Source organism: Sander lucioperca, chromosome 7 (genome assembly GCF_008315115.2).
Source record: "Sander lucioperca isolate FBNREF2018 chromosome 7, SLUC_FBN_1.2, whole genome shotgun sequence".
Taxonomy (NCBI): domain Eukaryota; kingdom Metazoa; phylum Chordata; class Actinopteri; order Perciformes; family Percidae; genus Sander; species Sander lucioperca.
Window position 1 is genome coordinate 27,997,133 of NC_050179.1, and position 144,179 is coordinate 28,141,311.

The 144,179-nt window shown below is 40.5% G+C and overlaps 3 protein-coding genes and 2 long non-coding RNA genes across 9 annotated transcripts in view; 4 read left to right on the forward strand and 1 right to left on the reverse strand.

Annotated features, from left to right (window-relative positions):
- Positions 1-16,278: 16,278 nt before the first annotated feature.
- On the forward strand, positions 16,279-70,608 carry fa2h (fatty acid 2-hydroxylase). 2 transcript variants are annotated; one of them, XM_031310398.2, is made up of 8 exons: positions 16,279-16,283; positions 24,656-24,977; positions 53,170-53,301; positions 65,696-65,838; positions 66,952-67,052; positions 67,347-67,519; positions 68,167-68,419; positions 69,240-70,608. In XM_031310398.2, the coding sequence occupies exons 2-8, from the start codon at positions 24,696-24,698 to the stop codon at positions 69,305-69,307; spliced, it is 1,152 nt and encodes a 383-aa protein (XP_031166258.1). In that variant the 5' UTR covers positions 16,279-16,283; positions 24,656-24,695; the 3' UTR covers positions 69,308-70,608. The 2 variants fall into 2 exon arrangements, 1 of the variants encoding a protein (XP_031166258.1); XR_004897760.1 differs by lacking the exon at positions 16,279-16,283 and having other exon boundaries at positions 24,432-24,977; positions 69,240-69,385; positions 69,424-70,608.
- Positions 41,202-48,179, forward strand: LOC118495385. The gene is made up of 3 exons (XR_004897767.1): positions 41,202-41,212; positions 41,730-41,734; positions 47,212-48,179. It is a non-coding gene; the product is annotated as an uncharacterized LOC118495385 (long non-coding RNA).
- A 20,943-nt stretch (positions 70,609-91,551) lies between the features above and the next one.
- ano10b (anoctamin 10b) lies at positions 91,552-122,576 on the forward strand. Of its 3 annotated transcripts, none has more exons than XM_031310213.2 (16): positions 91,602-91,757; positions 91,893-91,959; positions 93,652-93,920; positions 109,034-109,207; positions 114,286-114,423; positions 115,543-115,659; positions 115,782-115,898; positions 116,209-116,535; positions 116,803-116,985; positions 117,192-117,247; positions 117,373-117,447; positions 119,042-119,206; positions 119,299-119,490; positions 119,592-119,729; positions 119,818-119,934; positions 120,020-122,576. In XM_031310213.2, exons 3-16 carry the CDS (start codon positions 93,659-93,661, stop codon positions 120,038-120,040), a joined length of 2,082 nt encoding a protein of 693 aa, XP_031166073.1. In that variant the 5' UTR covers positions 91,602-91,757; positions 91,893-91,959; positions 93,652-93,658; the 3' UTR covers positions 120,041-122,576. The 3 variants fall into 3 exon arrangements, with proteins under 3 accessions (XP_035858605.1, XP_031166073.1, XP_035858606.1); XM_036002713.1 differs by having other exon boundaries at positions 116,239-116,535; XM_036002712.1 differs by lacking the exon at positions 91,893-91,959 and having other exon boundaries at positions 91,552-91,757.
- Positions 122,577-127,738: 5,162 nt separating this feature from the next.
- snrkb (SNF related kinase b) overlaps positions 127,739-144,179 on the reverse strand; it is a 21,927-nt gene continuing 5,486 nt past the window's right edge. For both annotated transcript variants that reach the window (XM_036002715.1, XM_031310267.2), the window contains 2 exons: positions 131,732-131,873; positions 127,739-129,022 (listed from right to left, as the gene is read on the reverse strand). In XM_036002715.1, the coding sequence (XP_035858608.1) occupies positions 127,957-129,022; positions 131,732-131,873 (1,208 nt within the window). In that variant the 3' untranslated portion in view covers positions 127,739-127,956. The remainder of the gene's footprint in view (positions 129,023-131,731; positions 131,874-144,179) is intronic.
- Positions 134,066-135,527, forward strand: LOC116057940. Its single transcript, XR_004106911.1, has 2 exons — positions 134,066-134,270; positions 135,448-135,527. It is a non-coding gene; the product is annotated as an uncharacterized LOC116057940 (long non-coding RNA).

A 144,179-nucleotide genomic window follows, 5' to 3' on the forward strand; every position in this document is an offset into this window, starting at 1 on the left:
TCAATATATTAATACATTTCAGCACTTTTTGCTGTGTAAAATATTTGTTAGAACCATCCATTTCATGAAGGTGACATATCAACATTATGAAAAAACATGGGTGTGTTTTGTAAGGGGAATCTAAAAAGAAAGTGTTAAACTCTTAATGAATAATACCTACATACTTTTTTAAACCGTTTGCTTTTTATTGAAGAATATTGAATGTTAAGTTTAGTGTGCAGTAACAATTTCTTTATCATTGATTCATACAGCTTTATTGCACGTTTAAGAAAAAAATTCAGAAAAACACTGCATGCAAAAAATAACTCAGAAATCATTTGTTAGTTAATTTTCTAATTACTTGTTAATAGCTGTTCAGTATGTTTATTAAATAAATTATAATAAATATAAAGTTGTCTTGGTTTTATTGATACAAGACATTAAAACACAACAAACGTGCAATAAAATAAACAAAGTCTCGTGGAGAGGAGAATAAGAGGAGCGGGCAGGCGGATAGAATTCCACTTCTCAATTCCTCGAGAGGTTGCCAGGGAAAAGTGATGTCAGTCCTGGATTTGGAGACTGAAGTGGACCAAAAAATTAAATATAAACAATGACAGGAGTTTATAAAAGTTCCACTCTAGTGAGCAACCACAAAAAACACAGGAAGCCCTTACGATCTTTAAAAAAAAAAAAAAAAATCTCGACCTGTCCTGAGGGGCTGGAAATCAAGCGAACATCGTCCTCCAACATCCAGTCATACGGCTAAATGTCCAAATTGTAATTATCTGAATGAACTTTTCCATTGGAGGGTTTGATGATCTCCCATGTCACTGTGAGAGTTGTAACTTGGTGGGTAGTTTGCATTCGGCCAGGACATGTGGATCAGCTGACACGTTTTATACTGCGTTTGTGTCTGAGACAGCTCGGGGCGCATTTCTTCTCTGACTTGGTGCCAGGCGACGCAGGGGCCGGAGTTGCAGAACCCTGCTTTCTGTGCAGAGAGAGAGAAACCAGACACAGAGACAGAAAATGAGGAGGAAGCGGGATTGAGTGTTTGTTCTGGCAGTGACATGAGAGTATTTAATTATTAACCACAGACTCCTGTGGCCTCTATGACAGAACCACCTGGTGTGATCACAGTCTGGTCTGAGGCAGCCAAGACCAGCACAAACAGGCTGGTTATTATCCTTCCTCAATGCATAATGTAATAACAGCAATCAGCTTGATGGATGCATAACTCGCCACACTTGTCAACTCAAGCCATTAGCCTACTCCTGAAGAATCAACTTTTGCTCAAACTGCAAGACAGACTAAAACATTAGTATACTTAAATAAACATTACAAGCCTTCGTTGCAGCTCCCACAGCTCTACTGATCTCTACTGTGTGTTCATGATTAGTCCCAATCACAAAGTTTGTTACAATAACTTTCAGATAGAAAACTCCTGCATCCTGTAGCTTAGGCCTACATAGATTGGCTAATCAGGAGCACCAGGAGAATTACCGTTGAGCCGGTCTAGTTTTTTGGTTCAGGCACTGGATTGAAATCATAGTTAAATATCCTGAATGCTATCCCTAGGCTGCCTGCACTCGCAGCCAACTCTTTGTATATACAGTATTTATTTTTTCTTGCAGCCCACTCGCAGAGTGCAGCCTGGTTAATGATGACGTATATGTTTTGAGTCCTCCGACAGCAGCACCTTGCTAAAAAAACAAAACAAACCTGTCAGGGAAAACGAGGTTTGGTCCCAAAAATGCAGTGTAGAGGATTTATTGAACAACTTGAACTCACAAATGAAGGTGTCCTGAGGCAGGCAATCAAAACCAAGACAAACCAGAAGACATGACAGGGGAAAAACAACCAGGAAGGAGCGACGAAGGGAAAGACAGGAAGAACCAACAACAGACAAAGGCAGCACAGAGACTAAATACACAAGGTAACTAGGGTGAAACAAGGGACAGGTGACACAAGGGGTCAGGAACAGGTGAAACACATCAGGGCAGGGCGCGGAATTTTTTTTTGCAGGATGGTAGGGGAAAAACCCGCCCTACTCTCCCTCTGAATGGCCAGTACTCGTTACCTGCTCTGGTGGGATTGGTTATGTTTAGGCAAGAGGAGTGGGATTGGTTATGGTTAGGGGAAGAATGTCAGGGTTAGCCAATCAGGGATGAGTTCCCTAATGAATATTCATGAGTCTTCCCCTACCATCCTGCAAAAAAAAAACTTGTGGGCAGGGCAGACAATCACAAAGGTGGGAAAACACAAGGCAGGAAGAAAAACAAGACATGACAAGGGAGAAACAGAGACTACAAAATAAAACAGGAAACTGAAGCATAAACATACACAAGGATGAAAACAAGGTAACACGCAACAGTGAACACAAGAGACAGTAAACAACAAGGAACCCGGGTAATAAATTAACACAATAAACAGGAAACTATAACGGACAACCACAACCATAACAAAACCGTCACCTCGTACACTTCAGTCAGTGGTGCTTGTTGGAGTATGCCACCGCGAGCAAAAATAAGCTGTTTTAAACGGGTAATAGAAAGCGCAAAACGGCACTGAAGAGGCGACCATTTTTTAATTTATTTTTTATTTTTTATTTGCATACTTTTACAAATATGTTATACAGTGTTTGAACAATTCGGCATCGTACTAAAAAAACATATCAAAAAGATATTCATTTCCATCCATTGAACATTACAACCTTACTTAATGATATAAAAAAAAATAAAACTCAAGAAGAAAGGCACTTCAATACACAAAGAGAAAAAAGAAGGTAAACAAAAAGAAAACAATACAAAATAAAGAAAATACAATACAAAGAAAAGGTGAAATGGAATGTAGGCTATATAATCATATTTCCTTGAAAAAATCTTGCAGTACATCAGCTATATAAATACTTTTCTTATTATTAATCTTATTATTACTGTTATTATCTTCTTATTAAAATTAGAAATTCAATTCTAAAGTGAGTAAAAGCTGGCCGACATTTAGAAAATGTTGCTTTATGGATATTAAATTTCCCTTGTAGAATTAATAGGTTGACAATCCTATGTATTGTTTTGTTTTTGTTATCATAAGAATAACATCTTTTGCTTCCAATTTAATAACGTGATTCTTTTGAATATTGAAATAGTTTTTAATTTTCTTCCAGAACTCCACCGAATACAGACACTCCCAGAATAAATGTAAAATAGTTTCCTCTTCAATTTTACAAAATTCACATTTATTGTCCACAGCCACAAATCTTGAAACAAATTTGTTAGTGGGATAAATGTGCAATATTTTAAAATGTAATTCTTTCAGTTTATTGGGGATAACAAATTTGTACGGTAGAAGCCACGTTGAATCCCAGTGAATGTTAGAATAAAAAGAGTTCCAAACAAATTCCCCCTATGGAGTGATTTTCCTTTTGCTGTGGAAACAATTCCTCATATGTTTATTGGTACATTTATGACTTTTAATATTTATTCCATTAACAACGAAGGTCAGATCCTATTCTTTCAATTCTTGTCTCTCAGAGTGACATTTCATTAGTTGAAGAATTCCACTAGGGATAGCATTTATTACCATTTTATATAATTTGTGGGGGACAGGAAAGATTTTAGATCTAAGAAATTCCTAATAACTAAGAAGTTGAGCTTCATCATTTTGTAAGTCTGCAAGAAAAAATATATTCCATCAACCAAGAGTTGTACATATAAAGACTTATTCTTTCTGGTTATATATTCATTGTTCCATATAATAGTTCTGTGTGGAGAAGAATTATGATATAAAGCGCAATTTTGCAGCGTTAAGCGCCTGCTGATGAAATTTAGACAACTTTTGCGATAACTTACATTGTACTACATTGTAATACAAATCGGAGGCCTCACATTTTTCCAAAAATGGTCTGTGGAATGAAGTACCAAAAGGGTTTCTGGAGCTTTTAAACATTCTTTTATCCATTTAATTCTAAAGGTATTGTTCACATCCATGAAGTCTAATATTTTCATGCACCTACACTTCTCGGGGCTGCTAGAATCTCCTTTTTTAAACAATGGCATTTATTTTTCCAAATAAAATTAATTAAAATGTTATTTATTTCTTAAACAAAGATTGGGTAGGGTAAACAAATCTAGAGATACCGTCTGCTTTACTCAGAAGAACTCTACTGAACATGGACAGATCTCTCTGAAGCCAAATATTGAATATATTTTTAGTTTTTTTGTATTTTGGGCTTAAAATTCTTTTCTTGTCGTTCCTTTAGATTTTTAGAGATATGGATTCCAAGGTATTTAATACTATTTTCACTGGTATATCACACAGAGTATGTGTTTCATAAGAGTTTCATCAGTGTTATACAGACATACAATGTATTTATTTGATTGAGTTTTCAATTTGTTGTTTATTCTTTAAAAAAAAAAGAACTGTCATCAGCTAGTTGAGAAATGTTGATCTCTCTGTAAAAAATCCTTAAACCTTGTAAATTATGACATTTCAACAACAATGAGAAATAGAAATGGAGAACAAGGTCAACCTTGGCGGACTGATCTATAAACTGAAAAGCTTTGGGTGGTATTTGGATATAGCATGACACAGCTACTGATGTTTTTATAAAGCATTTTAACACCAGAGATAACATTTTCACCAAAACCAAAAGTTTGAAGTGACCTAAATAAGAATTGATGCTCTACTGTGTCAAATGCCTTACAAAAAGTATAATAAGTTCACAGTGTCAGATTCCACATATTCAGAATAATCTATTAGGTCAAGAATAAACCTAATGTTACACCTTATATGCCGATTAGCCATAAAGCCAGTTTGAGTTTCATTTATGATTTCACTTAAGCCTGGCAAAAATTAGTGAAAGTATTTTGTAATCATCATCAATCAAAAATAACGTTATAGGTCTCCAGTTTTCTAACAGAAGATGATCTTTATCTGGTTTGGGAAGCAATGTTATTACACCTTGCTTCATAGTTGTAGTCATATCTGTCACAGCCCGGTCTGTGACCTCTGGATTCCCATGTTTTCTGTTTGTTTCCCTGTCTGTCTTTCCCTGTGTCTCTTCCCCTGTGTGTGTGGTGTGTGTGTGCTCATCAGCAGGGGCGTGGCTCTACAGGCATTACCAGGCACACCTGACTTCCATTTACAATCAAGCTCAGTACAAGAAACGCGGCTCTCCACTCACTCATTGCCAGATTGTTTTCCGCTCTCATGTGGTAACTCTTCAGGCCTAAAAACTCCAGTAAAGAATTTTACTTTGACTCATTGTTGTACACTGCTGGAAATAACCTCACCTGTGTCTCCTCCGTCTTCAGCACCTGCCAGAACTGAGCATGCCTTCCTGCTGATCCTCTTCCACTGCCTGCCACAAACTCCTCCCCACCAGATCCCACCTACTTTCACCAGGATTGTCTCCCCACCACCTTGATTACTCTCTCTTACTTGCAAATACTGAGATAAAATAAAACTTCTAACTACAATCCATTGTGCCTGTGTCTGAATCTGCTACTGGGGTCCAAACTGGGAGTTAATCGTAACAATATCCTCATTATCAATACAATCTTTTAACATGTTAAAAAATGGAGTTTCAATTATGTTCCAAAAACACTTATACAATTCAACAGGAAGACCATCCATTCCTGGAGATTTTCCTTTTTTCATTTTGTTTACAGTTTCAAGAATTTCAGGTTTTGAGATGGAGGTTTATCACAATCTAATTTAAAGTCATTCGAAATTTGTGGGATAAATTCTCTAATTTTGCTGATAAATTTCTCATCCTCTGTTTGGTTATATAGTGGGAGCTATATAGATCAGAATAGAAACGAGAGGTATAATTTGCTATATCAGACGCATTGGAATTAATAGTTATCTATTTTTAAGGAAGTAATATTATTTCTCTTATAATTTCTTTTTTCCAGTGCAAAGTAATAGAGCATATAAAGGCTCCTTTGGTCATATTAATATACAATTGGTCAATCTCTTCCTTCAGACTTGACAGTTTTGATTCTTCCTCTTCAGTAAGAGTTGCTTTATTTATTAAAGAGTTCAGTTCTTTTATAGTTTTGAGTTCTATGATAGTGTTGCGTTTTTTCATTTCCTTACTATATTTAATAGCCAATTCTCTGATTTTAAATGAAAAAATTCCCATTTTTGAACACTACTAAGTTCATTGCAATTGAAAATGTCATATGCTGTGGCTGGGTTGGCTCAGTGGGTAGAGCAGGAGCACATATACTTAGAGGTTTATTCCTCGACGCAGAGGTCCAGAGTTCGAATCTGACCTGTGACGGTTTCCTGCATGTCTTCCCTCTCTCTCTGTCCCCTTTCTCACCTAGCTGTTCTGTCAAATCAAGATGGAAACACCCAAAAAAATTATCTTTAAAAAAGAAAATGTCACACGCAGTAGCTTCCACTGATTTACAAAAGCCTTCATCATTCAATAGATTACAGTTACATTTCCAAAAAACACGAGATTTTCTGGTTTGTTCTTGTGGATTAGCAAAAGTGACGACTATCGATTGGTGATCTGAAAAAGGGGCATAGCTGTGTAATGTTTCAGAATCAAATTGCAAAGTAGAGGAGGATAACAACCATAAATCAATTCGAGATTGTAGAGAGCCACTAACATTACTCCATGTATATTCTTTTTGATAAGGATGCAAATAATGCCAGGCATCAATAACATTAAGTTGTGCACACAAATGTGATATAGGTATTGAGTTAGGGGAAATTCTTGCTGGTAATCTATCCATTTGGTCATCTGCTGCGTCATTTAAGTCACCACCAATAATTAAATGAGCATCTTTGTATTTCTCCTTCATCTTTTTTAACTCTACTGCTAGTTGGGTAAACATGTTTTTTGCCAAAGCATTGTTATTATGTCCATATATATTATTTAACACTAGAATCACATTATTCACTCTAGAACCAGAATAATTCATCTACTATCTTTAGAAAGGTGGGATTCTAACACATCTCCTTTAAATTGATTGAACAAAATAGCTCCTCCTGCTGAGTGATTAGAAGCATGACTTAAAGGTCCAATATGTAATATATTTACTGTAATAAATCCAAAAATGACCCCAATGCATCATCAGATATTAAGGAAACATGCTAAGTTGAAATACTATCTTTTCTGACAACAATGCTAATGCCAGTATTTTCTCCTTTTGAAATTTCCGTTCCGTGATGGAATTTCTGTTTGTGTTTTGGCCTGTTTGTTGTTATCAACTGCCCAGTTTGTCAGCCAGGCCGGGTTGCCAGTTATACCTGTAAACACGTAAACCCAGTGCGTTACAGCTGTGAGGTTAGTACAGCCATAAAAGCAGCAAACAAACGAACAGGATCAACAGAGATTGATTTTACTCGACAAAAAAAACGGCATGTTTGTAATAGTTGCGTGACCAGAGACGTAACAAACCCGTCTGGGTAAATATTGGAGATGTATTTGAAAGATGGAGACAGCTTAGAGCCCAAAAGGACGCAGAGTTAGCTAATTTCCTCCTGAACAGGTAAGCATTAGCTTCAGGCTAATTTATCACAGCTACTAGGGACGGGCATTTTATGTCATTTCAACATTTGTGTAGCTACTCACATTGAATTATATAGCTAGAGTACCCGAGTTGGTTACTTGCAAAAACAATTGAGACACAGCCAGTGAAGTGATCCCGACTGGTCCTGGCTAACGCCGCCATGCTAACCCTGCTAACTGCTAACGTTACCAGGACCAGGCAAGCAGCCACGGCTGTTTACAACGTGTAGCCTGTTCAGCGGCTGTAGCCGACAATGGTGAGTTATTTGAAGCCAAGATAGGGTGGCTGTAAATTGGAAAGAGAGGACCTTGAGTTTGCAGTGTGTTTAGCGATTGTTGCCGTAATTCTAAGCTAATAAAGTGTGTTCATTCGGGTGGAAAAGGATGGCAAGGTAGTGGTATTTTTAGCGGTTCCTATTGTAATTCTAAGCCGAGGAAGTGTGTCTGTCTGGCGTGTGGAGAGGATGGTGAGTTTGTGGGATTTTTAGCAGTTCCTACGGTAATTCTAAGCCGAAAAAGTGTGTCTGTCAGTTGGGTACAGAGCTCCATGTGAGCACGGGCTTTTATGACAATGTCAATATAGCCAGCATCTAACGTTAGCTACTCCGCTGTGCTGTGGAGTAAAGTCTGGCTATGTGAGACAAGCGTCTAGCAACATTGTTGTGGATGCTCAGCCTGGCAACCAACGTGAACTTCGAGTCTGGGGAGGAGGGGGTGGGGGAGATAACTCTCTCCAGTATTTTGAATTTGTACTGGAGTAACTATTTTAAACACTAGCTGTCAGTATTATATATTTTGAGTGAGTCTCTTGTAGAAAGATTTAATCTGCATTAGAGCGTCTACAGAATAGAAAAATAACCTTCCTTTTAGAGATGTTCCGTATGCCTTTGACATTGAGAGAAACCACTTTAAGGTTAATTAAAGTAGTGTTTGTCATACAATCAGTAAAGGATATATATATAAATAAATAAAAATAAAAGGTAAAAACACAGGTTTGATGCCTACAAATAAGGTAAACAGAAGATAAGAGCTAATAGGAACCCTTAACCTTTGGTAGTGATTAGAAATACCCTGAACACTGGGAGTACCAAGAAACAAGATGTTGAACTGTTTTAACACCTTATTAACATCAGGCTACTTAATTGTCCACGTCAAACATTTACTTGCCTGGTTGTATTACCTAGACGACTAAATACTGGGTGAAGATTTTATACAACAAATTTCACACCATCGATAAAGGCGACCGGACCTTGCCATCTGGTCTTCTTTCCGTCCTTACAAGCCTGCTCGACCAGGGGCCACAGTTTGTTTCTGCATTTTCTCTCAGAGCGTGTCAGGTCCTCGGCGATACGGAGATTCAGCTTTTTCATAACTTCAGCAGTCCTTCCAAATCTTGTACCTGAAGGTACGCATGTTGAACTGTATAACAATCGGACGCGGTGTCTTGTCATCTCTGGGGCACCCAATTCTGTGTACTGTATCAACCAAGAATCCGATCTTGCTTTTATCAGCAGGTGCAATCTAAGTCATTATCTTCATGACTTCCTCTCTTACATCTTTGTTCACTCTTTCAGGGAGGTTGATGAGACGCAAATTCCATCTTCTGCTGTAGTGTTCGCCTTCTTTGGTTTTCTCTTTTAGTTCTTCAATGCTCTTATCTAGCCTTTTCACCTTGTCTTCTGTCTCCTTTGCTTGAAAACCAAGGCCTTTCATCTCTTCTTTTACCACAGTGATGTCTGCAGAGTTTTTATTTATCCATTGTTCAAAGACGGAGAAGCGCTCCTTCAGCTCAAAAATGGCTTTGAGAATGTCGGCGTTAGAGACCTCATTCTTTTCTTTGTCGGCACATACTTTCTTTGGGTTTGGACTATCAATTGGAGAATCAGGAAGAGGCGAACACAAACCTAAAAAGGCGTCTTCTGGGTCCACATCCATTATCAGTCCCCCTTTTATGCCTTTTTTTGCATCTCTCTTTGTCATTGTGGTCCCCCCGTGTTATTAGCTTGGTATGCTAGGTACCTGATTAGTCTTTGCACGTGTCGTCTACAAAGGGTTATTTTCGGCCGTCAAAGTTCTTATATTGGTGCTAGTTAACCCTTAAGCCCGAGACACACCAAGCCAATAATTGGCCGTTGGACAGTCTGGCGAGGTCAGTGACTCAAGTCTGTTCGGTGTGTTCCGTGCCGTCGTCCGTCCGAGGGGCCGTCGGCCTTCATTTTGGCCGATTTGACATGTTGAATCGGAAGGCGGGCACTTCCGGCAGTCAGACTCAAATGACCCATCTGATTAGTAGAGTGCTAACCCGGAAACGAGGAGCGGGATAAGCGTGACTAGAGTCTCTCAAAATCTGACGAAAATCTTTTAAACTGACCTTTGTCGATCTGAAATGAAGACAGATTCAGCAACTGCATGGCCTATTTCTTGCTTAAAATGTTTTCAGAAACACGTTTCAGTGAACTATTTTAGTACAATATGAGATCGTATTCTGAACAAGCCGCCATGACAGTCTGGCTTTGAATTTCCGGAGAAACCAGACCCACATGACACGTTCGTCCAATTAGCTACCGTTTTTCATTTTTGGGCGACAATACTGATTAGCGCCTGCTGTTATGGAGACGTATTAGGTCTCGTCGCTTTGGTGTGTTCCGAGGCACTTTTTTTTAACTCGGGGAGACTGATCAGTCCAACTGCCTTTTCTGCTGAGTCTCTCAAAATCTGATAGTTCAGCAAGTTGCATAATAGCTGGCTTTATCATATAACATAAGTACTCAGCTAGTGTTGCAGAGCTTAGCACATGTCAACCACCACGGTCGCCATCTTGCGCGACCTCTCAAAAAAAGGCAACAATTTAAAAAGAAGAGAAAATGACGCAAACTTTTTCATAAAAATTTGTGAGAGTGAGAGTGATCTACTGTAAGCTGTTGTACCACTGTGTTAGAACAAGCAGACATGTTCAGATTAGTTACAATATAATCACTTTTTAGGCCCAAATGTTACTAGTGACTCATTATGTCTTTATCCTCGAAATTAGGATAGTAAATATACAAAGCCCACGACTGAAAGGGAATAGAAAGTTATATGAAATATCATACAAAGGAAAAAAATAGAGTATGGTGTCATTAGAAAGTGCAATACAATTTATCTAATTCTTTATTTAATTTCAAGTTTTGGATATATGTGATTACTTATTTGCACAGAAAATAGATTCTGATATTGTTGAACATCATTGGGTTGTTGTAAAGATGTTATCTTTTCTAATAAATCTACATTGTGAAGCAACACTTACTGTATTTGCACTGAATTGGAAATAGTGATATTTTACAAACCTTCACTGAAATACAAGGCTGTAGAGAACAGGGCGCTATTGCAGACTTATATACTAAGGTTTTAATTACATTTTTTTTAATATAGTCAGTCGTGAAGTGAAGTGGGCTGGTCTAAGGCATGAAACTCCAGGGCTGAAAATGAGTCCCACTCCGGCCCTGCTTTTATATGTCAACACCTTCATTAACGTTAGGTTGGAGAGCTAATTTAGGCCTACCTGTTGGGCCACAGACTAAAGAAAATGACACCACCCACACTAGCAGTCACTTTAACAGGTGGTGGTGTTGCTGTTCGTAAAGCTAGATTTGGTTTTTCAAAGATGCTAGCAAAGCAACATAGTAGCCTACATAAAATAAGCACAGCAGAAACGTAAGCTATCAGAGCAAAGTGTTACAATGTTACAGTTACAGCTGAAAATGACAACAGATAGAAACCAGTTTGACGATTTCACATATCCTCGCAATTCAAATCAACTGCCATTTGTCCACCTGAGGTGATTTTTGTGTTAGCTCGTCGTCACGGTGATTCTGCCTTATTTTTTTTAGAGAATTTTTTTGGGCCATTATAGGCATTTATTTTTTATAGGACAGCTGAAGACATGAAAGGGAAGAGATAAGGATATGACATGCAGCAAAGGGCCGCAGGTCGGAGTCAAACCCGCAGCCGCTGCGTCGAGAAGTAAACCTCTATTTACGGGTGCGTGGGCTCTATCAAGTGAGCTACCCAGGCACCCCACTATTCGATGTGTTGCAATGAAATTTGGTACAGATAATCACGGTTTTTAGAGGATGAAGCCAAATGACTTTGGTGATCCACTACTGGCACTACCAGCAGATCAATATGTTCACTTATCCAGTAAAAAATATGTCAACATCTACATGAAGAATTAGCACAAATCCTATTCCAGACATTCATGTTCTGCAAAGGATGTGCAGTATAGGCTACTTATGACTTTTCCTGTAGCGCCACCAGCAGGTTTACATTTGAGTATGTTTGTGACCAGAAACCTGTAAAACTAATGACATTACCATCAGCTTCAGCTGTGCTTTGTGTTTAGCACTAATAAGCAAATGTTAGCATGCTAACATTCTACGCAAATGTGGTAAACAGGGTAAACATTACACCTGCTAAAAATCAGCATGTTAGCATTGTCATTATGAGCATGTTGGCATGCTGACTTTTATATTTAGCTCAAAGCACCGCTGTGCCTAAGAACAGCCTCACAGAGCTGCTAGCATGACGGTAGACTCTTATGCCTCATTTCCACTGCATGGTTCGGCTCGACTTGACTCGACTCCAATAAGTTTTTTGGTATCAGTTTCTTTTCTTATTCTGTTTCCACTGCGGATGGTACCCCCATAGTGTAGGTGGAGAGTCTCAGCTGATCGCTATAGCGAAGACGCGTGAAGTCATCTTCAATTAGGTTTGACCGGGACAGTCCCGATTCTGAGTTGCGTGTCCCGAGTCCCGACAAAAGCCTGTCAGGACGCTAAAATGTAACGATTTACACCAACCACTATGAAATTGTCCCGGTTGTCAGCGATTATATAGCCGACGTGGTCTTATCATAGCCCGATCATTAACTAAACCCATGTAGAAAGACTAATAAAGCGTCCAGCGTATGATTTTAACAATGTGTGTGTGTGTCAGTCAATCGTAGCGGTCTGCGTCTGCATAATCTTTGCAGCCAGCGTTACAATGTATATTTCTAAATATTGTCGCAATGCCTCTTCTTATCTGTCTCGTTTTAACCAGTCCCTCCAGGTCCACTGGAAAGTCAGCAGACGAGTGCTGGGTGGAAATGTCTGCGCATTTCAAAAGCAGGGAGATTCCGTTAAAAGTGTAGGTCTCCTTTGTCAGTTCATCATGTGTCTACCGGTCACAAATGCTCCCGCTGAGCGGATCTTTTCGCTCATGAACAACACATGGACTGACGAGAGGAACCGCATGACCATTCCCACCTTAAAGACGCTACTCGTTACATGGGCCAATTTTGCTGACACCTGTGCGGCCAACAAATTGATTCTTGAGCAAATTCACTCCTCTAACAAATACTGTATACGGAATGAATGTTTCCAATAGGGAAGCTATCTGCTCTATCAAATGAGATGACATTTGTGTGTGTGTGTGTGTGTGTGTGTGTGTGTGTGTGTTGGTTAGAATAACACTGGTAACACTTTACAGTAAGGGTACATGAATTATCATGAATTCATGCATGAATTAATTAATGTAGGCCTATGTATTATTATGTATTATGTAATTAATGATTTATGTGTTACTGCATTCCTTAATATCCCATGAATCATCAGGAATTGACGTGTTCATAGTCTGTCATTCGTGACCTCATACATGAACAACACAACTAAAGCATTAGGTACGTGGGCACATCATTATGAATTATTAAGCATGATCATGATTATTTATTTTTCTGCAAAAAAATGTGGTCATCACTGCACAAATTCTGATTTGAACACAACTTGTGCATAATTATGTACCCACCTTACCTAATGCTTTAGTTGATGTGTTGTTCACGCATGAGGTCATGAATGAGAGGCTATGAACTCATGTCAATTCATGATGATTCATAAGATATAAAGGAATGAAGTAATGCACAAATCATGAATTAATTCATGCATGAATTCATAATTCATGTACTCTTACCGTAAAGTGTTACCATAACTTTAGTTCAAGCCTGTGGCAGCAGTTCCAAATAATTAATTTAGTGCCATGCAATGAAAAATATCTTTTCACAAAGTTTTTCACAAGTTCAGTGGGGGCTTTTTCCAAAAGAATCCTTTAATTCTGAAAAATAAAGTTGGTTCCACACGAAACTCACTCAATGTCTTTTAATATTATTTCTTAGATATGTAGGCTACATACCAAGAAGATTCATGAATATTAACAGAGATACCCCATTATGTTGTGAGCAGTAGGCCTACGTGTGCTGTTGGCAAAATTGTGTCTGATCTGTCTGTGTCTATGTCTGACCTGGGCTGGCACATGTTCACGTTAAAAAGCGTGTGCGTGCATGAGCACTACGGTCACGCGCAAAGTGTCCTGGTTTTAGTTCTTAATCTTAATCACCCTAATCTGGTCACCCTATCTTCAGTGCAACACTCGCTGAATCCTTTCATCAGCAACTAAACAGAGGAAAAATTTTCAATTGTATTGCGTGGTTTTTCCAGTGTGCCATTTTTAAAAATCTGGCTCAAATGAATAAAAGAATTGCGGTCGCTATTGACGGTAGCTTGGCTATTTCAAAATGGGGGGTTTGGGGCAGGATGTCCATAGTCACGCAAGTGACAACACTAGTGACGATTCAGTGACCTGCAAGTGTTTTAACTCCACCTTCTAGTATCAGCTCAATTTGCTTGGGACCTTGACGGCGATGGTACCAAAAAAGTACCAGGTACCAGGTACTATCTACAGTTTTTGCTCATGGAAAACCAAAAAAGAGCGAGTCGAGTTGAGTAGAGCTATGGAAATGCGGCATTAGTCTTGTTTAGTGACAAAAAGGCGACGGTGGAGATACAAGGTTGTTAGACACAAGAGAGGGAAGAATCAGCGGTAAATGACGGTACAGCATAGAGACAGTGGGATTTTGTGATAACACTAAGCACTATGTGTTAACATTTTGTATGCAGAGTTGTTCCTCACCTAGCAGCAGCAGCAGCTGCAGCCTCTCTGTTCCTGACCTGCTTCATCATCTTCAGCATGCGATAGATCTGTCTCAGCGTCATCTTTGGAGCGTAGCATGCCAGGCGGGGCCGTGGGGTGCAGCGAGGGCCCCGGTATGTGAGGAGTGACAGATAGTTACCCTGTATGGGTCCTTTCCCAAACAGCTGAAGGGGCTGACCACCACTGGCATAGCAGGATGCAAACTAGGAGTCAGAGAGAGAGAGAGAGAGAGAGAGAGAGAGAGAGGTTTGTCACGTGTTCGGCTGCATAGATAAGATACATATATATATATATACACACACACACATATATACAGGCATACACCCATACAGTACATCTGTACTGTAAATAGCCAATAATAAATGAGAGAGTGGTTTCCATGAGCTGTCATTTTGTCTTACAGACTGAATTCCCACTCTGTGGAAACAGAAATAGGGTAATGCAAATATAGCATTATTTAAATTTTGAGATTATATTGATATTTTCAAATTTTCAAATTTCTGAGATTTGACTACTAATTTAAACTTTTTTCATGAGGTTTATCAACAAATTCTATTTTTTTTTTAATCAAAATTCCAATTTTAAATGCATGCCATAATTATTTTCCATTTGGTCCTACTCTTTTTATGTACAAAATAAAAACCTAAAAATAGCATGCATGCATTAAATTATATGTATTATGAATTATGTATTACATCTGCTTAGTTGTCTTTATGATAGTTTAGTTGTAGAGAACTTCCCTTGATGAACTGGTAATGAAAATGTCATGGTATTTGTACATATTAACCTGACGACATGGCGTTTCATTCTAAGGTTCAGGGGCAACTAAAAGACAAATAATCAAACAAAGTTAGTACATTCCATCCTTCCTACTATAAGTGCAGTGTGTAATGGTGCACTGAAACATGGAGTAGCACGCTGCTGCACCGGATGACTGTATGTTACTGCCTAAATGAACACTAAGCCCTAAATGTGTACAGTGATTGTTGTACTCTCTGCGTCTTTACATCAAATGTTAAGCTGTTTTTATACTACATATTTGTGAACAGCTGTAGAACAGCTACAGTCTCAGCTGTGTGCTGCTGTCATTCACACTTCAAATGTTATACACACACACACACACACACACACACACACACACACACACACACACACACACACACACACACACACACACACACACACACACACACACACACACACACCAGATCACATCACATCACACCATTTTAATTAGTATATGAGCCACTGTCTTCCTCTGGCAGACTTAATCACCCTCTCCATCAGAAACCCAAGACACACACACACACACACACACACACACACACACACACACACACACACACACACACACACACAAAGGAGCTATCACCCAAAGAGCATTCAGTTTTGCAGATTAATTTACAGGACCGACACTTGATCATGTAGATTGCCTACACACATACACACACACACGGACACAACAGCTGGCATACTACAGTATCTTAAAGTTGTCATCTTAAGAGAAAATAACCTTTGATCATAGGGATGTAATGATGCATTGTGAATCAGTTAAAAGGTTATATAAATGTGTAATTTTGCAATTTTTAAACAGCCTAGGGCCAATATCTACTATATATAACTATATAATCTACTTTTGATGTCACTTGTTTGACTTAAGACATCCCTACGTGTCCCTAGTTTATTTATTTGAAGTGATTTTGTTTCTATTTATTTGGTTATTTTGATGTGGGATTTGTTTTAAAAATCTAATTGTTTTAGTTTAATTTTTGTACTTTAAGATAAAATCCAATTTCAGTTGCACTTGTGATAAGAGGACACATCTGTTGTTTTGCACAGTTTGTATAAATAAAGGAATATTTTTCAGTCATTTGTCTGCAGCTCATTCTGTTAAGAAATTTGTGAGAAATTCGTATCATGAACTTAAAATCACGAATCACATCGAGTTGAGTCACATCCCTATTTGATCATACACATCCCTATTTGATCATATCTAACATCTACAATATCAACATCACTATTACATTTGACAAACTCAACTGGTTACAAATGTATGCACAAAAAAGGACAGAAACGCATACTTGTATGTTGAAGTTCAAAACACAATTACAGCGATGCAGCAGTCTGCATGAATGATACAGCACTTAACAGAGTTGAGACACTTTTTAAAGTTTGAGACACACACACACACACACACACACACACTACATAGATACTTACAGGGACGACAGTAGCCATGGAGGAGAGTATGTTCTCTGTGGTAAAGAAATAATCAGAATGGGAATCGTTGCCTTCTTATACATGCCCACATGATTCTTCAGAAGAGATACTAACTCCGCCTACTTCTGACATCACCACAGATAGGACATGCACGCACACACACACACACACACACACACACACACACACACACACACACACACACACACACACACACACACCTGTTGCTTCAGGTTACACAGATACTGACACACAGTCTATTATTGAGGACTCTTTTGTTCAGCAGGGTATATTTAGAAGCAGCTGTAATTCTGGAAATGAGGGGAAAAATAGGGGCGCATGATAACCGAGAGAGAAAGAGAGAGAAAGACTTGGAGGACAGACAGATGTCAGGAAAGAAGAGAGAGATGACACAAGGGTGGAGTTGAGGAGAAAAAGACAGTGATGGAGAGAAAAAAAAGGTGGACAACAAAAGGCAAGGTGAGGAGGGAAGCAAGCGTCACACCGTGTAAGGTGATGTGTCTGAACAATGTGATCCATCAGTGCGTTACATATCGTCAGTCAGTACAATATCACTGATGGGAAGAGACAATGAAGGTGAGGCACATACTCACTATGATGCAGTGGTGTAGTCTAATGTATTGTAGTGGGTATACTGTACTGTATATATAAATTGGCCAGAATCTGCCTTTGGGGAAGGGGAGCCATATCATAGTGGGGTGTCTGGATGTCCTCCACCAGGGAAGTTTTGAGCATCAACGACTTTATTTCCTGTATTCGGATACACTTTTATGCACCAATTTACAGTGGAAATACCTTTATTTAGCATATTGTGAAGAAAGTAAAACACAGATGACAATTCAAAATATATCAAAACTATAATGGAAAGTATGTTGTTGCGTGTCATTGGGCATTTTGAAGTGGGTATATGGAAATCCTGGAGCTTTCTTAGTGGGTATACTGCGATACCTGCATATCACTTAGAGTACACCATTGCTATGATGAGTTTTCTATGTTGGTAAAGAAAAGAAACAGGAGAAGGGTTGACTGGCGAACACGTCAAACTGTTCAAAGTGTCATTCAACACATTATTCAAATACACTAAACTTAGTGTTAAGTTGTAATACAGATCTTTTCTGGAGAAAAGTATGTCATTTGGTAATACTATAATGCTGTATCTCTAGACCTGTGGTTCCCAAACTTGTTACCTCATACCTTAAAACAAAGCAGTGCCTAGTATTGGCCCCTCATCCCAGATTAATAGGGCCTCATTGCTGTGTGAGCGGTTCAGAGTGGCAATTTATTTGAAGGTTTTTAGAGGCCTGAAGAGATAATACTACCCAGTGTTGGACACAGAAAAATGCTAAAATAAAGAAACTGAATTTCAGGACAAAAATAAACATTTGTTGTGCTTTCTTATCCCTGTAAGCTAAGGTCCCACTACATGAGTTTCAAAGTCGTCAGTTCACTGTGTTGTTCACACTACACAACTTGCTGTCTTGTTTGTTTTCACACTGCCTGACTGAACACACTACTAGATATTTCACCAGGAGGAATCCCCCCAGTCTCGTCTCCAAAGTCATTTTTCTTTTTTTGTTTTTACACCTTTATTTATTTATTTATTTATTCATTTTTTACAAAAAAGACAACTTACATTTTCAAGGGAGTTCACCAGTAAACACATTTTAAGAGATCAAACCTTGATTTTTTTTTTTTTAGGATTATTTTTTTAATTTTGACAGGACAGCTGTGAAAAAGAGAAGGGCAAGACATGCAGGAAATCATTATAGGCTGGATTCAAACCCTGGACCTCTGTGTCAAGGTATAACCCTCTCAGCATGCACCTGCTCTACCCACTGAGCAAACCCAGCCACAATGGGTGCTTGATTTTTCACAAAACATGTACAGTAGCAACAGTAGCTGTTACAGTTTTAATTGCTTTTTGTTTAAGAGTTTTGAATTGATTGAATGTATTGTTTGAACTCATTGCTAAAGACAATAAAGCATGGTTTCTGTGCTTTCTACTGCCATAAAGATCTTTTCTTTACAGTGCTGTATTTCCCACTGTAGGCTATATTACTGAGTTAGCGTTACGGGGAGGTCTTATAGGCTAGTCGAGATGTATGTTTTGCTCAACCACAAAGTCATTAATTTACAATAAGAGAATAAGTTACAGATGCATCCGTTGCATTTCAAGTTTTGCATACGGTAACTTAGCCTACTTTGGATGTCTCGTGAGCTAAACCGGGTATCACTATCACTGTGTCACGAGCCAAAGCATTTGGAGTTTGTTGAAGCAACCAACGTAATAATAACTTAGATTAATATAGAGCATTTCATGAAACCCACGGACGCTTTATCGTTAAACAAGTAACGTTACAGGGAAAATAAAATAGTAAGCCAACACAAACACAGACTTAAAGGAAAACATTCACGCTTAATGGAAGGAGGACGTAATTTAATGTCAGCTACTGACGTACAACCACATTGCGCACTGTAAAGTTATTTTATGAATGAAATAGACATATTACATACCTGAGGGACAATTTGGGTTGGTTTTGAATAATTTACATTCCCATAATTGTCTCCATCTGTTAAAGCCGAAGTATCAGCTATAACTAGAACAGATAACTTCTAAAATAACATTAAAATACAATTAGGCCTATATAAAGAAATCTCCTGCTTCCTTTTACTTGGTTTCGCTGGCATACGCTAAAGGCTGATTTATGCTTCTGCGTCGAATCGTCAGCGTACCCCCGCAGACCCCTCTGCATCGCTGCGAACCCCCCTCTGAGCCCTCAACGTGCACCTCCAAAAATTTGTGACTGTGATTGGTCAACTTGTCCTGTGTGTTGATAATCGCCGTTTCAAGCAGCCTACTGTGGGGAGTAGCAATATGCTAGTTCACTCATGCTATAAACTCAGACACATTTTGGTTACAATGACGGGGTTATCCGTTTGTAAAGTGTCTATATGTCAGTAACGTTTTGAAATTAGCACTTTGCCAGCAAGCAGTACTTTGTGGGCAGTTGTGCTAAAGTTTGCTTGCTAACATAACATAAACTGGCTGGCAGACACCTCGTAAATAACCCCCTAGCGTTATGGCGCTGAAATGCACCGCGATGCAAAGCAACCCCGATGCACAACTCCGAAATGGTCACAACACCGTAGGAGTGACAGCGTGGAGTTGACACAGAAGCATAAAACAGCCTTTACAATGGCTTTTGGTGTAACAAAGAAATCTGTGACTCGTCAGAATTTCTTACTGTAGCGCCGTCTACCTGCCGGAAATCCTTCTGTGACTTTGTGGGAAAAAATCGGGCCCGGGCAGATGCCTGACTAAAAATTATATAAAAGTAGTGTTCTTTTCACTGTTTGTCTGTCTGTCTCGTTTGCTGTTACAGGTCATTTAAGACCATTGTATGAAAAATGACAGAGCTTCAGAAACATTAAAAAGTTACATATAGTCACTTTAAGTAGGCTATGTTTTGTTCGCTACATTTTACCAGTAAATCACATCCGTTACTGAGTAAAAAAGAAAACGTAAATAAAAAATGCAAGGAACAAATTGCGCCCGGAAACTACTGCAATGAATGATGGGTAGGATGAGCAGCACCAGCTTGTGTTCACTGGTGCTAAAATCACAAGAAGGATGGAGACGACAAGTCAGATAGCAGTGGTGCAGACCAAGCTAAAAGCGAAATCCCGTTAAATTCTGCTGAAGTGGAACTCAAAGGAAATTAAGTGAACACCTGGCCATATTTGAGGAAATATAACGTAGGATGATGTGGGGAGACAGTAACATATTAATACCGAGAGTGTAGTTTGAGATATATGATAGTAGGCTATAGGTGTAATGTAAATACTTTGTATGTATGATACAAAGTCCTGCTATTATGCTATATACTCCATTGCAGTAGCTCCAGCTGCTACTAGTGAAACAAAACTGCAGCACGCTGGCCAATCAGAGCAGACTGGGCTTTTTTCCAGAGGGGGGCTTAAAGAGACAGGCGCTACAACAGAGTGTTTCATACAGAGGGTGAATACAGGTGCAGCAGCCATGGGCAGTATGAGAAAGATAAAGTATTTTTTGATTATTAAAGCATGTAAACTTGTCCTAGTACAAACACAAAATACCAGTATGAATTAAAAAATGCTATTTATAGTTCCCCTTTAAATGTTATGAGATACTAGAAGGTATTGTACACCCTTCTCATGACAGCTTTAAAAAAAAAAAAACAGTTACATGAATTAACATTAGCAGCTGCATTGTCTGTAGGTGTTGTGGTGAGAGAGTCTTGCTGTTGTTCATGTTGGCTCTGATACAGAATGGAGCCACCCTGAACGATATTTGTTCCTGTGCAACGACAAGTCATAACGCTTGCTACTATTCCAAGGCATGGATTGTGTATTATAACATTACTCTCTGTCTGAGAACCTAAGATCAGCACTTTAGCATCATGCAAAAATACATAGATTAGTGCACAATCTACCCATTAGTAACTACTGTAAGGGAATGGGAAGACTTTATGACTAACATGTCTCTACAGATGCAAAGCTATAATGAGAGGGATGTGGGACAACATTTTCTGCTGACAACTAAAGTGCTGTTCCCTTTTGTCCTGCCACTTTTTAGTCGACCGACAGCTCGTTAGGTGTCATCATCACTTAACACTTCACATGTTAAATCACCTGCAAAAAATAGACTAAACAAGTCACTTCATTGTGATACTAAACTACCAAGAAGTGAGATTATGTGATTTGTTTCACATAATATTTTACCAACTCTCTCAACACCTCTCTACTGCTGTCTCTTTCACATCATCCACAGCCCACCCCCATCACCCAGTTAGGCTACTGCATGTATACTTTGGTCCTTTCCTGCCCCCTGCTGTTTCCTACACCACTCTCCCTCAAACACGGTAGGACATATTGCATTGTGTTGCATTCATTTGTAAGATAATGCACTGTATATGCATTCATCTGTTATTTTATTTTCTTATAGTTGGCCAAATATATAGGAATGCATTACTTTTGTACTATGTATTATATTGTATTAATTATAGAAAGCTTAAGTATATATATATATATATATATTTTAGTTTTTTATTTTATTTTATTTTTTTAAATGTTGGTGACTCCTAATATTTGTATCTCTTTATATAACTGCAGGGCAACTGCAAACTTCTGTGGTCTGTGGTGTGTGCTAACAAACCTAACCTAACCAAACAAGTGATTATCGCAAGCCATTTTAACATTTAATAGCTAGACTAGATATTTATCGCAGATATTCGTAATTCAACTCTTCCTAGTCAAAAAGAACAATTCAGATATCCACAGTGACATTCTTCCTATCTACAATTGTCATTTCAGATATCCACAACGTCATTCTTCCTATCCAGAATGAACATTCCAGATATCTGCAATAGAAATATTACTAGGACGAACTCCCATTTCAGATATCTACAATACAATTGTTACTGGTAAAAACTCTAATTTCAGATATCCAAAATGAAACAAACATTCCAGATACCTATATTGTAATTTTGACTATCCAAAATACATTCTGACTAGTAAAAATTTCATTACGGATACGAACAACTGCAATTTTAGGAAAAATACAATTGTGGATATCTATAATAGTATGCTTCCCATCCATAATGTAATTTTATATATCTGAAATAGTAACTGATGCAGTGTTTGACATTAAGCAAAAAGATAATAATATATATTATAATAATAATAATGTTGTGGTTATCTGAAATGACCGTAGATAGGAAGAATGTCATTGTGGATATCTGAATTGTTCTTTTTGACTAGGAAGAGTTGAATTATGGATATCTGCAATAAATATCCAGTCTAGCTATTTAATGTTTAAACTGCCAATTAACATTTTAAACCGATTTTTAGATATCTTTTATTTAGTTTTGACCAATACAATCAAAGTTGTAGATATATTGAAATAAAATTTCTACTAGTAAAATGTTACTGTGGAGTTCTTTAATTACCATTCTAGCTAGTGAGAAATTGTAATTTATCCAGTAGAAATGTTATTATGGATATCTAAAATGTAATTACAGATGGGAATGTGGTTTGATTAAATGTTAAAACTGTTTGCCATAAGTAATACAATGCTAAACAATGTTTATGTCTACCATTGGTTGACAGGACCAGTTTCTAGGACAATTAGCTTTATCATACAATCAGACTTTACACAGGCTTGGTTTTTCTGCCATTCTGGAAACCTCCCACCAAGCTGTCAACTAAACACTAGCACTAACACTGGTTGTCTCACTCCAGAAAAAAATACGGTTAGCCTGTTTGGAGCCATTTGTTTAACACTACGTCTAGTCGTGGATGATTAATTTAACGGTGCCTAATTAGCCTACTTGAACTTCACATCACTTTGGGGTTTTGACAGCATATTTAGCAAAACACGCAGGATGGCGCTAGTGGACAAGGCTCACGCTGCCCTCATGAGGCCCATATTCCCCGAACTTGTCAAATGCACGTTTTTTTAGGACTTCGAAGTCCTAAATGTCCCTCCTTGCGCAGTAAAACGTGCTTTTCATCGGCAACAATTGCATTTTGTTGGCAGGCCTTCCAACAGCACTGTTCTATACGTAAGATCTTTAGTATTTAATATCTTATTTAGGTTAGGCTAATTTAACTAAATATCTGTAATAATAATAGCCTAATTTATCCCCTGACAAATCTTCCACGCTCTCCCCTAAACACCCCACCTCGCAAACTTGTGAAGGCTAGTAGGGCCTATAGAAATATCGCACATTATTATTAGTAATTTCTTTACCATTTAATTGGGCTTTATTTAGGGCTCACCTGTGGAATGGATTATTTCCGACGCCACGTAAAGGCACCAGCTGAGCTCATCTGTCTGGTGAAGATTAAGCTGAGAGAGATGCGTAAACAAAAACACGCCCTCTCTTTTTGGGAGAAAATAGACCCATCTAGGCATATAGGCTACATTTTGTCGAACATCTTCAAAATGTCACTAATTAGGCTAAATGTAAATGAACATTTTAGTTTTAAAGATAATACACGAACCCATAAGTGGCCAAAGTGCGGAGCGCACACATATTTCTGTAAAAATTAGGTTATTATTAAAATAATAATTATCATTAGCTATTGTTATTATTATTAGGCTAATGATAAATAACAATAATAATAATAATAAGGGTTGAGAAACTGCTATAGGCTACACATGTCAGGTTTAGGTAAGTGCAAATTAGATTTACCGTTATTTAGATGTATCTGGTTAAAGGCTATATTTGAGACGTTAAATGCCTCAGAGTGCATGGAACTAAGCCTATCAACATGACAGGTAGGCTACATAGCCTGTGTCACTCTTTATTTGACGTCAAGGGTAATTTGAATAATTCACGTTGAGAGATGTTAATTGTTTATTGAATGTAAATAAATTATATAATTATTATCAGTTTGCTGCTCTATACAGCAGACTTGAGGAGTTTGTTGCCCCGAGAGTGTTTTCAGAGCAGCAGGTGCGTCTGGATTTAATGCTGCATTCATGGAACACAACATAGGAATCTGGTACCTATGATTGTCTTACATAAAACTCGTATTTTCTCAAATTTTAGGTGGATAATATTAGGAGTTAGTAAACCTTTGTTTATAAAACAAGAACAACCCCCCAGGGAGAAACATTATTCAGACGTTTCAACTTTTGAAAAACCTGTTAGGCTTCTCTGACTGTTAACAGGTTGCATCTACGATCTTTTCCGAGTGTTTAAACGCCGCACAGACCCCGCCTCTCATTCCTGTCCTCTCGTTAATAATTAAGAGTTTCGGTGCCCGTAGGTGTCAACGGCGAAGTTTAACTCTCAGTCCAGTAGTCAGGTCGACGGCCCTGCGAGCAGGTCTCTCTGCTCTCCTCTCTGTGTTCAGTTTTCGGTTCAGGTGGACGCTCTGCATCTCCACTGTCAGTATGTCTCCGTCCACGTCCCCCCGGGTCTTCATGGAGAGGGAGGTGGCCCGCCACTGCACCAAGGACTCCTGCTGGGTGCTGCTGGGGACCAGGGTATACGATGTGACCTCTTTCTTGCGGATGCACCCCGGCGGGGAGGCGCTCATACTTCGACGGTCAGGCAAGGACGTGAGCCGGGAGATGGAAGGACCCCCACACCGGCACTCGGAGAACGCCCGGCGGTGGATGGAGCAGTACTATATCGGGGAGCTGGACAGAGACAGCGGCACCGACAAAGCACAGGTAGAGTCAGGGGTAACGGACCCACACCTAGTCATCTAGGCTGACATCACTGACCTCAGAGCATACAAACAAGACCAGAGAAAGAAAAACAAACAAAGTAACAAAGATCAGAGAAGGATACCGGAGAAGAAAAACCTGTTGCTATAGGCTTAGCCTACAAAGAAGGGTCGTAGGCTATGTCTGAGTGTTGTAAACTGACAGGTATCTTAATTATTAAAAAATAAATTACACATAGTAAAACATTATCTTGGTAGAAAGTTTATGATTTTTGGAATCTTTCTTTTACTTAAATAGCTTTCCTTTCCCTCTGGCTCCAGAGGTATTAAAACAATGGCAAGGCTGTGGACCTGTGGGATAATAGCTGAGAGGGGCCTGTGAGTTACAGGTGTATTGACTCTCACTTGACTTTACTGGGCGTTTCTTTGTGGCAGATATTGAAAGAACTCTCTTATCTCTCTTATCTCCTCTTACTCCTCCTCCTCCTCCTCCTCCTGGAATATTGATTGTAGTGGAGGAAATGAGGAGTTGGTGAAAAAAGACATACATGGAGGGATCTGGGAGGGGCGTGTAGGTGACATGGTAGACCTGTGGGGATGAGGTAGGATTGGTAGGGGGCATCAGTGGTGTTAATAAATGTTTCAAGGTGTGTGTGTGTGTGTGTGTGTGTGTGTGTGTGTGTGTGTATGTGTTGTGTGTGTTTTGTTTGTGTTTGTGGGAGTGAGAAACTGGTTTGTCTTGTCCCACTTAGGAAACTGGTTTGTCTTGTCCCAGTTAGGATAGAGGGGACAACAAACATGGCAAATTTGAGGGAAACCAGAAACGTCCCATTGCTTGTTGTTAGATGAATCCACACCCAATTAAGCTCTCTCTATCCTTGTGTGCTTCTCTTTGTGTGAGGAGGGAGAATTGAGACAGTTTGCATAAATTTCTTGCCGACAGAGTAAAAATTTACATGGCTTGCCCACTCATGTGTGTCAGTGTGTGTGTGTTCTTGCTCCTTAGTTGCATCTTGGTAGGCAAAGTTTACACAATTGCAGTAACAAAAGGCATTTTCTTCTTTATCCTTTTTTGGAGCTTCATTCACTGATAAGTCATAACTATAAAACAGATGTTAAGACATTAGTGTTTTTCTGACTTAACTGCTATCATCACATCACTCCAAAGGCAAAGGATAATCACACATATTCCTTTTTTATTTTAACTGCAACTTAGGCATGAGTTTAGTGATTTGCACAAGTCCAACTCAGTGTAAATGGACTCAGGGTGTATGGAGAGAACCTCAAGGTAAAAATATGTTGAACAAATTGCCATTAAGATCCTAACGTCACTCTATGAGTCTGCTGAAAGACTGGTCAAATGTGACAATGGGGGTCATGAGACAGATTTCTGCTGAGTCACAAGGACATTCCAGTTGTTAATGAAATATCACCCCTACATAACTTGTCCTGCAGGTATGGCTGGTGAACAAATAGTGCTCACTTTCTCTTCTCTTTCTCTAGTCACTCCCTGTTGGCCTGGTGGTCTCCCTTGAAAAATATATTTTATTCTCAAAGGAATTTCTGGTTAAATAAAGGTTAAAGAAATAAAAAAAACCTGAAAATGTTAAACCTACCCCACATTTAGTTCTTCAATGATTTGCCTGATGGCTTTACCACCAAGCAGCGTAAATACCAGTGCAACAACAGGATGTATAGACCTTCAGGGGGATTAATTATGCTTGGAGAGCATCCAGCTGGCCAATTACAGAGGTAATATCATCATGTTAAATACTGTAGAAATATTGCAGCTTTGTCTTTTGTGGTAAGGTTTGTTGTGATGTTTCTTCGGGCTGGGTTGGAAAAATCAATTTCCCAATTTCAAATAGATATTTCTTTGAATAATCTGATATCGATTCATAAAATCCCAATATCGATCTTTTAACCCAAAGAGACTGTCGCCGATCTTGGCCAACTGTCTTCAAAGCTAGAGTGAATATATTGGTATCATATGAAACTAGACGACCTGAGGCATCCATTGGTACCAACCGTGTCATGCCAGCTTGTAAGGCTAAATAACGCTCAAAAAGTTAGGCTACATTTTGGTGAGAGAAATTGGCGTGGCCATTTTCAAGATGTACAGGCTACCGCCTCTGCACCACACCCTCTGCACTAAAGAAAGCACTTGTGTATATATATTTTTTTCTGGTCACTAAATATTCTATAGAGTCTGTAGAGTTGCACTTTATTGTTTTATAGTGTGTTCATGTTAAATAAGAAAATGCATTCATGTTACTGCTTTGGGGTCAATTCTTAATGTATACATTCATATTTGAATTAATGCTACAAGTTAGAGGGTTCCTTGTACAATTTACAGCATCATTTCTCTGAGAATATCTTTCATATCCAAACAAAATTGTTTTGTAACTGAAATATCCCCATTGATATCGAACTGGGACTTTGTGAATCGGAATCGATTCGGGAAATCACCCAGCCCTAATGTGTCATTGATACAGCATTGATTGATCATTTAGGGTATAAAATGTCAGAAATTAGTGAAATAAGCATAATCAAGCAAAGTCCGAAGTGGGTTTCTGGAGGCAGCAGATGCCGGGTCTATAATGATAAAGCGCCCTTGTCTCATTCTTTAAGGGAAACCCTGTCTCCCAAAGGGTTGTAAGAGGATACAGCCAGCACAGGACACCGCTCTTGCACTCTGCCACACGACAACGTGTTGAAGAGACTATGAACAAATGTTATTTAGCTGGGTAGACATTATAACACTTGTATAACATTCTGTTTGAGGTTGCTCATAGTATAAACAGAAGGAGATTAATGGGGAAATAGTATTGTCCATTATATCCCTGTTTTAAAATTTGTTTTCAGCCTCAGATTTGCCTGATTTCCTAAACTGAATCTCATAATTTCAAAATCCCAAATGCATCAGTCAAGAGACATCACACATCTTTCCACCAATGCTCAACAACTGATTGAAAATGTCTTTTTGAAGTGCTATTTGAATCTTTTTTTCTGTATTCTTATTGTACTTAGGGCTGCACGATTATTAAAATGATTATCACGATTATTATATTCATCAATATTGAGATCACACTTATTAATTACGTTTTATTCATTGATTTTTATGGACAAAATATTTGTATTGCCCTTTCACAACTAAATAAACAGAGCACTGCTTTCACATCCATGTTGTGCCAAATTCCTGCTAATATACACATTAACATAACGACAAAAAAAATATTATTCTTCATCACCTGAATTCAGTGTAAATAAAATTGTAAAAGTTTTACCCAAAATTTAATCAACAGAGAAATAATTTCACTTTCTCGTTGTGCTACATTCCTCCTAATTAATACATCTTCGTCAGGGAATAAATGCTTCAGGTGTAAAAAAAACAGCTGTACCAAAACTCAGAAGTGCACTGCTTTTAAACGTGACTCAAGGAGTTTTTAACTGGTTATTTAACTGGCTTAATTCAATACTTTTGCCACTATATGAATAGACAGCGCAGCCCACCGCGGACAGACCCAGATCCGGCTTTGCTGCCACCTTCGACCTGTAGTTGAGGCTCCGGTGGGAGGCTCCGTGCCGGACAGCAGCTGCTCCTCCCAGGCCATGAGCAGAGCTTATTCTCGCTGGGCCGCCTGTCCCCGGGGCAGCAAGGTCACTGGGGGACTCTGGAAGACTTTGGTACAGCCTGACTGGCAAAACTGAGAACTAGAGATGCCACCATACATGTGGCTGTCCACTGCTCCTAATGCTTTGGATGGGTTAAGACTGAGTAAAGACAGACCTGCGTATCCTCTAAATCAGTGTGTCAATCACAGGTGCACCTTGTTTGTTCTTCTTCTGTTGCTTTATCTTAAAGGAATTGGGATCCTCGACACATTCTTTCAATTTTGTTTCACTTGGTTAGTCGCTGTCTCTCACTATGCATGGACTGGAAATTTAAACAAATTCAACGGGGCAATGAGGCAGAGGTCATGTTTATGCCGAATGAACAGGAGAATGTAGTCATGAACTTGGGAGCATAGTACACATATTGTTAAATGAGTGGAATCACAAATGAGTGAGTGTGTGAATGAATGAATGAATGAACAACGGAGATAGTATGGAAGAGCTCAACAGAATGACATGTGTGACATTTGGCTGTCCACTGCTCCTAATGCTTTGGATGGGTTGAATGCAGGGATTTAATTTCGCTACATTGTACTGTATGATTATATGTGACGAATAATAAAAAAATGTATTCTACTAAAAAACTGAAGAAACTTGGAACCTGTGGTTTGGGCCATGCAAAAACTAAAAAAAATTGTATTGGGTTGTGGTCTGTATAGACCAGAAGAACACTACCTGAGCCAACATAAGACTTTAAAATGTTTAACATATCCTCTTCAAAGATGTCATTCAGCTTAAGCAATCTCCCCACCTTCCACCAAAACTGCTACTTTAAGCTGCAACACTCAACATTCAAAGGGTAAACAACTCACTGATATGTAACCCCCAGTTACTCACCTCTTAAACTCCTTTGACAAAGCTCTCAAAATTATTCCACAGTAGCCATGCTTATGGAAACAAGGGGATTATCTTATCCGCCCAAATATGCACACCCTGAAACTGATGCGTGCAGAATGTAAACCACCATTAAACCAACACACTCGATGCCAGAGTTCAACAGTCCAATACACCAAAAAAAAAAAAACACAGCCCTGTCCATCTAATTGCATAACCAGAAATGACCTAACCTCCCTAGTCTTTGGGTAGCTTGTGGCAGATATTTATGCACCGATAGCCCAATGGGATGGCGAGGCAACCAGCGAACCAGCGACCCCTCTGTAGCCACGGATGTGACCCCGAGACAACTTCTCTAGCCACGGTCCCTACCACACTGCAATTCCCCCCTCCCAACAATCTCCAAAGGGAATTTGAGCTTAAGCCTAACAGGGACAAAACAGCAGCAATTTACCACCCTGCAGGACCACTCAACTCCCGTGCCACAAAATCACCAGCAAACACAACTTGGCGACACAAAAAGGCATCCCTAAGAACAAATCAGCAACGTGTTAAACAGTACAACTGCAACCCAAACAGCCTACTTTCAACATTTGTCAAATGTCTCCTAAACAAACCAGATACCAGAGCAAAAGCAGAGACTAAAGTAGAGCACACAGCGAGAACCCAGCATGCAGCTGGACCAAATCACCTGATCAGCATGTGCAATCAACCATGTGCCTGCTGCTACCTAAGGCACAAACAAACTTACCAACAAAACAACTGAAATGGACGAGCCCCCATTTGTCACAACCTGGCTCACAGGCTTCAAAAAAGTCCAATTACAATGCTCCAAATGCTTCAGCTTCACCAGCTGTCAAAAATACCACATTGTGCACCATCAAAACTCTGAAATAGTGAACCATGAAGTGGCAAAAAAGTAGCAACTATAGCTAGTGATGTAAATTAATAATGTGGATATTATGTGCTGTTGTTAGTAAGCAAAGGTAGGGCTGCACGATTATGGCCAAAATGATAATCACGATTATTTTGATCAATATATTGATCACGATTAATTATCACGATTATTTGTTGATTTTAACCAAAACAAATTTTATTGTCACATAGGCTAATTATAACTGCTTTCACATCCATATTGTGCTACATTCCTCCTTTGTTAAAGGATACTGTGAAGGAGTATGCCATTTAAGTTGTTGTGCGACCTCTTTCCACACATACGCGTTTGCCGTGAAAAGATATAGGCAACGCAATTTTCTGTTCACGTTAACGGCACATGTTAAAATCCGGTGCCAATAGGGCACCGGTGCCCGGTATCTACTGGACGAAATAGCAACGCGAATTACGGTGCCTCATTACGGTGCCACTTAAATGTCTGTGTTGCGCTCTAATGCTCCAAAACAGACGTTAGAGGCACCAGAAACATCCCTGCATGTCACGCTAGTAAACACCAATAACACGTTACACAGCAGGTAACGTTAGCCTACCATTAGCTACAGTAGTAACTGGATTAAACACGGCTAAAATGCTGACAGCTAAACGGTGTAGTGTGACTGTATTTCACTGTAGAGGATTAAAACAGCGGGACGTACAACAGTCTGCCGCTAAAGCTATGAGCTAAAAGACAGACTAGCAATGGTCACTGCTGTTGTCTGAAAAACAACACAGACGGGAAAAAATGTTGCGTTTACTGGTAAACTGGTAAACCTTGTGAGGACTTATGACTATCTGTTGTGGAATTTTCCTCACGTTACTCTGTCCTCGGTCATCTGTGACTGTCTACTAAACTAAACTAAGCTGGGCGGTGCAGGGTACAACTCTGATTGGCTCATGGAGGCACGTGATCAGAGAGTAGTTTACGGAGCTTTGGAAAAAAACTTTGATACAGAGCGTTCTATGAACGGAATGAAGCATTTTAAATATCGCTCGATCACGTGAATTTGATCGTGGGAAGCCAAAATCGTGATCGTGATTAAAATTCGATTAATTGTGCAGCCCTAAGCAAAGGGAATGAATATATTTTAGGTAAGAAACAAAGTTGCTTTGTCTCTATTCCAGCAACATTTCTTAGGTGCACCACACATGCTGCTGTCAGCTAAAAGTTGCATTTGAACGTAGTAGTATTTTGTTTAGACTGGTCAGAGTCTACCCCAATAATATCTAAACCTTCCTGCCAAAACAGATGAAAACATTACGGGACACCATACAAAACAGTATGGTAAAATTATTAAAGAAAAGCTGTGATGTATAATGTAATGTATTTCATTGCACTGTGGAGCTAGAGCACTCCAGTTTACTATTTATTATTCCAGGCCAATATATTCTGAATTTTTGTCTCTTATGGGTCAAAAGTAATCTGACGTGCCAGATGGTTTGTTACACAGAACCATCTGAGAAACTGTCATTGGAAACTTTGTTTGGAATACGGCAGGCTCTTTACACTCTCCACACAATATCTACAAAGAGTAGTGTAAAAGTACAACAGCAATTCAAATGTACAACTTTGTATTCCTGACACTCAGTACAGTAACTGAGCCTATAAAGTGTTTTGGCAAGATGGAGCCCAAAGTATAAATTTGTGTAGCAGCGATCCCAAGTAATCCCCCTAAGTCTGAGCACCACTGTAGTGGTATGTTGCATAATTGTGTGCATTTTAATTGCAGGCTGAGTAAAGACAGACCAGCTTTTCTCGTTAAACAGTGTGTCAATCACGGGGGCACCTTTGCTTGTAGGGCTGCAGCTATCGATTATTTTAGTAATCGAGTATTCTACCGATTATTCCATCGATTAATCGAGTAATCGGATAAGAAATACTTGGTAAGAAATACTTAGTAAACAGCTATAGTAAATATTTATTATTGCTGTTAAAAAAAAGGAAACCTGTCTTTTGTATATATACACAAAAGACAGGTTTCCAAGAACCTTAAAAAAAAAGTACATTTTTGGTGGCCCAAATGTTAATATTTTTCATCCCCTTCCCCTTCTTGCCTCTGGCTCTTTGCACTGGATATGCAAAAGAGCTGTTCACTAACCAGAGGGTAAATGTGACGGTACAAAGCTTACAGCAGGGCTATTCAACTACACTGTTCTGGGGGACACATTTTCAGAAGCCTAATACACAGTGAGGAGAAAGAATAAAGAATGCAGACACCACCGGCATGATGACGTCATTCACGTGCATATACATGGCGCGTTCATGCCACCTCGGAATGACAGGGACCGCCCCCGTGATTACGTTGTTTTTCCGACTACCAGCGTTCACATTGTTAGGATGGTCGGGATGCGTGTTCTTCTTCTTCTGTTATATTGGCGTTTAGCATAACAACTTGTTGCATGACTGCCACCAACTGTTGGCCGTAGCCTAGAGCATCAGGTGTGTGAAAACCTGGTGAAAACATGGATGCCACAATAATTTGCTGCTGTTTTCTTATGCGAGCATACAAACAGCACATCGTCAGGTGTTTGTTATCTGCAGGACAACGAACGGGAAAGGACACGGATGTGTTTTTTGTTTTTTTATACATAGGGCTATCTATGAATAATTTGAAACATGTTATGTCTGTATGTTTCTCAGCAGAGGCGTTTGTCCACAATAAATAAGTTTGTCATTGAAATATGTTCAGTGAACCAAAGTCGCCTACATCAAACGTCAATTGTCAACAACGCGTCACCAACTGGGAAACTCGGTTAGCAAAATCTGGCCCGAGTTTCCCACCTCTGATTCCGACAGGAAGGGACGTGAATTATGACGTTTTCACTTGGAAAAATGTTTTTCCGATGTCCATGAACGCACGGTAAGTGGCCATGCTGGGGGGAGGAGCCGGTTTGTCTCCGGCAGCAGCTATGTTTCCAAAGATTAATAGCAAACTAATAAACAGTCAGACTACAAACCGACAGCTTTCGTTTTAGCTTGTTGGTAAAACATCGCTATTTGCAGAGTAGCATGCTGTAGGCTAGTTGTGTAAAACAGCGCGGTGGACGAGAGCAGCAGACGTTTACCTTGTGTCGGGTTTGCTCCGTGGAATGGATGAGTACACTGAATGTTTTCTACAGAGATGATGTAGCAGCATGTTTGCAGCTTAAAATGATCCCAAACTTTCTGTCGTTTTCTCTCGCCTGTCTCTTCTCTTAGACCCTCGCTATTTTCGTCTTCCTTCATTTGTAATCGGCACCGTCAGTCTTGTGTCCACAGAAGCGTCAACCTGTTGTGCGCTAGTAATAATCTTCCGTGCGGAAACACAGTGAGCCGTACAACCTTAATTACATTGATTTAACGAAGCTTCGAGGCAAAGAATTTTGCTTCGAGGATTTTTTGTAATCGAATTATTCGAGGAATTGTTTCAGCCCTATTTGCGTGCTCTGCTTCTGTTGCTTTGTCTTGAAGGAATTGGGACTCTGGACAGAATGTGGAAATAGACTGCTCAACAATCCTTGACACATTCTTTCAATTTTGTTTAACTTGGTCAGTTTGTCTCGCTGTGTCTTACTATGCATGGACTGGTAATTTAAACAAATTCAACGGGGCAAAGAGGCAGAGGTCGTGTTTATGCCGAATGTACAGGCAAATGTAGCTCTGTAGTCATGAACTTGGGAGGATAGTACACATATTGTTAAATGAGTCAAATCACAAATGAGTGAGTGTGTGAATGAATGAATGAATGAATGAACAACGGAGATCGTATGGAAGAGCTCAACGGAATGAGAACATATGCAGAGAATGATACTGGAAGTGAGTTGAATTGAATAGAGGTAAAAAAAGAAGACAAAAATTAAGCCCTGCACAGATAGAGAATAGGACAGAGATAGAGAAATGGAGAATAATAAGGTAGAAACTAGGAGGTTATAGTACGGAGTTGAGCATCTAGGTTGTGATGGTGGGTGTTGATAAGTTTGGTGTTAAGTTTTGTGGATGGAATGACGGAGAGCGACCAGATCAGGCTGGCGGAGCCCAGGAATGCAGACTTGCATCTGCATGGATCTTTTTCTGCTCAAAGATGTGATTGTCTTTCATCAGAGGGTTGGTGGAGAAAGAGGGAGAGTTGGGGAGAGACTTAAGACAATGTGAACATTGAGCTCAATATCAACACCTGCTAAGTGCCATTTTAGTTTGACCTAGTTTGACGGCGGAAAAACGGGTCTGTGCACCGGGTGCATAGTTCAAAAGGGTTGCACTTTGTGGCTTAATTAATCATAGGTGTGTTTTGGGCGTAACATGCTATAAACCAATCAGAGTGTCATCTCCCATTCCCTTTAAATGCCAGGCGCGTTTGTACCTTGGCACATTGCTATTATGATGGCGGATTTGCTGAGCAGGAAGGAGAGAAGAAACTGATCTGCTCGTGCGTGAAGTGATGGAGCGCGAGCAGATCATATCATAATACTATTTCACATTGTAGAATTTGTATTTTTAATCTTTTGCATGTTTGTGTGCTGCTGTGCGTCCCTGTGTGTGCGCCTAGGCTCGTGCTGTTCACGAGTCTAGGCGCATTTTACTAATGCGCTGTTAAAATAATGAAATGCTGCAGTATTGACTTTAGACTAGGTTTCTGTTGGTCAATGGCGCGATCACTTCCCGCTGCCTCAAGATAGCAATACGCCAAAAATTCACCTGAACACACCTCCCTGTAAGACCAGCAAGCTCATGGGCGCAAAGATGGGCGCAGGTGCATTTGCTATTTACATGACGTGGGCGCTGGACGGTCTTAAAATGGCAAAGATACTTGAGTCGGGCTTTGCGCCGCGCTGCAAGATAGGGCCCGTTGTCCCTGTAGGCCATTACACATTTTGACTAAATATGAGATAACCACATCAAAGCAAATTAATAGTACAGAGTATGCACTGGGATCTTGGTCAGTGTTTTGTTACATTTAGCTCTACTCAACACTAGTGCCCACGTCATGAGTTTTTCCCCAACAAGCTGTTCCTTTACATGTCTTAAGAGCTGGTCGGTGTTTATCACCATGGTGATACATTACCCGGCACCTTGTTTACCTTTGCTACCATAGGGACTGCTGACACGGCAATTAGCGCTCAGGTGCAGGCCTCAGGTGGCTCCCCTCATCGCTATGGTAACACCTGGAAAAGAGAGAGAGCGAGGAAGGGGGAAAGTGGATGGACGGTCAGAAGGGATGGAGATGAACATATGCTTTATAGGTACAATTGATTTGGGCAAAGGTCTCACGGGAAAGATAACTGAAGCCTGCCATTACCCTTTTCTCTCATTGTTTGTACTGAGCAGAGTCCTAAGGTTGAAACTTTTTTTAACCATAAATCATTTTTTTCCGATGGTATTTTTCATTCTCATTGTTCTTTGTGATCAGGCGCTGCTAATGTTTGCCAGTGGACATAAAGAAAAGGACAAAGGGGAATAACCCTGGAACTGAATTTCCACTTAACTTTTCTAAAATATTATGATATAAATTAGGGGTTCATCCACCTCACCATCCCATTATGCATCTGTCCATCTTGTCAACTTTACATAATGATAGAAAAGTGCTCTCTTCAGCAGGCAGGCCTTGGTGGGGCTGTGTGTATATACAGTATTTGTTAATGGGACTGGTTGGCCCATAGCCCAGTGGGGGAACACACACTCTGTTGTTACAGAGAACAGACGTTGGAAGGTGTGGGAGAAACAGACAGTGCAGTCCAAAGGTGGAGAGGACAAGTGCTTCTGCCATAAATATTTTGCATACAATACATCGTGGCTGCTGGTCAGATTCTGGTTTTGTTCTTTAGAATAACGGTTGTCATTGGGGAACAGAAGGAGCCTCTGCTCATGTGCTCTTCTGGTGAAACACCTTTGTGTTTCCATTCAATTTTCAAGCAGATTTTAAGCAAACTTTTGAAATGTCGTAAAAAAGAAAGAAATGTGACATAGGCGTGTTTCCAACTAGTTTGGAGCGAATAAAGTAGGCTTCAGCGTAGTTTCGTCAGAAGTTGGTGCTATATTATAGGCTATGTATGGCTGTAATCCGCTGTCAGAGAAACAAAAAAATAAGCTTTTACTTTAACCATGGATGTATTAAAGCAAATTCTCATAATACATCTTTTTTTGAACTTTATTTAAGAAAAATATGTTTATAATGTTGTGTTGGCTAGTGTGTTCGTGATTTCTGCATGATTCTGACTGGTTGGTTTGTAGGCGTTGGTCGTAGTAGTCACATTGTGAGAATTTGGTCCTAAATATCTGAAAGTTTTTGGTCTTCAAATCTCTAAATCGTGGGATGTGGGCATGTGTCATAGTGTGATTTGGATTGATTTCTAAAAATGTCAACACGTTTCTCTCATAATGGTTTACTTTTGTCTGCAACACCCCAATATCGCAATTGGCTTGTATATACTGTATTTGTGTATGTATCGTAACTTCCACCATAGGTGGCCACCATACCTAAAGGGGAAAAAAACTGTTTTATTAGTGTTGAATTCCAGTACTCATGTACAAAGAGTTCAATAAGGTTGATTATTATTAATTACTTTGGGACTTCATTGATGTCTTTACAGTATGTCTTTTAAATCAATTGTCAATCTTCATACCAGTTTTTCTTAATAAAACTGACATTTTAAAATATATATACAGAACATAGCAGCATTGTGAGGGTGGTGCAGCAGTGTTTAGATGGTGCTTAGCTCACTAGTTACGGTCTGCATGGTAACACAACACCTTCTGCACAAACTGGCAGAGCAGGTACAGAGGTAATATGTACAGAGAGAGAGAGTGCAAGGATGGAATCTTGAGCCCTGGTCATTCAGGTCTCACTGGTTCTTTTAGTTAGAGGGAGACGAGGATTCTTGTTAGCTACACGCACAGACAAACACACACACACACACACACACACACACACACACACACACACACACACACACACACACACACACACACACACACACACACACACACACACACACACACACCCAAGTCAGGCGTGTATTTGTCCCTGGAGGAGTTCTGGCTGTGTAGATTCCTCTGTCAACATGATTCATGATTGATGTTGATAGAATGAAAGTCATTTACAGTCAAACAAGCAGCACCACCACCACTACATCAACAGATGATGTGACTTGTATTGTGGATGTGTTGAGGTGTGTATTACTATCTCTGCTTCATCTGGGCAAGTGTGAGCATTGAACTATTACAGACAAGGCAATAACTAGTAATAAATGCACAACGTGATCACATTTTTTTTAAAAGCTTGTGCTACACTTTATTTAGATTTTTCTTTTTTTTACACCCTGTAATTGATACTGGAATGGAACTGCTTAAAAGAGTAAATCTTAATGTCGGGCACCAGAGTTTTAGTAAGATTTAAAACGACTGAACCCGTAGGTGTAGGGACAGGATACAAGTTTAACCCTGGTTCTCTGATCATGTCTGTGACCTAGGTGAGATAATGAAGCCTTTAGGCGTATGTGTATTGAGTCATGGTTTTAAGGATTTGATAACGTGTGAAGTAGATTTATAAAGGTCAACAGACTTTGGTTAGTCACTACGGTTGGATTTGTAAATATACTGTTTTCTCTTACATTTGCTGTAATCTGTGTGACCGATCGATTTGTGCCACACAAGTATGCAGAGCTCATGGCCTTTTCGGTGTTATCGAACTTTCCACGGTGTTGAACACTGAACATCAACCCTGCTCTTTCCACATGCATCCTTCCAGGGAACTGCTGTTAACACACCCTCATAAACACACACACACAGCACGGGCTTTCAACTACATCTGCAGAAACTGTATATAAACAGAGCGGACCCGTTGTTCATCTTCCAACATCAGCTTTTTCTTCAGCTAATGTTATTGGAGCAGGTGGCCCGAATCTTAGAGGGCTGCGCCTATACTCATAGAATCTGGAGTTACAATTCTATTTCGTATAGGCTACGCTATTGGGTTAGGGCGAAGCTGATGTTGTCAATGCCACCTGCGACACAGAGCCCACAAGCAGAACATAGACTCTTCCCCCCAATGCACTGACAGGAGATTGTATCAGATAAACTGTTATTCTGATAAAAAAGCCTGCCATGGTAATGACTTGGCCTAACTGGCTGCAAGGCCCAAGTCATGAGTGTAGGCATGCATGTTTAGTGAGAAATTGTACATGATTGACAATTTATGGGACGCCTGTGTTCCTCTTAGCCACCCAGTGTAGGGGGGGCGGATGAGGACCACAGGCGAGCACACATGCAGCGGTGCATCATTCCATGATTGTAGGCGTGCATGATTAGTGAGAAATTGTATTATGATTGATAATTTATGGGACACCCGCGTTCCACCCAGCAGCCAGTGCAGGAGGGGTGAGGACAGCAGGCAGAACACACATGCAATGGCGCATCATTCGTCGTTGAGTGGGTCATGGGGGGGCTCAGACATATCACGCAGATAGAAACTGATGAATGGGCATGGGGATGCACAGGAGGCTGCTGCGCAGATGTTGGCTACTGTCATGCCTCTGAACAAGGCCGCAGACGCCGACAGTACTCTTGTAGAATGTGCTCGGATGCCCTGGGGGGGCTCCGCCCCCTCTGCGTGATAGCCTCGCACAGCCAGTGAGACAGACGATAAACTATCGATTGTGCGGGGACCAGTGAGTTCTTTTGCCAGTTTATGGCGAAGCCCAGTGTTTGCAGGTGTCGTAAAACTTCCATAGTTTGCAGCGCTGCCTTTTCCCGAGAGGGGGCCAGAATGAGCAAATCGTCCAGATAAAAAAGGACTGTGATGCCTTTTTTCTGCATTGGCTGAAGTGCTGTCTCCATGCACTTGGAAAAAGTGCGGGGGGCCAGTGAGTACCCGAACGGCAGCCGGTTGTACTGGAAGTGGGCCCCTTGGAAAAAGAAGCGCAGGAATTTCCTGTGTCTGGGAATAATTTGGATGTGAAAGTATGCGTCTTTCGGATCCACAGACGTAAACCAATCGTGGTGGCGCTCACATTCCAACACCGGGGGGCGTAGAGCGGAGGTCGAAGCCTGGGAGGGCGCCGCCGCAGGAGAGGCTGTGGGGCGTTTCCTCTTATGGCGGTTGTCGTGGTGGCGGCGCTGCTGTGGAGGAGCCGCCTTCCAAGAGCTGAGCCTTCGTAGCTGCTCTGCCTCTTCGGCCGCCTGGTGAAGGTGGGACGTGGCCGTCTGTAGGCAGGGCCCAAATAGTCCATAGGGAGCTATGGGGCTGTACAGAAGCTCGCATCTGACCTCCGTGGGTAGCTGCGACATGTGGAGCCAGATGTTTCGCTGGACCACAGTCGCTGGACCGCACACTGGTGTGACCGCTCAGTGACCTGAGTGCAGACCTGATCCTGGGGGGACAGAGGCGTGGGCAAAAAAAGTAGCCTTCGGAAGCAGGATGGATGCCAGGCTCTGTTCCTGTGTCGCATTGAACCCGGGTGAACGGGGCGTAGTGTGAGACTGGAGCCTTCAGTTTCCCGGGCTGGGAGAGAGCCTCCTCCACAAAAGGCCCGAAGCTCCGTAAAGCGCGGCCAGATTGGAGCCTGTTTGGACGGCGGCTCCTGGACGTACACATTCCCGCTCAAGAGGCCGCGAGCGGGGGCTGGAAGTTCAGCCGGGAGCACTATGCCTCTCTGGTCTGCCGCCTTCTTAATGATGTCTGGCAGATCCAGGAAGAGAGCCCTAGCAGTGGAGAGTGGAGCCGCCTGTGGCAGAGGGGAAGAGCGCCGAATTGGTGCCCCTGGCCGTTCTGGAGATGGGGAGAGACGCAGTGGGAAGGCATCGATCCCTGTCTCGCGGCCCAGTTCTCCCAGAGGGGAGGAGGGAAAACCGATGAGAGAGTCGTCGTTCGGCCATTCAAGCTCTTTAGATGGCAGGCGGGCGCAGAACTGGCAGGAGGCCTGGGGGGTGAGTGCCATGCCGGCGTGAGCGGCACCGAGGCAGGTCTCGCAGCGGGGGTGGAGCTCCGACGGCAGGATGTAGCCGGTCCGGTAGCCAGAACAGATGCGAACACCGCTGGAGGTGGAGGTCTTCATACTGCTAGCTTGAAGAAAAACTGTGATATGAACAACGGGTCCGCTCTGTTTATATACAGTATCTGCGGACGTAGTTGAAAGCCCGTGCTGGACCCAAGGGCGGGAAAGAAAATCTTCAAGACTGCAGGGGTAAACCCAATAGCGTAGCCTTAGAGGGCGAAGCCTATACGAAATAGAACCAGGTTTCACACTCCTGTCCTCTCCTAACACAGTTCATGCCATGTAGGCCATGTTAAGTAAATCATGTCATATGTGTCTTATGTGGGTCCATCTGTCAAATACACTGCGATCACACAACAAAGAAAAATACTTATACAATACAAAGCATTGTATTGTAGATACATGGACATTTTGGCACACTGTGCTCGGAACCAGCCTAACATGAAACAAAAGCAGCAATAAGAAGTTTTAGAATTTAATTTAAAATTTGAATAAAGCCAGTGTCCACTTTTATTTAAAGTTTTATTTGACTTAGTTTTTTTGTTGTTTTTTAAAAAAAAGTCAGAATTCTGACATTAATCTCGGAATTCTGAGAATAAAATCAGAATTCTGATATTAAAGTCAGAATTCTGAGATTAAATTCAGAATTCTTAGAAAAAAAAGTCAGTCTTACTTTAACTTCATAATTCTGACTTCACATGTGACCCTAATCCTCTTCTGTACTCAGGATTCTCTTTGCGTGCGTGCGTGTGTAACGGCCGGCCAGTGAGGTTGTAGCCCGCAGGCGCTTGTGGAGTTTAACTCCGAAAAGCCAATTAACCACAAGTTCCCGTTAATCTTATGATGGACATGTGTTGTGATATTTAAACAAACGATCCGTCAACGGAGAAATAAAAGCCTCTTTTTTTACAAGACAGGTCTGATGGACCTGGAGCTTACAGCGGGGTCTCAGAGCGTGACTGTCCGAGCGACGAGATAACGGTCCCGGCAGGCGCTAGCTGGCTGTCGCGTCACTTTATGGAGCTTCTCAACTCCGAAAACTTTGAAGCAAATTGTCAATTCAGAAATCTAAACAATTCATTTCTCACCTAAAACGTTCTCAGAAGTGAATTTATAAGATGGCGAAAATTGTTAAAATTGTCCTGTTGTTGGTCTGTCTATGTACCGGAAACTGGACCCTCGTTGAATGCCGAAATGAATGTTGGGATATGGGTGCTGCTAAGTTCATACAAGTTACCAACCAATGCATCCTCGGTAAAATGGGCGTGTCAAGAACATTTCCGGGAATCTTAACTGTTCTTGGTGAAATGCGAACTTGTGTATTGGGACAGTACTTTGGCAACACGAGATGACGTTTCACAGGGACACAGAACACAAGTCAATAGAAGAACATAGATTGAGAAACGCCAATTCACTTGGACTCAAGGATGAACTGATTACATTTTGGAGGCGAAAGGTTAAAGGTCAAGGTCACTGTGACCTCATGTCTGTCCCATTCCCATATCTGAGGAATGCCTTGACGGAATCTCTTATCCTCACACATTCACTGGTACAACATTTCAAACCATGTCTAATTGGATGAAATAACAAAGTGAGGACAGTTTATATCCAAAATGACAAACGTTAACTTCCCTGTGACATCATTTAAGCCTCTGAACACCCACACAGGTGATTTCAGTTGTTCTGGCTGATTAGACCTATGCTAAGGTTGAAGCCAGAGCTTTGATGGGAATTTATTAGGTCACACATTTCATCTACCAATAAGAATGATAAAGGTGTCATTTAACCTGCCCTAACAGGTGCAACAAAGCTAACAGGAGGCCCAGGAAGATGTCAAGCAATCAGTCCTGGGAAGAGGTCCAATCAGCCAGATTAACTGAAAACACCTGTCTGGGTGTCCAGGGCCTTTAGCATTCTGGCCATTATTATTCAACGCCATAACTAAGGAACAGAAGGGGAGATTGTGACCATATTTCACATTTGGTTGGATACTGAATTGGTGACACAAATATTGGGTGGCTACCTTAAAACTTTGGTGATTGTATAGATCTGCCAGGTTGAAGATGTGTGTGAAGTAGGGCTGGGCGTTATGAAGAAAATCAAATAGTTTTGACCACATACATCGATGTCGATATAGTGGCGATAGTGCAGGGTTGACTATTGGTGCTTTCACAAAATATTTATTATAATTATAAATAATTATTATTATAATATTTAAAAAATCAGTAATGTGGATATAATGACTAAGTGGGTAAAGGCAAATAATAGAACAGGTAGAACAGTCTGGTAAGTTCAGAAAATTACATCACTGTACTGTAATGCAGCCTGTAAAACCAGGAAAAGACAACACGTGTCATATTACGATATCCAAAATTTAAGACGATAACGAGTCCTCATACATCAATGTCCATATAATATTATATAAGTATATTGCCCAGCCCTAGTGTGACGCGTCCATGTTCTGCACAAAAATACACTTAATATATTTAATTAAATTGCTTCAAAATCTTCACTACATATATTATGTGAGTCTGGACAGACATGGATGTAAAACTTGACTGGTTGGTGGAGGCAAACAACTGCAAGGTGGTAATTCTAGTTTATTTACTATTTTATTTACTAGTTTATTTACGCTGAATATCGTGATATTCAGCGTTATGGCATATTGCATATTTTCTTCATATCGCACAGCCCTAATAACTACCCTGAAATTGTGTCAGATGCAGCATAATGTCGCAATATTTTCATCTGATTCATCGTTTAGTCTAATTTGTTTGATATGAAAATAGTTAGGCTATTCTTTCTAAATTATCAATTAATGTTATGTAGTCATTGTTTTCAAAAAATAGTTCATAAACCTTCATTTGACTAGTTATTCACTGAACCCAGCCATCACGCACCGCGCCGTCACATCCTGTGTCACCCACCACCACAAGTAAATTCTCAACGTGGGAAACACTGCAGTAGATATTTATGCTGAAGACTAAGTATGCACCTATCCGATACGCCAAATGAATATTAGTGCTGTTGCTGACCTTATTTAGCGGATCGGCCATGATGTAACGGATCCACAGTAAATACAGTTACTTTGTCAGTGATATTTTTAAATTTTATGTTTCCACTATCAGATAACATTCAGTCAGTTTTGTAGTGCCACAGCAACTCCTCATGATATCTTGCATAAAAATGATTTCCATTAGTTTAGCAGTTAAGTATACCAGGGTATCAGGGGAAAAGAGAGCACTGGTATGGGATCAGTACTCAGCATCGACAGATACTGTACCATGAGTTGGGTTATTGGAATTGGGAGCTGTTAAAATGGCTAATGTGCGTTCTATGTAAGCAGTGTTGCGTCAGTGTCGTCCATCCAGCCCCTCTATCCTTCACCTTTGTCTTACCCCACCCTCTAGTTATTTCACTATCGGTCCTGCACAGCCCTTTGACCACAGTTGTAACCCTCTTTACATCATCAGTTCCATCAGTTCAGCACACAATCCCATGACGCCATATAATGTCAACCCAATTCCTTTCCACCAGCTTAACTTTGGGATCACAACTAGGGACTGACCGATACTGGTTTTTCAAGGCCGATATGCATTTACAGTGAAAATGAAAATCTTTTAAATCAAAATTGAGATTTTGGAAAAAACTTTATTTAAATGCTTTAAGCAATTATTTAATAAATTAGAAACTTTCAACAAAATACACAGTGAAAGATAGTCAGTCACATAGTGTTGTGGAACATTAAGTCAGACTCAGTGGGGAGTGAAACCGAAGCAGAGGGACAGACACAGAGCTGTAGTAGAGCCAGAGTAGCGCACTTTTTAATTAACTAACTTTATCAGTTATCAGGCAAATTAAATGCGGATACAGACAATAAACTGTCAAAAAACAGCCCGATAATCAGCCAGGGCCGATAATTGGTCTATCCCTAATCACAACAAATTGTAACAAAATGAAATGGGGTCAAACTGCAGTCTGGACCCCTACCCGTATTCAGTAGGGGTGTGCAAAAAAATCAATTCAAATTCGAATCGAGACTCAAGCTCTACAGATTCAAAATCGATTCATAGAATTCCAAAAATCGATTCATATTTTTTTTCTTCGTTTTGACACTTGTCCTGACATGACATTACCTTGCCATTCCCATAGATGGCGTTGCGTCGAATTCACACTGACGCCTGGGCACTCTTGTCATAATCAGAAGAAGAACGAGTGCAGCAGAGGTAGTTTAGTTGGCGCAAACAATGGCAAACCTCACAGAAAGAATTATTCAACCTGCTCCATCCCATGGATGTATTAAGAGAACGCTCCATCCTCATTGAAGGCGAGAGTTTGGACACATTTCGGCTTTTATAACCTCAAGGGGAAGACGGAACTTGATAGGAATCATGCTATATGCAGGCTTTGCCAAGCGAAAGTTAAGTATTTTGGAAACCCCATAAACTTGAGAACTCACATGGTACGGCATCACCCAGAGGTTAACATTAAAGACGTGGACGAACAACAACCTAAAGTACCTCCTCCTAACGTGCCAGTCAACCAAGGCACTTTCTTTCAATGCTCTAAACTTCCACCGTTGCGTCAGAGAGAGTGTTCTCAACTGCTGGAGACATCGTAACTGCACATGCTCACTCCAAAACAAGTAGACCAGCTTCTGTTTCTGCAAAAGAATGTACGGATTACAGCCAGTGGTGGACTATGAACTGGTCACACACACACACACACACACACACACACACACACACACACACACACACACACACACACACACACACACACACACACCTAAATGTGTATCCATTATGTGATTCTGACACATCACAAAAGTTCTGTTGAATAGACTATAGTGGCTACAGTTCTAAAAAGAAAGGGCCTAATTTTAGGAAGTTCAATGTGCCCAGTCAAGTTCACATTTCAACAGTCAACCTGGTAGCTGAAGTACTCCTTAAACCACATTTAGCAGTATTTTTTGTTTTATCTTAGTACAGCACTTTAAAGCTAAATGTAAAAGCTCTTTTTATTTAACAGTTTTATACTTGAATTAAATGTATTTGAAAGCTGGCCAAAGCTTGGCACATTTGCAGTTTTTAGTTGCAAAAGTTTTTGTTTTTGTATGAAGACATATAAAGTAATATCAAACTACATTTATTTTGTTGTGTTTCTTTTCTTTTAAATTGTATGTCTACTGCAATCACATGGGAAAAGTAACTACATTTACATACTGTGAATTGTTTTTTTGAATCGAGAATCGTTTTTCAATCGAAAATTGATATTGAATCGAATCGTGAGCCTAAAAATCTGAATCGAATCGTGACATTTTCTGAATCGTACACCCCTAGTATTCAGCTTCTTCTTCTTGTGTTTTTAATTGTTAAAGCATCGTTATCCATCATTATGCTAAGCTAAATTGTCACACATTTTAGAGACATTGTCTCTTACTGTAATCACAACCAAATTCAGTCTCCTATTGCCCTCAAAATCAATTTTATTCCTCTTCACCACATTCATTTAATTTATCCATCTCCTCCTCCTCCTCGTCTCCCAGCGCAGGCTGACTGTAGTTTCTGTGTTGTGATGGTACCAGGCCACATCGCCACTCCACTCAAACCACCTCCTTTGTCTCTCATTCTTTCATGTTTTTCCTCCTACTGCGGCAGAGCACTCCTTGATCCTGATCTCCTCTGTAAAATAAGAATTTTCATTCCTGCCCTGTTTCTAATAAGGCATCTCTGAGTCGTTTTCTTATTCTTCAAATTCAATTGTGATTCATGGATTCAGAAACATGGTGAGCTGGCAACAAGATTAAGACCATTCTCCTGTGTCATGAGAGGCAAAGTTGAAGATTGCATAAATTTACCATTCTGAGTCAATAATCTACCTTAAAAATCATGGACAAAGGTGAAATGACGTAATGGAGGTTTGCCTTTTATAAGGTCAACGGAAAGGATTTTTGTTGGTTTAAAGTTATAGTCAACGCTTTCCTCTTCAAACAATGTATCGACTAATACAAAAGTAATTCCTCTCGATTATCACCTATGACCAGTGTGGCGGTGTCTGTATCTGCGGAGACCCTTCTGCCTGTTTCTTCTCTTTTCCTTTTTTTTTTTTTTTTTGTCAGGGCGTTTTGGCTCTTTGTTGGGGTGTCAACAAAGCTGAGAAAAGCTCATAAAAGCACCCAGCTCATAACAGCTTCATCCGCCGCTTTGTCTCGTATCGACGCACGATGTCTAACGGCCCTGACACACCAACCCGATAATTGGCCGTCGGACAGTGTGGCAATCAGTGACTCAAGTCTGTTTGGTGTGTTCCATGCCGTTGTCCGTCGGAGGGGCTGTCGGCCTTAATTTTGGCCGACCTGACTTGCTGGGTCGGAAGGCGGGAAGTCAGACTTTATATCGGACTCTGCTAACCCGGAAATAACGAGCGGGATGAGTGACGAACGCCTCTTAAAATCTGACGAAAATCTTTTAAACTGACCTTTGTCGATCTGAAATGAAGACAGAGTCAGCAACTACGTGGCCTATTTCTCGCTTAAAATGTATTGAGAAACCCATTTCAGTGAACTATTTTCGTAAAATACGAGATTGTATTTCGAACAAGCCGCCATTACTATCGGCTGGAGAAGCCAGACCCACGTGACGCGTTGTCATTTCCGGTTTTCATGTTTTGTATTACGTCGCACGCGCAGAAGGTACGCTAAAGACGATGTCGCTTCGGTGTGTTCCAAGGCAATTTTTGGACCTCGGGGAGCCGACTGATCAGTCCGACTGCCTTTTCTGCCGACAGTCAGCTGTCAGGTTGGTGTGTCAGGGGCTTAACAGACACAGAGAAACAGACACGATGAAGCTCTGCATTCACTCATAATCCGACAATGTGGCAACTTGCTGCAGAGGTGTGTGTGTGTGTGTGTGTGTGTGTGTGTGTGTGTGTGTGTGTTTGTGCTTTAAAGCATAACTGCTGCGCATCAATCTGAAAAGAACGTTTTATTCCTCTGATTCCCTGCTTTGTTAGGCGCTCCTGTTCATTCATTCACTCTCTAGCTCGTTCAACCACCGCTGTATTCTCTGTCCCCTTCAGAATCAGGTTTATTGCCAAAGTAAGTTATACTTACAAGGAATTTTCCTTGGTGGTTGGTGCATACATGAACTAACAAACATATTAAACAGTATGAAATAAACAATAAATAAGCCAATACTCACTACATATACTACCTTAAGATGTTTCTCAAATATATGTTGTCTAAGCTAATTGAATGCTATTAATCACTATATACTGTAAGCTAGAGCAGTATAGTGAAAGGTCTTTAAAATATTCGTCCTCAGTATAATGCAGTCAATATGTGTCATTGTTGATATGACAATGGGTCGACTCGACGTGGAGTGAGAGGTATGTTAACAGAACAGGCATACCAGCCGTTGTCTCAGCTCAGGCCTGAAGAGTGTACACAGGCACTCCTGGATCAATAGAAACACAGACGAAGGCCAGCAATCACGTACTGAAGTCCCTCCTCCTGCATTTAGTGTTTACTTAGTCTTTATCTAGCAAACTGCCTGCTTCTCATTTGTTCTGTAGCGTTCTGGCTTTACATACAGGCAATAATGTAAAGGATGTTTCAGAGCAGATGACTGATACTGAGCTGATAGCACAGACGGACTAAAAGAGAAAGGGTCAGAAAGATTGTATGATAGAGATCAGTGTGAGTCAGAGAGGAAAGCGGTGTGGGCCTCATCTAAGTCCTCACCTCCCTTGGACACCGTTGAGATGTTGCCATGGCATCCTTTACCCAAGTTACTGCGCCTGAGTTTCACTAGCAATATTAAGATAAATATCTATACGTTGGATTCCTATAATGTCACAATAGCCAGGCATTGTCCCACAACAGCCACAGTCCTGTTCTGAGAACCAATTAAAAAATAGTGGGCAACTTAACATTTACAGTGAAGTCCAGTATGGTTTGTGTCTAACTGTAATTTTTGAGACTGTAAATTGTAGAGCTACTAAGCAACTATTATATCAAGTGTGCTTCAGTCAGTTTTCAATGTATTTGCATCAGAAAAGTGGAACTCCCACAACCTACTTGTGACTGCTGTTGTTCCTCTTTGGTTATAGATGTCATGTTAAGCATATGTCATGATTGTTGTTAGATTGAGAAACTGTTTCTGCTACACTGTACTGTAAGATGTTTGTTCCGTAGTACATTGTTTGCCCACATCCTGAAGATTACTGCTTTAGACATCTGCACAGACAAGTGGGTTTATACACAGTGCCTGGTTTAGGCACTGAGCACAAATTACATCATCTACATTATAGAGAATATTTGACATGTACTCTGGTTACCAACAGGGTTACTTCCACATAAGATGCTGGCTGGGTGAAACATTGTTTGTACTAAAAGGGGAGTAAAAAAACTTAATTTAACTTAATTATCAACTAAATTGTCACAAACGTTTTCAGAAATTAAAACATCCATCAAAAATGATCACGGTCTTTATACTAATGAAATTTGTATTCATGTTATGATGGATACCAATAAGGTTGCCACCATACCATGCGCTGGTGTAAATTATCATACAAGTACATTGACTGTACTTTAATACAATTTTGACTTGCTTGTACTTTACTTGGATATTTCCATCTTATGCCACCTTATACTTCTACTCTACTACATTTGAGGCTGAGGTTGACTTCTTGAACCCAGATTGGCCAAATGTGCCAAAAAATATATTTTTACACAAGCCTGGATTAATAACAATAATGATTTATACTTTATTAATTCCACAAGGGAAATTACATTGTTTTCACTCTGTTGTTGTTATACACATTACACACAGGCCTGAATTACGCACACATGCTCAGTACCTATACATGCACTAATAGAGAGATGTTAGAGTGAGGGGGCTGCAGCTGTCAATGGACAGTCACCCAGAGTGCCCCAAGAGCACCTTGGCAGTGCCCATGAGGTGAACTGCCACCTCTCCAGCTACCAGTCCAACACCTTGGGTGGCATGTTGCGATCGTCATTTCCGGTAAGTGCACAATGTCTATGCGCGATTTGAGACAACACTCCCCTGTCGAAATTTACGCACTATGTAAGTCAGTACGTAGTGTACAAAGTGTACTGCCTGTTAGTGCACTAACATAAGTGCGCGGTTTGAGACACACTACTGTTGTAGTTGGTGGGACTTTTTCCGGCAGTGGGGATATGTCATCATAGTTTGGGTGTACATAACACAATATAATTGCTCATTGATTATTTTCATTACCCATCCATCTATCAATATTTATGTTTTGGTAGCTAATTTCATTGTTTAGTCCATTTTATAATTGGGTACTTGGCTGAATAGGTGAGTGTGTACTTCTTGGCTGACAATAAAAAGTAGAATTTTAAAGAAATACAATGGAACCTTTTATATTTAAAAATCTAACAGATCTATAATCAATATTTTAACTTACAAAATAATAATAATAATAATAATAATAATAATAATAATAATAATAATAATTTAAAAAAAGTGTTTTGTAGAAATTGCTATCAAAACATTGCCAGGGCCTTGGACAGTCAGCAGATTACCTGGGTAAAACAGACGTTTCCTTTCTAAGTTGTGCTTTCAATAATACATTTTTAAAGAAATGGTAGTATCAAGTAACCTGTACCTCTGTTTTTTAAGAATTGCAACAAAATAACTTATCTCGTCCTGTACAACTGCATCTGATCTGCCTCAATGTTCCTCTTCTCACGCATGCACGCACACACACACACACACACACACACACACACACATACACACACACACACACACACACACACACACACACACACACACACACACACACACACACACACACACACACACACACACACACACACACACAAATTTGCAGAGAAACCAACAGTGAAATTGGTGAGGCAAATTAACAAACATCACTTCGTTTTCAGCTTGATCTATCATGGCTGCCTGATCGTCTCCACACAGGCGTCTGAAATAGTTTATGTTCCTGCCTAAGTACTGCTGGACTGATGTCAAACTGGGGCCCTGTGATAGTATTTTATACTTTATACTTTATGCTGCTGCTGATACAGAGGGTGTGCCTGCTTAATTCTTTCTCCAACAGAAAGCTATCATGCTGCTTTGTGTGTGTGTGTGTGTGTGTGTGTGTGTGTGTGTGTGTTGCACTGCCTTGTGTGAATGTTTTGATATCAGTTCTGTATCACCACGTACAGTATCACCTATGACAACACTAAACAAATCACGTACTGAAAGGACACTGTACTCAATATCGTTCTGATACTGATATTGATTGATATTGATTTGCCTTCTGTTTTCGTTGCTTTCATTCTGTTCTTAAGCTACTTCTCCTTCGCTTTATGTGATGAACATTTTCACATTTTGTACAATCAAATGTATGTCTATACTGCTATTAAAATTGAGTGTGGCTTCCAGATAATTAGATTAGCCATTAAACATGGTTAAACAATGGTGTGTTTTTTTTTTTATGAAAATGGGCTTTCGGTGAAAACTATTTGGAAATATGAAGCGAGTGTATTAGAGTATAGTATAGTATTCAAATCGGTTTCATGTGTTTGTGTATTTGTAATACCACTACAACTAACCTATAACGCCTTAATTACCTATTCTGATGCTTTTCTCATTTTTATTGTAATGTAAAATTAACCATTACACTATACTCTACTGTTCTCACATACAAAGTCATCAAAAGGTCATTGTAAAGACTAAAATTGTGTGTTGCTATCCTATGCTGTTCTGATGGGTTAATGTGAGCCATGTGATTGCAGTTCCTATTTATGTTTGTTTCCTTTGTCAGCTGCTTGAGCATGATTTGCACAATCGGAGCATTATGAGTAGTGGGTGGATGTGAGGTATGTGTGTGTGTGTGTGTGTGTGTGTACTGTCGGCATTAAACAAATGTACTTTAAAGTGGTATGTATAGGTTTGCACATATTTGTCCTGGCAGAATTGTGAGGTGTGTGTTTGCATTGTCTGTTTGGCAAGTGTGTTGACCGTGACTTCAACACAAAGTAAGTGACTATATTTGAAATGTTAACCGACATTGACACATGAGTGAAATTGAGGGGATGTGAAGAAAGGGATATTGGGATGTTCACATTCCCAATACCGGCTACATTCCCCCAAACGCACCATACCTGCAGAATTCAATTATGCCAGAGAGCTCCAGTCACTTTTTGTTAAGCCAGTTATGTATGTATAAAGTGGGATGAGCTAGAGCTTATTAAACATCACAATCACACATTACTCACAGCCTCGCTCACGTAGGCCATGGTTGCTGCTGCTGATACAGAGGGTGTGCCTGCTTAATTCTTTCTCCAACAGAAAGCTATCATGCTGCTTTGTGTGTGTGTGTGTGTGTGTGTGTGTGTGTGTGTGTGTGTGTTGCACTGCCTTGTGTGAATGTTTTGATATCAGTTCTGTATCACCACGTACAGTATCACCTATGACAACACTAAACAAATCATGTACTGAAAGGACACTGTACTCAATATCGTTCTGATACTGATATTGATTGATATTGATTTGCCTTCTGTTTTCGTTGCTTTCATTCTGTTCTTAAGCTACTTCTCCTTCGCTTTATGTGATGAACATTTTCACATTTTGTACAATCAAATGTATGTCTATACTGCTATTAAAATTGAGTGTGGCTTCCAGATAATTAGATTAGCCATTAAACACAGCAACACAGGATTGACATGTGCTGAACCTTTTTTTTAAGTCTCTGGATCTGCCATTTTTAATACAGTGTAATAACTTATCATACAGTATAAGGACAATAATATGCATTCAATTATTATTATCTTTATAGACAACTTTATACTGTTGATACTATAAATCAAGCTGGGTAATACAATATCACCACTGTACTTAAAAACAGGATTAAACAAGTATTGATCTCATATTACTTCAACGTCAAATCAATTGTATTCTTCCAAGAAGGACGAGACAGGTTAATGGCTCCTTTGTTTGTTTCTTTTGTTTTAGTACAGTGTGATAATGGGGGGGTGTAACGTTGCTTCTGTAGGTGTTAAATTGCCAAGGTGATGTTAGTAACAAACCACAGGGGATTTGTGTGTGTGTGTGTGTGTGTGTGTGTGTGTGTGTGTGTGTGTGTGTGTGTGTGTGTGTGTGTGTGTGTGTGTGTAGTTTTTATAAAGGAATACTTCACTATTGTCACTATTATCCATCATAAACCATCCAAGGTAGACTTACCACGAGCTACAAGATTGTGAATGATGGTTTATGCCCCTGTAGAAACATGTCTGTATGAAATCAACCTTGTTTTAAGAAAATCTGGTTTTATTTGCGATGTCATGTCAAAGTACTACACTACCCACAAACTCCAGCAACATAATCCACTTCTCCACTGTCCTTCTGCCCATACAGTATAATGATTATAGTTCCTTATTAACATCCTCCTTGAACAACATTATTGCATTCTGACGCTAACCATTTAATATAATAAGTGGTGATGAGGCAGTCACATTTAACATAGAGGAGCAAAGGGTCGTGCCTCTGGAAACGCACGCATGCATGCACACACACACACACACACACTCACACACACACACACACACACACACACACACACACACACACACACACACACACACACACACACACACACTTATTTTAAGGGTACAATATAAAGAGGTGGTTGACTCCCACTTATCCGGTTTCTCACAGCTCTGATCATGAGTCTACCTTGCTGTTGTTAATTAGTTGACAATTGGCTTTTGTCTTGCTTTTCTTCAGACTCTGAAAGAGAGGAGGAAGGCCAGTGAGCAGACAGAAGAAAAGATGGCAGAAAAGATGACAGACAAGAAGGTGAAAGAGGAGGATGTGAATGCCGCGTACAACCGCTGCAGCCCTGTGGACCTGGACAAGGTTTGTGTGTGTGTTTTTGCTCTGGACTGGAATGAGAGCAACCAACAAGACAGAGAAGACCGAGTGGGTGTGTGTGTGTGTGTGTGTGTGTGTGTGTGTGTGTGTGTGTGTGTGTGTGTGTGTGTGTGTGTGTGGGTTTGGGTGGGTAGAAGAACAAGTGAACAGTCATCAGGTTATTCACCCTGCCCCGTTCCAAAAGTGTCCCTGCTTGTTAGTAGACTCTGAAGTTCACACACTGCTAGAGAAGAGCATGTACAAACCCACACATGTAATAATGGCAATAATTTAACACCTGTCTGTAACTTAAACATATATATATATATATATATATATATATATATACACACACACTCACCTTGAAGATTATTAGGAACACCCTACTAATAGCGTGTTTGACCCCCTTTCGCCTTCACAACTGCCTTTTAATTCTTCGTGGCATTGATTCAACAAGGTGCTGGAAGCATTCTCTAGAAATGTTGGCCCATATTGATAGGATAGCATCTTGCAGTTGATGGAGATTTGTGGGATGCACATCCAGGGCACGAAGCTCCCATTCCACCACATCCCAAAGATGTTCTATTGGGTTGATATCTGGTGACTGTGGGGGCCATTTTAGTACGGTGAACTCATTGTCATGTTCAAGAAACCAATTTGAAATGATTTGAGCTTTGTGACATGGTGCATTATCCTGCTGGAAGTAGCCATCAGAGGATGGGTACATGGTGGTCATAAAGGAATGGACATGGTCAGAAACAATGCTCAGGTAGGCTGAGGCATTTAAACAATGCCCAATTGGTACTAAGGGGCCTAAAGTGTGCCAAGAAAACATCCCCCACACCATTACACCACCACCACCACCAGCCTGCCCAGTGGTAACAAGGCATGACGGATCCATATTCTCATTCTGTTTACGCCAAATACTGACTCTACCATCTGAATGTCTCAACAGAAATCGAGACTCATCAGACCAGGCAACATTTTCCAGTCTTGAAAGGTCCAATTTTGGTGAGCTTGTGCAAATTGTAGCCTCATTTTCCTATTTTTAGTGGAGATGAGTGGTACCCGGTGGGGTCTTCTGCTGGTGTAGCCCATCCGCCTCAAGGTTGTGTGTGTTGTGGCTTCACAAATGCTTGGCTGCATACCTCGGTTGTAACGAGTGGTTATTTGAGTCAAAGTTGATCTTCTATCAGCTGGAATTAGTCGGCCCATTCTCCTCTGACCTCTAGCATCAACAAGGCGTTTTTGCCCACAGGACTGCCGCATACTGGATGTTTTTCCTTTTTCATACCATTCTTTGTAAACCGTAGAAATGGTTGCGCATGAAAATCCCAGTAACTGAGCAGATTGGAAAATACTCAAACCAGCCCGTCTGGCACCAACAACCATGCCATGCTCAAAGTTGCTTAGATCACCTTTCTTTCCCATTCTGACATTCAGTTTGGAGTTCAGGAGATTGTCTAGACCTGGACACCCCTAAATGCATTGAAGCAGCTTCCAAGTGATTGGTTGATTAGATAATTGCATTAACGAAAAATTGAACAGGTGTTCCTAATAATCTTCAAGGTGAGTGTATATACAGTATCTCACAAAAGTGAGTACACCCCTCACATTTTAGTAAATATTTCATTATATATTTTAATGGGACAACACTGAAGAAATTACACTTTGCTACAATGTAAAGTATTAAGTGTACAGCTTGTATAACAGTGTAAATGTGCTGTCCCCTCAAAATAACTCAACACACAGCCATTAATATCTAAACCGCTGGCAACAAAAGTGAGTACACTCCTATGTTAAATTCCCATAGAGGCAGGCAGAATTTTATTTTTAAAGGCCAGTTATTTCATGGATCCAGGATACTATGCATCCTGATAAAGTTACCTTGGCCTTTGGAATTAAAATAGCCCCACATCATCACATGCCCTTCACCATACCTAGAGATTGGCATGGTTTTATGTCAGTTAGCCTAATAGCTGGTTTGATTTGCATTGAGAGATGATTTTATGGTAAGTACCCCATGCCAACTAATACTAATGAATTGTGCACCTAGCCCAAATGTATCCAAAGTAGCCCAAAGATAGTCCCATTCCAACCTATCAAATGTTTTCTCGGCATCCAGTGATAGAACCGAGCAGGGTGCGTCTGTGCTACTTGCCGCATGAATAATGTGCAGCAGGTGACGCACGTTATCCGATGCTATTCGAGTTTTAATAAAACTGGTCTGATCATTATGTATAAGTTTTGTTAGATGTACCTCTAATTGAGCTGCATGCACTTTAGTATATAATTTAATATCTCCATTAAGAAGGAAAAGAGGTCTATAATTACGACATTGAGTCAATTTTTTTTTTGGTTTGGGAAGCACTGTAATTGTGGCTGTGTTAGCACTAATATTGAATTTGCCTTTGACAATAGCTGTATTAAACATTTCCAATAATGGTCGGCCCAGTTCATCCCAAAAAGCAAGATGAAACTCTGGTGGAATTCCATCCCACCCTGGGGACTTGCCTTTCTTCATGTTCAAGGGCTAACTTTAACTCTTCTAGGGAAATGGGGGCATTGAGCAATTCAGAGTCATTGTCAGACAAAGAAGGTAAATTGAGTCCCTGAAAAAAATGTGTACATGTACTGCTCTCAAATGAGATTTCAGACTTATAAAGGGTAGAGTATAACGTCTTGAATTCTGTGTTGATATCCCGGGGGTCACTCAAAGTACACAGAGGTGTTAATGGCCATAATATTCAAAACGTTTTCTCAGTCTTAAAGCTAAAAGATGGCGTGGTCTGGCTCCATTAAAATAATATGTTCTTCTGGTCCTGTGCATCAAAAACTCTGCTCTACGTCTTAACAAAGAGTTCAGTTCAGTTCTTGTCACAGCTATTCTTTCCTTTACAGCCTGTACTAATTTCTAAAAAATTTATTTAGTCTTTCTTTAATAAAGATACAAAAATCTTCATTTTTGAGAAGTGAAACATTGAACCGCCAACGTGATGCCCTAGAAGGCGTGCCCAGGAGTGTAAATTGTGCAGAAACAATACTGTGATCTGATAGAGAGCAGGCCTTGATGACATTATATATATCTCAGAAAAAGATGAAGCTGAGGCTAGTACATAGTCTATTTTACAAAAAGTCTGATGCCTTGCTGAGTAAAAAGTGTTTAGATGTAGGATTAATAGTGCAGTAAAGATCTGTTAAGCTAAGTGCTGACAGGAAGTTCTGAAAATCTTTAGATGAATGTAACTGAGCTGGCGTAGAGCGGTGAACAGATTTATCCAAAGTCAGGTTTACAAAGGAAGTCATATCTGCACCAAGAACAAGCAAAAAATCCTGGAGGTGCAGTAAGGTTGTAGTTAAATTGGGGAAAAACTCAGGTTCATACTAGGATGGACCACAGACAGAAATAAAAGCGAGTTTGCGCCCAGCTATAATAGTCTTAATAAAGGAAATCCTACCATCCTCGCTACCAAAATGTCCCAATATATTCATTGAGAAACTAGGCTTCAGTACTACTAATGAGCCCCTAGTTTTGGTGTCTAGCGATGCAGATGGTTCTACATACTGTATTAGTGCTTGTTGGAAAAACGACGAACGTCTACAGTTCTTAAATGAGATTCCTGTATAAAGGCAACGTCCACTTGTTGTCTGCGCAAGAGACTAGACAGGCTGTGTGCTTAATTTGGCCATTCAGACCATTTACATTCCAAATGATTACATGTAAACTACACGTTGCCCCACAATAATTAACACGTGTTGTAGTACCCTTAAAATCAGAAGCAGGGTAATAACATATAGGGGCAGTGCAGCAATCAGACCACAATAGAAAATTAAAATGCCAGGAGAGATCCATCCCACCCCAAAAACCCCAGTCGCCATCAACCCACTTGTTTCCAAAGAACAGAACAAAAACAAAAAGTGATGAAAACACCAACAACAATTCCTGACTCCTCCCAGGGAGTCTTATTTTCCCCAAATTGGACCCGTGATCCTCGAGTGGCGTGTACATTCCCCACTGCGCGCATTTTGCTCCCCCCCCCACACCCATTAAGTAATTGTATCATAACATATCAACTATATTGACAGATCAAACCAGAGCTACACAAATATACAAGTGTGTTATATATGAGTTTTGACAACAAAAAAGACAAATGATCAATAACATAGGTTACAGTACAAGTGGCATCGTGTCAAATCAGTCAGCAAATGCAAAGAAAAGTCCGAGGCCAGCTTTTCATCATGGAAAAATTTAAGGAAAGTAAAAAAAAAAGTCTGTCCGATTATGCAGCTGGCTTTCATCAAAGAACCAAACAAGAATCGGTCAATAAATTCTCACAAGCCTTATAAGTTAGTCACATACTGTACGAAGCATTAGGCCAGCCAGCCAAGTTACCTGAACAGGTGGAGAATCTACTCTCTGAGGAAATCCACGAAAGCAATCGCCTCTTGTGGGGTGTTGAAAAACTGGCTCTCTCCTCCGCAGGTTACTTTAAGTTTCGCAGGATATAGGAGAAAAGTGCGAAAGTCCAGTCTCTGCAGAGTGTCCATAGTGTTGAAGAATGCCAGCCTGCGCTTAAAAGTTGGCTGTGGTCGGGGCTGAAGCGGATGGTGTTCCCTTGTATTTCCACGGTGGTGCTCCGCACAGCTTTGAGGATCTTGTCTCGGTCAGTAAGACGCAGCAGCTTCAGGATGAGAGAACGAGGAATACGCTTGCCATTTGAGTCTTCCCTGGGATCACCGATGCGGTGTGCGCGCATAATTTCAACTGAACCCAGCGTTGGAAACCACTTAGAAATGGCTTCCGACAGGAAAGCAAGAGCATGCAATGTTTCTGTGTTTTCAGGGATCCCGTGCGCACGAATGTTATCTCTGTCCTCCATGTCTGCTATTTTGTCTTCCAGCCGGGCATGATGCGCAGTACGCCTTTTCACAGACACAGAAAGCCAGGTGTGTATCTCCGCCAAACGATGCTCACTCTTCTCCACATAGTCCATACACTTTGAAACATCAGTCTGTATGGCGACCATCTCGCCGCGAAATACAGCAACTTAAGCATCCACCAGAGCCTTTGTCTTGAACTTCAACTGAACCACCACGTCTTCAACAAGTGCAGGGATAGCCTCCTTGATAGCTTCAGCAACTGCTAGCTTAACTAGCCATCATAGTGTGTAAAATACTATTAGAAACCCAAAAAGTCGACAGGAACTTTTAAAAAGTACCACAAAACATGTATTTTATAAAATTTTGGGGGGTAAGTACTGCGGAGCGATGATCGAAACCTTCTACATCCCTCGCGACGGACACGTGACTCCCCGTTCCACTACAATCTAACGTTAGCATGCATGCTAATGCGACATAGCTGTAATCTTGGCTAATACACTTTACTGCTGGGACATGTCCGGTTGTGTAATATTTGGTTTAGAAGCCTTTATTGGTGATTTTTCATAGTACAAAGTCATGCTATACACTCTGTTGCAGTAGCTCCAGCTTCAACTAGCTAGTTAGTGAAACATGGAGCGGAGGCTGCGGAGTTTCCAGGAAGCGTGCTGGCCAATCAGAGCAGACTGGGCTTTTTCGGGAGGAGGGATTAAAGAGACAGGCGCTCCTACAGAGCGTCTCATACAGAGGGTGAATATAGGTGCAGCAGCCATAGGCAGTATGAAAAAAATAAAGTGTTTAACATTAAAGCATGTAAACATGTTCTAGTACAAACACAAAATGCAAGTATAATCCTAAAAAATGCTATATAATAGTTACCCTTTAAAGCTATAGTGCGTAGTTTCTGTCTCCCCCATGAGGAATTCTAAGTAATGACAACAAAACTGTCAGCGCATAGACATGACACAAACCTTCTGTGAAAGCGCACTACCCCCACCCCTCCTTCACACAGTTGTTTGTAGCCAAGGAGGACATGAAGGATTAATGCTACGTTTACACGTGGTCGGCTATTTTCATAAACGGGCATTTGAACCTCTCCGTTTTCAAAAATACCATTGTGCACAGCTGTCAGTTTTCAGAAAAGTGTTCGTGTTGGCCTACTATTTTCTTTTCCCTTGTCCCCCTGTAGTTGTGTAAAGCATCCTTGGGTTTCATGAAATGCGCTATAGAAATCAAAGTTATATTACATTAGTTGCTACAACAAACTTGTAACATTAATGCTTTGGCTTGTGACACAGTGACAGTGATACCTGGTTTAGCTCACGATACATCCAAAGTAGGCCAAACACTTGCAACACTTGAAATGCAACAAAGCATCTGTAACATATTCTCTTATTGTAAATGAATTACTTTCTGTCTGAGCAAAACATTCATCACAACTACATGGTGTAGTGCAGGGAAATATGATCCACCGTGAGCACGGTGTATTTTATTTTGAAAATTAACCAGATGTTTAATTTTGTTTCTGTGCTCGACTTCCTGTCCCGCACGATCTGCCCTGTGCTGAATTGCTGCGGAGCTCCCTGGCATCCGTCAAAAATAGAAGCTCTGCGTATCTGCTGCGGAGGGCTGCGGATCGCCGGAGCTGGGACAGAGTCGGAACGCAGCCGTTCCACAGTCAGTGAAAATACACACATTGACTTCAATGGAAACCTATTGACTCTGCCGCCGTTCCGGAGCGGATCCGCAATTGGTGGAAATTGGGGGTTAAGCGATCCCGTCGTAACAACGTCCACTAAAGATGTAACCAATCGGTCGGTTAAGGCAGTAGCGCATGTGTTGCGTATGGTCACGTGAGTATGACAGACCTTAAGAGGATTGATTTAAAAAAAATAAAAAAAATAAAAAATTCTTGAACCTGCACTTTCACGTCTCTTTGTAGCTTTGCTTATTTAAAGCTAATGTACTTGCACTTACTACTTGTTGTCTGGAGTTTGAACCTTCACAGTTGAAAGCACTTAATTGTAAGTCGCTTTGGATAAAAGCGTCAGCTAAATGACATGTAATGTAATGTAAAGAGGAGGTTGTACAGATTATATTTTGTAACCTAATCACTAGTGTTTATATGATATGTCATTGTTTTATATTTAATTTGTATTTTTCTTATTCTATTTATTTCATTTAGCCTGTTGAGCAAAGCAAACGTCTATTTTGAAAAGATTGCTTTTTGTTATTTAGTTTTGTAAAATATGGAGTTATTTGAAAAAAAAGAAAGTATTGCACATTTTTGTTAATGTATTTTTTTTGTGCTCGTTTAACTTTCTGTTTAAGTTGAGAAATACACATTTCAATATTGTTGTATTTTGTGCATTTTGCTTCATAATTAAGCAAGTAGACTCCATTATATCGCAATCGCAGTATTGTACATCGCAATCGCTATATGACTTTTTCTTCAAATCGTGCAGCCCTAATAGAAAACTGGCTCGGTATGACGTCATACCGAGTGAGAGTAGAAAAATCAGTTGAAACCAGAGTGTTCAGAACAGTAGAAAATCAGAGGTTTGGGCTCACAAGGATTTCTTTTAAATACATTTACGTTATTGTTTGAAGCTTTGCCCACGTTTCATATGAACAGCCGACATTGTAACATTATAGATGACAGAAAATATGGAAAAGTATAATAGGTCTCCTTCAACCTGGTTTCTCAAACAGGGCTCAGGTCCTTGCACAGCACATTGTGTTGACAGATTCAACCATGTTGCCAGGCATCAGTCTATTGAATAAAATGCACCTCTCTTGATTGTTCACATCGTAAACAAAACCCTGACTGGGCGTTCCTTAATGACTTCACAAATAAACTGAACAAATTTTCACAGACATGTGACTAACAGAAATGGAAAAATGTGTCTCTGAACAAAGGATGGTCAAAATCAAAAGTTACAGTCAGTATCTGGTGTGGCCACCAGCTGCATTAAGTACTGCAGTGCATCGCCTACTCATGGACTGCACCAGATTTGCCAGTTCTTGCTGTGAGATGTTACCCCACTCTTCCACCAAGGCACCTGCAAGTTCCTGGACATTTCTGGGGGGCATGATTCTCGCCCTCACCCTCCGATCCAACAGGTCCCAGACGTGCTCAATGGGATTGAGATCCGGGCTCTTCGCTGGCCATGGCAGAACACTAACATTCCTGTCTTGCAGGAAATCGCGTACAGAATGAGCGGTATGGCTGGTGGCATTATCATGCTGGAGGGTCAAGTCAGGATGAGCCTGCAGGAAGGGTACCACATGAGGGAGGAGGATGTCTTCCCTGTAACGTACAGCATTGAGATTGCCTACAATGACAACAAGCTCAGTGAGATGATCCTGTGACACACCGCCCCAGACCATTACAGACCCTCCACCTCCAAATCGATCCCGCTCCAGAGTACAGGCCTTGGTGTAACGCTCATTCCTTCGACGATCGATGCGAGTCCGACCATCGCTCCTGGTGAGACAAAACCGTGACTCGTCATTGAAGAGCACTTTTTGCCAGTCCTGTCTGGTCCAGTGAAGGTGGGTTTGTGCCCATAGGCGACGTTGTTCCCGGTGATGTCTAGTAAGGACCTGCCTTACAACTGGCCTACAAGCCCTCAGTCCAGCCTCTCTCAGCCTATTACGGAAAGTCTGGGCACTGATGGAGGGGTTGTGCACTCCTGGTCTGACTCAGGAAGTTTGTTGTTGCCATCCTGTACCTGTCCCACAGGTGTGATATTCAGATGTGCCAATCCTGTGCAGGTGTTGTTACACGTGGTCTGCCTGTGCGAGGACGATCAGCTGTCCTTCCTGTCTTCCTGTAGCGCTGTCTTAGGCGACTCACTGTACGGAGATTACAATTTATTGCCCTCGCCACACCTGCAGTCCTCATGCCTCTTTGCACCGTACCTAAGGCACGTTCACGCAGATGAGCAGGGACCATGGGCATCTTTCTGTGGCGTTTTTCAGGGTCAGTAGAAAGGTCTCTTGTGGTTTTTAAACTGTGACCTTAATTGCCTACCATCTGTGTGCTGTTAGTGTGTTAACGACCGTACCACCGTTTCTTTTTTTGCGTTGAGTTTATGTCACACTTCTTTCTTTATGTCACATTATTTCACTTAACGAAAAAAAAGAAGTAGTTTGTTGATACAGTCCAGTGGCAAACTGGTAACAGGGGCGATTCCAGGATTTTTGAAATGGGGTGGCAGATCTGAATACAATACACATTTTGTATAGACTTGGACAGCATTACTGGGAACGCCCACTAAAACATAATTTCGGTTTATGCCGTGGGGGGAAATAAACCATTAGAATAAATGAGTGTAGACTTTGTTAGCAGTAAATCTTTACTCTTTGTCATATTTATGATCATTTTTTTGCTTGGTACAATGCCGAAAAGTTGCTGTGTGGCGTTCTGCTCCTCTAATAAGTTAAAAAATCCTGATCTTAAGTTTTATGTACTGCCGAATAGACAGACGGAGCCTTTTAAACCAAGCTTTAGGCTGTGTGTGTGTCTGTGTGTGTGTGTGTGTGTGTGTGTGTGTGTGTGTGTGTGTGTGTGTTTTACTACATTTTCTTTGATACTCAGGAATGTGAGGCACGGTTGCACAAATGCATGTGGCCCAGTTTATTTTGTATTTTGTCACATGTTAATATTAGATGAAGTCTTATGAGCATTATATTTAGTATTATGAGCAAACTCCACCTGTTACATTTTAGAATAACATTAGTATTTAATGACTTATTATTATTGACTGGAAGTTATTGCCAGTCTGATAGTGATTAATATAACCCGCATGTTTCATAAAGACTTCCCACCATGTTTTCTTCAACGTAGTTAACAGTGTACATTAATTTATAGAGAATTACTAATAGAATAACTATTGAGCTACCATATTAATTACATTATATCCATGTATGGTTTGTAATGTGAGTGCCTTGTTTTTAATTATGAGAGTGGAATTAAATTACTTCTTCCATCGTGTTTCAGACTATCATCACTCGTTTGTGGAAAGTTCCCCTTGTCACAAGTGTGCTTCTCTTTACCGTGTGACAGGTGATTTCACTTCTTTTTTTTGAATATACGAGACTAAAGGTTTTCTCTCAATCTAATAACAGATGGAATACAGACACTTGACTAGCAGCTGATAAACACGCATTTCCCGCTCGACAAATATAAACATGAATCTCAAGGTCTGCCAGTTATCAGCAAGCCACGAGGGCTTCCCCCAGCATGAATATCTTGCAGCTGATTTCAGTGCAGTTGTTAGTTTAATGTTCCTTTACTTTCTACTGTACTTCTGTTTTTTTTAATTTATTATTGCAATATGACTTTGATTGTACATACAACAAAGGACAATTCCGGCGCAAAATGAACCTAGGGGTTAACATATGTGTACCGAGTCGAACGTTCTCTGGGATAAACCGGTGGGGGGGGGTCATCCCTATGTTTTTTTTAGAAAAAAGGTCCTATGTTCCCCGTTTTTCCCAAAAAAGGGTTACCCTAACCCTAACCCAATGGTCCAAGATAAAGTGACATAATTAACAGAGCAGCCAAAGAGCCGCATGCAGCTCGAGACCTGCAGGTTTGCCACCCCTGACCTAATCTTTCCTCGTCTAGGCCTATTTGCATATGCGCGTCAAACAGCCCATGGAATTTGGCAGTAATGGTGGAAAAAGTAACCGGGGACCGGGGAACATATATGTTCCCCGGTCCCCGGTTACTTTTTCCTGTCTTATACAATGAGGGGAACATAGGACCCAGGGAACATAGGACCCGAGGAACATAGACACACTCCCACCGGTGCTAACGCTAACTTTCGGGGCAGATGGTAAATCGCTATTTTATACCACTAACAAGGGTCAAAATAGCACCACACTTCAACGGTAGCATAATGAGGGTCCTTACATGTAAACCGAAGCATTGAGAACTTTGTAAGTGTACAGACAGTTTATTAAAAAGATAGATTATAAAGACAGTAGCGTTCATGTTGGAAAACAGTCATGAGCAGTCGAATCACGAACGCTGTTTGAGCTATGTTACTGGTTATTGGTTGCACGCTATTCGTCGTTCGACTGCTCATGACTGTTTTCCAAGATGGCACCCACATGTAAACATGAACGCTACAGTCTACTGTCATGTAGGGACCCTCATTATGCTACCGTTGTGTGATGTGCTATTTTGAGCCTTGTTAGTGGTATAAAATAGCGATTTACCATCTGCCCTGAAAGCTAGCGTTAGCAGCTAACCACCGGTTTGCGGAGCTTGTTGAAAGCTAGAGACGCATTCGTTTTGCATGAAAACCGATCCCAGAGAACGTTCGACTTGGTACACCTATGTTATTAACCCCTAGGTTCATTTTGTGCCGGAATTGTCCTTTAAGTTCAGGGGGCAGGTCTCAAATTCTCATCATCTTTATTTATAATAAATACAAATCCAAAACAGACAGATACATACTTTATACACCACACGTTCACTGAGGTCTGCATTATGTAGCTGCTGTGAAAAATTTGACAAAGTAGTTTTGAGTAGTTTTTTTTCTAGCTTTTGTGCTAAATACGAATTAAGAAAAATACTAATTAAGTTTATTTCACATATTTTTTACCCAATGTTTTTTCTTTTTCTGTAGAATGTGGTTATTATTGTTGTAGCCTTATACAATGTACTGCACACCAATACTTACTGTCAGCACAAACGCAGAATAAGCTGCATCACCAGTATCACTTTGTCCTGAGTGAACAGAGGAAATAAAGGACAGAGATGGGTGCAATGCTCTGATGTTGGCAAACACTACAGTTATATAACCGGTAGCTGACCAGTCAGTGCCAGCAAAAGTGCCATAAACACGTTATCATCTGTAACCTGTAATTACTTTTAATCCACCTAGGCAATCAACCTCATTTGTGTCAGTCCGTGCCTGACACAAATGTCCTCAGAGGGGTTTCATAAGGGAAGCACCGTCACATTGGCAATAATCATCATTCCCGAATAATACAGAATAAACACCATTTAGAAGTGCATGAGTTGGGATCATATAATGCTTCTGAAGTAATACAATTGAAATTAAGAATAACATTTCAACTGTCTGCTTTAATTTTATGTGATCTATTCTACTCTGGTCATGCTTTTACTGTACTCATGTATGGATATATTACAAAACTGACCACAGATGAGTGTGAAACTTGACTGTACTATCATCCACACCAGAGCTGTGTGTCTCATGTGTGGCTGTAAAGCATGAGCCTACAAAAGTAGCTTACTCTCTGGTGTTTGGACTCAGAATTTTCAATTATACTCCCACAAACACAACACAATCAAACATACAAGCAGTCACCCCTGGTTTGACAAGTGTTAGAGCGATTCATCAATTTTTAACTCTCTGCTACCACCTGGTGGATGCAACAAGGTTTCTGGTATAACGCTGTTCTGTGTGCTTTCTCCAGCACAGTCACATTTACCTGTATAGAATATGTTTTCCTTATTTCTCATTGGTGTGTATCTCCACAGGATTTGGTGGACTGGCGGAAGCCCCTGGCATGGCAGGTGGGCCACCTCAGAGAGAAATATGATGCGTGGGTTCACCAGCCAGTCGACAGACCAATCAGACTGTTTGGAAACCCCTTCCTGGAGGCCAGCACCAAGACTTCATGGTAAAAGACTCTCTGTATATGTCTATATATGTGTGTGTATATGTGTGTGTGTGTGTGTGTGTGTGTGTATATATATATATATATTTCCATTGGTATATTGTGGGTCTAAATTCATTTGTGTTCTTAGGAACCAGTGAAAGAGCGTATATTTTACATATATTTTGAGTTTCTTCAGTGTGAAGAATTTTGAATGTGCTCTGCAGTATTCTACAGCTATAGAGGACTCATCTAATTCCTTTAAATTAAATGTAACAACACTTAAAATACATACAGTAGATGTGCACATGCTTGTATGTGTGCCTGTTGATGTGCGTGTGTGTCCCTCTCTTTCTCTCCATAGGCCACCTCCTGTGTGTGTACATGTTTGTGTGTGTGTGTGTGTGTGTGTGTGTGTGTGTACAGTCAATATGATTTTTATGAAATATACATTCCGTTTTATAGACTTGCAAACAAAACTTGGCTTGGTTTTACATCTTTGTCCATTCCTGAGGTTTCCACATATGAATGTGTGAAATTCTCAGATGCCATTATAAGTTTGATGTAAACCGATTCTGCAGTTTTTGCAATTGAAGTGTTGCTGCAGCAGGAGACTTGTTGACTCTGGTATTGTATCAGTGGTATTGTACTGATCATTTATAATTAACTATAATTAATCCCTTTACAAATAAATTAAATAAACACATTTGGGACATGAAGTGTGGTCTCAATGTAGAGCCTACTTGAGCCCATCTGAATGGGCTGTGGGGTGCGTCAGACAAAACAAGTTTGGGAACCACATTCAAACAGTTATTGTCAGTGATTCCTAAGCCTATTTTAACACTGATAGCTTAAGATCTGTCCCACTCTAATTCACTTTCATACAATTCACCACAGTCACACAGCTGTTGAGTTCAACAAGCAGCTACACTGGAGCAGCTGTTGGTTTCAAGAGCAGCTTCAGAGTCCCTATTACAGGAACACAGAACATTTGTTTTTCACTTTACCTTCTTCAGCTTTTTCAGCTTGTCTAAGATCCCTGCTCTCCTGGCCATTAGACTGCACCACCACAAGGACATTTCTTCTTCTAAAAAGATTAAGATTATGACCATATTGCTATATGCTCTCTTGCTACAGGTACTGGGTGCCAGTGGTGTGGCTTCCTGTTGTGTTTTATTTCAGTTGGCACTGCTACACCACCCTGGCTAAGGGCACCACCAGGCTAGAACTCACTTCAGGTATTACACACACACGTGCCTGCCCTCACACACAGCCATATTACAATGCATGCTGACATTATGAAGACATTAGCACCAGACATTCTTGCACACTTTCGTTTTCAGTTACACATCCACATTCTCAGTTTTGTACGCACACAACCATACAATACAACATGTTTGTCATCATCTTCATGTCCAGTTAATATGTGTATACATCTATGTCAATATTTGTGTGTGCGTGTATGTGTGTGTGTGTGTGTGTGTGTGTGTGTGTGTGTGTGTGTTTGTGTGTGTGTGTGTTTGTGTTGCCAGACTTCTCTATCCCAATCCATGAGCACATTTTCCCACTGCTCTTTTTGTTGGGCTGGTTCTTGTGGTCATTGATCGAGTACTGCATCCATCGCTTTGTCTTTCACATGAAACCCCCAGCTCATAACTACTACCTCATCACTCTGCACTTCCTCCTGCATGGACAGCACCACAAGGTAGAAACACACAACACCACAGAGGCTGAGGGACGGGGCAGGTCTCACGGTCCTAAAACTGGTTCAATCATAAACTTGTATTTGTTTATTATGCATACTTTACAGCACAGTTAATGAATAGCGTTATATTGCTGGTAATAAACAACTGTCTTCCTATTCCCCATAGTTTCAATTTCATATTGACTTCTTTTTTCTGAATGCAAATGGAGGATTACCACTATTTAGAATTAACATCGATGATTATGATTCTCTTAAAACAAACAAAAACAAACAAATGCTTTTTGTGCTTTTGAAACCCCGAAAAAAGTAGATACAGTACTGTTAACTTGTGTTAAATAATTCATTATTTGTGGTAGTTTCTATCTGTTGCTTCTCAGTATCATTAGATTAAATAGACTTAATTGATCGCAAATTGGGAAATTTTAAGTGCTACAGCAGCAAAATATCAGACACACAGCACACATACAGAATATACAAGAAATAATAAATAGGATAGAATACAAGAATCAAATATTCAAAAAATAAAGATACAAAGGGAAGAATGTACAAATGTATATACAATTTGGAAATAAAAATGTACAACTACTTAAATAGTATTTATAAAGATGTAAGTAAAATGTCTCAGTGTATGATATCTGTCTCCACAGTCTCCGTTTGACGGCTCTCGGCTGGTCTTCCCCCCCGGCCTGGCCTCCTTAATGGTGGGAAGTTTATATCTGTTCCTCTGCAGCACACTACCAGTCATCCTCGGGACATCGGTGTTTGTCGGAGGACTGTGTGGCTACGTGGTATATGATATGATCCACTACTACCTTCACTATGGCTCACCAAAAAGAGGCTCGTATATGTACAACCTGAAGGCCTACCACGTCAAACACCACTTTGAGCACCAGAGAGCAGGTGAGCTCTGGAAACCTGAATTTAATAGACATACAGTATAGGCAAAGCAGGGCAGCTTTATTTGTAAAGCACATTTCAGCAACAAGGTAATTGAAAGTGCTTTACATAAAACATTTAAGAGCAGTTACAAACGATTAAAAAAAAGTGTTAAAGAGAATATGAAACCAGCTAAAATACAATAAAGACAGCTATAAAATACAAGAAAAAAAAGTTACAGAACTGAGAGTTGCAGCGGACCTGCAGTTTTCTGGGAGTTTGTTCCAGATATGTGGTGCATAAAAACTGGATGCTGCTTCTCCGTGTTTGGTTTTGACTCTGGGGACAGAAAGCAGACCGATCCCAGACGACCTGAGAGGTCCATTCAGTGCTGTATTAACCAACAGTGATATTTTGAAATCAATTCTTTGAGAGACAGGAAGCCAGTGTAAAGACCTCAGAACTGGAGTGATCCACTTTCTTGGTCTTACTGAGGACTCCAGCAGCAGAGTTCTGAATCAGCTGCAGCTGTCTAATTGATTTTTGTTTAGGGAGACACAGTTAAAGTAGGCAATTCTACTGAAGATCAAAGCAAAAATTTTAAATCCAGCTGAGACATAAGTCCTTAAACCCCTGATATATTCTTATGGTGATAATAGGCCGACTTTGTAATTGTCCTAATGTAGCTATTGAAATTCAGGTCTGAGTCCATGACAACACCTAAACACATATAGGCCTTGGACCAAGGAAGATCCTATGTGATAATTTAATTAAGATCATTTTGATTCTCCTTGCTTCTGTTTGTGTTTGATCTATCTAATGTCATCTCTTTTTCTCTCTCCAGGTTTTGGAATCACCACCAAGTTCTGGGACCACCCCTTCAACACAGTCATCCCCGATGAGAAATTCTAACGCAGAAATGGCTCTCCTGTAGGGCCGTAGGACTTATCAACCCTCCTGAGCAACCAGCCCACATCCTATAAGCGGGAACACACACCGTTCATTCAATCTCTGCAGCCATAGCTTTCACAACAAAGGAGGCGGCTCCACTTCTGCGGACTCCTTGGCCACTGCAACTAATCCATACATCCATACTATATCACATATCATCCTGCTTTTTTATTCCAGCCAGCAACACATTTTTTGCTTTTTGCGTATTCGTGGACCACTCCGCACTGTTTCCTCACTGTGATCATTCATGCACAGGTGTAAGGCCTTTCTGTGCCATTCTTTATAACCAAACCAACATTTACTACTGCTGTGCTCCTCACTGCACTGACCTCACCAGCCAAATCATCACCCTATAGCCATTCACAACATCATAATGTACAGCTAGGAGGTGTCATCTATATATTTTGATTGTTGTGGTTAAATTGAATTTGAAGGAATTGGATGATTCCTCTATCGCTGTAGAATACTGCAGAGCACATTCAAAACTCTTCACACTGAAGAAACTCAAAAAATACTCAAAATACACGCTCTTTCACTGGTTCCTAAGAATGCCAACAGCATAACACAAATAAATGTAGACCCACATTACCAATGGAAATATATATACACACACACACACACACACACACACACACACACACACACACACACACACTGTCGTAGCTCCCTTCAGAGGACAGAGGGAAAAAGAAGTGAAAGATAGTGGGTGAATGTGGAAGACGGATAAGGAATCGGATGGGACAGAGAGACAGAAAGTGTGTTAGAGAGTGTATGTAGAGACTGAGTGAGAGAGAGCCCCCAAAATAGTGAACCAACTCAGGAAAGAAACCTTTACCCTTCCTCCACACTAACTGCAGCTTGAACATTCCTCATCACTGCATCTCTTTTTGCCGTCAATCACTAAGCTACCCCGACGCGCTTGCTACACTCTATTGCACTGCACGTTTGTAACAGTCAAGAGAAGTTCTCTCCACCATGTTTGGCCTCACTGTAGTTTTTTAAACAACTGTGAACCGATAACATTTGGTTTCAGATAGTTGAACATGCTGCGATTTATTTGGCCATTTAGATTTCATTTATTATAAGCAAAGCTGCATAAGTGAAACTATACTGTAGGGCACTACTAATGCAATGTACTGTTGATGTCATGTGAAGCAGAGCCTGAAATGTGGAGATATATTTTTGCGAGTCTTTTGTAATATTTCCTCCATTTTCTTTTCTTTTCGTCATTAATGATACAACAACGATGTAGAAAAAATATTTTGTAAGATGCTTTGTACAGAAGAGGAGATTCTTTTTGCACCAGCTTTATGTTGTCAGAGAGAGCAGATATTTTCTTATCGCTTAGACATTATGAAAATGCATGTAGATGTAAAGATGGATGGATATAGAGCATTTCAGAGGGACAGAGTTCAAGGCATGAGGCCAGCCTGTCAGACTTCCTGCTGTGGGGATCTTGGGGTCAAAGGTCACAGGGTCAGCTAGGTGACAAGAGTGGGTTTATTTTCTCCAGACCCCCCTTCAGGTCCCACTCCATCCAATTAAAGTGGCCCTGCAGATCCCCGCAGATTGACGATGGATCAGCCATCTGACTGGACAGCAGCAGGTCTTGATAGTGACTGGTGGATCCTCAAAATGTCTCTTCTAAACACTCGACAACAATACTGATAACTACAGCAGAACAAACTTAATTAAAACCATTTATATAAATAGGTAGAGCACTGTGGGAATATACTACAACTGCAGAAAATCTTTTTTTTAATCCCCTTTTCTAGTTTGAAGAAAGACCCTGCTACATAATATATATGTACATACATTCTTACATATGTGATGTATGTATAATAACAATTTTCTAAGAATAGTAAAATAATGCACTAAAATGATTCTATTTCCGAATCTTTTTTTCTTAATATTCAGTGCTGCAGTACTAATTAAGTCTTCAGATAAACCTTAAGAGGGCTGTGTCACCAAAACTTTTCTGATAAAAGAAAAGTTGAATAGGTTTCACCAGGGCTTGCAGGCTTGAGCTATAACTGCACCAAAATGTCAAACTGTTGTCTGCAGCACACATGGTTTATATAAAACCATAACACTGTCTGTCTTACGCTGCACACTGTCCAGTTCATATGAATGTTTAAGGCATCAAAAAAAGAATTCTGACTTTAATACAATGACTACGTACCACAAAGCCATTACTGCACAAAGAACCAAAAAAAATGTTTGATGGTGAAGATAGCGAACACCATAATAATGATTGGTGTAATAATGCATACTGATTGTGTCGGCTGCTTGGCAAAGTGAAATGATTCCACCTGTTGGAAAAAATTACATACAGATCTTATTAAGGTATATTTATATGATACAGATAAAGGACAACAGCTTGTAAGCCTTGATTCTGACTGGTGAACTTTTCCTGTTGCTAAATTATGCAGCGTAAAATCTCCTAAATCAGTTTACTATAATATGTTTAATAACTTTTATTTTGGAATTTTAAATGTCTATGCAAATGCTGGCTATTTGTAAATAATAAAAAGTCTGTATAATTCTGATGTCCGCCTGTCTTTTACTTTTTATTTGATTGCTGTTTACTACATTTATAGGGGCACTCATAAATTAGATTAGTTTAGATAGACTTTATTGGAATTTTCCAAATTTGGAAATTTCAGTGCTACAGTAGCAAAATATCAGGCACACAGCACACATACAGAATATACAATAAATGCATAGGATAGAATACAAGAACATTATTCAAAAAAATAAAGATAAAAAATAAAAAGGAAAGAATGTACAAACCTATATACAAGTTGGGAATAAAAATGTACAACTACTTAAGTTGCACTTTGTGCAGTATTGTGATGTATATGGGTCTTATCTAACACTCAGTGATGAAGTGTTAATGGGGAGCCTCTGAAATCAGTTGATAATTTCTTGTAATAACTTATGTTGCTCTGGAGGAGCTTTGTCAAGACAGAAAATAAACTGCGATGATGTCAGAGTGATGCCTTCATGGTTATCTCACTTCGGCTTAGAGACTTTACGCACTGGGAATAGAGTTCGAAAGATGTGGCCATTTACCAGGCAGGAGATCCAGTTGCCTTGTGAAAAGCGTATAAAGTTGCCAAAATGATAATATAATAATAATAACATACAAATTAAACGTCAAACGACTTTCAGAGAGCTCCATTTATGTTGAACATAGAGCATTTGTTCCCAACCAGGCAGTGGCGGATGCAGAACGTGACAGATGGGTGGGCCTGGATTAAGTCGAGGTGGGCCTGAATCTAGGCAGTTGTCCCGAATCATCCACATAGTTCCCGAATCCAGGAAATTATACTAGAGCAGCAGTCTTGAGATGCCTGATGAAACATTTTCCGCAGGGCTTAAAGGAGAAAAAGGGAATTCGTTATAGATGGATTATCATTTTCGTTGTTCAAGATACTTGCTCGTTCAACTTCCAATTATCTTCCAATACCGCTCGATCACGTGAATTTGATCGTGGGAAGCCGAAATCGTGATTAAAATTTGATTCATTGTGCAGCCCTAGTTACATTTTAAAGTGCAGTTTTCTACTGATATGTTCTTTCAACTAACACTATTGCGATACGTTGCAGTCTTTCACAATGTGTATATTGTGCCAGTTGATATTGCGAGGACGATAAAAAAAAAAAATATATTGCGCAGCCCTAGTTTTGAATATTGTTTGGTCCTGATGAGTTGCTGTAATTTGAGGACATTGTCTACATGTAGTGAAACTGTTGCAAAGCCATCGCCCTCCCCAACCACCCCATACCTGTTACGTTTATTAGCTGTGAACACAGAAGGGTCTACTCTCCTTGATATAAATGCTGTAGACAAACACCTCTCAGTATATAGGCGAATGCAATACCACAAGTTACAGCGTCTAAAATGAACATACAGTTGAATCAACACCTCTGTAACACTGAACATTATATCCTTCATGAAGGTAGGATTAAATACAGGGCTGTTGTTTCAGGCCGTATTAGTTTCCACTAGTTGTTGGTCTGATTTATAAAGCTGTTTTAGTGTATGTGTCAAATAAACAATGCAGAAGAGCATTTGTGTGTATTTTTTTCTCTCCAAAACTTTATTCAACAAGTGTAACACATGAAGTGCAAACTTACACAATACAAGTATTGTAAACAAGTATTTATGTTGCTGCTTCATCTTGAACCTGAAGGTTACAGTGGGATTAGTCTGGCGCTGTGGAGGTCTGGCTCATAGACCGGCTACAACACAGATACATTCTAGGATAGGACAAAAAAACCAAACACTCTGCGTTGTTTGGTTTTTTATCTATTGATTCATCGCTATCATCGCGATGTTTCAGTGCCGTTCACGTCCAGATCGCGATAAGATGAGCGATGGCAACAGAAAACAAACCTGGGGACGAATTTGACACAGTTTTCGGTCAAAATGACTCCTTAGAGCTGTCTCTGCACCACGATTATGAGACTGCAGATTCCAGAGAAACTAGAAAAAAGACAAAGAAATCATCAATGAAAACAAACTACTTTTAAATAACCTTTTTTTAAAAAGAATTTATTCAAAATTCAATACTACTTAATATCATTCTCATGAGTTCAAACGTCTACAGTGAAGTCACTGGAGATCAAAATTACCTCTGGTATGACTGCAAAGGAACTGCATTCATCCACGTCAGCAGCCTGACACGGCATCTCTTTGGAAGTCTAAAACAAACGATCACTCAATGAGAGTTTGTTTCTAATGCACAAAACTAACAGACCTGCTAATATCTGAACCTCACATGTCGAGTATTACACAGGACCTGTGTGTCTCAATTAGGGCTGAAACGATTCCTCGAATAATTCCATTACAAAAAATCCTCGATGCAAAATTCTTTGCCTCGAAGCTTCGTTAAATCAACGTAATTAAGGTTGTACGGCTCACTGCGTTTCCGCACGGAGGATTATTACTAGCGCACAACACGTTGACGCTTCTGTGGACACGAGACGTTTATATACTGTCTATGCACAAGACTGACGGCCCAGATTACAATTGAAGGAAGACAAAAATAGCGAGGGTCTAAGAGAAGAGACAGGCGAGAGATAACGACAGAAAGTTTGGGATCATTTTAAGCTGCAAACATGCTGCTACATCATCTTTGTAGAAAACATTCAGTGTACTCATCCATTCCACGGAGCGAACCTGAGACAAGGTAATAAACGTCTGCTGCTCTCGTCCACCGCGCTGTTTCACACAACTAGCCTACAGCATGCTACTCTGCTAATAGCCATGTTTTACCAACAAGCTAAAACGAGAGCTGTTGGTTTGTAGTTTAACTGTTTATTAGTTTGCTACTAATCCTTGGAAACTTAGCTGCTGCCAGAGACAAACCGGCTCCCCCCCCCCCCCCAGCATGGCCACTTAATATGTGAACGCCATCTCTTTGGAAGTCTAAAACAAAGGGACGATCACTCAATGAGAGTTTGTTTCTAATGCACAAAACTAACAGACCTGCTAATGTCTGAACCTTACATGGTGAGGATTACACAGGACCTGTGTGTCTCAATACTACTTAATATCATTCTCATGAGTTCAAACGTCTACAGTGAAGTCACTGGAGATCAAAATTACCTCTGGTATGACTGCAAGGGAACTGCATTCGTCCACATCAGCAGCCTGACACGGCATCTCTTTGGAAGTCTAAAACAAAGGGACGATCACTCAATGAGTTTGTTTCTAATGCACAAAATTAACAGACCTGCTAATGTCTGAACCTCACATGGCGAGTATTACACAGGACCTGTGTGTCTCAATTAGGGCTGAAACGATTCCTCGAATAATTCCATTACAAAAAATCCTCGAAGCAAAATTCTTTGCCTCGAAGCTTCGTTAAATCAACGTAATTAAGGTTGTACGGCTCACTGCGTTTCCGCATGGAGGATTATTACTAGCGCACAACACGTTGACGCTTCTGTGGACACGAGACGTTTATATACTGTCTATGCACAAGACTGACGGCCCAGATTACAATTGAAGGAAGACAAAATAGCGAGGGTCTAAGAGAAGAGACAGGCGAGAGAAAACGACAGAAAGTTTGGGATCATTTTAAGCTGCAAACATGCTGCTACATCATCTTTGTAGAAAACATTCAGTGTACTCATCCATTCCACGGAGCGAACCTGAGACAAGGTAATAAACGTCTGCTGCTCTCGTCCACCGCGCTGTTTCACACAACTAGCCTACAGCATGCTACTCTGCTAATAGCCATGTTTTTACCAACAAGCTAAAACGAGAGCTGTTGGTTTGTAGTCTCACTGTTTATTAGTTTTGCTACTAATCTTTGGAAACTTAGCTGCTGCCAGAGACAAACCGCCCATCATGGCCACTTAATATGTGAACGGCATCTCTTTGGAAGTCTAAAACAAAGGGACGATCACTCAATGAGAGTTTGTTTCTAATGCACAAACTAACAGACTTGCTAATGTCTGAACCTTACATGGTGAGGATTACACAGGACCTGTGTGTCTCAATACTACTTAATATCATTCTCATGAGTTCAAACGTCTACAGTGAAGTCACTGGAGATCAAAATTACCTCTGGTATGACTGCAAAGGAACTGCATTCGTCCACATCAGCAGCCTGACACGGCATCTCTTTGGAAGTCTAAAACAAAGGGACGATCACTCAATGAGAGTTTGTTTCTAATGCACAAAACTAACAGACCTGCTAATGTCTGAACCTCACATGGCGAGTATTACACAGGACCTGTGTGTCTCAATTAGGGCTGAAACGATTCCTTAAATAATTCCATTACAAAAAATCCTCGATGCAAAATTCTTTGCCTCGAAGCTTCGTTAAATCAACGTAATTAAGGTTGTACGGCTCACTGCGTTTCCGCACGGAGGATTATTACTAGCGCACAACACGTTGACGCTTCTGTGGACACGAGACGTTTATATACTGTCTATGCACAAGACTGACGGCCCAGATTACAATTGAAGGAAGACAAAAATAGCGAGGGTCTAAGAGAAGAGACAGGCGAGAGAAAACGACAGAAAGTTTGGGATCATTTTAAGCTGCAAACATGCTGCTACATCATCTTTGTAGAAAACATTCAGTGTACTCATCCATTCCACGGAGCGAACCTGAGACAAGGTAATAAACGTCTGCTGCTCTTGTCCACCGCGCTGTTTCACACAACTAGCCTACAGCATGCTACTCTGCTAATAGCCATGTTTTACCAACAAGCTAAAACGAGAGCTGTTGGTTTGTAGTCTCACTGTTTATTAGTTTGCTACTAATCTTTGGAAACTTAGCTGCTGCCAGAGACAAACATCATGGCCACTTAATATGTGAACGCCATCTCTTTGGAAGTCTAAAACAAAGGGACGATCACTCAATGAGAGTTTGTTTCTAATGCACAAAATTAACAGACCTGCTAATGTCTGAACCTCACATGTCGAGTATTACACAGGACCTGTGTGTCTCAATTAGGGCTGAAACGATTCCTTAAATAATTCCATTACAAAAAATCCTCGATGCAAAATTCTTTGCCTCGAAGCTTCGTTAAATCAACGTAATTAAGGTTGTACGGCTCACTGCGTTTCCGCACGGAGGATTATTACTAGCGCACAACACGTTGACGCTTCTGTGGACACGAGACGTTTATATACTGTCTATGCACAAGACTGACGGCCCAGATTACAATTGAAGGAAGACAAAAATAGCGAGGGTCTAAGAGAAGAGACAGGCGAGAGAAAACGACAGAAAGTTTGGGATCATTTTAAGCTGCAAACATGCTGCTACATCATCTTTGTAGAAAACATTCAGTGTACTCATCCATTCCACGGAGCGAACCTGAGACAAGGTAATAAACGTCTGCTGCTCTCGTCCACCGCGCTGTTTCACACAACTAGCCTACAGCATGCTACTCTGCTAATAGCCATGTTTTACCAACAAGCTAAAACGAGAGCTGTTGGTTTGTAGTCTCACTGTTTATTAGTTTGCTACTAATCTTTGGAAACTTAGCTGCTGCCAGAGACAAACCGCCCCAGCATGGCCACTTAATATGTGAACGCCATCTCTTTGGAAGTCTAAAACAAAGGGACGATCACTCAATGAGAGTTTGTTTGTAATGCACAAAACTAACAGACCTGCTAATGTCTGAACCTTACATGGTGAGGATTACACAGGACCTGTGTGTCTCAATACTACTTAATATCATTCTCATGAGTTCAAACGTCTACAGTGAAGTCACTGGAGATCAAATTACCTCTGGTATGACTGCAAAGGAACTGCATTTGTCCACATCAGCAGCCTGACACGGCATCTCTTTGGAAGTCTAAAACAAAGGGACGATCACTCAATGAGTTTGTTTCTAACGCACAAAATTAACAGACCTGCTAATGTCTGAACCTCACATGTCGAGTATTACACAGGACCTGTGTGTCTCAATTAGGGCTGAAACGATTCCTCGAATAATTCCATTACAAAAAATCCTCGAAGCAAAATTCTTTGCCTCGAAGCTTCGTTAAATCAACGTAATTAAGGTTGTACGGCTCACTGCGTTTCCGCACGGAGGATTATTACTAGCGCACAACACGTTGACGCTTCTGTGGACACGAGACGTTTATATACTGTCTATGTACGAGACTGACGGCCCAGATTACAACTGAAGGAAGACAAAAATAGCGAGGGTCTAAGAGAAGAGACAGGCGAGAGAAAACGACAGAAAGTTTGGGATCATTTTAAGCTGCAAACATGCTGCTACATCATCTTTGTAGAAAACATTCAGTGTACTCATCCATTCCACGGAGCGAACCTGAGACAAGGTAATAAACGTCTGCTGCTCTCGTCCACCGCGCTGTTTCACACAACTAGCCTACAGCCATCTACTTGGCTAATAGCCATGTTTTACCAACAAGCTAAAACGAGAGCTGTTGGTCTGTAGTCTAACTGTTTATTAGTTTGCTACTAATCTTTGGAAACTTAGCTGCTGCCAGAGACAAACCGCCCCCCCCCCCAGCATGGCCACTTAATATGCACGTGAATGACGTCATCATGCCGGTGATGTCTGCATTCTTCATTCTTTCTCCTCACTGTAGCCTTCTGAAAATGTGTCCCCGAGAACATTGTAGCTGAATAGCCCTGCTGTAAGCATTGTACCGTCACATTTACCTTCTGGTTAGTGAACAGCTCTTTACATATCCAGTGCAAAGAGCCAGAGGCAAGAAGGGGAAGGGGGTGAAAAATATTAACATTTGGGCCACCAAAAATGTACTTTTTTTTTAAGGGTCTTGGAATTTGGCAAAACAAAATGTTGCTTTTTCTAAAAAAGGATATACAAAAGTATATATACAAAAGACAGGTTTCCTTTTTTTTCTTGTGAACAGCAATAATACATATTTACTACAGCTGTTTACTAAGTATTTCTTACTAAGTATTTCTTATCCAATTACTCGATTAATCGATGGAATAATCGGTAGAATACTCTATTACTAAAATAATCGATACCTGCAGCCCTAGTCTCAATACTACTTAATATCATTCTCATGAGTTCAAACGTCTACAGTGAAGTCACTGGAGATCAAAATTACCTCTGGTATGACTGCAAAGGAACTGCATTCATCCACATCAGCAGCCTGACACGGCATCTCTTTGGAAGTCTAAAACAAAGGGACGATCACTCAATGAGTTTGTTTCTAATGCACAAAACTAACAGACCTGCTAATGTCTGAACCTTACATGGTGAGGATTACACAGGACCTGTGTGTCTCAATTAGGGCTGAAACGATTCCTCGAATAATTCCATTACAAAAAATCCTCGATGCAAAATTCTTTGCCTCGAGGCTTCGTTAAATCAACGTAATTAAGGTTGTACGGCTCACTGCGTTTCCGCACGGAGGATTATTACTAGCGCACAACACGTTGACGCTTCTGTGGACACGAGACGTTTATATACTGTCTATACACAAGACTGACGGCCCAGATTACAATTGAAGGAAGACAAAAATAGCGAGGGTCTAAGAGAAGAGACAGGCGAGAGATAACGACAGAAAGTTTGGGATCATTTTAAGCTGCAAACATGCTGCTACATCATCTTTGTAGAAAACATTCAGTGTACTCATCCATTCCACGGAGCGAACCTGAGACAAGGTAATAAACGTCTGCTGCTCTCGTCCACCGCACTGTTTCACACAACTAGCCTACAGCATGCTACTCTGCTAATAGCCATGTTTTACCAACAAGCTAAAACGAGAGCTGTTGGTTTGTAGTCTCACTGTTTATTAGTTTGCTACTAATCTTTGGAAACTTAGCTGCTGCCAGAGACAAACCGGCTCCCCATCATGGCCACTTAATATGTGAACGCCATCTCTTTGGAAGTCTAAAACAAAGGGACGATCACTCAATGAGAGTTTGTTTCTAATGGACAAAACTAACAGACCTGCTAATATCTGAACCTCACATGGCGAGTATTACACAGGACCTGTGTGTCTCAATACTACTTAATATCATTCTCATGAGTTCAAACGTCTACAGTGAAGTCACTGGAGATCAAAATTACCTCTGGTATGATGACTGCAAAGGAACTGCATTCGTCCACATCAGCAGCCTGACACAGCATCTCTTTGGAAGTCTGAAACAAAGGGACGATCACTCAATGAGAGTTTGTTTCTAATGGACAAAACTAACAGACCTGCTAATATCTGAACCTCACATGGCGAGTATTACACAGGAAAAAACAGAAAGGCAATACATACACATGCTTGTGTTGGTGAGGATTACTCTGCACATTGTGAATGTGAGAACACAAACACGAACGAACGTACGAGTTTAGCTTGCCGTCCATCTACAGCATAGCTCTTCTGCCGTCCGTCATGGCGTTCATATTTCGCGCAAGTGGAGCATGACGTCACGTGCAAAGGGTCAATATTTATGCTAGCACTAAGAACGGCACAAAACAACAAATAAAACATCCATACAAAGTGTATGTGTAGTGTACCTTTGATGCTTGATAGAGTTGATTTTTTCAAAGATTTGATGCCTCAAAGTCCTTCTAATGCATGTGCAGCGGACTAGCATGGTGCCTTTAAACTCTGCTACACTGACGAGCATGCTTGCTAATAACAACGAGCTAAGCTGTCGCAAATCGGATGCTTCGGTGTATCCGAACGTCATCAAGTAGCCTATGCCCGAACCACCTCAACTATACCATTTTGCTTAATTACATGACAATATTTATATAAATTCTATGTGTAAGGGGTTTTGTATGGGTCTTACCGTATCCTCCACTCCGGCAGCAGGATGAAGCGTGTTCAACTAACTCTTCTTCTTCTTCTTCATCTTCTTCTTCTATTTGTTCTATTTCTTCTTCTTCTTCTTTTTGTTTCCGGCAGATGCATCTATGGCGTATTAACTAACTGTCGGTACACGATCCGTTCTGCCTGCACGATCCGTTCTGCACATGCGCAAAATGTTCGCGCATGTGCGGTTGTACGAGGATTTACGACACTGCACAATCTGTTCCACGCTTCCGCTCGACAGCCAAGCTAACGTTAGTTTAGCTAACAGCTAATTCGGCTAACTGCTGGCTGAGACAGCATGTAATAACTTTAAAAGACCCTCAAAATAAAACTTGAAAATAAACGTTGACATATATAACAAACACCTAACATATATAACAGCTGTTACGTCAGTTCTACTTTACTTGTGCTCATTTAAAATACAATCACTCAATACTTGTCTTTATTGTTATTACTGTGAAGTCTTAATTTAGCTGTAGCCTGCTTTTCCCATTACGTTTGAGTTAACGTTATTTTAGACTGAATCTAGCTGTCAGCTAGCGGTTAGCCGAATTAGCTGTTAGCTAAACTAACGTTAGCTTCCCGGTGGAGGCTAGCCATAGGCTAGCGTGGAACAGATCGTGCAGGTCGTATGGATACGTAAAACAGTATTATCTTGCGCATGTGCAGAACGGATCGTGCAGGCAGAACGGATCATGTACCGACACTAACACTTCACGGCTCACACCTGAATTTATAGGACTGTACCAAGTTGATGAAAGAGGACGGGGTACGAGAAAAGGACGAGAATTCCTTTTTTTTGCCTAAAGAGCAAATTGATTTATTCAAGAACAAGAAAAAAATGCGTTTGAGTGATATTTTGTTACTTTCATTCAACCTTTCAAAATGAATAGTTTATCATACATTTTGCTTTTATTAGAGGCAACAGTCAAATGATATCTCCCACCAGCAATCTTTAATCTGTATCCATCACTCTCCAAAGGCAGACTCGAGTGCTTATATATGAAGTAAAATAAAGTTATATTAGGGAAAATCAGAAAGAATTTAAACACCTTTTATGACAAGATCCTTTCTAAAAATATGATATACACTGTACATGAAATAAATATATTAATATAATCATTTAAGACCTTGCCCAGATTTCGCCCTGATGCAGCTACATATATCTGAGCTCACAAACCCTGGTTTGTGTGTTACCCTATTTTACACAAATGCCTAAAACTGGACAAACATTTTAATTTATTTAATTAACTTGATTTGTTATGCATTTCAACATAATTATGGTGGTGGCTGAATGATGATACCGATAAACAAAAATTGAAATCCCACAGACAGAAATGTATCCCTGCTAATTCATCTCTGCTGAAGTTGTTCATCTGCATTGCTTCTAAAATACAAAGATGGGAATGAAAGCAAGGCCATGGCCACCTCCCCTTAGACCAAACCCCAGTCCAGCTGGTGCCACTGCACTGGAACAGGTAACACATTTAAACCCATTCCCCTAATCAAAACACAGTCGCCAGTATCATTATTCTGAGAAAAAAGCAACACTGAAATCACAAAGAATGAATGTTAGGCCCACAGCATCCCACAAGATGTTTACAGGTACCTGTACATCACTACCAACCAATGACACATAGCTGTCAGACACAAAAGAAAGAAAATCAGGCTCCTCCAAATTGCAATCCATCTCAGGCCCAACCTGCTCACAAGGATAGGTATGCATCACAGGGTGTAACACAGGGTGAAACAACACATGAACTTGAAAGATTATTTCTCCTAACAGAAGCAGTAAATGCTATAGACTTAGCATGCACGCTTTTGCCACTGAACTTAACAGGGCATTCACAGTTCCAATGACTCCTACCTTTACATTAGTGACAGATCTTACTGGGATCAACTGCACTGGCTGTGCACAGACCACTCTGGCTTACCATGAAGTGGACTGGCTCCTTCACCCCACTGTTCACCTGCTGGATGAAACCCACTACGTTCGCCTCCATTTCTCCACAAGCCTTACACTCATGGTCACCACAGTGGATCAACATGTACTAATCTGCTCAAGTAGAAGCCTCCACTGCTGTTTTAACTTTATGTGCATTTTTAAGTTTTTAAGCTGCTCTAGAACAATCAGATTATACTATACAATGCATCATATGTACCAGCGTCCAGTGAAATACACCAGTGGTTAAAATGAGTAAGACGAGTTGTGAGGCAGCAGTGGCGCGCAAACAGGTACTGACTGTCACCTACTTAGCTAAGGAGGCTGTCCCTAATGTGGCCCAGGCCCTATGGGTGTTTACTCTACTGTAAGAATGCGGATACATATGGCTCAGACTGGCTTTCAAATGTGGTTTGAGTGATCGAATCACTATGCGCATTCAAGACACATTAAGTGTGTCCACACCTGTATTTAAAGCTGTCCACTTGTGATCCAGTCACAAAAAAATAATGTTAACACCAGGTCCAAACAGAGGCTTTGTGTTTCAATTCTCATGATGAGCTTACTAGCTTAAAGCCTGGTTTATACTTCTGCTTCATGTCAATGCGTAGGTTCCGCCATAGCCTCGACGCTGTCATGAACCGTTCGGACTTCTGTGTCTCTCCGTCTCATGTTTGGTCGTGGTGCGATTCACCCCCACGGTGGCAGGGGACTGCATTTACAAATGGCGTGGCTCGCCGTGCGAAACAGCGGAAATATGATCCTATCAGGTAAACCAATCACAGTGCTTCGCCTCGACGCGTAGTTACAACGGCGTAAGTGAAGACTGACGCCTATGGCGTGGAGTACGGCGTCGATTTTACGCAGAAGTGTAAACCAGGCTTTAACCTGTAACTTGAGCTTTAGCCTTTAGCTTTAGCTGTAAAATCCCCTTGATGGAGGTTAAAAAGGTTAGATTTAGGCATATAATTTATTGGTTAAGGTCAGACAAAAGGTTGGGATTAGGCACCCAACTAACCTTTATAAAATCTCCAGTTTTTTAGCATAGAGAGTAATCACATTGCCGACTCATCCCGTGTAAATAGCCACATGTGAATTAGAAGGACAGTGTAAGAATTATCAGGACCTTCCTGCAGACAACCAATCAGAGGCTCAGAATAATACACACTGTGTGAATATTCATGAGGTCCTGCTATTACACAACTGGCCATAGGGGGCGCTGTGGTGATACACAGATTATACACAAAATCAGGTGTATGTGTATTAAATGGTCATCTGTTTTTTTTTTAATTTTTAGGGTCAATGGACCAATAGAAACACTTCTACATCTTTAGAATTTTTTCAAAATTAGCAGGACACTGCTCCTGTCCTGTTAATACAAAATGTCCTTCTAGTGTGGTGTGTATTCTGACCAATTGTCCTGCTAATACACATGTACCAACACACACACACACACACACACACACACACACACACACACACACACACACACCCAGCTGCAGACATTCACTCCCAGTACTATGTCAACTTTCTGTGTGCTGAGCCTCAGCAAAAATGAGTGAGTGCAACTTGTTTAGCCATATTAAAGCAAAATCAAGATACCATGACACTTCTAGCGAACGTTACTGTTGTTCGTGCCTGATTTAATAGTGCTACATTGATGTTACATTGACCAATGAAAACACCAACACACTTAACTTTTTAAATAGTTATCAGGCTTACTTATAATTTTACTGTTTTTAACATGTTATAGATAAAATACACCACATACAGTACTAATATCCATGTTTAACTATACAGAGTAGTATTTTTTCGTTGTGAATTTCTGATTGGGTGGGCCAGCTGTCAATGTGGGCGGGCCCAGGCCCGTCCAGGCCCGCCCACAGCTCCGTGCCTGCAACCAGGGATGTTGGTCGATCAGTCCACCACTTTGGTCCACTGAATACATTTGTTTCTCAACAACTATTCGATGAATTTCGATTATATTTAGTATATATTGAAGAACGGGATGCCTTGCGGCCTTTCATCTAAAAGAGAGAGAGAGAGAGAGAGAGAGAGAGAGAGAGAGAAAGAGAGCGCGTGCGAGTCACAGCCCGCCTTGCTAAGTTTGACAGTGGCAGGGAGAACCGGGTCGGGCCCCTTTAAAAAGAGTCTTTACCGAGGCCTGCCCGGTCGGCGACGGCACGTTCATTAATCTGCCGTCACAGAGAGAGACTCAGTGCTGGCGGGCCCGTAACCTTATTTAGGCGGCCAGTTCTGACTGATCCTAATAAACTCATCCGGTCAGCTGCCCGTAGACCCCTGGCTTCCTATCCTAAGAAGTAGGCTAAGCGAGAAGGGGAGGAGGGGGGGCGGGAAGAGTCAAGCCTCCTCCTAATTTAACATCTATTAGCCTGTTTGACGCCGAGGTTTCGAGCCTCCAACATCACCTGCCTCACTCCGCCTCGAGAAATCCTACCCTATGCACATCTCTACTAAACTGACTCCGCCAGATGTATTGCTTCACATTTGCTTGGCATATCCGTCTGGGAACTTTCCGTTGGAGAACTTTTGGGAATTGCCGAAAATACTGGTTAGCTGATTGGATAAACAATCAGATCAACGATATATCAAACTCTTGCCGAAACCAGTCGGGAGAAGAGCAAAAACATCTTTTCCTCCGAGAAAAGCCTCCAGTGCTGTTTTTTGCTCTTCTTTCAATGAAGGAATACTTTCTAATTCGGATAAAACTTGTGCGATAGCTACGCTCATCTCATCCATGGAAGCCGCCATGTTGTTTAGACTGAGTCGCTTCTGGTTGCGTCACACGCCTTAAAACCAACGCTGATTGGTCAGTCATTTGGCGAACGGCTCCAAATTTTCTCTGTCTCAAAATGCCAGACTGATCTGCGAGTGGAAAACTGGAGCTCGCGAGATCAGGACTGTCTCACGAGGCTACATCTGTAGAGATGTAGCCTCGTGAGACCGTTAGATGTAGATCTAAACACACAGATCTATTAATGTACACAGGGTATCTAAGACTCCTCTACCTGAAAAATGGCGTGTGTTTCTATAGTCAGTGGTGTGAAGCTGTAGTTTGGGTTTGGCTGATTCTCACCTCGGGGGCTTAGCGAGGTCCAGTCGAAACTCCTGGGGTCTCATTTATAAAACTGTATGTAGGATCCTTACTAAAAGTGTACATACGCCCAAAAGCCAAAAATGGCGTACCCCCCCAAAAAATTCTGATTTATAAAAACATGCGTACACACATCTGTAAGCAATGTTCCCTTTATAAATCACAGATTACCCACAAGTGTGCGTACGTGAATCAGTCTCTTATCCCGCCTTGTACACACATTTTTAACCATAAAAAGTAAATGCAAAGCACCTGAATTCTGGCTGAGTATGTTAATGACCCTGGCATGCAGTTGTTCTTTTGTTACGCCGAATCATGACGACTGGTGGGGAAAAAGCAAAACAAATTCTCAGACGCTTGGGAATTGCTGCAATTTTAATTATAATTTCGGCCTGTTCTCGCACAGTGTAGGGAAACCTGATCTATAGACTACCTATATTAATAATACCATCCAAAACGGCAGGCATTACGGCACTCGGGGACAGAGTCGATATACCAGACCTATATGATAAGATTTAACAGAACTATATCCAAACAAGCCTTAGTGATAAAGTTGATAATATATAATATTTAAAAAAAACAAACACTTAGCTGTCTGCCATTTCCCTCTAGAAACAGCTGGTTGCCCCCAGAGTGGTGAGGACCTGTAGTTGGACCCGGGATTGCACGGTTGCCCTCTCTACTGGACCCAATTCAGTACATAGATCCAAGAGCACAGCTTTAGGGAATTTAAATCGGCATATTAGCCAGTCATCGTCATGGTCCCTGAAGTCTCTTTTTCTCCTGATTCTTCCATTGGCGTAATCCTCCTGCAGTGCCAGCGGTGCCATCATGCAGCATTACGCACGGGGGTCACCGCAGTATTTATATGTTTACAACAATTTGTGATTGTAGACACCTTGCCAAAATCACAGTATCAACTAGTGGTATCCCCCACTCCGAGATACAATTTGAAGACGAAAGTCACATACACGTTTCTTTATGCAGGTTTTGTCACGAATAGTATTAAAGTTCGGACCGATTATGAGAAAATCAAGTGTAACGATTGCGCGAGAGATTTCTAAACTTTGACATTTGATGATATATGCACAGTATTAAAGACAGATATTTAGTTATTTACACTGTATTCTGCAGTTATATAATGCTAGGGTGTTGGATGTTATCCTGTATTCCATGCATTCGGACCATCTCCTCCTGCGCTCCGTAGCGGACAATGTGACGGTGAGACAGCGCCGATAAAATATTAAGAACAAATTTTGATTTAAGATTTGAGTTGGATTTTACAAGGTGTTTATGGAACAAGTATCACTCAGTACAAGTGCAAATAACTGCTGGAATTAATCTTCATGACAACGTGGATGATATGGAGTGAAGAAATGTGCGTGAGGCATAAGTACTTGAAAAGAGTTCTTCCCACATTTACTTTCTGCAGTCTGACTTCAGTTCACCACCTCACAATCTGCGTTGCCAATTCCCATTGTCAAAATGTGCGTACGCATGGGTCAGAGTTTGCGTGGAGGTCATTTGGTCTTTGGTCCGCCAGTCCCGAGAAATGAGGTGCATACCAGAGCTTTTTCTTGGGTTCTTACGTGATTTTTCTATTCAACAATCAGTAGGAAGGGGGGAAGCACGTTCTTAAATCATTTACATACACTTATGCCTGGACTTATTCAACTAAAAAATATAATCCGAAAATTTGGTGGTGTGACTTTTTAAAGTTTCAGTCACTCCACAACCACAACGTTTCTAAGCTTCTACATTAAATTTAGGAGTTGGCTTCGCATTGACCTTGTGTAATCCTCAATTTCTGCTGATCTTTCCCAACGCCCTAGTCAACTACAGTTCAATTGTGGGAATGTAGAGACAGGTCATGGTTCCAAGTTCAGTAGGCACCAAGTTTTAATTTAAATTGTCATTACCTTATTCAGTGCTCATCATCTGAGGGAGACAGTGTAGGCCTGATGTTTTTCCAAGAAAAGGGCAAAAGTGTGATGGTTGGGACATTTGTTACCTGTTTCTGTTGCCTGTATTATTTATTTCTGTGATGGTTGGGACATTTTGGTTACCTGTTCCTGTTGCCTGTATTATTTATTTCTGTATGTTCCTTGTTGTTGTATATTTTATTCTGTAGATTTATGCCTTGTTTTGTAGGTTTCCTGTTTTTGTGTTTATTCTGAATTGTGTATGTTTTGTTATTCCTGTGTCCTCTGTCCTCCCTGGTGTTTAGTGTTGTGTCAGGTTTCTGCGTTTAGTTGCTGTCATGTTTTCTGTCTGTTGTTCCTGTTTCCTGTTTTATTTTGATAGTCTGTTTTCTGTCTTGTCAGGTCTAGTTTTACTCTCTGTGTTTCCCGCCTTTGTTGATTACCCTGCCCCGACCTGATGTGTTTCACCTGTTCTATCACCTGTCCCTCATTTGTTCATTACCTCGTGTATTTAACCTCTGTGTTCCCCTTTCCTCTTGTCAGATTGTTTTGTGTCCTTGTGCCGGCAGCTTGTATCCATTTGTGTCCAGGTCCTGCGTGTCTGTGTTTTTTGCGTCCCTTCCAGTTCTTCACTTCTTGTGTTTTTTTCTGCTTTTTGGATCCTTTGTATCCTGCCTTTTTGTTAATTAAATCTTCGAGTACAACCTTCTCCTGCCTGTCTGCCTCATCTCTGCGTTTGGGTCCACTTTTCCTCGCTCATCGTAACAAAAAGTATAGCGAAGCCACCAATGAACTGACTGGCAGCTCCGGGCATCACTTTTTATATCCCCTTATCACAAGCCTCATACAGCGTCCTGATAGGGGGACAAGTGAGCCATCTTACAAACGTCATGACCGAAGTGTCTTGTGTTGTCTTCCCGTCAACCTTGGAAAAAAACACTTTTTTTGGGGGTTTTTGACACCTTTTTTTTCACAGTTTGTTTTTGCTTTGTCCAACGTTTTAAATTGTAAAATTTTTCTTCTACACATTTTCAGCGCTTATTTCTACGTCCCACATTTTCTGATATAAAACAAAAATTGAAAACGGGTCAATTTGACCCGAAGTCAACACAAGGGTTTAAGAAAACTGTTACTAGGTAAGCGCAAGGTGGAGGCGAGATCCGTCGCCCCACCTGCATGAGGCCACATGTCTTGTCTTCCTCGTATGCATGCTCGAACTGAAGCAGCTATGGTTTCCTGTCAGCTAAATGCTAAACCACAATTTTCTGTCCCCTGTTCACTTGTGTATCATGACAGTTGTTCCAATACAATGTTTAAAACCATGACACGTTTTCTGGTGAACAATGCTTATAGCCACACATTAAGGACATAAAAGATAAAGAAACAGAATGGTAAAACAATAAAACACCTTATCCTAGTAACCAAAAATTAAGTTTGATGTACACTTAAAGGGTGTATTCTGCCAAAGCTACTGTATATAGGCTAAATAAATGCAAAAGGCTTACAAAATTCGAAAACAATTTGAGTATAATACTAAAGCCATCGGCTATATAGTCAAACAAGCATACTTATGAGCAGATCATAACACAAAATACTGTGAAATAGTACTGTAAGAAAGAAGGGGTGATTACTTTAAGGTTTCAGACAATGTACTGTGTGTGTGTAATAATGACTGTAAACTAGGTCACTTAGCACACACCACTGTTGGCTTGCTTATGTTTTCTTAATTTCTTTTTTTTCTTTTCTTTTCAATAAGCTCTACTTTCTTTTAATAAGCTTTGTCATTATGCTCTACTCTTATTCAGTAGGCTTTTTCATTAAGCTCTACTATTAATCAGTAGGGCTTTTCATTAAGCTCTATTATTCAGTAGGCTTTGTGGGAGACATTGTCTCTCTCTCTCTAGAGCTTCTTTCTGTGAATGCTCTGGTCCCACTCTGCTCATTACAACTCTGAATTTTCGCAATATGTAAATCTCCTTCAACAGTATAGACATTCATGACACACACACTAACCTTAGTGATACCCTGACTTCCCCTCTAGTGTCACCATGAAGTCGACATCTTTTAATTTTCAGTATTTTACTGATATACTACTAATAATTTAAATAAAAAAAATACCTGACAGACAAACTAGCATTAGCATAATTTAGTATAAGGACAGACATTTAACTTTATGTTGGCTTAAAAGAAGGATTACTGTTATCTCTTGTGATAGGCTATTAAACTGTAAAATGTTATTCCACATTTCTTAGGTTTGGCAATTATTTCGCATGAACATCCAAAAGCAGCACAAAAGCATAGACTAAGTTGTTAATGTTGCACCACTGCCATCTTTTTTTGTGACATGTCGACAACTCCATGGACTGCCATGAAATTTGGTACAGATATGACTTTGGTGATACTACCAGGTCAACAGTGGTCTTTGTCCAATGCTTTTGTTTATGATGTCATCTTTGCAAAACTAATGACATTCCCATCAGCCTCAGTTAAAGTTTGTGTTTGGTGCTTATTAGCAAAAGCTAGCATGCTAACATGCTAACCTAAGATGGTAACATGGTTAATTACCTGCTAAATATTAGCATGTCATTGTTGTCATTGTAAGCATGTTAGCATGCTGCTATTAGCATTTACCTCAAAGCAATGCTGTTCCTTAGTACAGCCTCACAGAACTGCTAGTGTTGCTGTAGACTCATATTTGCTGTGACACCCTTAATACAAACAAAGGTCTTGTTACCAACCGAATGACACGGTGCATGTCTATGAGTTTAGGGCAGCTCATACAAAGTGTGATTTTCCCTTCTCAGTCTTTTCAGACTATCAGACTTCAATATTTTTTAAAATACATGATATACAATAAATTAAATAGGAATATAATAAATTAGCAATGATTAGAAAGCATAATGCTGTATGTGTAGCATTATGTAGTTATTATTTTTCCTTCTTCCTGCTATGATAATCATCTTTCAGCCTCTTACATTCCTCTCATCACCCTTTTTTTATTCACATGTCATCATTGTATCATTAAAACTAAATTTCAGAAGGTACAATGATCATATGTAGGCCACGTGAAATGGGGAACCCCAAATAAGCTACTAACAGAGAATATACAGACACTAAAAACTCAATTTACAATAAACACAACACAGACAAATACCACAAAATACAGATGATCCCAGTATAAATATGACTTAAAGAATATTCAACAATCATATGTTATAAGCAATTTTTCCTTCAGACTTTTCTTAAAGATGGGACAGAATGCAAAAAATTCAATTTCGTTCCAGATCTGTGGTCCCCTCCAAACTACACTCAGGCTTGTGCACTTTAGCCTTCATTTTTTGCCAGTGATTAGGTGTTTTTCCCTTGTGTCATAAGTGTGCTGGGGACGACAGATTGGAACAAGTTTACATAATCATTTAACCTGTGAAAGACCTGGAATATCATGCAGGCATTATGAAAGACATTATATTCGGCAAGCCTTAGCAAACCATGGCAACGAAACAAAGGACGAGTCTGAGTATTGCCCGTATGATTTTTTTCTGTAAGGTCTGTAATTTTTTTCAAGTGGCTGGGAAAAGTGTTACACCATATGACATTACAATAGTTTAAATGCGGCTCAAATAAAGGTTTATATAAGGTGAGAAGTGCTGAGTGTGGGAGAAAATGTCTTAATTTACAAAGGTTGCTAACCACTGATGTCGTAGTATGCTGTACAGTGTAATTTGTCCAAATGTCAAACATTGGATTTGCTTTTTTGTTTTAGTATAATAAAGGTCAACCATGTTCTAATCTAGTAGGTTACTAATCTAATCTACCTGACATGTTTTTAAAGCAGCAGATTGTCTAAATTTTCAAACCAGTGTAGTTGCCCTGGAACATCTTTAGGGTAGGGTAGGGTGTGTTTTTTTTTTTTTTTAACTCAGTTAGAGTAGTAGAGGCGGGAGGAGCAGTAGGACCCTGGGCTGCAGCAGCAGTAAAGCAGAGAGCAGGCAGCAGGGAGGAGCCTGAATATAAACCAAACAACCCTCCACACCCTGCAGTCTCTAAAAGTTCCTCCGCATTCCTTCCTGCTATATGCACACACGCATACATACACATATACACAAACACAAAGCTGGGAGGAACCACACATTGAGGCTAAGGGTAAGTGTTTGCAAAGAGAAAATGTATTTTTTCCGGTATCTTTTCAGGAAAATAGATGTTGTTGTCTTCATGTTCGTGTGTGTGTGTGTGTGTGTGTGTGTGTGTGTGTGTGTGTGTGTGTGTGTGTTCAAACAGGAGTTTGAAGGGGGTGTGGGCCTGCTGTAATACCAGAGACCAGAACCTCATCATCAACGCTCCCAAGGTGTTTTATTTTCTGACTCATCCTCTTTCACCATATTGCTCTCTCTCTCTCTCTCTCTCTCTCTCTCTCTCTCTCTCTCTCTCTCTCTCTGTCTGTTAAAACATATCTCAATCATAATTGGAGGGACTGTATAACCTGTAAGTTCTGTGTTCATGTGTCTCTGTCAGTCTTATCTTGTCTTCCACGTGTTTTTCTGTATGCCAGTGTATCTTCAAGCCCAGTTGCAGTGCAGTCAAAACAGAGGAAGTTCTTTTTATCCGCTGTTAGTGCTGCAAGTTTCTCCTCCAGAGAAACTTGCATGTTGACTCTTACATGCAAATCTAAGAGCTCCATAGCCAGTTGAATGTATCGTAATAGCTGATGATGCAAATGCAGAGATGGAAAAAAAAAAATCATAACTGTCAAGCTATGACTGCAGTCAAATATGTAAATAATGGATTATAAAAAGTCTATTGCAGCATGTCAGAAAAGAGGTTACAAAGGTTGGTAGTGGTTTGTGGCACACTAACAGGTCCTGAAACAGGTAGATACATTCTGACTAACAAAAGTGTTTCTTCAATGCTTCATGACTTTTAGTCTGCTCATAAAAGGATTATAGCCAAGTTATGACAGTGAAACTAGCATCCGCATGCTAGCATGCTAACAATGGCAATGCTAACATGCGGAATGATGTTAAGGTTTAATGCATCTTAGGTAAGCATGTTAGCATTCCAACATTTGGTAATTGGCAATTATAACTGGAACTTGGAAATCATTCATTAGGGCATGTCCATTTTTCTCTGGTAGAAAAGTGCTGGCAGAGCGCTGGGGAGCACTGACATTAGTGAGGGAGTTAATGCTACGTTAACAGAGGGGTGACTACAAACAACAAGCTTACAGCGCATACACTGATGAAAACACAACACTCACCAGCGGCATTTGATGTCCAGCTGATCTACTCCCACAAATGTGCTTTTCTGTCTTTACTGTGATAGTTTCTGTCTGACATACCATACAGCTCGGGATAGACAGACACGGCCAGAAGAAGCTTCTTGTCAGGAGCGGCACTTGAAAGCAGCGGCACTTACACAGACACCGACAGCCAGGTTGCCTCTTTGATGAAACCGCAGCAGTGCATACTTGAGAGAAACTAAAACTAAAGTATCAATCTCAATAAAATGGTATTGATCAATATCAATACCAACGTTGGTATCGATATTATCAATATTTGGATCGATCTGCCCACCACTACTGATCATACTGTGAATGAATTCTCTGCTTCGCACGATGAAAGTAAAATTTCAATTCATCAGATCGTTAGGGCTCCCCCCCCACCCCCCCTGGAGCGGCAGGGCCCTGGGCACGTGCCCACTTTGCCCATGCCATAATCCGTCTATGAGTCATCATTGCATTTTATGGACATTTATTGATCACAATGGTCTTCAAATAAACGTGCAAGAATCCATGTGTCCATCAATCTCCATCAACAAACATTTACACATCCACATGAGGTGATTGCGGTGTGTAGCGATTTGATGCAGTGAAAAACTATTTGTGCTCCTCCGATTAACAGCACCCCCTGTTACCTGAAGAAAGTTTCCTACCTAAATAGACATCACTCAAAAGCACACTAGTGACACCAGTGGACAATTTGTGTCCTACGCCCAAAACAGATGAACCATGAACTATAATTGTTATAACATTTCTTCACAGTCTCAGCATGAGTAAGGCAGGTGGTGATGAAGGTGGCGGTGGCAGCAGCAGTGAAACAGCCCAGCAGCCGGAGGGTAAGACTTCAGCGGGGAAGGCCCTGAGCAAACTCAATGCTCCCACTGTTGGACCAAGCTGGACTAAAGTTAGTTGCCCCTGCTGTGTATCGGAGCGGGTCGAGCCGTTGGTTCTGGTGAAGCTCGGAGAGAAAGTTCGCCCTGAGACGAAAAGGTGGCTCGTCAGAGTGATTGGAGCTCCTCAGAAAGATGGAGGTAAGTGCTCGAATAACAAGTGATGAGCTGCAAAGTGTCTATCTGCATTGATTGCTACCATGCAAAAAAAAAAAAACATACACATCAAACATTTATGAGCTTTTTTACTCTCTCATACTAGAAGTCTCTTGAACAGAAGAGTCATTGCCTGGAGGGTCTCTAGCATTTAAACATGTGATTGCTTTTGCATGCAAGTTGGCAATGAAGATAAATATAGTTAAATGATTCCAATGTAAGATAAACCTTCATTATCCCCGTGGGGAGATTCAGATGTCTAATGGTGTCTAGGTGTCTCATGTGGTTAATATTTAACTAGGACAGAAAACATATGAAAAGAAAAGCATACTTGTTTTGTGCAGCTGCATCCACATGCATTTATTTGCAGATAAACGCTTCATTTCAATATCTGTGTTAATATGTTTCAATCATCAATATAATATGTTTTCATTGTCTAAAATATTCAGTAATGTTAAACACTGTTTTCGTTGTTCCCGATCGTTTACATGCTTAGCTAAATAAACGATAGATGTATTTAGCTAGACAACCAAGGAGATTTAATAATTATGTTGTGCTACTAGCTAGCTAGCTAGCTACTAATTATCATAAAATTATATATAAAATCAGTTAGCCTGTACTTTCGTGAACAAAGCTCATCCATGGCTTCAGCTCTCATCCACGTTACAAGCTTTACAGCATACAGCCCTCGGATGTATCATAAGAGAGAACCAAGGCAATGTAATCACTATGTCTGTAGTAACGTTATGTAGGCATATAGCTAGCTATGTATAGATCTTAATACAGCCATGCTAGCTACCCCTGATGTTAGAAACTAGCTAGCTAGCCGATAGCCCCGCCAGTTTGGGAAACGCTAATGACGTTACATCCACATAACAGGCTTTACAGCATACATACATCCCTCGGATGTATCATAACTTCATAAGATAATACCATGGACGTATTAATAGAACACATGGTGAATTACAACCATAGCTATATCGATTATTACAGCTAGCTACTGTAGGATTTTAATCTAAAATGTGACCGATTTGACCGGTCTGGCCCTAAAAAGGCCAGACTTAACCTGACTCCAATTCTTTGGTCACTATTTGTGTTCGTTTACTGGTAGATCAGAGAAATAAAACTCAGGAATCAAATCAAGACCAGGATTCGTCCAGTTAAAGTTAATAACAAGTTTAGTGAATGATATTGCAGAAATACAAGTACATGTACATGGATCTGATACAAGGCAAAATCTATCTCCTAACGGACCGACAGCGTTTCCCCTAGCATCAGGTCCTGCTAAGTTAAAATGCTGTCTATTTATCCATTTCTGTCCCATCCCTGGTGGTGCCCTCATCAGTTTGGATCTGGTCCAGATCTTCTGGCTCCAGCCGGCTCCTGACTAATTTGTAACACTGTATAAAAAACATGACCTTGACTTCCAATTCTCAGCTCAGAAGAAGCATGCTACTATTGTTGGATTTCTAACACCTGTGTTTTAATCTCCAGCAAACTTTAAGGAGTTTCCATGAGAGCCAGGTCATTTCCATACAGTGTTACAAATCCCGCGCTTGCATAGTGCTGACCATTGTTTTGCCTCGTTCCCTCCCCTGATCAGAGTTTCTTTCTCACCCTTCCTTTGACCTAGGGAAACAGAGACATTGAGGTCAGCCCCATGAACTCTAAAACCTTTTCTCAACCCTTTCACAAAATATATTCTAACAATCCCTCTTTATGCACTGCTCACGCGGTGCATACTGTAATAAGTGTGAAACTAAAAATTTTAGAAAAATTTCATATCCCTCTTTTTACATAGCAAACGCTATGTAACATAAACAACTACCTAATCTCTAACTACCTAACTGTTAACCTAGACACAATATAAGATGATTAACAACATAAAAAAGAGAAAAAAAATGGACTACGATACTGGTAATAAAAATGGCAGTGCGGTGTGGTGCGTGTAACCTATATGTAGAATTTAGCTGCTAGTGTAAGCTGCAGAATACATTGCTGTCTATGACTATACTTGGTGGTTACATTTATTTTTGTGGAAATCTCTAAACATAATGGAACAGCAAAACTTTCAACATAAACATCTACTTCTATTAAAATTGTAAAAGCACACTTTAAATCTATGTCTTGCTTAAGGCTATACTGACAACAAAACTACTAAGATTAGACTTATGTTTTTAGCTTTTCAGTTTCATTAATTCAAATCAAAAGGCCTATTGAGGCCACGTGCAAAACTGTGAAACAAAGTAGGATCAGGAAAAGAGGATAGAAAAACAGTTGGAGATAGGACGGATGGGAATTGGATAGAGGGGGGGCACTGGGTGGTGACAGGGGATGAATTTGGACCCAGCGAACTAGACTTCTTCTTCCTCTGAGGAAGTATAAATCTCGTAAAAATTGTTAATTAAGATAACTTGGAAGTGGGGCTTCTTGGGTGGCTACCATTTGGGGGAGCACCCTCTTTTGATAGGGCCGTAGTTATCAATCTATTGATTAGAGTTCTGAGACAGGGTATTGCTCAACACCTGCAGCAGATGAGGATACCAATAAATACAGCTATGGAAATCAATATTGACATTATCATGTCTTTTCATCTTTTAAACATTTTATGCATCCAATTGGCTACAGATTCACATTGTACGTAACTTAAGCATTAATATCAACGTTAAATATTAATAACACATTTTTCTACTAATTTTTTCAAGCCATCGGAGAAGTTGTTCTCAGCTGGATTAGCAATGCCCTTCTCCGCATCCCATGTGTATTTAGCAAAACGCTGTAATACAATTTTGTTTACTGCTTCCCACCAGAAAAGAATGACTCAAACGTCCGCGCCAAATTTGATTGCGTGCAATAAACTTGTCTGGTAGATACGCCTCTGGGTGCATCAAGTTTTATCACACATGCACAATCTGTCATCAAAAGTGCTACCAGGAGTGCCCCTCCTTGCTCGGTATGGGACAGGTTCAGGTGCAGCTTGTGGAGCATGGAAGATACATCGTCGAACTGCCTCCACACAGCCCTACACCTCAGCTCTACTGGCGCTTTGATTAACAAACCATGAGGCCAAGTGGTTACCTATGTCGGTAGTGATGTTAACACCAAGACGAGCTTAGGAGATGCACACTTTTTCCCCTTCTGTTCTCGAGGAGCAGGTGTCATTACCTGGAAAAGGTTTAAGTAACAGGTGAGACAATATTTACTGAAGGAAACAGTAAACTCAATGACTTGTATTTTCCTTTTTAGGTGTGAGGTTTAAAGAGTGCATAGCTAAACAGACTAAAGATACATTGCAAACCTGTGACATCATTTTTGTTGTTTAATTTTGAATAGGGTCTTACTGTGGAGCATGCTTATGCAATTATTCCATAGCTGTTTTATCTTTGCGGGTCAAGTCGGTTGGATAGGTGACAATTTGATCTTGCAAAATAAAGCTTGTCTCGGGTTCATTGACTGGAGGTTCTTGTACGTGGATAGCAATTCTCTCACATGGGTCTTTTCCAGCGACATCTAGACACACCCAATAGATACCCTGGTCTGTTTTGTTTACATTCCTCACTGTCACTATACTATCCCAACTAGGTGACTGGCCATTCGGTTTTCTAACTAAGGTCCATCTGGACGTCTGCTGGGTTTCGGCTTTGTAACCCTCGGAATCTGTGTGAGAGTGTTGGAACACATGGTCCCAATTGGTACAGTACTCTGTGCAGAGATAGGCTTGATCGGTAGCCCTTCCTCTCGCTTTGCACACAAATTGTTGTCCTGAACATGGATCCACAGTAAATGACTGTGTTCTGCCCATGGTTAATGTAATCGAGTGGGTTGCATGGTGACTTTGTTTTATTCGTCGATGGTCATGGGTAGGCATGGTTGGTATGCTCGGTTGTGTATCAGTGGTCAGATTCAGAGTCAGATTCGTAGCATTGATTTTGGTTATTTTCCTATTTTTTAGCAGCTGCAGGTCGTGCCATATTATTGGTGGCAGTATAATGAGTGCAGCTAAGAAGAGGAAACACATCGTTCCCCTGAGACCGCACAGTCCCGGAAGTCTAAAAGGATGCCACGGGCGTCTGTGGTCCATTTTTGGTTGGGCTTCTGGTTAGAGACTCTTTACTGATGAGTCTAGTTCACTTTCTCCTCTAATATGGTTGAGGGATGCAATCTATATATATATAGATATACGTATATATGTATACATATATATTTTCTTCACTGGGTTTGAGACGATCCACTAATAACACTTTTCTAGTCTAAAAGACCCCCTTTGTAGCCCAGACTCCCCTCTCCCACTTCGGATCAGTGAGACTAGACTCCTCAGCCCGCTCTGTCTCCCCCAGACAACCCAAATAGGCCTACCTTATTACAGTGTGATGAAGGTGAATCCAGGTGGTCCTTTCAGTGATTTCAAAGTGGTAGCAGTAGAGAGTAGGGCTTGATATGATTCCACCTACGGCTGGACCATATGTTTCGCTTTATCACTTGAAGGAGCACCTAGCCACCGGGTTCCTGATGTTAAGTCAAACAGAACAAAACAGAATTTTTAGCCATAAAACAAACAAGCAAACAGAATTTTCGGCGATATCGATGAAAACAAACAAAAAGAATTGGTATAAACAAATTTTTTTTTTTTAAATCCAGAAAACAAAATACCCAAAATAACACGTTATTTATTAAAACACTTTATTTAAATTTATTAAAACACTTTACTTAAATTTGGTATGCTATGCTATCCCTCTTTTGAGGCATGCAAACTCATGACTCATTAACAAATAAAAATTAGTTTTAAACACCCTCCTTTGTCACAATAGCAAAAGCTGTATAAAATAACAGAAGTTGAAAGATAAATGTTCACCAAAATGCACTACATAGTGTAAAAAGATGTGTCATATAGCAAGTCCAAATAATACAGAGTCTGTATGTAGCGTTACTAACAAACCCAGCAGAGTCTAATAGAACAGGTTATTTAAAACGAAATCTCATAGCTACCTGAAATGGCTTCAATTATAATCTCAACCAGTGAACTGAGATGAATCAAACAACAACATGTTGTCTATTTCAGGGATCTTCAATATGGGGTAAGTGGCCCCTCGGGGGTCCTCAGAGTTAATGCAAGGAGGGAGTCCTGAATTAATTGAAAGTTAATATTGTTTTTTTTTTTTTTTTTTTTAAATTAAAGTGTTAACATGAGTCCAGTATATTATTAGCAAATATAAATCCCCACTGCTCACTGGCCTCCAGGGAAAGTAGCCTCTAAAGTAGCCATCCACAGATACAGTAAATCTTAAGGATTCACCACGGCCCATGCATGTTTAGCATTAAAACATGATTTGTAGAACCACAAAAACAATCTTCAGGATATGGTGATAACTTGTTATTCCATGCACTAGGTAGGTAAATATCAAGGTGTTAGTACGCCCTACACGTAGGCCCATTTTAATATGTAAATGCATTCATAATATATATAGCAGGGGCAGTGTTCCATATCCCTTAAATCACAGGTGTATTTCATATATGATTTGGGTCGCAACAGAAAGTAACAGTGCTGTCCAGTGTTTATAAAAACCGTCACGAGTTCAAATGTACCCTAGAGCTAGTTGTATTAGAAAGTAACAAATATAGAAAGCAAGTTAAAAATGTACCACAGTACAGTGGTGTTAAGTGTGAGCAACAATATCACGATTTATGTTTGACCGTCAAATGTAAGTGTGTGCGTGTGTCTGCGCATCTGGGAAGCCCCACCCTGACTGTTCCCAGAGGGCCCACTAAGAAACCACACCCCGTTTGTAGTCAACCTTGAAATTTGAGCCACTGCACTGGGAAGACACCGAGCAGCACACAACATACAAGTTCACCAAGGGCCACACTGGAAAAGGAGAACCACATCAAGGGCCAGACATGTAGATTGTCGACATGCTTTTATTTAATCAAAAATTAAATGCCTCGCATAATCTTCTCATACATAGTTGCATAGAAATGCAAAACGTAAATAAGTAAGCAAAAATGCTGTTAGCCATTATAGAAGAAAGTGGCCAAAAGTTTGAAAAAAGCAACAAACTACAAAGAAAACGCAACTAAACTTTAGGTGGGCCAAAATTATTGTAAACCAAACGTGATATGCGGGTCGGATAAAAATCTATTTGGCCAGCTGGCTTTGAGTTTGACACACGTGCCCCAACCTAAAAATAGAAAATAAATAAAAGCAAGCTAAACCCTCAGCTAGGTCCTGATAATATCCATGTACGAGACAGCCGTTGTGTCTCGGAACTTAAAACCCTCTTTTCAGACCTAAGCACAACTCAGAGCAATAAGCAACAAGGAAAGAGTACAACATGAAATAGACATTGTGAAGTGTAGCCTATGAGATATCAGTTTCCAAAACTAAGCAAGTGTCAACGCCGGTGAGACAGATGGAGGTACGATGGATATGAGTGAAGCTGTCAGAACTGTGAGACTGCACAACACACAGCAACAGTTTTAGTCACTGTCATGCATTAGATCACTTATCAACTTAGAAATGTCATTCCAATCAGTCTGCGACTCATTTTCCTGTATTAGCCTGTCCCACCCAGTTTTGACAGCTCCACAATAATAGGTTTGTGGGGGGGAAACGCTTTGTGTCTGTGTTGTGTGAGCAATAGCGTCTTCAAAGCGTTTGGTAAAGAAAGGGGGAGTTCTTCCATGCTATGTAAACGCACAGCCAATCTACGTTTGGTCTGACAACAGTTAAACATTTCACTGTAGTCGACCTTAGGCAACAGAGTACGAAAATGCAGATAGGCATAGCAGTAGAAGAAGCCAAATCATTTGTGCAAAGAAGTACTAAAGTAAAATTGCAAACAATGGGCTGACGCCAGCAATAATTCTAATCAAATAAAACCTACGTAAAAAATGTATGTAATAAAAATAACATGCCCCAAAGGTGAGGAAAAATAAACAAAAATAGTAATGCAGAAAAGTGCTCATATTTTCGAAAAAGAAAGATCAAAACGGTCAAATCAAACAAATAAGTGTTCCATTCAGCATGGCTTATTGGTATGACTGTTAGGCAGTTCAAACAATAAAACACCATAGTTCATATGTTTTGTTTATACAGGGGAACTCCTAATTTGTCTTTTTTGGTAGAACATATCAGATTACAAGAATATCTGAACGCATTTACAAAATCCCGATACTGACTGTTTTTTTGGCTTTGAAATCTTAAATTAGTGATGTATACAAAAGTAACATTAGTTGTCTTAAAGTTTCTAGGTTATGGTGCTTGTGATATAGCATTTTTTAATTTAATTTAAGTGGTTACCCTCCTGAGGTAGAATGTAGTCCCAACACATCACTATTGTCTGCCACAGTTAGCAAGTTAGTTGTTACTGACCTCATGTCTTTGCGCAGACAAGACTATTAGGAGTGCCAGTCCTGTTCTGGTAATGAGGCCAGCCAGACGTCATTTGACACGAAGCAAAAATGGACTGCCTGCTGGAGGTTCAAATTTGGAAAGGTTAGCAAACATTATTTTTTGAAGAAAAATGGTTGGAGACTTATAATCAATAATGAGGACAATACATAACATTTCCGAAGAGCAATTTTTAAGGAGACACAAATAATACAGCCACAACTATACTGGTAAAGGACATGTATGCACAGAGGAAAATCTTAATACTATAATTAGTGTAGCATAGACTGTACCATTATCCTTCTTTTCAGTGTTTCTCTCAATTCAATGAAAAAGCTGACGAAATTTACCAAAATATTCTTCTTTAAAGCCATGTATTTATTTTGAAGTTTACAATCAAGCGACAAAAATACCTTAACACATAATGATTTAGTTTGAAAGAGTGTCCCCATATAAAAGAAATACAATGGTCTTATACAATTGTTAAGTTAGCTGATCATAATGTAAATTAGTGAGCCACTGGTAAAGATCATCTGCTCACCCTGACAGCCACACACCTCCTAAAATATGAACTAACGTGACATTATATTATACTAACATAACAAACTTTTATTTGACTTTTTATGACTAATTTATTAATTACTATTTGAGAAAAGAGTCATCCTCATCTAATGTCTAATATGAATAAAATAGCCTTGAACCACCTACTTAATACATTCCTGTCACTATCTGATGTGGCTGTGAGTCGAGGGCAGATCCTAATGTGCAGCAGGCAGTGGACCAAACCACTGAGAGGCCAGGGAGGGGGAACTCAAAATGTTTTGTTAATGTTTCTAAACTTAAAATCTACCCCTCCCTTTTTCATCTGGCCCAACAGAGACAGAGAAAAAGCATACCGAAAGTAAACACGGATAAATACTGTTTTCAGGTAGGAAATCGATTGTGGAAGTTAACCTTTATAACTTTTAATCAAATGTGCGTTTCACGAGTTATTGCAATTTAATTTCACAATTTCCATCAGCTAATGGCACTATGGGAAGGCATATTTTCCGTCATTAATAGGAAAACTGTCATCTATATATAGTTCAGAGGAAAGGCAAAGAGTAGGTCAATGGTCAATTTGACTTCTGAGTGAAGAGTAACTGTTATGTAATTCTATACAATTCACCGACACGTCATACACAATATATATATATATATATATATATATATATATATATATATATATATATATATATGCTGGTGAAATAGAACAAGGGCTCAGAGATATGATCGCTACTAACAATATCAATAGGAACTCCATTACCCTAATTTAAACTATTTCCGTCTCAGATTTTGTGAAACGGTAGGAATGGGAAAACTACACAGGCCCCAGTTCAGTAGGCTGAGGATGAGTGAATAGCAAGCTTGACCAGAGACCCATGCCACTGAGGTGCTATTTTGAAGATAATTTAGTGGGGCAGCAGGGTTCTCTGGACAGCCTCACCAGGGTTGTGGCTATTGTGGAGCCCGTTGGTTTCGGCACCGGGGGCCCTGTTGGCTGGGGAGGAAAATACACGCCCTGCTGCACTGAGCCCTGCGCAGCCTGCCTGTTGTTTGGACAGTGTCTGCGGAAGTGCCCTAGGTTACCACACGCATAACACAACCCTGGCCGGTTGTGCTGGTCCTGTGGCTGTCCGTGGTTTTGTGGCCACTTCTGATAGCCGCCCTGCAATCCACCTCTCCCTCTACCACGCCCACGGAACTGACCCTGAGGAGGCTGATAAGCGTTTTGAGCTGGAGACCCATAAGGAGGGGGCTGATACTGGGGTGCCTGCTGTTGAAAGGGGGGTGGCATCTGAGGCTCCACTAGTGGGGCCTGAATATGTATTTTTAGCGCTTTAAGTTTTTGTAGTAACTCATCCTGTTGCTCAGGAGTTTCAGCATTTAAAATGAGTACGGTTAACATGTCCCAACCTCAAGTGTCTTGAGATAATTATTGTTATGATTTGATACTATAAATAAAACTGAATTGAATTTTATTTTTTGCCAATTCAAGTTATTAAAAAAAATGATTGTGTGTGTTACAGTTCAAGCTGTTATGTTCGTGTGCTGAGCTGCACAGAGACAAAAGGCCTGCAGCAGGCTCCTCCTCGCTGCTGCAGCAGTCTGTAATCTGGTCCACTCACTCGCTAACTGCTGCTTGACAAACTTCTTTCTCTCCAGACAGCCAATTGTCCCGTAAGCTTTTCACAGTCTTCCTATCTCTCTACACCTCACCAAAAACTGATCAGTGATATTGGTTTATTCATCAATTGAGGCTATAGAAAACACCTTATTGAAGATATTTAACCGTACATTTAACTAAGGCGTCCTATGACTGTAAAGGACACCTTTATAGCAGTGTTAAACAACGTCTACGGTGTCTTATAGTTGTGGGGGACACCTTATATCATGATTAACTATCACTCTGGTGTTTCATAGGATTTTAACCTTATGTTACCCGTATCACAATGATCATAATGAGAGTCAGGTGTAACAGTTTATAGAAATGACACTCAGCAGCAGTCTAAAGTAGATTATTGTATTCTCTTAACAGTCATATAGGTATTATTCTATTATATATAAAAATTAGATGATTTGATCAGTAGTGTACCGATCTTAGACGGGGAGTTATCAACCTCTCCCCGGAGTATCTCCTATGATATTATCTACTTAATATGCGCAGTTAACCCCAAACTACAAAACCTCACACGTACACAGAGAAACAGACAAAGACAACCAAAACAGCTCAACCACAATCAGCACAAACAATCAGATATCACACAAGCAAAACAGACTATAAAAATGACGCACAAGAACAAGTAAAACCGATAGACAGCACCAGATGTTACACAAAACACAGCAAAAAATATAAACCAATACACTGCCACCAGAAAAAGGCGTAAGCCCCTGGGTTTAAGCCCCTGGGTTTAGAGACAGGAGTGCCCAGAGCTCAGTTTCTAAATAATTTTACAGTCGTACAAGTCAATCTGAGTCCTTACTGCGTGTTCAGTTTTTTGTGCATTTCTGATTTATCTGAAAAAGGCCAGGTAGCGTGTATAGACTTCACTCGAGCCGCGTACCCTTGTCTGATGATTGTTATCACACCAGAGACACCTTTGTCAGATTTCTGTTTGTTCTCATAAAAAGCCGAGCGGTATGTATGGATTTCACCCGAGCTACATGCTCCTGTCAGTGATATTACACACTGAGACACTTTTCAGAGAACAAAACAGGGAAACTTTTCACTAGAGGTAATGCCCTCAATTCCTCAAAAGATGTTGCTCTTGCAGCAAGATACAAAACCCAGACATGCAGTGGGTCACACAAGAAAACCACAGAGTATGTAACAACTATCCGAATTAGAATTTTAGTGGTACCAGTCGAATTTAGAGTCCAGCCTACTATATAAAGTGCACCAAGCTGTGTTGTCAGATATAAAGCTCGTCCGGAATCAATAGACTGTCCTTCACCTCTGAAGGAAAGTTTAAACTGTCTTTTTCACTCAAAGACCCAAGAAACGTTATTATTAACCGTTTACACCATCTTTGTCACTCAAAGAATAAAGAACCGTTTTCACTCAACAGTTAAACCATCTTTGTCACTCAAAGAATAAAGAACCGTTTTCACTCAACAGTTAAACCATCTTTCTCACTCAAAGAATAAAGAACCGTTTTCACTCAACAGTTAAACCATCTTTCTCACTCAAAGAAGCAAGAACCGTTTTCACTCAACAGTTAAACCATCTTTTTCACTCAAAGAAGCAAGAACCGTTTTCACTCAACAGTTAAACCATCTTTTTCACTTAAAGAAGCAAGAATCTGCAGTATCATTCTCTGTAGTTGTAAACCAATTTGAAATGCTCAGATGATACACACTCACCCAGGTCCAAAAAAAATTTAGTGTGAGGGCCAAATATTGAGAATTTTTAGCTATATCACGCAATAGGTAATTCTCTCACCTGTTAGTTGTTTCGGTACCGTTTGGACCCAGAGAGGCGAGAGTCTGAGTGGTGGAGGCTGCCAAAAAAGTCTGGACAGCTCCAAGAAACCAATGTCCGATCTCCCCAGCACGTCGGGGTCACCATGTAGGATTTTAATCTAAAATGTGACCGATTTGACCGGTCTGGCCCTAAAAAGGCCAGACTTAACCTGACTCCAATTCTTTGGTCACTATTTGTGTTCGTTTACTGGTAGATCAGAGAAATAAAACTCAGGAATCAAATCAAGACCAGGATTCGTCCAGTTAAAGTTAATAACAAGTTTAGTGAATGATATTGCAGAAATACAAGTACATGTACATGGATCTGATACAAGGCAAAATCTATCTCCTAACGGACCGACAGCGTTTCCCCTAGCATCAGGTCCTGCTAAGTTAAAATGCTGTCTATTTATCCATTTCTGTCCCATCCCTGGTGGTGCCCTCATCAGTTTGGATCTGGTCCAGATCTTCTGGCTCCAGCCGGCTCCTGACTAATTTGTAACACTGTATAAAAAACATGACCTTGACTTCCAATTCTCAGCTCAGAAGAAGCATGCTACTATTGTTGGATTTCTAACACCTGTATTTTAATCTCCAGCAAACTTTAAGGAGTTTCCATGAGAGCCAGGTCATTTCCATACAGTGTTACAAATCCCGCGCTTGCATAGTGCTGACCATTGTTTTGCCTCGTTCCCTCCCCCTGATCAGAGTTTCTTTCTCACCCTTCCTTTGACCCAGGGAAACAGAGACATTGAGGTCAGCCCCCCTTTCACAAAATATATTCTAACACTACATGAGCTCGGGAGAACAGTCATGTGAGCGGGCGGGCGCAGTCCCGTGGGTCTACTCGCGTCCATTATGCGCGTTCATCATGCCAAATTTAACAATTCTGGATTCGCTTCTAGTGAACGTTAAAAATGTTAAAAACGTGACGTTTTAAACAAGGACCCTTTCAGTGTTCTGGCTGGTAAGTTGATATACCCCGAAACAAATTATCCGCTGAAATATAGACGTTTCTTTCGCCATACAAAGTCTATGTGAAAAGTCTTTCTGGGCCATGGGGTGCAGTACCACCGTTATCCGCTAAGCCCATGGTGGCTTTTAGACATGGCGCTCTTTCTGGGGGCTTGCATAGGGCAGGGCCGTGGCGGGGCGGCCATTTTGAGCGTTTCGCCATCGAAACAGGAAGTGAGTGTAACTCGAGTGTACATTGTCCAATTGGCTCGAAACTTTTCATGATTCATAAGACTCTAACTCTGAGGACATTTACCGGACGAAATTGACTCAAAGTCATAGCGCCCCCTAGTGGCAACAGGAAGTAGGCCTAAAAGTCAAGGTGCTATACTTTATCGAACTCCTCCTAGAGATTTCATCCGATGGACTTCAAATTTGGTCTGTACCATCTCAACACCTTAAAGATGAAAAGTTATTAAAAGAAAAACTTTTCGTCAAACGGTGTGGGCGTGGCGTGGTGGCCATTTTGAGTGTTTAGCGACGAACGGTAAAGTGGCTGTAACTACAGTGTACAATGTCATATCTGCTTGAAATTTCCCACAATCAACAAGAGTCCAGGCCTGAGGACATATGCAGGCCAATATTGACTTTTGGTCATAGCGCCCCCCGCTGGCAACAGGAAAATCAGCCTTATATGACAAACATCATCCGTTTTACCTAAAACTTAGAATGTGTGGTCTACTTGTGATACTGAGCCGGTCTCTATACTATTACCACGCCCCCTTATATGGCTTTTGAACCGTTTAAGGTAGAGTCTTGTGTGAGGTATCATTGAACTCAGCAGAGAGTTCCTTATTCATTGGTGATGGTTTGGCCCGCCCCTCTATGCTTAAACCACGCTCCCTTTCATAACTGGTGACCCGTTTAAGGTAGAGTCTTGTGTGAGGTATCATTGAACTCAGCATAGAGTTCCCTTTTCATTGGTGACGATTTGCCCCGCCCCCCATGCTTTAGCCATTAACCCTGACGCATGCAGATGCGCGAGGGCCCGTCCAACGCTGCTTGCAGCTTTAATGTTTGTTTTGTTTTTACGTTGGTCATTCAAACCATACTGTGCTGCCAAAAAATGTTAAGCCCTACAGAACTTTTTGAAGATCCCAAAGTCAAAAAGTCTAAAAATGGGTACTGTATACTGTAGGGCTGTAACAATATGCGATATGAAACCGAAATCGCGACACTCAGATCCACGAACCTGTGTTGCAGAGTGAGAAGGCAGAATCGCGACACACCCCTTCCAACGGAGGTGTAATATTACGAATGGCTGCTGTTCTGACTCGGGTGCCTGAGACTGTTTCCCGACAGTTCAATTAACTGCCATTAGCGTCCTTAGCACCGGAGTTAAGTGCTGACCGGGTTTGGATTGCTGTAATGAATGTGGCTGGCTGCTAGCTGGCTGGGGGCTGACTGTGGATGTGTCCCCGTGCCGGGGCTGTTGTCAGCTCTCATCCCGACTGAAACCTTGCAGCACCGGGAGAGTGAGGCAGACAGACAGGAGTGTGCTAGCTGGCTAAATTACCATTAGATTAGTCGCCTATCTATACAGTTAACGTTACTGATGAATTTGTGGGTTAGCCCAGAGTTGTTAACCGTGGTCAAAACAATCATACTAAAAATAACTGAGCGTGTTGAACGATGTTGTAATCTTATGTTACCCACCAAGAATTAACTAACGTCAAGCATTAGCATTAGCTACTTGTCAACCAGCACCTTTACAGTAGGCACCAATGCACTTTTCCTTTTCGGTCCCCCTACAGGTTGGAGGCGGAATTGTCCATTACTGTTATCATTACCATTATTCTTATTTCTCATTCGAACGAGTTGATGAACCACTGAAACGATTTTGGAAACATTATTTTAAGGTACAAAAGAATCTTTGGTGTTGGATCGATCGATATTGAAATCAATCAGTATCAATAAATAAGGTCTCTGTTGTATTACTGCAAAGTGGCATGTAATCAATGACAAAACGATGCCATGTGGCAAAAAAAAGTTGTATTATGTTTACTGAGTAAATGTAATATCCCCTCCGCCAAAAAAAAAGAATCGAGGTTTCTATCGAATCGTGGGTCAAAAACCGTGATACGAACCGAATTGTGGGTTTGGTGTATCGTTACATCCCTAGTACACTGTAAATGATGAACAAGATATTTAGAATATTTCAATTTGATGAAATGGTGTGATCATAGTGTATTTCACTAAATGTAAACATCATGTAATTGTAGTTGGAACAAAGCAATACAGCAACATACAGTTCATACATATATATATATCTCTTCTGTTCTTAGCTCTTAAAGGCTTTTGTTTTGACAATTCCACCTTTGGGCTCTTCTTCATTATCATTTTTTTGCTGATGACACTCAATATCATTTTTCTTTTCTAACGAAAAGACATGCATCTCATTAGTTGAATGTCACATCAACAAATAAAGCTTGACCTAGCTTAGACATAACTCCTTAATTTCGTAGGAAATCACACCCAAATCATGCAAAACCCAGTCAATTACCTTTATCAGCTGCCAATGTCATTAAGTTAAAATCTTTACCACTACTATGTGTGTATAATATATCAACTACTGAAACAAAGTTTGTGAAGGAATGTGACCAGCTCACTTAAGGATATGTTCACATGTTAATCTACAAATGACAAAAAAATAAGAGTTTCAATACTCCCTCTTTTCCAACTCTTTCCCCACCAGGTGCTACATTACTGGCCCACCCAGGCGAGGATGCCAGTGGTGATCTCATCGTTGTCTCTGCCCCACGCTGTACGTTACTTAAAGCCACTGAAGAGTTAGGTCTATGTAAGACTTACCGCAACAAAGACATGGAAGCCTTTTCCTACAATGACAGAGACCACTTTAAAGATTCAGGTACAACTCTCCAGCTTTGAATGTACTTTACATGTTGAAACCATAAAGAGAGAGGGAGTGTATTTGGGTTGTTTTATATGGAGGAAATATTTATTCATAATTCAAATTGAAAGTCCAAAGAGAAATTGAAAGTCCAAAGAGAAAACGAAGCAAGATCAAATTAAAAATATTATTATTTTTTTTAAATTTTCCATTGATCAAATTAAAAATATTATTTTCTTTTAAATTTTCCATTTGGCTTTTCCATTTGGATTTAATATTTGGCTTTTGAATTTAAATTTAACATTGGCTTTTCCATTTGGATTTAATATTTGGCTTTTGAATTTAAATTTAACATTGGCTTTTAATTTGGATTTAATATTTGGCTTTTGAATTTCAATTTAACATTGGCTTTTAATTTGGATTTAATATTTGGCTTTTCGATTTCAATTTAACATTGGATTTTCATTTGGATTTAATATTTGGCTTTTGAATTTACATTTAACATTGGCTTTTCATTTGGACTTGACACATGTCAATGTAAATGAGGAGGCGTGGCCCAAAGGCTGGTGGGAGGGTCTGAAACGAAAGGGGTGCAGAGGCACCTTATGAACAGCAGGGGGAGCTGACTGCTGGGGAGCACACTGTTGAGGAGCATCTGTCTGCAGCTTGGCCACAAGGCTGGCTTATCCTCTTATTTCACATGATAGAAACTGATGATGTAGGCTAAACACAAACGACATTTCATGCAACAACAGTGAAGTTTTCATGTAGTTACTATAACCCCTAACCCTAACCCTAACCCACACACACACAATCTCAACCGGGTAGTCATCGTCCGAACTGGGACCTCTCCTTTTTCTTTCTCTCACTTTTTTCTCCGGGTGGTGCGCGCAGTGTGAGGTGCGTATCCGCTCTATTCTCCGACACGTACTCACAACAATCACTCCTGATTGACGGCCTTTTGTACTTTTTCGTTCATTTGATTTCCGATTTTGAAACGATATCCAAATTTGAAAAATGGGTCATTTTAAACCTTGTTAATATTGATGACAATGTGTTCAAACGGAAAACGTGTGTGAAATAGCAGATGGAAATTATAAAAAAGCAATCGATTGTATAATCTAGATCGGGAGTTTGCCGTAGCAGCAGCAGCAAACAACTGGAAACTTCTTACAATTTTTGTCTGCTATTTCACCACTAAATTCACTATTGAGACTTTTTTATGTGAGCAATTAACTGTGTAGAGTTTGAATATGGGCAGTTTTACAAACATTGATGGCCAACTGCACATTTTCTCCGATGTTGTCAGAAGCTTCAGTCTGACGGGACAGCCAGCTGGTGGCGGCCGGGATCGCCTCCCTGCTGGCTGGCCAGTGATGCTCACAGACACCGCTGTCAGCTGGAAGTCTCTCAATAGAATCATGGACAAGTTTATTTCCTGAAATATGGCTCGTTTTCCGTTTGAACACATTGTCATCAATATTAACAAGGTTTAAAATGACCCATTTTTCAAATTTGGATATCGTTTCAAAATCGGAAATCAAATGAACGAAAAAGTACACAGGCTGTACAAAAGGCCGTCAATCAGGAGTGATTGTTGTGTCGGAGAATAGCGCGGACACGCACCTCACACCGCGCGCACCACCCGGAGAAAAAAGTGAGAGAAAGAAAAAGGAGAGGTCGCAGTTCGGACGATGACTACCCGGTTGAGATTGTGTGTGTGTGTGTGTCCTCGAGATCTGACAACACACAAACACACGTAGCAGAGTTACCCACACCCATGTTTGTACTGTTGCTTAATTAAATAAAACATCAAAAGAGAGAAGTTGTCTCCGTCCGTGTTTTAAACAGACACACCTGGGGCGAAGTTGGAAACCAGAATCAGCTTTAAATACAGTCCTAATCTAGTCCTCACTAACACGGGCCCAATTATAGTATCTACATGAAAACTTCACTGTTGTTGCATTAAATGTCGTTTGTGTTTAGCCTACATCATCAGTTTCTATCATGTGAAATAAGAGGATAAGCCAGCCTGGTGGCCAAGCTGCAGACAGATGCTCCTCAACAGTGTGCTCCCCAGCAGTCAGCTCCCCCTGCTGTTCATAAGGTGCCTCTGCACCCCTTTCGTTTCAGACCCTCCCACCAGCCTTTGGGCCACGCCTCCTCATTTACATTGACATGTGTCAAGTCCAAATGAAAAGCCAATGTTAAATGTAAATTCAAAAGCCAAATATTAAATCCAAATGAAAATCCAATGTTAAATTGAAATCGAAAAGCCAAATATTAAATCCAAATTAAAGCCAGCCTGGTGGCCAAGCTGCAGACAGATGCTCCTCAACAGTGTGCTCCCCATGAGTCAGCTCCCCCTGCTGTTCATAAGGTGCCTCTGCACCCCTTTCGTTGAAATACTATCTTCTCTGAAACAATGCTAACGCCAGTATTTTCTCCTTTGAATGTCTGTTTTTGTTTTGGTCTGTGTGTTATGGCCCATTTTGACAGGCATGTACTACGAAGCAAGACTTGGCCTTAACGAGGTAACTTCAGGTTCAACCCAGGGTTTTGTGTATCACAACGGTGGATCATTTGTTACCGGGTTAAATCGCAGTGGTAACTTATGCTGAACACCTAACCTGCTCGGGAGCAGGTTATGTTGTAGATTAGAGATCAACTGGTGTAAAAGCACGCCTACTGACCAATCAGTACTCGATTGATAATGGCATCAATGTTCTTAGAAGATACGGTGGAGCTCGGTGGGCGAAGAGAGAGGTGCGCTCATAAAAGTTAAAACATTTAGAGACCGACAACCCCTGATGTGTATTTTTATGAAAGATATAGATTTTGAGCAGAGGGAATTACGTAAAGGCTATTTGTCGGCTTCTTGAGCCGTGTGTTGCCAATGCGCACATCGGTTTGAATTATGTTTTTATATTTTGGATTTGCTCTCACGATCGCTTACCACTGCCAGGGCTGCAACTGAAATAATAGGCAGTTTATGGAAAGCACAAGTGTAATTATGGTCAGATCTTGTGCCTGGAAGTAATATTGATAAGCGTTGTGATTTACGCATTTACAGAGTCGGCTTTTTTTTGCCAGCTTTCCTTCCTGTTTTAGGAAGCAGCGACTGTATTGTGTTTTGCCTGTAAAACCGTGTTTGTGTTCTTCATATTTATGTAGAATTATAGTTTGCTCTTCTTATGTAAAATATGCGGCTCTGGGAGTGGTTTGCGATTGGTCATGCTGTGCAAACGCCACCTCTTTTATGTGAACGCGCACGTCGCTGGATTGGGAAACTCTGGGTTGACTAAACTAGTTGATACAGTGACACAGGTTATGCGGGACCGCGGTTGTTAGGTTAGGTGAAGCCGGGTAACTGAAATAAATCCAGGGCATGTTGATCTTGATTTGTAGTGCAGGCCTCAGGGTTGCCAGACATGAAACGCAAACATGCAACGACAACATGCTCCAGGCATGGTAGAAGTAACTGGATTAACAGAGATAGATTCATTCTACCCAACCTAAAAAAAACTTGCAACAGTTGCATGACCAGAGACGTGGTAAAACATGGGTAAATAGTGATGGTAATGGCGCAGTGGATATGACACATGGTGTGGGAGAGCTGGGTTCGATTCCCACTGCGTTACATCAACCAATGTGTCCCTGAGCAATACACTTTAAAACCCCCTAGCTATATATAGAAATTGTAAGTCACTTTGGATAAAAGCGTCAGCTAAATGACATGTAATGTAATGTTAATATTGGAGATGCATTTAAAAGATGGACACAGCTAAGAGCCCAACAAAGAGCCCAAAAGGACACAGAGTTGACTAATATCCTCCTGAACAGATAAGCATTGAGATTTAAGCTAATTTATCATGGCTACTAGTGGGGATGGGCATTTTCAGTTATTTCAACATTCCTGTGCTCGCATGAAATTATATAGTACTTGAGTTAGTTACTAACCAAAAGAAACTGAGACACTGTCAGTGAAGTGATCCTTTGCTAACGCCGCCATGCTAACACATGCTAACTGCTAACGTTACCGGAGGAGTAAGTCGCGTGGTTATGACACAATCGTTAGCCTATTTTCATAAAAACGTCTGCTACGGAGCCATAACGTGAGATACAAGGTAATGGAGCCTTTTATACATTGTCGTGTTTCTTTAGAAATAAACAATGGACAAATAGAGTCTTTAAACGCTTCAGATGTAAAGTTATTCGCTATCAAAGTGGCGCCAAAATGAATGGCAGTCAATGGAATGCTAACGGGGGGTGATCGCTTTGTAGCATTAAAATGGCGCCATAGGAGGTTCGCGGTCCGAGGAGAGGCTTACCCCCTTGGATATTACGAATCCCACTATGGCCACGCCAAGACCCGCCCTTCAATAGCATTCACACACTACTATTGGCCAGGCGTCCATGCTTACATGTTCAGGTCCTATCCCCTGACCAATCCCCTAACCCTAACCTTAACCACTCGAGGTCAAATGCCTAACCCCAACCAATCGAGCTGCTTCGTAGGGCGGGTCTTGGCGTGGCCATAGTGGGATTCGTAATTTTGCGACCCGGGCAAGCGGGCCACGGCTGTTTACAACCACTTTGACAAAAATATGATAGAAACCGCAAGTTTGACTTCCTCATAATGGAAACATGCAATTTAACTTTGGCAAAACAACGGTGTAGCCTGAATTGTTGAATTGGGACACGGCTTACATTTTCAACAGGTCGCAATGTATGGTATGTTACGTTATGGAATATTCGTAAACCTCGGACAGACCCAGGCTCTTGGTAGGCGGTGTCTGACGGTGCCGGTTGGGAGTGTGATGAACAGTGGCAATAATAGTCACAATAAAGATAATGGAACTATGACTAGAAATAGTAGTTGTAGTAGTTCATGGCGTAGCTTGGCACTGCAGGGCGTAGTAACATGTTAGCATGTATACATACTTAACATCTGCATACGTACGTACAGCCCGCAGCATGGCTGTAGACTCTTAGTCTTGTTCTTTTAAAAACTGTATTTTTCAATTTGGTGTGTGTTTGTTTCCATGCATCACTGGCTATATTTATGTATCTGTGTCTATCTATGTGTGTGACAGACAACATGGAGGTATTCCTGACCCTGGCGGAGAGGCAGTACATAGTGAGGTATGAGCTGGACGGTATGCGGGCGCAGAAAGACCTGAGAATACCCGGCCTGTCTGACAGCTACATACTGCCACATCGTGCCAACATCTGTGAGTTCTTTCGCTGTGTTCAAAACTGTATGGGAAGACAGGATGCACACAAATTTCCATAGAGATAAACACTTTATTTATGGAGCAATGTAAAGACAATATACCAGTGAGGGGGAGGAATTCTGTGTTTTCAATTTATGACTTACTGTAATTTGATAATTTCAATGAATGGATCCGGACAAAGATGCAAATACACAGACACAAACAACAACTCAATAGATGAAGATCACCACTTGTTAAGACTTTCTTTATAATGCACACATCTCATCACGTTGTAGACTCAGTTCTTATAATGTGTTGAGAGCAATCTATCAATTAGGATTGAGGTTTTTGGACATAATGACAGCAATGTTGTAAATATTATTTAACTGCTGTCTCCACATTCAGCCAGTATCCAGATGTCCTATGTGTATCTACTTTTTGCTGACCTCAGCTGTTATTCTTTTCTCACATTCTATCAAGAAATTGCTTCAGTCAGCATCACCCTCAGTGTGTGTGATGTACTATATACTGTATGTGTGTGGATTAGTTGTTGCTACTGTCCCTCTTTCTTGTGTTATCAGGTCACTCTATTTAAATCAGGAGAGACTTTGTTGCAGATATGCAAAATGTATTTGCACATATGCAAAATATGAAATAAAATGAAATGTACAGAGTCTTTGGAGATTAGACTCCATCGTTATGAAATATATTTAAAGGGGTAGAAAGCCAAAAGATATTCCCCCGATGGAGTCTAGACACTGGTGGTGGTGTGAGGGAGCCCGAAGACCGGACCGAGGAGCCGACGGGAGCAGTCTGCCGGAGGAGGACCCAGGGAGCCGTGTGTGATGAAGACTGGAGGTGGAAGGGGAGGAGGAGGGTTGTGCTCTCTGCCTGAAATGACAACTGAGCAGCAGAGAGAAGACAGGTTTAAAACAGGGATGTCATGCTGTGATTGGCTCGTGAAATTCATGGCCGCTTCTGATTGGTTAAAAGAAAGTGAACGTCTCTAACAGCTGTTCAGTTTTAGAAGAGAGAGAAAAGTGATAAATTAAGAAGTCTTCCTGAAGGAATTTACGCTGTGCTTCATTTGTGAGTGTTGTTTTAATTTCATGTGTGTAAAACCTAATGTTGTTGCAGGGCGCAAGCTTGTGTCAGCTGGTGTTATTGTGGACACGTTTCCCCTCCACAACCCGACCAAACTGAGGGATCTCAGTAAAGCTTGGTACTCTGGGAATCAGCTGGCTCAGCCGCTGGGTGGGTGACACACATAGAATTCACAGTAGATGGCTGTGTGGGTGGCAGTGTCTGTTTCCTGCCTGTATGACAATGAACCATGCATGCACTTACACCAGTCACCTGTCTGCTGCTTTATCCAGATTCAGTCAATGAGTATTTTGGAACCCCTGTGGCTTTCTACTTCAGCTTCCTTGATTTCTACACCTGGTCTCTGCTCCCACCAGCGATACTGGGCCTGTCCATTACATATTTCTCAGGTAGGTGTGTGGATTTATCATTTATTTTTGTTGTATTAAAAGATATTGTATATAACCACAGACCTTAAGTCATATCACTACAGGGCTAAAAATATCAATTTTAGTAAATCAGTAAATTCAGCTTTCTCTGAATAGAGGGCTGCTCATTGGTGTTTACAACACAGTCTCTCATTCATGTTCCAGTTATTGAGGATGGGATCCTCAGCCCCACAATGTAATTCAGGCTGATTGATGATGTATTTTAACTTGAGTGCTGCTGTAAGTTGAAAAACAAACTAACTGGACACAACGTTTTTCTTGCCCATCACAGGTGAGGTTCAAAAGGAGATAGGGGAGCCAGGCTCAACAAGTGTTGAAGATGACTCAGCACCAGCTGTCACCGGTCACATGATCCAGGCGATCTTTAGCATGCTTTGGTCCACGGTGTTTATGGAGCTGTGGAAGCGTCGGAGCTCCACCCTGTCCTACCGCTGGGGGACCCTGACACTTGCTGACCGCTTCGCAGAGCCTCGACCCGGTTTCCACGGCGACATCGGTCTCAACCCAGTGACAGGTCGTATGGAGCCGCTCTTTCCTGATTGGCAGAGGGACCTGCGCATGGCACTGGTCTCAGTGCCAGTGGTGGGGCTGTTTCTAGGTACTACTTGAATTTTAAATGTGAATTGAATGAACTCATCAGCGCACGCTACTGAGCTAAAAGGTATCATGATATTAATAGTTGATTTATAAGTAAAAGAAGTATCAGTGACATTTTCCAAAGGTCTGCTGCGTGATCAATTTAGGATGAAGCAATCCAGAAAGTGTTTGAATCATGTGAAAGCACTTAGATGCTCTGCTCTTTAAAATTGCAAACACTCTTCTCAGCTGTACCTCCGTTCTCATCATGTCTCCTGCGTCTCTGCAGGGTTGGTGGTACTGGGGATGCTTTGTTTCTACTGGGGGGAGGCCCAGGTGCAACAGCTACACAAAGACTGGGACTCCCTGCTGTCTCTGACTTCGCTCTACATACCCTCAGTGCTTCACATCGTCTATACTAATATGCTAGGAAATGTTTACAGGATGGTGGCACAGTCTCTGACTGAATATGGTGAGTTAGATGGAGGGGATGCCATTGGGAGAATGAAGAACTTATGAATACAGTGGAAATAATATTTATATATATATATATATATATATATAGAGTACATATGTATACAGTACATAATATACGCTTTACAGAGAGCAAAAAAAGAATTGAAGATAGTCATTCAGCCAATAGTATAGTATAACCATTTCCCTTATATCTCCCTTTAGAGAACCACAGAGAGGAGTCTGCCTTCGAGAACCATCTGACAGCCAAAGTCTTGGTGGTTAGTTCCTCTCCTCTCCTCTCCTCTCCTCTCCTCTCCTCTCCTCTCCTCTCCTCTCCTCTCCATTAGCTCATACATCCTACCCAGCAGGCTTTTTAACCAGGCTCTTGTCTCTCTCCCCCCAGTTCACCTTCTTCAACAACTTTGCAGTGCTCTTCCACATTGCCTTCTTCAAGCAGGATGTGCCTTTGCTTCGCAAGGTAACAGCTCTACATTTCTTCCACTGGTCTCTGTAAAGTGTTCAAGCAGGGACAGTAATTTAGCAATGCAATTTAGCCTGACATTGCTTTCATATTAGCCATATTCCTGTTGTCAGGGGGGTTATTTGTTTTCTTTTGCCCTAATCAATCTGTATCAAGTGATGTAACCGTCCTGCCCGCATTATTTCTAGTTGACAGGAAAGCTAGCGTAGTGTTTAAATTTCATTTTTATATACTTCAAATTGATTGATTTAAGAGTAAATACTTCTGTAAGTGGACTTTTGTCAACTTTTACAGCCGTGTCAATGTCGATTACACTTGTTGCCATTTTTCTGTTGCCATTTTCATGAATGAAGCTAGGTAGCTAGCTGGCTATGTAGGAAGATTCCCACTTTTAACTGCGCCTCTAACCAGTGGAAACAGCTGTCAGTGAGCACAACACCAGGCGTATTTGGGTTGCTTGATAAGTCTGAGATGTGGGCGGCAATTCAGAGGTCTGGAACCAGAATAGAGCAGTGCTCTTCATAAACTGATCTCTATGTGTAAAATCAGTGCCTTACATAATGAGTGCAAAGTTGAAGTGTGACCAAAAAAGTAATTGAATTAAATAAAAAAACTCTCAAACGAGCAAAGTGACAGTTGGTCAAGGCCACACCCCCACCCTCCACCTTGCCCCTCCCTCTCTCCTCCTCAATAGCATTTAAGACACACAGATGCTACAGACACAGAAATGGCACATACTAAGGAAAGCTCATTGTGGGACTGGCTCTAGTGGCTGTAATTCTGCACCAAGGCTGAATTTCGGGAAAGACACTTACAGATACAGTATTAGTGGACCACTAAGGTCTATATAAAAGCATCCAAAGAGCACCATGTCATGGGACCTTTAAAATGTATTCAACATTTTCTGGTACAGGATATAAAATCATCTATTTCAGACTCAACACAAAAACAAAAATGATATAAACAAATTTGAAGCACATTGATTTCATGATGAAAATGACTTACATTTCATAAATAAATTACATAATTTACAAACAAATTTTATAGTTTACATCTTTTGACAGATAAAATGTATCTAACCTATTCTTGAAAGAGTTAACTGACGTTCCACTTCTGAGATTGCTCCGGTGCCGCAGGAAATTCCGCCGAATGCATGTATTTTCGCCGATGTCCATCACCTTCCGCTTTCTTTGTGTTGGAATTTTAAACTCTGGTGGATTTATGATGACTATGGTTAACTGCTCCTCAGATCTCTGCAAGGTAAAGCCAGACAGCTAGCTAGACTATCTGTCCAATCTGAGTTTTCTGTTGCATGACTAAAACAACTTCTGAACTTATTTGTTCCACCAAGACAAGTTCCTTCCCAAGGCAATTTTGACGATTGTGATTGGTTTAAAGAAATGACAATAAACCAGAGCACATTTTTCTCCCATGCTGTGCTGACTAGCCAGACCCTCCTCTGCACTGTGAATGAGGGTCTGGCAAAGCGAGACTAACTGAGGGGGAACACACAACTTCTTCTGGAAGCTCATTCTGCACAAAGGGTCTCTGAGTGACAATAAGTTCACATATTCTTTTTGTCTGTCTGAAGCGTTTAGCGTCTCTGCTGATAGTGTCCCAGCTGGTGAACCAGGTGACAGAGGTGGTCATACCCTACCTGGTGGACCGCTTTATCAGCGCCCCCAATAGAGCAGAGAGTGAAGATGACCCACAGGAGGACAAATATAGGAACCAAAGCACCCTGCCTGTTTTTCCTGTGAGTGTACTGTATTCAGAAAAAGTGCCTATCAAAACAGGGATTAGAAAACACTCTGGCAGTGTATAACACAGTTTCTTGTTTTGTCACAGGGCTTGTTTTCAGAGTACATCGAGCTCCTGGTGCAGTTTGGGTATTTGAGTCTTTTCTCCTGCGTGTATCCTCTGACGGCTGTGCTGCTGCTCATCAATAATGTAACGGAGATCCGAACGGACGCCTACAAGATCTGCAAACTCTTCCGGAAACCCTTCTACGCCCCTGTGGCCAACATGGGCGTGTGGCAGGTCAGCACAAAAACACACAACGCACAATAGAAATGAGACACAGCCAGTGTGTCACACTCAATTATGAGTACAACAGCTCACGTCATTGTCTTATGTTTCAGATTGCTTTCGAGGTCCTGAGTTTTGTCTCTGTTGTGTCCAACTGCTGGCTGCTGCTGCTGTCACCACGGTTACAAAAGCTGTGTCAGGAGGGTGGGATGAGCAGCACAAACATTCTGCTGTCGGCTGTTTTGGTCGAGGTAAGGGGGGGGCGCGGAGAGGTCATTAGTGAGAGTCACATAAAGAGGAACATCACCCTGACATTTTTACCTCTGTGTGTGTTCGCAGCATGTGCTGATCTTAGTTAAGGTGGTCTTGGCGGTACTGATCCCTGATGAACCGGACTGGATCCGGAAAAAGAGAGAGCGTATTGAGTACACATCCATGCGGGCCTTGAGAGAGCAGGTTAACCCTCCGAAATACATTTCATTATTAAGCATTTTGGTGTTCTCCTTCATTTGTGTGACAACCTTTCTTTCTTCTCTTCCAGAAACCGCATCAAGAGTCTTGATTGCGTTGAGGTGTTGCTTCATGTTGTCCTGTGCTGGGCTGCTACAACCAGAAGATAGTTCCCACTTTAGCGTTGTGTGGACTCACAGAGGAGAAGAGTCTAGAGATCTCTAGCAGGCTAACAATGCATACTGCTGTGCCCCTAATTCACTCACCCCGTACACTTTAGTGTTTCTGCTGCTCTCACTTATTAACATGGTGCTTCTGCAATGTACACCATTTTAAATGCACACTCATATTACATATACACTGCAAGTGCAATTGAAATAGCAGCAAAACGTTTTATTTTTTATTTTTTTTCAATATTAGACTGCAAATTGAATGTATTAGTTATGTGTGCTGAAACAAAGAATTTAAAAAAAAGATGTTATGATAATGGAGGCTTTCTCAGGGTTTGTTTAGATTTAATGAGGGGAAACTGGAGAGCTCTTGTAAAATCACTATGGCTACAGAATGTACAGTCAATATTTACAATAGTAAGACAGACAGGACAGAGTATTTGGTGTAAGGACAGGGTCAAAGACCATTTTTTTCTTTCAGGAGTGTTTTTGCTCAGATCACCTTGTGATAAACTACAGTGAGTGTTTAGGATTCATAATTATTATAAGACAAAGTTAAAACTATTTAACCCGAGGGAAATTGCTGTGCAGCAGTTGCGATACAAAGTAGGAAGAGTGCAAATATAAAAAGTGCAAATATAAAAGTCTGTAATAGAAATGAAAGTCTTTAAATCAGCTTTAATCAATCTTTTTTTAATAGGGTAGGCTCATAATAATAAAACCACAGATAATTATCACCCATCAGTGCAGTTCCTCTCAGCTGAACAGATGATTTTTTAGCATCTTTTAGCTGATTGTTTTGGTTTTCTGGCCCGCAACTTTGCTGTTTTGATCGACTCTCATCAGCCTCAATTGAGCTGTTTTCAGTTAAAAAAAAACTCTGATAAACCCACTGTAGGCTACCAAACAGCAGACAGAAAAAGTAAGAAACTAGCTGGTGAACATAATGGAGCATTTAGCAGCTAAAGGGCCAGATATTCCCCTCTGGAGACCAAAGACAGAGCTAAAAGGAGAGTTAATATTGGCTATCAGATGGACAGAAACTCTAAAGGAATGCTAATGTTGTTCTGTAACTGCTGTTTGCTAACAAGTTAGCCATGTTAACCTCATAAAGGGATACTATTTTAATGTTGTGTTTACAGTGTGTTGCCCCCAAGTGGCCAAAAACAAAACTATTGCATCTTTAATTTCAGAAAATCAATAATTTTGTCCATGGCCTCATCAAATAGAGAAAAAAACTGATTAGATTGTAATCCTTTTCAAGGGGCTGTACTCGACATTGAGAACATTAAAATAGCAGCAAACTAATATTTGCTATGTAAAGAGAGAGTGGAGTAATGGCGTCTTGAGCAGGGAATGAAGTCACACTTGGTCTGTGAGAGCTGTGTGGAAGCAATCCCAGCCTGCTGTTTTTTTTTCTACAGTATTTCGAGTACAGCCTCTTTAACTTAAACTTGCAGTCTGTGTTTTCAGTAGAAGTATGGTACCAGTTTACTTTAAAAAGTAAACAACTGAGTCCTTATAGAGGGAGGTAAAGACTTTTATAGTGGAGTATTTTACACATTTATTTATAATTGTTTTACAATAATAGGTTTATTATCTGTTATTGTGCTGAATTCCCTTTCCTGTCTGAATTGACGTTTAAGAACTTAAATAATTTGCTTCTGTTGAGTAGTTAGTAGAAAAAGTTGCACTTGTTCCCTCCCTCGATGGTACTGCCCTCTCCTTAAATAATCACAGTATGGTTATTGGACCATGGTACATCTGTAACATGAGATTATTACAGTGAGCTATGTGCCAAGATTCAATTTGCATTGAGAGTGATAGGGAGCTACTAAAGGACGCTTTGTGCTTTGCTATTAGAAATTTATATTTTTATGTGTGTGTATTTCAGCCTTAACTTACTTGGCAATCTGTGGTGTGTCTCTAAGTATGACTGCTTGAGCACTGTGCTACAACTAATTCACCTTATAGTCTAACACTTTTGCATTCATACTATTAGTGTTGTTTCACTGTTCACTGCAGGCAGATTTGACTTGAATGCACCGGGTAAGTCCACCATTTCTTGCTCAACAGTGGTGCATTGTTTACTACTGTATATGAGTTATTGATTTTAGGAGTTAATATTCTTTTCAGCCACCAGGAGGCACTATACACTTCCCTTGTTATTCCACATGCAGCTTTTCACAAGGCTGTAGAAGGCTTGCCACAGTAAAAATGCAGATTGCTGGTGAGACTTCCTCATGCGGCTGTATGTGACACTCCTGACACTGACACTAATCATATTTGTGTGTGTGTGTGTGTGTGTGTGTGTGTGTGTGTGTGTGTGTGTGTGTGTGTGTGTGTGTGTGTGTGTGTGTGTGTGTGTGCTCTATTCTGAAGGGTTGTGATGAGTTGGTGATGAACGTTTAGGTAATCGGGTCTCAGGATTAAACAATGTTTGCTTATTCTGTCCTGCAATAAACTCACAGAAGGGAACTGGTTGTTTGCTGTGTCTGCTCTTTATGGAAAGTAAGTCGGTGAAAGGAAACGGTGGCCGACAGGGGCAAACGCACTGCAACAAAAAAAAAAAACACATGCAAATAGACAAAACACAAGCAAATTAATAAAACATCTTCATTAATTTGACAACACACGTGCAGCATTTAGCAAACCAGCTGCAAATACACAACACAACCAAATATATAATACAAATGCAAATACAGAAACCATGCAAAATTGACTGTAAATATTAACAGTCTATGGGTTTGACAAGAGGCAACATACAAATGTGCATATTCATTTTTATGTTTGGCCCTAGTCTTTTACTGTATTATAAAAGAGCAGGTTTACGTAGCTACCGTGTTAGGGACTGACTTCAACACTATTAGCCCATATATGAGTATCAGCACACTTATAGGGTAGGTCATTCAACATGCACTGCACTTAGACAAATGACGGATGATTGGTTGAAAGAAATTGATCAGAGGAATATTGTGGGAGCAGTACTGCTAAACTTCAGTGCTTCCTTTGATGTCATTGATCACAAATTATTATTGAAAAAACTTGTATTTTATGGTTTTGCGCCATCTGCTTTATCATGGATAGAAAATTATCTATCCTATAGAACACAAAGAGTTTTCTTTAATGGAAGCTTTTCCGATACAAAACATTTAGAGTGTGGAATTCCACAAGGAAGTTTGCTTGACACTTTACTTTTTTCTATTTTTATTAATGATCTTCCACTTGCTTTAAAAAAAGCCCATGTGTCCATGTATGCAGATGATACAACAATATACATGTATGCACCTACTATTAATGAAATAACTGCAACCCTCAACAAAGAGTTGCAGATAGCACTAATACACAATACATTATTCTTAAACATGTCAAAGACTAAAAGCATTGTATTTGGTACAAATTATTCGTTGAGCTCTAGACCTCAGCTGAATTTGATGCTGAATAATGTAGCTGTTGAGCAAGTAGAGGAAACAAAGCTTCTTGGTGTTATTTGTGATTGTAAACTGTTGTGGACAAGGCATATAGATTATCTTGTAAAGATGGGGAGGAATATATCTGTCATAAAAAGGTGCTCTGCTTTTCTAACACCACAGTTGACCAAACAAGTTCTGTAGACTCTAGTTTTATCACATCTAGACTATTGCCCAATGATATGATGAGGTGCAATCAATGCAATGTACAGTATTGTATCGAGGTATGGTTGCATGGAACTCACTTCTGGCTGATATTGCCAAAGTGCACAATAAATCAAGCTTTAAAAAACTAGTAAAGCGACATCTAAGGGCCCTAAGACTGTAACCATATTTTGTAACTACTTTTGTACTTTTTATGTATAGGAATATTTATATGTATACAAATATGTTGTAAGATTTAACTTTTCTATATTCAGTGCTTATGTATTTAGTGTAATATGTATAAGAGAACATGAAGAGGAATATGTATATTTATATTTGCAAGAAAGAATAATACTAGTTACACTGCTCTTATTTTTATATTATATGGCTGTTTTGTCTTAAAATGTCTTATCTGTTGTAATGTTTTATGTTTTGTGTGGACCCCAGGAAGAGTAGCTGATGTTCTGCATCAGCCAATGGGGATCCTAATAACATCAAATAAAATCAAATAAAATATGTTACTAAAAAGTGGAACACTTGTTAAAAATAAAATAAAAAAATTTGGAAAAAAATTATCCTTTCTCTGACATAACCTCGCCTTCCGTTGTGTAAACTGAATGCAGTGTTTTTCTGTTGCATTTCTTATCAGGGTTTGTGTGCTTTTCATTTTTTCAGTTTATATATTTGGTTGTGTTGTGTGTATTTGCAGCACGTTTGCTAAATGCTGCGCATGTGTTGTCAAATCAATGAAGATGTTTTCTTAATTTGCTTGTGTTTTGTCTATTTGCATGTTTTCTTAAGTTGCAGGGCGTTTCACCCTGTCGGCCACCATAGAAAACCCTCCTGACTCCGCTACATTTACTTGACAGCTGAGTTACTACTTTCTTTGCTGAAATGATTATTGGATTAATCACGTAGTCGATCAACAGAAAGTTAAACAGCAATTTTAAAATTTGATAATGAATAACTATTTAAGTCATATTTTAAGCAAAAATGCCAAAACATTCCCTTGTGCTAGACAGAAAACTAAATATCTTTGGGGTTTGGACTGCTTGTTGGCAAAAACAAACATGTTAAGGTGTTACCTTGGGCTTTAGGAAATTATGATAAGCATTTTACATTTGATACAGCAGATTAATTGATAGGAGAATAATCTACAATAAAAATATTCATTAGTTACAGCCCTATACTTAAAGGTATAATATGCAGTATTATTAAAACAATGTATAGACTAATACAAAAATAACCCTATGAGCTTATAAAATACAGCATGATGGGTGATTGTTGTAGATGAAACCGGGGTAGATAGAGTGATTAAGATGAGCTCCACCTCGACCAACTATGACTTTAAAATGCCACTTACATGTAACTCACGTTTCCTGGTTGGTAGTCTGGATCGACGACGGTTCATTTACCAGATTCCAGTGCTGACAGAAGTCCCGCCGGATGTCCCTCTCCTTCCACTTTCTTTGTGTTCACTTTAAACTCTGGTTGCATCGAGCAACATTAACTAGAATCTCTAAACAATGTTATACACTGACAATGGCAAGTTTTAAAGAAAATTTGGATCATGCAGCAAGACAGGCCTGCTTGGTTCTTTCGGGGAATGATTGTAAAGATTTACAAATATATGTGTTACGGCATTTACTCTCTAACTGGGACGTTTTGGGACCTATTGGCGGGGATTTGCTATGGACAAGATACACAAGAGCAAATTACGTTTAACCATGTATCCAGCTAATTTAAATAGCTCACATTACTGTATTGTGTGAACAGTTAACTTCATTTAATATGTGGCGTTTTCTTTTGCCGGGTGCAAATGTTCCACCTAAGCAAGTTCCGTCCCGGAGACCATTTTGAAGACCCACGCTCGCTGCATCTGAAGCTTAGTGCTGCAAAAGACAATTGTGATTGGCTTAAAGTAATGCAAACAACCCCTGACCGATTTTTCTCCTATCCAGGAATGTATGCTCCTGTTGCCAGACCTTCCTCTGCAGTGCTGTGGAGATAGGTCTGGCAATGCGAGACTAACCGGTTGGTAATCCAGTCTCGTGGAGAACGTAATATTGAGTTTCTGGTGTGTGTGGGAGAAACAACACTGTACAGTATCACTGTCCACATTCTGTATAAAAACAGCACACTGCACACATTCATCCTGTTGATTAAATCCATTTTAATAAATAAATACAGAAAAATAAGTTCATGGCTCGATAGAGACGTGGTCCTAGTTACAATGTAGGTCAGTAGACACAGACACACTGAGGAGAGACAGTCTGTGCAATCACACAGGAACAACTAATGGGATTTTATCCCTCTTCTGCACAGATTTTATGCTTCCATGGCTAATGAAATATGCGTGATAATCAGATTTCACATGACATCTGCTCCTTAGCTTATTGTACAGCTTTGGCCTTCTTTAACTTAACAAAATGTTTCTTGTCTCAGCTTCTAAAGAGGAAAAATACAGTGTGCATGAGAAAATATAGGAACACAGAGGCATTATATGGTAAAATAATACCATACGGAGGGACTCCTCAGCTACACAATAACATATCATCATTATACATACACATCATTCGGGCCAAATGGCCAACACATCTATCCATCAGTCCAAGGATACTGCTTGTAGAAAGCTACCAGCTACAGTAGTCATACTGTGTGCAATTCATCATTCAGTGGGTTACCTCAAGGTACTTACAGTTACACAAGAACAATGTCCTGTCAGATCCAAGACACATGGAGGTATATTGTGATAAATAACAGTAATAACATGCACAAAGTCACATATCTCTTCAGAGAATTAATATCTTTGTCACATTATATAAAACAAAATCAAGAAAACTCATATCTGCACATCCAAAATAAAACTGTTATGATCAAATATTATTAAACTGTTCAGTATGAATAAAAACAAGTTCAAATACAACGGAAGACCTGCATCCCAATCAATGATCAATCTATCAATAGTAGTATACAGTATGTTAGGACAAGGCATTATATCAATTAGACTTCAGGATTAAGAGAACAGAAAACCATATCATCTTAGTCTTAGGCATATATTACACAGTATCATATCATATATCACATCATAACAGTCTCAGTCTTTCTTTAATATAGCTTATATTAAGAGCTTTTAAAACAATGAGAGAAGCAGGTTGTGCAAAGGGAAGAGAGGAAACAAGTGCTACTCTGTAGCAGAAGCTGGTTCATTGGTTTATTCTAATTCATATACTAGAAATGATGAAATCATCGATCTACCGAGTGCTAGACCATTCTGTCTTTTAGAGCTTTTTACAGTCAGAAATAAAATGACACAGTGGCCATGTACAGTATGAAACCCATTTCATCGTTGTAGGCACCTTTTAAACAAACAAAAAAGACTAAAGCTTATTCAATAAATACTGTTGCCTATCTCTTGCCATTGTCATCTTTCTTCATTCTCCCTCCCTCCTCCCTGTAGGTCCAGTATTGTTTCTAAGCTACCAATTGGACACAGTCTAGTCATTCTATCTCTACGGTTGCTCCTGTAACAGGAACAAATGCGCGAGGTTCTACTGAGTCTGACTACTGTGTAGGGCTGGGCAATATATCAATATTATATCGACATTGATATATGAGGCTAGATATCGTCTTACATTTTGGATATCGTAATATCGTGATATGATACAAGTGGTGTCTTTTCCTGGTTTTAGAGGCTGCATTACAGTAAAGTGATGTCATTTTCTGAACTTACCAGACTTACTAGCTAGTTTTATTATTTGCCTTTACCCACTTAGTCATTGTATTCACGATTGGTGATTATTTATCAAAACTCTCATTGTATTAACATGTTGTGAAAGCACCAATAGTCAACCCTACAATATCGCCGCAATATCGATCGTTATCGATGTGTTTGGTGAAAAATATCGTGATATTTGATTTTCTCTGTATCGCCCAGCTCTACCAGTGTGCTGTACACCACCGCTAGCTTAACACAATGTTTATTACATGAGCAAAATTCTAGAACTGAGTGTTTGTAAGTATGAAGCTGTACACGTCCCATCCTGCACGTTTGGTTTGCATGCTGAGGGCCTCTGCTCTCCTGCCTCAAGGTCTCTGTAGCAGAAAGGCTCAGCAGGGAGCTCAGCCGTTTGCCATTTCACAAGGTGTGTGCTCTGTAGCCAGCCACCTGCCCACTGCTAAACAGTCTGCATGTCCCAAGTGAGCAAGCAGCACACCGCAGGCAACACAGAGGCTGCTTTCACTTATAGCACATGGCAGCAGTTGTACTGAGTCAGCGGCAGGATCTTGGGCTTGTTATGTGTCGGTATGTTCAAGGCCAGAGCTTTCTCACACAGAGGAAACTGAAAGAGTCTCTCACGCAGCTTTATGCTATGTCGTTTCCCCTGCTCTACCCTCGTAGCAGCCTCATCCCGGGTCCCCAATGCACTGTGGGATTGAGATCTGTCTGTTAAGAGGTCATCTCTTCCACCCTCCTCTGCTTTCTCGTCTTGTTCTCCTTCTCTTTCTGTTTTTTGTGCCTCTTTCTCGTTCCGGATGAGTCTGGAAGAGGATGCAGGGAGGAGAGGAGGAGGTTTGTTGGTGTTGTTGTTAGGTTCTGTCCCCTCGTCGTTTCCTTCCTCTGGGCTTGTGGAGTCTGGCTGCCCCTGACAGCACGGTACCCCCAAACCAGGCAGAGATGATGGTGGGGCTTCAGGTGTCTGACTGATCAGCTTGTCTCCATTTCTGACAGGCTGGTCTGAAATCACACACCCACCGTCTTCTTTCTCTATTTCCATCGACATCTCTTCCTGCTCCTCCTCTTCCTCCTCTATTATCTCCACTAAGCTTCTTAATTTCTGCTTTTCTTCCTCTTCCCTGCACTCTTGATTATCTGCACCATCAAGCATCTCCTCAGCTTCTTTCTCTGGCTCTGCTACTAAACCTTCACCCTCCTTTGCCAAGCTGCCCTCCTCCTCCTCCTCCTCCTCCTCTTCTTCTTCTTCTTCTTCTTCCTCCTCACAGATCTGCTGTAGCGCAGGCAGGTTCTTGGTGGCCGGAGGCTCTTCAGCCGGAGGTGGACGGAGGGTGAGGCTGGGCTGCCAGGAGCCAGGGAAAGCCTGCTGAGGCGGGGGCCTTGCAGCGAGCAGGTCCCCACATTCAGGTACTCCTGAGCGGGGAGAGCAGGGGGAGAGGGCCCCTGAGAGCCAGTGTGGGGGGGCCTCTGGGCTGAGCAAGGTGTTATCCAGCCCTTGCAGCCAGTGATGAGCCTCGATCTCCTCGAGTGAGGCGCGGCAAGACGGATCCTTCTGGAGCATCCTGGAGATCAGACTGACCGGGAATAGACAGAGAGGTTTATTGTTTCATGGAAAGGATATAAGCTGCTTGATTGTTTGCTTTACATTTTGGTGATCAGCCATTACAGCAACTGAATTGGCACAGAGAATTACCCGATTTATATCTGATCTAGGTCATCTCCATGCATAACTATACTAAAATTGCTCCTAGTGCGAGTTCCTAATGTCCAGAAGGTTGTTCTGTTCTATTCTGCGCCTTTTCTGAAATCAAATACACCAATAAATGAAAGGCGTTCATTCAGGGAGCTTTCAGAGCAAGAACTGCATGCAGATACAGCTGTTGTATGGTGCATCATGCACCACACTAACCACTTTGTCATGTTTCACTATTTTCAAATTGCCAATTTCAACATCCTGGGTGTATATAAGCTCATGTTTAAAGGATAACGTTGGTTTTGTTCAATATTTTTCTCATTGCCAACAAAGCCAATCCAATGAAAAGACCAAAACAACAATGTGTTAGTCCGTCTCTCAATACTTTCTGACTTTCCTTCCCTGTCTTTGGTCTTTTGGTCCCATGCCTATTCTTTCCTGCCTTAAGATGTACATCTTACATTTAATTTTTTTTTAAAGGCTTAGTCATTTCCTAAAACAGCTGGGCACTGTTGATTGTACCAAACATTATTCAAACATGATTAAATAGTCTATTTTAGGGGGAATACTTTCAGCTGCAGATTAAGATGCATGTGTTGCTCTAGTGAGTATTTATGCCACCATATTGTTGTAGGATTAACTAAAAATAAACACAGTGCGTGTTCATCATAGACTGTAAAAATAATACAGTCTATGGTGTTCATGGAAATGAAAGAACATAACTCCCAGTGCAACAGTGTAGCTCATTTATGTGTTTTTAACACAGAGGAATACGATACATCAGGCTTACGATACACAGACAATACTTTGAATCGAATCATTGGCTGGTTTTGGTCTTTTCACTCGATTTGTGTGGAGTAGCCTGCCGCACCATTTAGTCATTACCTACACATTTTCACTTTACCTCCAGGGTTTCTGCCAGGTTCACCAGGTTAAATGTAAGATTATTTAACACCTTTTTAATACCACAGAATGTGATTTAATACCTGTTTCATGGTCAAGCACGTTGGAAAACCAGTAAAGACAGAAAATTCTCAGCAGTATATAACAATGATTCCTAATAATTCATTAAATTCAGACAACCTGGATAAGCAGCAGAAACTGAATGGAGGGATTAACCAAAACATTATTAATTTATGGCTAGCAGTAGTACAATGCTTGCTAGAAGTCTGAGGGTGTTGTCTGAACAGCCTGCTGTGCACTGCCGAAACTATCCCACTATTAGTTTATAGTGAGGCCTGCAATCGGATACAAAAAAACATTTTGTAACTAACATCCCTGTCTATGACAGGCATGAGAAAATGATGAAAAAAGACTTTTGTAAATTACTTTTTAATACCTTCTGGGGACTTTTTTTAGGTGACTTTTAAGGACCTGCAGACACCCTGTACCAGTGTTTGGATTTCTATAGCATATGTAAAAGGGGTCAGTGCTTTTTTAATGTGGATCTGAATTTTTATTTGGATTTGATAAACACCTGCTAACCATCCACTTCCATCCATCCATCCACTTTCATCCATCCATCCGTCCGTCCGTCCGTCCATCCATCCATTCATCCATCCATCCATCCATCCATCCATCCGTAACCGTGTATCCTATTCAGGGTTGCGGAGAGGCTGGAGCCTATCCCAGAAAACATTGGGCAAGAGGCGGGGTACACCCTGGACAGGTCGCCAGGCAATCACAGGGCTGACACATATAGAGACAGAAACCATTCACACTCACAGGAAATTTAGAGTCAACAATTAACCTAACATACATGTCTGTGGGCTGTGGGAGGAAACGAGAGAACCCTGAGAAAACACAGGGAGAACATGCAAACTCCACGCAGAAGGGTCCAAGCTGGCCAGTGGGTTCAAACCCACTGTACCACTGTGCCACCCCCATCTACTTTCTCTATTGATTATTTCTCTGTTAAGTCAATAGTGAGCTAGTAACATTATCTGGAAGATAAGGTGAGCTTTTTTTTTTTTGTTTAGTTTTTTTTTTTTATCTCAGAGAAAATGTCATTTACTCGCCAAAGCTGCAACAACAGATCAAACTGTATTGATGTTGACCCTATAGTTCTGTGAGCTGAGCACAGTGTGTGTGTGTGTGTGTGTGTGTGTGTTTTTGTTGGCGGTGTGATGAGTGAAAGTGAAGTGAGAAGACACATACATATGAGTTTACTTACTTTCAGAGGTGTGTCTGGAGTGCCTCTGGCAAGATTGAAATATGGTTTAAGGAGACAGATGTTTTGTACTGAAGAAAACAATAGCAACTATTTGACAGATAACACTCACTGTTTAAAGCCACTGTATTTGCAGCCTCTGAGACAACTAGGACACTAACAGTATCTACTGAAACTCACACTAATGAGATGATTTTACGGTCAGCAGCTTCTGAAGATAGTGTGACCCACAACATCTATTCCATAGCAGAAATTCTCTGGGAGCAGAATAAACCTTTAAATGAAGAATCAATTTACAATCAAGAAAATAAAATCATTTCATGTTACAGATAACCCTTTGTTTTCTGAAGCTGTGATGAGTGAGGAACCTTAATCAACCATTGCTATGGTTTAGCCTTAGTGTCATTCATCAGTACTCACTCTCTGCAGTCGTCTGAAACATGTTTGGGGACGCAGTAGCGACAGTCCAGAATCATGACCAGCGTCTCACTGTCGTTGGTTTCCTGGAAGGGAGGGACTCCACACACCAACATGTACAGGATCACGCCAAGAGACCAGATATCTGAAACACACACACACACAGAGCACAAAAATGTGCCTTAAAATAGCGAATCATGTCATCCCCCTCTGCTATCAGATCATATTTAGAATTCTTTGAAGAATTGAGTTGAAAATCTGATTCTGTCTTACAAATCTACATAAAAGGATCAACTGTGGATACGCACACGCACGCACACGCACACGCACACACGCACACACACACACACACACACACACACACACACACACACACACACTCACACACTCACACTTCCTGGTGCTGAACGACAGTGCTGACAGTGTGTTCTTTTCGCGTCTCCTCCCTTTTCCTTCCTCCTCACCCCCTCCCTCTCTCGTCCTCATGCAGATGCTGTGAGAGGAGGTCCATGCAAACTCAGAACAGCCTGAACCGGGCGAGAACACTGTGGCCACCGGTTCAAGGAAACACACGCAGAGGAAAGGGAGCTGAGGGCTGAAGGCCATAACAAACAGAGAGCCTGTTGTGGTGTTGTGCTATTCTGAGAATGATCGAGCTTACTCTCTTTTTTTCTGTTTCTCCTTGTGTTTCTCCCAAACATTGCTGTTCACACTGTGTGTTAACCCTAATGTAACACTAGATAGAAAAATGGTGGATAATTGACTTACATCACTGTGCACGTGTTTATGTTCTTAGCCAGAATTCAAAAAGGTACCTACTGAACTAAAAACCGTGATCCCCAAACCGTGATGTGAACCGATCCAAGAATTTTGTGAACTGCTCCACCCCTAACGAGCATACATGATCTTCAGAGGATGACTCTGGTGATTCCTGACTTTCCCTCTTTTCTGTATCAGGTCAAATTTTCACTTATTCCAATACTTTCTTTTATGACCAAATAAATACCTGCAAATCTAATAACATTCCATCAGCCTCAGCTGTACTAAATGTTTAGAGCAAAGTAGCAAATGGTAACATACTAAACTGATGGTGGACATGGTAAACATTATACCTGCTTAACATCAGCAAGTTAGCATTGTCATTGTGAGCATGTTAGCATGCTGATGTTAGCATTTATCTCAAAGCACAACCTGCTGGCAACGCAGAGTTGCCAGCATGGAAACAGTGTGAGTATAACTAATCATTTTGACATTCATTAACTTAGACTGCTGACAAAAGAAAATCTTGGAAATCTTGATATGAATTTGTTAAAAAAAGAAAGTTGACATCAACATTCTTTTCTGAGAATATACATACTATTTAGATAAGCTTGAGCTATCAAACTAGTTCACACTATTTAATTTTTTTTTTTAGGTAACAGACAATCATTGCATTGCAGAGATCTTAGCCTCGCATTGCCAAACCTATCTCCACAGCTCTGTGGAGTAAAGTCTGGCTACACCACACATACGTACATTCTAGGATAGGAGAAAAAAAAATGCTCTGGTTGTTTGCATTTCTTTAAACCAAACACAATTGTCTTGTGCAGCGCTAAGCTCTGGATGGTGGCTCTGCAACATGGTCTCTGGAAGGAACTTGTTTTGGTAGAACATTTGCACCCCGCTAAAGAAAATGCCACATACAATATTAAATGAAGTTAACTGTTCATACAATACACTAACGTGTGCTATTTAAAGCTTTAGTGCTAGCTTTTTGATATTAATGAAGGTCCGTTGCATTCAAGCCATTGCCAAATGAAGTGCTACAAAGCTTATGAAGACTATGAGCTCCACACAACTCTCTCTGTATTTGTCAGTATGGCTATGTGCAGAAACTCGAGTGAAGATAATTACCTCCTCTGAAGAGCCCATCATGTTTTTTAATCCTCCGTGTCCTTTGTGGCTACTAGCATCTGCGTGGAGGAAGGGTGGGGGTGGTGCGCGATCACGGAAGGCTTGTATCATGTGGATGCGCAGTCAGTTTTGTTGTAATTACTTAGAATTCCTCATGGGAGCGACAAAAACTACGCACTACAGCTTTAAATTAGCTGGATACATGGTTAAACGTATTTGCTCTTACCAGTGTATCGCTGTGTGTAGCTACTTCGTCCATAGCAATCCCCACTAATCAGTCCCAAAACGTCCCAGTTAGAGATGAAATGCTGTAAACATATTCTTTGTAAATCTTAACAATCATTTCCCAAAAGAACCAAGCAGGCCTGACTTGTTGCACAATCCAAATTTTCTTCGAAACTCGCAATTGTCAGCGTGTAGCCAATAGCTCGAAGATTGTTGTTGTTGTTTTTCTGAAGCGAAGGGATTTTAAGAACGGCAACACACAGAAAGCGGAAGGTGAGGGACATCACGCTCCGGATGTCAGGCAATTATCCTGGAAACATACTTCCGTTGATCCATACTACAGAGATCTGGACTATCTGCATTTTCATGACACTTTACAAAGAGATTAATAAACAATAATAGAGTTGTATCAGCAAAGACTTGAGTGGCCGAACATAAAGTGTTCAGGTTGATGGTGTGTCCTCAAACTCATTACTTATACAAAATGGTGTCCCTCAGGTGTCCCTCAGGGGCCCATTTTATTTACTATTTATATAAATGACTTGTGTCAGAGTGTCATTTTTATGCGGATGACACCATTTTCTATTGTTCTGCCTCATCCTTAACAAGGGCCTCAGAGGACCTGCAATCTGCTTTTAACATTATTCAGAAGAATCTCCATAAATTGAGACTTGTATTAAACTCTGACAAATTATGTGTTTCTCTAAATCAAGGAACACAGACGAGGCTTGTCAGATTGTTACACTAGATGAGAGAGTAATTGAACGAGTATCAGTCTACAAATATCTTGGCTTCTTCTTAGAAGAAAGTTTGTCCTTCAAGCAGCATATAGAGTGTCTAACAAAAAAACTTAGAGTAAAGTTGGGTTTCTATTATAGAAACAAAGGCTGTTTCTCTTTTAGTGCGAGAAAAACAATTATACAAGCAATATTTCTGTCAATTCTGGATTATGGTGATATTTTATACATGCATGCAAATCAATCTTCTCTGAAATTGCTGGACTCAGTATACCATGCAGCACTAAGATTTGTAACTAATTCTAGTTTTCGTACTCATCACTGTAGCTTGTATGAGAGTGTTAGTTGGCCTTCTTTGCACAATTGCAGGTTTGGAGCATTGGTATATTTTTCTTTTTAAGGACATACTGTGTAAACTGCCTCCTTACTTATGTTCTCTCCTGACTCCTAAAGTCACTACCGGGAAATGTAATCTTCAATCATATGGGCAAATCATATATGACATTCCCTGAACGCGAACTGTTTTCGGTGAAAGTGCCTTTACATTTTTTGCACCCTCATCCTGGTATAAACTGCAGAATCATCTTAGACTACCTACCAACATTGATACAGTTTAAAATTAGGATAAAGGATTATTTGAGTACTAAATGCACATGTGCTACTACTGAGCGCTGCTGGTGATTATGTGGAGATGATGTTAATTTGCCAACTGTTTTTTGTGTTGTTTGTTTTTGCTGTATATTTTAAATATGGAACTTTTGTACTGCTGTCTTGGCCAGGACTCCCTTGAAAAAGAGATTTTGAATCTCAATGGGATTTCTCCTGGTTAAATAAAGGTTAATAAAAAAAAAGAAAAAAAAAAAGAAAATGGCAGATGATGTCAAACACCTGCCTTTGTAAATAAACTTGTTATAATATCCAAAGGAGATTAGATTAACAGGAATTAAAAAACTCAACTCTTTCAGAACACAATAAAATTCAAACACTGTAGTTCATTCAGATCCCTATCCATGGATTCGCCCACGTACCAGTCCCATGTGTGATAAGCATTCAGCCATTGTCCCACATTATACTCATGATGGTCCAAACATCGGCCCTCAGTCCTCGCCACACTCATGTGCACGCTCAATTTAGTCTAAAGACGTCTTATGCAACAGAATGATGAAGCCACTGAGTGCTGGGACTGGGAGTGTACTTTTCTCTGCTCGATGGGGAATATCACATATTCTCACCATGTATTAGTGGACTGCTGACAGCACAAACAACGCACACACACGCACATACAAGCACACACGCATGCACGCACTCACATACTCTCACACTCTCTCTCACTCACACACACACACAAAAATTTGCCTTAAATAGCAAATAATGTCAGGCCTAAAAAGCCTACAATTCTTCTGCTGTAAGATCATATTTACAATTCTGTGAACATCAAAGTTCATAGATGATATTTAAAAATAAACGTCCTTTTAAATTTGACTTGTAAACACCCCTCTAGTTATTTTCTAAAGCAGCACACAGATGACGTGAAAATCTGATTTTGTCCTACAAATCTAAATAAAAGGATCAACTGTGGATTATGGTCAAAATAACAGCATTACTTATTAAATCTATTTTATCTTGCCTCCACCATATCATCAACAGAGAAGTCAAAGGTCAGGGTGAACAGAGTGCTTTTCTTGCCGAATGGTACGTAAGATTACATTAGGTTATTCCTCAATGAGCTGAAAATATAGGAAAATGCAAGGAAAGTGCATGAATAACAGCACCAGTTCTATGTGTCTACAGTTTGAGGCTTAAGTTGCAGATGGCTGGGCTTGGTGCTCTTGACCCCGTACTCAAACAAACACACAAACACACACACACACACACACACACGCACGCACACACACACACACACACACACACACACTTGGTGCTGAACGACAGTGCTGACAGTGTGTTCTTTTTGCGTCTCCTCCCTTTTCCTTCCTCCTCACCCCCTCCCTCTCTCGTCCTCATGCAGATGCTGTGAGAGGAGGTCCATGCAAACTCAGAACAGCCTGAACCGGGCGAGAACACTGTGGCCACCGGTTCAAGGAAACACACACACATACACACACGCAGAGGAAAGGGAGCTGAGGGCTGAAGGCCATAACAAACAGAGAGCCTGTTGTGGTGTTGTGCTATTCTGAGAATGATCGAGTTTACTCTCTTTTTTTCTGTTTCTCCTTGTATTTCTCCCAAACATTAGAAATAGGAACACTGCACATGCTGTTCACACTGTGTGTTAACCTTGATGTAACACTAGAAATAAAGCCAGATCACGTCTTATAACTGCACTCCATTTATAAAAAGTGATTAAAACACAGTAGCGCATTCATCTTAAAAAATTGTGGATAATTGACTTATCACTACATTTTCAGTAGTTAAAGTTCTTTTAACTGTCAATTTGATAATTTGTAGGTTTCTTCACACATTTTGTTTTCTCCCCTGGCTGCTGTATTCAGTTCCGAACAAAAGAAGAAAAACTATTTTAATTTTTTTTTACTTTAGAGGGGTTCTTTGCATTTTCTACACATTGTTGCATCTACATGTACTGTATGTATTTTTCATGTGTTTATGACTAACAACAGCACATTTTGTCTCATTATTTATTAGCCATGCTATAGCTGTAGGACTATGGAGGGCATTGTTGGTCAGTCATTCAGTCAATCACTCTGGTCTGGACTGAAAGATCTCAATAACTATTGGATGCATTGACATCAAATTGTGTACGAGCATACATGATCTTTACTATAAATAAATATAAATATTCCAATAACGTTGATTTATGACCAAATTAATACCTGCAAAACCAATAACATTCCATCAGCCTCAGCTGTACTTAATGTTTAGCGCAAATTAGCAAATGTTAGCATGCTAAACTGATGGTGAACATGGTAAACATTATACCCGCTTAATATCCGCATGTTAGCATTGTCATTGTGAGCATGTTAGCATGCTGATGTTAGCATTTATCTCAAAGCACAGCCTCACACAGCTGCCAGCATGGAAACAGTGTGAGTATAACTAATCATTTTGACATTCATTATCTTAGACTGCTGACAAAAGCGGAAGTACTTGTTTAAAAAAAAGTTGACATCAACATTCTTGCCTGAGAATATACGTTCTATTTAGATAAGATAAGGATGCAGCATCATTGCTTGTGCAATCACATTAGTTCACACTAATATGACACGTTTTAGGTTACAGACAATCATTGCATTGCAGAGATCTGGACTATCTGCATCCTCATAACACTTTACAAAGAGATTAATAAACAATAATAGAGTCGTATCAGCAAAGACTTGAAAAAATGGCAGATGATGTCAAACACCTTCCTTTGTAAATAAACTTGTACATTATAATATCCAAAGCAGGGTAGATAACATAGATAACAGGAATTAAAAAAGCAACTCTTTCAGAACCCAATAAAATCCAAACACTGTAGTTCATTCAGTTCATTCCTATCCATGGATTCTCCCACATACCAGTCCCATGTGTGATAAGCATTCAGCCATTGTCCCACATTATACTCATGATGGTCGAAACAACAGCCCTCAGTCCTCGCCATACAATGTACAGTCATGTGCATGCTCAATTTAGTCTAAAGACATCTTATGCAACAGAGAAGAGAAGCCACTGAGTGCTGGGACTCGGAGTGTACTTTTCTCTTCTCGCTGGGGAATATCACATATTCTCACCATGTATTAGTGGACTGCTGACAGCACAAACGAGACACACACACACACACACACACACACACACACACACACACACACACACACACACACACACAATATATAAACCAGATGTTGAGATAAAAAAAGCTTGTGCACAGAGTTCAGCAGTACTGCAAAGAGGAACGAAGTTTATGATCCTGTTTCTTTTGAGGGCCGCCCTTTTGAAGTGCACATTTCAAGACCAAATACGTCATAAGGGGTCAACCAACTCAGCTCCATTCCAAAGGGACCTCCAAGTTCAGAAAAAAAAGTTCAAGCCTTTTTTGCCCACATATGGAAGACAAAACTGACTACATCAGCATGAATTGCATGGTCATAACTACATTAAATTATGCATTCAGGTCATCATCACTGATAAACATTCTATATGTTATAAACCGGACCAAATTTAAAGCCATTTTTCTCATGATCTCGACAAAGTCCATTTTTTCTGATATGATTATCTTCTAACTCTGATAGAATGATCCTGATCAAGCTGTGAAGCAGATGATTATTATGTACATGTATTGTGCATGCAGATGTGCATTTTTCTTTTACAGGCATCATTGTCACTATTTATGTTGTCACCTTCTAGTGACAGTAGAGTAGCACAGGTGTGATAACCACTCTGATGTAACATTGCATTATTTCTTGGGAATCAGATGAGTTTCATGGATAATTTAAGATGTTACATGTTTTTTAAAATGTGTGTGTGTGTACAGCAATTTAGTACTGTACCTACATAACTGTGGGGGATTTGCGAGAGACAGATTCTAACATAATTTTGAATTTTAGTCTCTATTGTGAGTTTAGCTCCAAAATAATGGATCTTACATTTCCTTTAATGCAACTCAGTAGCATCTATTGTTAGACCCTCCCTGATGTCATCATCAGGGTTATTCTCAAACTTTAGAAATCTTCTCCAAAACTGAAGAAGACATTACACAACTGTTTTCACAGGCTTGATACTCTCCATGACAAGTAAACTGATCGTCTTATGTACTATTGGTGGAGTGCCTCTGTAAAAATTGAACAGACTTTGTTATTCAATAAATGCAACATGGTTTTCGACAAAACAGAAGATTTCGTGAAATAAAATATATTCAACTTCCCCTTTAAGTTTGTAGTCAGAATCAATGAGGTGGACAGTTGATGTCCACTTCATGTGATTCGAACAGCTTTACGCACTCACACACACAAGCTGCTCCCAAAGGACTTATTTGTGTTGTACAATTTCCCCCAAAGTGATGTAAATGTTTTTGGATTTTGTTGCTAAGAGGGATGATCTGCACTGTTTTATTTCCAACTCGTGGTGGTGTGCTGGTGCTGGGCTTTGCCAGCTTTGGAAAAGTCCTTGTTGATATGAACAGTTGAGCCTTCAGGTTGAAATGAAAACATTGACAAAGAGGGTTTGTCTGTAAAAAAAACCTTCATGATTCCATGCTGCTTCCAGCTGAGCAACGAGCAACCATCACCCTCCACCCTGGAGCAGAGAAATTAGTGGAATCTGCCATTTACTGTTTTAGAAAGCAGCTTTTTCTCCAATCAAACTCAATTTCTGCTGCACTCAAAAATATGTAAGTGGTGTAGCATTACCTGCTTGGCTCAATTATCCAAGTTTATAAGACAAGTGGACCACATAATAAATAAATAGGCCCAGAAATGAAACCATGACCACGTGTCACAATCACGTTCAATGCTATTTACACCTCATAGCGTAAAAAAGAGTGTATAGCTGATGCCCAGAGAGGCTTACAGTATCTGCCAAAAGCAGAACTTCCCCCTGCTCAGAACATAGTCCACCAATTAAGGTTCCCCTCCCTTCTTATCTGACATTTACTGTAGGGGTGGGGGAAAAAATCGATACAGCATAGTATTGCGATATTTTCCATGGCAATACTGTATCGATACACAGACGCCAAGTATCGATCTTTTATTATATATGTCTTGGTCAGTTTATCTGCTTGACAATCCCATTTTGCAGCAATACAATTGAAGTGAGATAAACAAACAGAAAAATGTATCTTTTTAGATAAAACAGATGTTGACAAAGTTTCCTTTTGGGGACATAATTTGAAATTGGGAAAAATTTGAAGTTGGAAAAAAGGTAATAATTGCAATATATCGCAGAATATTGCAATATGTTTAAAATCGCAATAATATCGTATTGTGACATAAGTATCGTGATGATATCGTATCGTGAGGCCTCTGGTGATTCCCACCCCTAATTTACTGTAACTTTATTGCCAAGCACTTCTCCATCATAACTCACCAAACCTTGTCATATTTAGTTTCAGGCATAGCACATTCATATACATCAGAGATGTTCACAAGTCATTTTTTGGTCCAAGTTGAGTCTCAAGTCTTTGAGCTCGAGTCCAAGTCAAGTCTCAAGTCTTTGAGGGGCAAGTTCAAGTCAAGTCTCAAGTCTTTTGCCACAAGTCCAAGTCAAGTCTGAAGTCTCTGGCCATCTGATCTGTCCCTAACACAACAGTTTTGTTAAATCTTATGAATTCAAAGCACATCCTGTAGCTACCTTCCATACAGTAGGCCAACAGAATCAAAAACAGTTGTAGGATAACTTTATGGGGTCTACTGCAATGTAATCTGAAGAAACACAAATTAAGAACTCTGTTTCAATTGTATAACTGTATTTTTCAACATTTTGGTATCTGCACCAAAGAATGCATGTTTATCTGTGTTACTAACTGGCTGTAAAGCCCAACCTCATCATGCATTACGTTTTTCAGTGTTCAAAGTTTAAGGGAAACATCTATATCGAAAGTTAATACACCAACCATGGTGCAAACATGTGAGAACTGATACTTTCCATATTGCTATTTAACAACAACCTGGTGAAATATTAATTATTATAAAGATACAATTTGCCTGTTCCCAGCATTAGCACAACACTTTGCGATGGTTAGCTTGTTACCTGTGATGATATATGCTAAATTTAATGTCTCTTTCACATTAGCAAGTGACTGACCTATCTGGGTGCGTTTTGAGATGCCTGATGAAGCTCGACGTTGTTGATCCGGCATCATTTATCTTGGTGCCACACACCTTGCATGTAGCTGTTCGCTTACTGCCACTGTTTACGAAGTTATTGAAAGCAAAACTAATGACAAAAGGACAACTCTGGGAGGACTTGGTGTCGGCATTGTCAATGCATTTTTTGATATGGGAGTGCACGCACATAGGCACAGCGCATGCGTTACATTGCACATTATGGCAAAGGGCAGGGGACATGCAGCTCGTCATACGTTTCCCCAACGTACTGTATATGCGGCAATAAAAGAAAATAGAAATACATGAATGAATTTAGATTTCAAAAACAATAATTGCATGAAAACAGGTTGTTGACGAGTCTCGAGTCCGAGTCAAGTCTGAAGTCTTTTGGGTCGAGTCGCAAGTCAAGTCTGAAGTCAGCTGTTTGTGCGACTTAAGTGAGTCAGAGTCTCAGACTCGAGTCCCCATCTCTGATATACATACAAACTGTGACAAACCATACCCAGTTCTAACAAATCTTAAGTTCTGATCACTAGAACAAAAGACCATTTGGCCAACACAAACATTTATCATTAATTACTATTGTAGTCTCCATTGCCGTACCTATCTCTACCGCGCTGTATCAGTACTGGAGTATGGTCTGGCTACACTGCTTATCATTCTGGGAAAGAGGAAAAACACTCTGGCTTGTTTGCATTTCTTTAAACAAATCACAATCGCCTTGCACACGTTGGATGCAGCAACGGTGCCCTTGCAAAATAGATAGCGGAGATAGCAGAAGGGGGGAAGAATGCCTGAGCGCAGGATGTCAGGCTTTATCCCAGCACTGTACATACAGTAAACCAGACTACACCACTAGTGACGTCCTTCCACTGAAGTCTGTGAACCTAACGTGAAGCCTAACATTAACACTTAGACCTCAAAAACGCACATGCTCAGCACAGTAATGGGCCGATATAATGTAACTGTAGTAGTAGTAGCAGTGTTTATCTTTGTCAAAGTCAAGAGACCCAATTGACCCACGTGTCTCTCCTCCACATCATATGACTATCATCACACACACACACACACACACACACACACACACACACACATCCATATCCTATAACAGAGCATGCATATATTGAAAAGACTCCAGCAGTGAAGAAACAACAGTGAATTAAACCACATTCTGTTTATAGACAGAAATATCAAAGAGACACAGAGATCAGTCTCTGTGTGTGTGTGTGTGTGTGTGTGTGTGTGTGTGTGTGTGTGTGTGTGTGTGTGCGCACACGCGTGTGAGTGTAGAGATGGGTTTATGAGTCACCTTATTAAGCTGAGATCACTTTGGGACATCTCTTCCTCTGTGCAGCTCAGGATTATCACCAGACCCGGACTGGCCATCGTTAGCACCGGGGGAATACTTGGTGGCTAGCCAGCTGATAGGCCTGGAGTGTCAGACTAGTGTTAACCCTAACCTTACTGGGACCGCCGGCAATTTCGGCCGACATTACTGTCTTTATAAGGCTGTAGCGGGCTCTTAGTTGAAGATATTTGTATCATATGAAACTAGACGATCTAAGGAATTAACTGGTACCAACTAGAGGTCGACCGATTTATCGGCCGGCCGATTAATCGGCCGATTTTTGGCATTTTTTAACATAATCGGCATCGGCCAATATCCCAGTATATCAAGCCGATTAATAGGCAGGCGCATCTGCGGGCAGCCTAGTGTTAAAAACATGAATAGGCGACATTTTTTACAGCGTACCCAGACCAGCTGCCTCCAGCCCCTCCCCTCGTGAAGTCTTGCCGTGTGTCGCGCAGCCACTTCAGGCTCAGACGCTACCGTTAGTAGTAGCATATTGCTGGTGTTCTTGCCTTGGGATTAACTGTACTAATAAAACCGTACAAAACACCGCGGCCACACCGCTGTGGAAGCTCCCCGAATGTCATTTATCAGAGTCTGGTTGTTACCCCTGTCCGTGGCAGTCTCATCCACTCCTATAACGGAGCTAACTGGAGCTAACCGCTAACGGAGCTAACCGCTAACGGAGCTAATCGTTGCTAACAGAGCCTTCAGTTCTCCGTGCCTGTATCCATTAACTGCATCTATGGACTCAAGCACGAATAAAACCCTTCATTTTATTAAATTGGTTGGATGAGTTTTAAATTAAAACTAAGAGTTGTTTGAATGACAGAAATCTGCTCAGATAAGATCCTAATGAGGTCAACAGGACATGTAACAGTAGGATCCCCAAAACAGATAAAACACACAAACAAATGAACAATGATCTAATAAACAAGGTGAAGAAGAACTGACTTTAGATAGCCCTAGTCTTATGTGATTCAACAGGAGTTAGAAGGAAATAGTGTTGAGATTAATAATAATATGTCACTTTCTGTGAAGTTTAATAAATGCTGCTAAGTGCACTAAACTTTATTTTTTTCATTTAAAAGTTTATTTGACAAAGTTTAGGCTATTTTCTTCTTATCTGTTTTGTTTATTTAATATATTTTTCATACATTTATACAATATACAGTATGTTTTTACATTATACATTTTTAATTGAAGTATACAAGTGTAGATTGGTGAAGTGTTCAATAAATGTTTTTGTTGAGAAATTCTGTGTATATTAGTGTTACATTTTATCTTTCAAATAGAGGTTTAAAAACAAGCACGTATCGGCCAAATATCGGCCAAAATAAATCGGCAGCATTAATCGGCCATCGGCTGACCCTGATTTCTAAAGGTCGGCATCGGCATCGGCCAGAGAAAACCCATATCGGTCGACCTCTAGTACCAACCAGGTAAAGCTAGCCTGTCTGAATGGGAGCTAAATAACGCTATAAGGT

Bases quoted from the DNA above. Each gene is read 5' to 3' on its own strand.
- fa2h (XM_031310398.2), top strand. From the start codon at position 24,696: ATGTCTCCGTCCACGTCCCCCCGGGTCTTCATGGAGAGGGAGGTGGCC. The intron at 24,978-53,169 runs GTAGAGTCAGGG...GCTTTTCTTCAG, and splicing joins GCGGCACCGACAAAGCACAG to ACTCTGAAAGAGAGGAGGAA. The intron at 65,839-66,951 runs GTAAAAGACTCT...CTCTTGCTACAG, and splicing joins GCCAGCACCAAGACTTCATG to GTACTGGGTGCCAGTGGTGT.
- ano10b (XM_036002712.1), top strand. From the start codon at position 93,659: ATGAGTAAGGCAGGTGGTGATGAAGGTGGCGGTGGCAGCAGCAGTGAA. The intron at 115,660-115,781 runs GTGGGTGACACA...TGCTTTATCCAG, and splicing joins TCAGCTGGCTCAGCCGCTGG to ATTCAGTCAATGAGTATTTT. The intron at 119,491-119,591 runs GTCAGCACAAAA...CTTATGTTTCAG, and splicing joins CCAACATGGGCGTGTGGCAG to ATTGCTTTCGAGGTCCTGAG.